This window comes from Eulemur rufifrons, chromosome 19 (assembly GCF_041146395.1).
Source record: "Eulemur rufifrons isolate Redbay chromosome 19, OSU_ERuf_1, whole genome shotgun sequence".
NCBI classification, from domain to species: Eukaryota; Metazoa; Chordata; class Mammalia; order Primates; family Lemuridae; genus Eulemur; species Eulemur rufifrons.
Window position 1 is genome coordinate 46,320,201 of NC_091001.1, and position 141,168 is coordinate 46,461,368.

The following is a 141,168-nucleotide window of genomic DNA, read 5'->3' on the forward strand; positions in this document are numbered from 1 at the left end:
AGAACAGAGCTGGGGACTCCAGGAGTCTGGGAGGTTCTTCAAACCACCCCCTGGCTACACCTCGGACCCCCAACCCATGCACACCCCGTACATGTACAAGACCCATTGCCTGGATGGAAAGGGGAGAGACAGGGCCATTTCCCACAGTATTGTCCCCAAGTCATTAAAGAAGAGATGAGCAGACGTTGTTCACTCATCGAACGGCTGTGGGGTGGTTATGGGCCAGGCTCTCTGCTGGAAAGTGGATGGGCCCGTCCAGGGGAGGATGGAGCCCCATGAACAGCGGAGGGCAGGGCCTGGGCTCAGGGAAGGGGACAGGCCACTGGTGCCTCCCCTGACCAGCACTGCTCCGGTCGTGGGAGCCTTATGGTCACCTGGCTTCTGCCTCCGTGTCACCTCTCAGCACTGCTTGTCTGTACCAATGTAGATGACTTCTTACCTTATTTGACTGCCCAGCAGCATTCAACAAAGTCACCACTTCCTCCTTTTGAAGCAAGCTCCTTTCTTGTCTTCTGTGACAACACACTCTCTCACCTCCTTGACAGTGTCTTGTCAGTCTCCTTTGCAGACCTGTCCCCTCCCATGCTGGGTGGGTACAGCCCCTGGGCTCGGACCACCTCTCTGCTGGTCGCAGATGTGCATTCGCTGCAGGAGCATTTTTCAGTTGCGGGCTTGGATATCTCACAGATAGCTCAAACCCAATATTTAACAAAACCAAATGCTGGATTTTCTCCCTGGAGCCTCATCTCTCCATTTCTCTCCTGTTTCAGCAAATGCCGGTACTACCACTCATCTAGTCGCTTGAGCCCCAAGGCTGGAAGTTGCTCTCGGCTTCTCTCCTGTCATTCGTTACCCTTCCCCTCTAATCAAGCCCAGGGCCCACCACTCCCCCAGTCCTTTGCCCCCTCCCCTGCCATTACTGCCCCGCCATGCCACTGTCCCCCTCAACCTGGCCTCCTACAGAGCCTCCTGACTGCTCTCCTCGGACTTGGTCCATTGTCCATATAGCAGACAGATGATGGTCAAAATAAGTACTCAGGTACTCGCTGACCTGTCGTTTCCCCACTTAAAATGCACCCTGGCTCACCTCCCGGAGCTCCTTGAATCTGGCCCTGCCCCTGCCCCTCTGGCCCCATCTTCTCCCCGACCCCCCACAGGAGTGGCTCTGTTCCTGGGATTCCTGGAGACCTTTCCCACCTCAGAGGAGCCAGAGGAGCAGCTCGGCATGCAGTCCCCTCCACATGGCCCCGCTTCCCCTGGGTATGGTGCACCCTGCAGAGGCCGGCTGGCCCCGTGATGGTGCCCTCACCCCTGCTGCTCTCTCCCTTTCTCTCTAGCCCTCCCTCCCCAGCATGCATTTATCCAGTCTGTGATGGGGTGTTGATTCATCCATCGCTTGTTTATTTTCTGCCTCTGTCACTGGATTGGAAGCTCCCTGAGAACAGGGGACGTGTGTTTTATTCCTGGCAGGTCAGCAGCTTCTAGCGTAAGGACCGCACGGAGCGGGCACTGACCTGAAAGCCTGACCAGAGGGCTGCATTCAGGCCTGGGTGACTTTCTGGCTTACCCAGCTGGGCAGAGTTTTGTTCGAACCCAACTATGGTAGGAAGAGCAGCATGGGGGAGAGAAGGAACCAGGTTTGCCTCACAAACACTGAGTTTGGGGTGCTGGTGAGATAAGCCTGGCCCTGACAGTACCAGCCCCAGGAAGTGAACGGTGGAGGCCCCATCTGGTATGTCCGAATGTGTGAAAGTTATGACCGAAGCTGACAAACTGTCATATAGAGTGTGTCCTATTCTCCTATCCCCCACCTTTGTCGTGGCCTGGAGGTCCACGTTTGGGTTAATATTCGCAACCTCCTCTGCATGCGCTGCTGGGCCAGAGCCCACCCCAGCCTCTGGCCCCTGCCATGGCCCTACTCACATGTGCACGTGGGTGGGTGACCTGCCCACGGCTCCAAGCCCAGTCCACACCCCTCCCTTCCCCGCCCCCCCCCGCCCCCCGTCAGCGCTCCTGCCCCCACCCTGCCCCAGTCTAGGGCTGCACAGAGCAATGCTGCAGCGTGCCCATGAGAAGGGGAGGCCATTCAGCCCCAGAAGCAGAGAATCCCCCAGGATCCTGGCGCCCAGAGTGTGGTGGAGAAACAGGGCGTGTGGGCTCCAGGTAGGCATGTCCCCGTGTGCTTTGGGGAGGGGTTCGGCTGGAGGGAGAGCCAGAGCCCGACCCTCTCCACTGCAGGCCGGGGTGGCCCGTGTGTGGACATGCAAGTGGAGGAGTCCACTGGGCAGCTGGATTTGTGACAACTAGAGTGTAGGGCAGGGCGGGGTCTTTGGACCCTCAGCAGAGAAGTCTGTGGTGGTTGAGGCTGAAGCGGTAGATTGTACAGACAGAGATGAGAATGGTACAGTGAGTGTGGTTCCCCACAGCCCCCATCTCACACTTGCAGAGAATCCAGCCATGGGGTTGGAGGACACTCAGTTCATATAGTCAGAGGCTCTGAGTTCTAACCCCAGCTTTGTGACTTCCCAGCTGTGCAACCCCGGGCAGTGGCTTAACCTCTCTGAGCCTGCTTCTGGATCGGGATCTGCATAATGGGTTTAGTAACACTTCATAGAGTAGGTGTGGAGAGTGGTTGAGGTGCTATTGAGGGACACTTCATAAGGGTGACTTGAGACATAGTCGCATGAAATTTGAAATGTTAAAAACAGCAAAAGAAAAGTTGTCTGGCCTGGGGCCCTCCTGTCTCCCACTGGATGCCTGCAGGTGACAGAGAGTGGGGGCAGGGAGGAAGGAGGTGGGGCCTGCTCACAGTCCAGACCCGGGGCCACTTCTCCCTTCTCTCTCCCGGGCCCTCCCTCTGGGAGAAAGCCAGTCCGATCCATGGCAGGTCCTTCTGGCCTGGCGTGCAGAGTGGGGGCTTCTGGGAGCGGGGACGTGGGGAAGGGCCCAGGTGCTGAGCCTGGGAGTGGAGGCTCTGGTCTTGTGGGCAGGAAGTGTGGGGCTGAGTAGCTCGGAGCCCTAGGGAGGTAGTGGGGAGCAGGAGGGGTGTGTGTCGTGGTGGAGGGGAGCGGAAGGCGGAAGCACCAGCCGCCACAGCCCACAGCCGTATTCGCTGGGCAGGACTGTGCAGCCAGGACGTGCTCCTGGGGCGCCAACCGTCCCCTCTTGGGCCCTCTGGAGGTGAGCGCGGTGGGCCTGCCTGGGGCGGGGCTGGAGGGACCCCGGGAGAGCAGGGAATGTGGAGGGGGCGGGGGCAGGAGGGCAGGAAGGGGGCAGTAGGTGCAGGGCAGTGTGCACCTCCTGCGTGTCATGTGCCATGAGCCTGGCCTAGGCTAGACCCCCAGCCTCCCCTTTCCTCCTCTCTGTCCCCCTCGTCCCCGCAGCCGGCCACTCCCCATCTGGCCCTTCTCGGATTCCCTGCCCTGGCCCCTTTAACCCCTGCCATTTCCCTCCTCCAGCACCCTCAGGCTCCCTGGACTTCTGTCACAGTGAAGGGTGAAGGAATCCCCTTGTGCTCAACCTCTTGTGGCCTCCCAGGGTCCCTGTGACTGCTGTGGCTCAGTATCCATGGGGGCTTTCGTGGCCAGAAACCCCAAGTGAGCTTTGACCCCAGACCCCTGGAGGGAGGGAGTCAGGCCAGGCCTGGGCTTGGGGCAGCTCTGGGTGTGGCCTCTGCAGGAGCTCAGGGTCCCCTGTCCATTCGGCCACTGGGGGCTCCCAGCCTCCCCTGGCCTTTCAGGGAGTCGAGGTGGGGGACCCTCCTTGCCGGTTTAGCTCTCATTTGGGCCTGTTGTCCTCATGTGCGGCAGGGACTATTTCCCTCCCTGTCGGGGACGCTGTAAGGCCCACTCGTTACAGTTGTTATCGTCATGGCAAAGGCAGCCTCCCTCGTGGAGGGAACCCCCCAGTCACGGCCCCCCATTCTGGGGCCCAAAATTCCGTAGTCGTAGTCACCCCTCTGCTCAAATGCAGGGAAGGGCGGCCTGTCACCAGCTGATGATAAATCCCCCTCGGGTGTGTTGGGCCTTAGCCCAGCTTGAAAGAGTGAGCCCGGGCGGGGCTGTCTCCCCAGCTTCCTGGGCCCTAGAGCATCACATTGCAGCCTCCTTCTACGGAGAAGGAACCACCAGCATAGGGATTAGAACCCACAGCGGGAGGGGAGAGATCCAAGGGGCTGATGCGGGAGGTAGGGTGAGAGGACAGAGGGAGGAGAGGCCCAGCCTGGTCCTGAACTTCCTGGTGGTCTTCCCGGGCAGCAGCTGCCCAGGGGCCCTCTGGTGTGCTGTGTCCCCCTTTCTCTCTCCACCATCTTCTCTGCCCACGGCAGCCCCCATCCTCTCTGTTCCCTCTCTGTTCCCCCAGCTGGCCCACCACAGGCCTCCAGCTCTCTCTACGCACATTTGCATGAAGGCTCCTTCCGTGTGGGCAGGATGTGGGCCTCCTCTGCTCACTTCTCTCACGGTGCTTCAGGCCCCGGTTCAGACGGGGCGGCCGCCCTGCAACTCCAGGCCAGGGAACTCCACTCTTGGCTCCTGCCCGCAGGGACGTCTCTAGCCCAGCCGCTTTCTGGGCTGTGCAGGGACACAGGACAGGTCACCTCCTAAGTCCTGGACAGGCCAGAAACCTTCATACTTTTCCACAGGAAGGAAAAAGTTTCCAGGGTAAAAGGAAGGAATGTTTGCTTGCTGCGTCTGGACGCTCAAAGGGGGAGAGAGACAGACAGACACCCTCCGCCCTCGGGGTGGGAGGCTCAGGGCTGGCGCCTGCAGGAGGCTGAGAGCCCAGTGTGTGCAGTTCGGGCTGAGCCTGACCAGGAGGGCTGTTTGTTTTTGTTTATTTTAGCATTTCTGAACTGACGGGCAAAACAACAAAGTTAAACTGAGCAGGACATGCTATTTCTCGAGCACTTGCTACGTGCTGGGCCCAGCATGAGCACTCAGACCCACTCCCACCTGGTAACAAACCTGCAGAGTGGCTTTACTGCATCTCAGTTCCCTGTTTTACAGATAAGGAACCAGGTGAAATTTTTCACCCAGAGTCACATGGCTCATCAGTTGTAGAGGTAGGATGGGAGTCTGGAGTATGAGCCTGTGTCTGTGTTTCTCACCGTGACCCTGAGGTGGGCAAGGGAGGGCATCAGTGCAGGGTGCCCTAGGCTGTGACCCTTCCTGGCCAGGGCAGCCTTGTACCCCCGCCTCCGCACCTGGTCCCTAAGCCAGAGTACGAGGCTCCTTCCCCAAGCCGAGGGTAGAAAACAAACCCACTATTCAAAAACACAATGCAGGTGTCATCTGTGCTTGTTCTTCCTTCCTAAGATCAAAAGGAAATTGCCTTGAAGCCCCAGGGTGGCAAGGGTGGGGTGGGGTGGAAGGGACCCTGTCCTCTTGGTTCCTCAGACATCACTTTCTGGGTTCCTCACCTCCCGCTAGCTGGACGCACAGCTTAGCCCCCGCAGGATTCTGCGTGAGAAACGCACCCTCAGCCATGGTGAAAATTTCCTAATGTGGTCAGCTAAGCTCCAGATGGGAGAGCTGGCCGGGCACAGCGGAGCAGTGCTCCCTCACCCCGCCTGCTCCTCTTCCCCCTCTGCTCTGTACCCTCCTTAAACATCCCGAGCCATCGCAGTGCTCAGAAAAACGAAGGGCCACTTTATTGTAGAGGTGACAGGACCCACCTTACGAGGCATGTGGCAGATCTTTTATCGTGGATTCCCTTCCCCTTGCCTTTGTTCTGGTTAGGATAACTGAAACACACTGGAGAGTTCAAACGAGATTTGACTAAACACCAGAGGTGGGGAGAAAAAAAGGTAAATCAAGAAAATTTTAGATGCGTAAGACCTGGGCTCTCTGTTCCCCAATTCCTGGCCTGCTTCTGCCGAAGAGATGCCATCCTACCTCCAGGAATCAAAGGCTGGTCTCCGTCATTGCCCCTTCCTAGCTCAGACTGCCCTCACCCAGGGGACTGGTGGGATTGCCTTGAAGGCCCTAAGAAGCGACCTCACCCTTTTTAGGTCACCCCACCCCTTCACTCGGGGCAAAGCTATTAAAAGGAAAAGGGGGGCCAGGCATGGTGGCTCATGCCTGTAACCCCAGCACTGTAGGAGGCTGAGGCAGGAGGATCTCTTGAGGCCAGAAAGTGCCAGACCAGACTTGGCAATATAGTGAGATCCCATCTCTAAAAAAAAAATAAAAATAAAATTGGGCGGGCTTGGTGATATGCACCTGTAGTCCCAGCTGCTCGGGTGGCTGAGGCAGGAGGATTGCTTGAGCCCAGGAGTTTGCGGCTGCAGTGAGTTGTGATCATGCCACTGCACTCTAGCCTGGGCAATAGAGCAAGACCCTGTCCCTAAACAAATAAATAAGGAAGGAAAGGAGGAAGAAATCTGTTAAACACATGGTTACACAGCATCCCCTCCACAAGTGGAGAGCACACACAAGGTGATTGAATGGGTCCTCCTCCTGCTTCCTGTCCAGGCTGCTGCCTAGGAGCTGAGGCTCATGGGGACATTTTGGCTGTTGACCTGCAGGCGTCTGCCTCTGCGACCCTCGGAGTACAGGGCTTCCTGGGAGGAAGATGCAATTCGTTCATGGGCAGACTGGCCCCCATGAGGAAGTCATCATGTCCTAATGATGCTAATTCTCCTTCTCCAAGGCTCAGTCTCCCAGTCCTCTGGCCAGGTTGCTGTGGAGGGAGTGTTCTGAGGATCCATCCTGTCTGTCTGTCTCTCCGTCCGTCCGTCCCTCTATCCATCCATCCACCCCTTCTCTGATTTTCACTAACATTTTTGGAGTGCTGCCTCTCGGCGAGGCAGGCGCTGCACTGGGCAATGGGGAAACAGGAATTCGAGTGACCCTCTGCTTCACAAGGGAATTCCAGAATGTCCACAGGAATTGACTTGTGGGTGGGAAGGGAGAGTGACACTTAAGAGAGACACAGACCTGGGTTCACACCCCAGTTCGGGCCACAGGTGGGCCTGAATGTCTCAAGGCAACGCTAACCTTTAACTTTCTAATGCACTTGAACTACAGTATAACTCTGTGCCCCCGGGACTTTGTGGGTGGGAGTGGGTACAACACAATCAGTCACGTAAAGTGACTCAGTCATTCAGCATTTATGTGCTGAGACACAGCGATGAACAGGAAGCACAAAGAACCTGCCTTCTTGGCGCTTGCCTTCTAGGCCAACTAGAACCGGTGAGTGAACACACTGGGAACGAACGACACATTGGATAAGTGCTCTGAAAGCGAAGCGTGTGGGCTGGAGTGTGGTTGGATTGAGTCTAATTGGTTTGCAGAGTCATGGCCCAGTCAAAGCACACACGTGTCCCCCACTAATGCTTTGGTCTGTCTCCACCACGCCCCCATTGCCTTGGGCTCCCTCCAGTTCCCACTAACCCCCCACCCAGCCTATTCGGACCCCTCAGGCCTCAGAGATCTGCTCTCTCCTCTTTGCTCTCTGGAAAGCTGTGGCAGCTTCTCTGATTTTTTCCCCCCCAGGCTGTGAAAAAATCCAGCATGGAACACTGGGTTCCTTCTGGGAAGGCAGATCCAACCCTCATTTATGTCTAGCATAGTCATTAATTAACATTTACCTGTACTGCTGCTTTAGGTACATATGCATATTTGTTTACAAGTGCATATTTGCAAGGACACATTCGGGACTCCCTCTCATCTTATAAAAAATGCAAGATGCCCTTTCCAGTGGGCCCTGCATGTCGTTCCCGTTCCCATTGTCGGCACGGGAACTTCTCCTGTCAAGTGAGCTCGCTGCTGAGACAGGGTGCGTTGATGTCATCCTGGCAAAATGCTCCAATGCACACAGGGACGTGAGGCTGTCACCCATTCAGATACAGTGTGTGGGGATGGGGAATGAGGAGAGGAGGAGGGATCATGCCCAGGAGGAGCACCAAGTGGGCCTAGACTGACCAGGCTTAGCAGGGAGGGAGGGGGCTTTGGGGCCTGGGAAGGGAGGCAGTCAGGTGGAGCTGGGGGTGCCCCGTGCTCGGGCCCCTGTGAACCAGCTGCTTCTCCCCAGCTCTCCCCTCGTCTCCTGGGAGATTTCTTCCCAGTCGTTCCCTGTACCCCATGGGCTGCTTACTTGGGGTTGCAGTGGTGGGATGTTTTCACCTCCTTGCTCACACTCGGTCGTTCCCCACCAGGCAGGCCTGGGAGGGAGGTCAGGGACCTGGGGGGCTGCCTGAGTATAGACAGTGGTTCCTGAGCCTCACTGACCCCTTAAGCTTTGGAAGTCGGACTGTCACAAGCCTCACCCAGAGAGCACTGAGAGTGGAACATGGGCAGCTGCTCAGGCGGAATAGGTAGCGCTACTGACTCTCAGACTTGGGAGCAAACTGAGCAGATCCTCAGCCTGTAGCCTGGGGATGGAGTCTTCAACGAAGAAAGTGAGGCGAAGGGAAGATAAGGACAGACGTGAGGAAGCCAGCGGTGTGTTTAAGATATGCCACCGGGGCCTGTGTACTTAGCCCTGCACTTCTGGAGAGCCAGCGCGCTGTGAGGGAAACAGATTGTGAGTTACCAGCCTCATAGTGTCCATTGGATCAAAGCAAGCCAATTGCTTTGAGGAAGCAGGGCACTCCAGGAGCCCTGTAAGCTGGGGGCCACGTGCGTGCGGGGGGTGGAGACCCATGCTTCCAAAAAACACCCTGTGAGGTTCCCAGCTGCATGTGATAAGGGCCCACCCAGAGTGTTGGTGTGGCTGACGCACTGGGCAGCTCTGGCATTGGAGCTGCAGCCGCAGGCAGACACAGCCACCACATCCCAGAAGGCAGGGAGCTCCTCCCCAAGGGGCAGGTGGTCTGCTCAGTGCTGGGCCGCAGGGCTGAAGCGCCCTCCCTCCATGAGGCCTGGGCTGAGCTTCGTGGACAGCCCCTCACTTTTCCACTTGGGCCAAATTGCACAGCTGTCAACAGCTTGCAAGGACCAAAACCAGTCTGTGATCTGGCCTCGTGAATGGTGCCCCCAAAGACAGGGGCCTTGGAAAGTGGAGATAAGGCAGGCCATGGCCTTATCTGATGGGTGCCTACTTCTGAGAGTCTGTTCCAGCCTCCTCACCTCTAGCCTGTGTCCCTTTGGCTCCCACGTGCTTCGGTGGCCTGTGCTGCTTTCTCAACACCCCAAGGCATTCGCACCTCTGTTCCTGCTGCCAGCCGTTTTGCTGCAATTCAAAATTCCTAGAGAGGGATCTGATTTGGCCGGTTCATCCTTTTCAGCCAAGCCATGTAGGCCACCTTCAGCCAACAGATGGGTGTCTTTGGGGCAGGTGCTGCCCTGATGTGTATATGGTGCACCCTTTACCCACCGCAGGGCTGTGGAGGGCAGTGTCCCTTAGCAGCGGGCATAGATGTGGCAGGCGCTCCAAACACATCTGACACACCACACGTGTGCTTCCAGGGGCTGACAGTCCTTCCTAACCTGTGTTTGCTTTGGTCATTTCCAGGGTAGATGTGATTCCCAGTTACCCCTGGGGCCAGCACTCCCCCTAATCCACACAATGGGACTGTGAAGGCGGAGTGGATGATGGGTGACTACAGACTCTCTGACCACCCCCAACCCATGGACTTTCTCAACATCTATTTGGGAGACAACCTGCAGCCCCACCCAGGAGCGTGCCCGGGAGAAACATGCAGCAGTCAGGACCCTCCCGAACCCCTCCAACAAGATGCTCCTCCCCAGGGCTCAGGGGCGGCGCTCACACACCTGGGGAGCTGCTCTTCCCAGGGGGAGCACAGGCAGAGCGCAGCACCACCAGGGACACCTGGGGACAGCCGTCCTCTGGGGAGCCCACGGCAGAGCCAGAGCATGTCCACGCAGGTGGTATTCTGGGCGGGCATCATGCAGGCCCAGATGTGCGTCCTGGACCTGGAGGAGGAGCTGGAGAAGACAGAGGGGCTCAGGGCTGGGCTGAGATGCTGCATCCCCACAGCCCCAGCAAACCTCCCCGGGGACGTGGGCCTGTGCCTCACCCCACCCGAGGACGAGGACTCAGGGGAAGACAGCGGCGGGCCTGAGGAGGGGCACCAGGCTTGGCCGAGAGAGGGAACCCCAGGCTCTTCTCCAGAGTGGGGTCAAGAGGAGAGTATGTTCTTCAACAACCCCCTCTTCCTGGAGAGCTCTTGCTCGGAAACCAGTGCTTCCGGAGAGCGCTTTTCCTGGGGGTTCTCAGACTCCCACACAGAAGTGAGGACTGCACCCGAGTGCCCGCAGACCCTGGAGCCCCCACTCCCAGGAGGCGCGGTGCTGTGGGAGCCGGGAAGTGAGCTGGACTTGGAGGACGGCACCGCCAGTGGACAGAGCACCCCTCCGTTCCCTGTGCCTGTTTACAAACCGCACTCCTCCTGCTGGGCCTCGGTGGCCACCGCTGAGGGGACTCCAGCAGCCCCTCCTGGTCAGTGGGAGAGCGAGGTAAGCCCCGTCTTGCGGACCAGCCTAGGGCTGTGCCAGGGACCTAGAGGGGAGGGCCTTCCTCTGGGCTCACCAGGCCCAGAGCATTCTTTTCTGATGCCTGGGCCTTTCGGGGTCTGGAGTAATACAACAGAAAATCAGGACCGATGTGGCCTTCAGAATTGTAGGAAATTTTATCAATGCCATGATGTCACCTGAACACGATGGCAATTAAGTCCACAAATAGCTCCATCTCACCAGCTCCAAGGGGCTATGTCTAGATACGTTCGGAGAACAAACAGCTCCTCCAATTGCAGCGTGTTCCAGGCTGTTCTCAGATTCTTCCCCTCCCACCTGCAAGACATTCCCGACTGTATCAGGGAAGGGGGCAGCCTGCAAGGGGGACCTCTACCCCTAACAGAGAGGGACGTCTATTTTAGGAGTCCTGTCCTGTCTTCTCATGAGAGATTTTGGCATTTTGTTACTTTTAGCTCACCGTCTTTCCTTCTCGCCTGTCCAGTGTCAGTAGACCGGGCGCGAATGACAATGGCGGAGCTCTTCGATATCAACCAGGGATGAGGACAAGTTCTGTGAGACAATAGGGAGCACAGTATTCCCAGGGAGGCCTCTGCTTAAGAGATAAGGAGACCCAAGATGGCAGAGGAGGCTGTAACTTTCTAATCTCTCCGTTCCCTGAGAACAACGGAGAAGTGCTGTTAACCAGAGCAGCTCTCTCAGCCGAGCCCCAAGATCAGAGGAGCTCCCTAGTGCTGACGAGAGTCCCCGCCAGCGCCGGCCAGGGCCCCAGTGTGGGTGGCTGGGGCTCTGTCCTGTGCAGGTGCATTTTCCCAGGACCTTCCTGCTCTAAGCTCTAAAGTCCTCAGAGGGAAGCCCGGAGTGCCTGGAGTTTGGAAGTTGGTGCCCATTCTGGGATGGCAGATCCCATCCAGCCCAGTGCCCAGGGCTATGGCCCTCCCTGTAACAGCCCCTCCTTGGGCTGGCACCACCTGAGGACCTGAGGCAGGGCCATCTGTGCAGACTGAAAGGAGGACGCCCTATGGGTTATGGGAAAGGCCCAGGGAACAAGTTTCCTCTAGGCAAACTTTTCTCTCTCTCTCAGACTTCTCTGGGAGATAGGCTTGGCCCTGCCCCATCTGCAACACCCTGTGTGGACAAAGTGCTGACCTGGGAAACAGAATTCGTTGGATCTTACCTTAGCCCTGCCACATATCCTGTGCAACCTCAGGCAAGTCACTTCCCCTCTCTGGGTCTCACCTTCTCCATCTTTGAAGGAGAAACATGAACCCATTGATTTGCAGGGCCTGGCACCAACACTCCTAGGATGTGGATCTTCTCCTAGACATCCAGGACCCCTCTTCTGGTGCCCATGTGGTCTGGGTGGGAGGATGACAAGAAGGGAGGGGCTTCTGCCACCCCTGGATCATTCCCCTCCCCTTCTCTCCCCTCCTCCTGCCTGGCCTCTCCCCCACTCCCCTCTTGGCACCTCCAGGGCTCATGAAAGACCTGTGCCTCTCTCCACAGGCCCCGCCCAGCCCTGAGGGCCGGCAGACCGCAGAAGGTCCTTCCTGGCCCCAGGGGCCTCTTATTTCCCCGGACAGAGGTGAGCCCCAATATGGGGGTCTGGGAATGGGAGGTGAGAAGCTTTGGGATTTGGACTGGAGACAAAGATCATTCTTAGATCCATGGTTGTCATTAAGGGGTCCCATTTTATTGTGTTGGAGCCAGACAGACTTGGGGTTAAAACTGTCTCTGCCTCTGGGACTTCCTCATTAAAATGGGTTTTAAAATACAGAGTAAATGAAGGAAATGTACAAAAGACTAAGCTTTTTATTTTGTTTTTGAGAGACTAGAGTCTCGCTCCCCTCAGTCTCCCCCGAGTGGCTGGGAGCCACCTGTATGTAGGCATGAGCCACGTGCCCTAGACCCAGCGTTTTTGACCCCTGGGTCTTAGTGATTTAGCAGAAATCCTGAACCCTTATTTGCCTCAGGGCGGGAGTCCTGGGAGCCTACTGCCTGCTGTCCCTGCGTGTGGGGGAGGTCACTGCCTGAGGGAGGGACAGGGAGTGCTGCCCAGCTCCAGGGAGGGGCTGCAGGGAGGAAGCCCAGGAGGTGGCAGCCCTGCCTCCAGCCCTATTCCTGCCTCACTCTAGGCTCTTCCTCAGGTGAGAGGGAAGCTGGACACCCCCAGGAATCTGCTCCCTGCACCTTGGCCCCCAGCCCCTGGGACAGCCCAGCTTCTTCGCCGGACCCTAGCAGCCCTGAGTCCGAGAGCAGAGGCCCTGGTCCCAGGCCCAGTCCCGCGTCATCCCAGGAGGGCAGCCCGCAGCTCCAGCGCCACAGCTTGGGCACTTCTCCCAAGTGGACACTAGATGCTTCAAAATTTTCACTCTTGGAGACAGATGGGGCAGAGCCAAGTTCCGTGGAGAAAGCGGAGGTGCGGGAGGCCCCAAGCCCAGGGCAGGGAGTGAAGAGCGAAGGCACAGTCCGGCCTGCAGAGGCTGGAGGTGCCCAGCCCGAGGTTCACCGGACTCCCGAAGAAGGGTAAGTCTCAGACTAATTGGCTCTCTGGCTCCTAATTATGGATGCATTTAAGAATATCCTAGTCTGGATGGAGCATGAGAAATGCACATTGGGATTTAACCTACTGTTATTTATTAAGAAGGATTACAGGACTGGGCACCAGGAGAGTTTTGAGAAAGACTGGAGGGTTTAAAAGCATCAGAAACGAAAGAGCAGTCAGTCATGTGGGGGCAGGATGTGGGTGTGCTGGGGCAGGGCCGCGAGAGGAGTGTCCACGGCTAGATACCAGGAGAGGAGGAAGGGGAGGAGGTGTCCAGGGAACCTGACCAGGGCCATGTGACCAGACAAAACAGGAGCCGTGTTCGGCAGGCTAGGGGAGTGGAAGGGGAGAGCTTGTGATTTGAGGCTACAGACTGCTTGAATTTGAGGAGGTTTCTGAGAGGAATTCACCAAAAAGCCCAGGCTCAGGGTGCTGGCTCAGGGCTCGCCAAGCGGAGGTTTGATGGGACCCTGAGTAGGGTTGTGTAACACAGGACTGTGACCAGCGGTAGGAATAGGCCGACTGGGAACCCAGCCTAGATGTCTGCCTGCCCCAGGATGCTGCATCAAGACTGTCAGCCCTGGGATCTCGACACTGGAAAAGGAGTTTTGTTCTCTGGTTGGCTGAATAGGGGTCATATTGAAGAGAGTGGAGGGACGGGCAATGGTTCAGGTCATGGACCTAACGGGACAGTAACTGGAGGGTTGACTCCACTCCCAGCTCAGTGGCCTTGGGTGATGGTGACAGAATGTTAGTGCCAGACACCAAAGAGCCGTCTTCCTCCTGCACCTGGAAACCAGGCTGCCCTGGAGATGGTCAGAGGCCTGGCAACCAGCGAAGTCCCAGCCTCTAAAAAGGGAGCCAAAAATTTAACTTCATCCAACCCAAAACAAAAGTGAGTAAATCTACCTGCAATGAGAATCATACTTTCACAGTAAATAATGAAAAAGCCTTTATCTTGGTAAATGACACTACACATTATATAAATAAGTTTATTTAATCTTATATTTAACACAATGTAGGAAGTTTAATCTTCCCAGCACAAGTTTGCTGATCTGAGACATCTTTCACTCATGCTTGACTTTCCCAGTGAGATCATAAAGGTCATTTTTTAAAATAACAGCTTTATTGAGACGTGATTCACATACCATACGATCCACCCATTTAAAGTGTACAATTCCATGACCATTTATATTTGCATATTTTTTTTCCAGAGTGCTTCTCCATCTTATTTTAGTAACAATGCTAATTGGTCAATTTTTAAAACATATTTTAGTTGATCATTCAAGTAATTTTCTTTAGTTGTGACAACCAGGTCATTATTTTAATTTTCTCCCTTTCCATTGTTCATTGGACTAACTGTGCCAGCTCCTCATTTGTCAGCGGCTTGTCATGTGATGCCTGGTTTCTTCCAGCATCATTGTGACGGACTTTATGAAATCCTTGGGTTTTTTTTGCCAGAGTTGTAATTTCACTTTTCAGTTAGTTTCTGTTATGTTTATCTTGCATTGTGGGATGTTAATGAGCCCCAGGAAGCAGGGGGAAGTCTCCAGCAAAGACCTCGACCTGACCTGTCCGCATTAGGGGAACAGGGGGGTTGAGTGAAGCCTAATGTTATAAGTGGTCAGTTGATCAGTGAATATTTTAATATTATGATGACCTTTGCTTACCTGTGCAAGTCCCTAACTATGGTAACCTGGATAATGAATGTTTAAATAATAACTAGGATACCCCACATGTGGTTGTCGTGTTGCAGGGGAAACAGAAGAGTTAGGCAGAGATTGGACTGAGTGGTATCTGAGGGTCTTAGTGCCAGACTCAGAGTGTTCTCTAAGTCTATTGGGAGTGCTGTCTGCACTCATAAGTCACCACCTGCTCTCCTTGTAGTGAGGCTGCCAGCTGGGGGGAGGGAAGAGATTGGGGACCACTTCCTGGACTCCCCCAGCTGCTGCCATTCCTGAAGCCAGTCCAGCTTCCTGTTCTCAACCCATCCTTACAGCTTTCTAGGCTCCAGATCTGGGAGTGGAGGCTGGAGGTGGAGCTGGGAAGTAGGGAAAGGACAGGGAGGTGTATGAGGATCACAGGACAGGTGAGGGAGACAATCCCACCTGCCTTGCTTTGGACAAACACCTCTGCGGTAGGGCGGCACCTGCCACCTGAGATAAGCTCAGCGCCTCCTGTGGTTTACCTGAGGGTGCAGGGCACCCAGCTGGGCTCTGCCCCTCATGGCCTGTGTGAAGACCTTCCTCTCTGGCTCTCCAGGTCCCGGCCGGGCCAATCTAATGTGACTCTGCCTCCTCTCTGCTTCTCCAGGCCCCTCCGTTCAAGGCCCCGGAGCTTCAGCTGTGACCCTGAGGTCAGGGTGCCCCCTGCCACGACTGACCTGCAAGGACACTTGACCCAGAGCCCCTGCATGTCCATCTCAAGTGAGAGTCTGAGGACACCGCTGGACTCTTCCGGGCTTCCTGAGGGCCGCATGCCCCAGGCACAGTCCCTAGAGGAAGGCCAGAGGCCACCAGCTGGAGACAGGCTGGCTAATGGCGTCAGGAGTGACAAGGTAGCCTGGAATTTGGCCTCACGCCTCTATCGCCTGGATGGCTTCCGGAAGTCTGAAGTGGCTGCCTACCTGCAGAAGAAGTAAGGGGCTCAGAGCCTGAGGAAGGTTCCAGGCTGAGGCAGGCGAGGGAGAAGCTGTCGACGTGCTCCCTCGCTGGCCGCCCTGACCTCCCTGTCCCATCTGACCGTTCATTCCATCATCCCCATCCTGGTCCGTCCCATTCCCCATCCTCACTCTCCCCCTACCCTCGCCATCCCTGCTGCTTCCTCCCGGTCACCCTGTAGCACCTCTTCTCCACACCCTCCATCCTTGCTTGGCAGCCTGGACCCCACCACCTTGCCCACCCAGACTGCACGGTCCTCCCACTCAGCACTGGGTGCAGGTGCAGGGGCAGACCAGACTCTGGCCACCCCCTTGCCCTCTCGGGACCCAGAGTCCAGCCCGGCTGTGCCTTTCCCTTGCTCAGCCCCCACCCCATCAGGCCCCATGACATGTGCCAGCCCTGGGGGCCCTCTGCATCTGCAGCCCCAGCCCAGACCCCTGGCACGGGCTTCACCCCCATTTCCCCTCTGCAGCAATGACTTTAGCAGGGCTGTGGCTGAGGAATACTTGTCCTTCTTCCAGTTTGGAGGCCAGAGCCTGGACCGAGCCCTCCGGTAATGCCTTCAGGCCCTCCCTGGGGAGGCTGTGGAGGAGGGACAGCCGTCGGGCAGTGGCACCAGCCCGGGGCTGCGCTCCCTCCTTGACTCTGGCCTTCCTTGGCAGGGGCTTCCTGCAGGCCCTGGTGCTCAGTGGGGAGACGCAGGAGCGGGAGCGAATCCTCTACCAGTTTTCTAGGCGCTTCCACTACTGCAATCCTGGGGTCTTCCCCTCGGCAGGTAGGAGGAGCTGGCCCTGAGGGCAGGGCAGGGCGCTCTGTGGTGCCTGTGCCTGCTGGGGGGTTCACTGGGTGGCAGCCGGTGGGAGTGTGTTGGGGGCTGTGGAAAACGGAAGCATTCCGGGTGGTGGGGTCACCCTGCCTAGTGTGGGCAGAGGAAACAGAGGAGCCCTGGTTCCATGATCTTTCTCCCTCACCTCTTTGGGACAGATTCTGTACACACCTTGACATGTGCAATCATGCTCCTTAACACGGACCTGCACGGACAGGTAGGAAGGTGGGGAGAGTGCCCCTGGGAACTGAGGCAGGGGCCAGAGTCGGAGGCGGTGCGGGTGAGGGAACGAGACCAGAGGCCTGGGACGGGTCAGGGAAGGGCCCTGGGGGATGTGGGCCTGGGGAACTGGGGAAGTTCTGGAGTGGCTACTGGGGCATTGTTCTATTGAGTGGGGTGTATGCTCAGGCTGTCCCACTTCTCTCCATGGCCACAGAACATTGGGAAGAGCATGAGCTGCCAGGAATTCATAGCCAACCTGAACGGCCTGCAGGACGGCGGGAACTTCCCCAAGGAGCTGCTGAAGGTATGGCGTGCCCTGGCCTTTGCGATGGGCCCAGGGCCCCGGGGCTCCCTGCTTGGGGCCTGGAGCCTTCTTGGTTCCTTGTCCCAAATGGAATGCTGAGCTCAGGCATAGCTCTGCCAAAATATCCTTGAGAGGACAGGGCTTGTTCATGGAAGGGCTACTAAAAGAGGGGTCCCTGGCTGGCAGGGACCTACTAAATCAGACTCTCTGGGGCTGGGCCCCTAAAATGTTTTGTTAAGTTTCCGGGTGATTCTCACCTCTTTGAAGTCTGAGGAACACAGGTTTATTGGTCCTCCGAGTGGACGAAGGGTGACAAGCTTCACATGGCAAAAGTCTGGAGCTCAGACTTGGGAGCCTGGTGCCCCTGGGTTTGAAAGTCTTGGGCAATTTACCCGTTGGCCAACTCCAGTTCCTCCTGGGGCTAGAACCACCTTGCAGTGTCATTATCAAGATGAAATAAAATTGGTCAAGTGCTCAGCCCAGTGCTTGGTGCACAGCATGTGCTTCAGAAGCAATTAGATCATTTCCTCTTTCATCTACAGTCACGCATTGCTTAACAGCAGGGATATGTTCTGTGAAACCTTCATTATGTGGACATCAGAGTACACTCACCCTAACCTGGATGGCACAGGCTGGGCACTCCTAGGCTGTATGCGACAGCCTATTGCTCCTCGGCTACAACCCTGTACAGCGTGTGACTGCACTGAATACTGCAGGCAACTGTAACACGATGGTACGGATTTGTGTACCTAAATACATTTAAACATAGAAAAGGTACACTGAAAATACCAGTGTAAAAGATAAAAATGGTACCTATTGGGAGCAGCTCCTATAACCTATGGGCCCACCATCGCATATGCAGTTGATCCTTGACTGAAATACCGTTATGCTGTTAAGCTCCATATGACTGTATTTAGTGAACATTTATCGAACATTTACTATGTGCCAAACATCTTGCTAGCCACTGTGGGGCTATAAAAGCAAGCAAGATACATCTGCATTAATACCATTTGCTATTATTTCAAAGCTCTAGCACATCATTCACTCATTCATTCATTTCCCACACATTTATTGCAGGGGTCAGTCAGCCGGTTCCTTCTCCACCAGATCCCCCCGGGCAGCAGGGGATGTGGGTGATTCATTTACCCTTCAAGAGAACTAGTTCAGGCCTCACTAAGCTCGGGCAGGGCAGGGACTTGGATGCCTTGATCATCTTTGTGTCTCTGGCACCCAGCACAGTGCCTGGCACATGGGAAACTCAACAGACAATTTGTTGCACGGATGGACGGCTGGATGAGTGGGTGCTTGCCTGCGCAAGAAGACAGCTGTGCTGGGGGTGGAGGAGACGGGCTGTGCATGTGCCCCTGTCCCACCTCCGCTGACAGAGGCTCCCTGCCCCCGTGTGCTTCTGTTCCAGGCCCTCTACTGGTCTATCCGCAGCGAGAAGCTCGAGTGGGCCGTGTGAGTGAGCATCCCTTCCCTCGCTCACCCTCCCCCCCACCCTTGTCTCTGGGCTGTCCTCCCTCTGTCGCCCACCTGGGAGTTGAAGAAGCTCAGGGCCCTGGACAGTGGTCCCCTGAGTAGGGTGGAGCCAGGGTCAGGGCACTGGGCTAGGCTCAGACAGGGTGCAGGAGCCCAGTTAATACTGGAGGGGCTAGAGGTAGTGGGGGGGGGGGGTGGCAGTGTTTCCAGGAATTGCTGGGCTGGCTTTGAAGGAAGACTCTTTTGTGGGGTCCTGAGTATGGCTCCAGAGCAAGGGAGAGGGCACGGAAGCCCTGGGAGGCAACAGACACCTCCCAGTGGTCTTTGCCCAGTCAGCACTCCCAGCCTGGTTCTCTGATATCTAGGGATGAAGAAGATGCAGCCAGACCCGAGAAGGCCCGGCCGTCCCCGCCAGCTGGCAAGATGAGCAGCCCCTTCCTCCAGCTGGCCCAGGACCCCACAGTGCCCACCTACAAGCAGGGCATCCTGGCTCGGAAGATGCATCACGATGCAGATGGCAAGAAGAGTGAGTGTCTGCTGCCCAGCACAGGGTGGTATGCTCAGAGTGGCCCTGCTCAGGGACTCATGCTGACGAATGATGCATGGGTGTGCAGAGAGATGGCCTGTGTCTAGGACAGGCAGCCCATGTTCCTTCCTCATTGTGTCCTGAATGGTGACTGCATGCCAGGTGTTGTGTAAGGCTCTGGGGGATGGGGTGGCCCGGTTATTCCTGGGCCCTTGAGCCCCTGTGGTAAGGCAGAGATCACACAAGTGCACCAGTGTCTGGGTTAAAAGGTGGAGCTGAGTGTGTAGGGAAGGCTGGATCAAGTGAGGAGGGAAAGGTTTTGGTTTAGGTTTTTAAGGCGGGATGTGGAGACAGGGATAGGTAAGGCTTCTGGAAATGATGGATGGATGGAATCTGAGCTGAGGATAAGAGGGTCTGGGTTTTTGAAGTTGGGCAGAAGGAACCCCCACAGAGAAAAGAGTAAGCAGAGTTTGCTCAGGACGTGGGGTGTGTGAAAGGGAGTGGCGGGAGGTGCGTCTGGGGCAGATTTGCCAGGGTCTGCATTTGGGCCTCATGCAGGGGCGGTTTTTGAGCAGGGCAGCAACAGGACCAGAGCAGCGATCTCAGCAGACTAATGTGGAATCACAGACTGAATGGGGTGGGGCCACCAGGAAGGAACTTGCATTGGCTGTGAGAAGCCACTGGGGCGTGGGTGGGGCCCCGGGGAGATGACCACAGGGAATTGGGATTCCGCCCAAGGAGCTTAGAACAGGTCTCACCCCACAAGACCAGGATGGGGAGGTGGGGGGAGGGGGGAGGTTGCCCAGTCTCGTACAGGGGACACCCCAAGCTGGGACCTGAGCCCCTGAACCCACTGAGATTATCTTGCAAGGACCAGAAAGATGTCTGAGTGGAACCATGTGGCTGGGTGTTTGCACAATGGGGTTCTGGGTGTGTGTGTGGGGAGGGGATGTTCTGCGTGAACATCCTCATTTGTGCATGAGTAGTTCTGTCTGGTTTTCTCCCAAGCGGGATTGCCGTGTGGAGAGACTCTGTGTGTTTGTGATTGCATGTGTTTTCTTGTGTTGCTATGCTCTGTGTTTTTGTGATCCCGGTGAGGGACTCGAGGTGGTGAGGGGCAGTTGGGTGGGGGGTGACTGCACACTTGTGTGTGTCTGAGTGTGTCTGGATGCCACCGCCCACCTTTGTGTTCTGCTCGTGGAACAGCGCCATGGGGCAAGCGCGGATGGAAGATGTTCCACACCTTACTGCGAGGGATGGTTCTCTACTTCCTGAAGGTAGGAAGGGAGTGGACAGCCCTGACCTGCAGAGTGGGGGACAGGGAGGGTGGGCCACTGATGACACCCGCTTATCTGAGCCCCTGTGCCTGGTGGCAGGGAGAGGACCACTGCCCTGAGGGGGAAAGCTTGGTGGCGCAGATGGTGGACGAGCCCGTGGGGGTGCACCACTCGCTGGCCACCCCGGCCACCCATTACACCAAGAAGCCGCACGTCTTCCAGCTCCGGACGGCCGACTGGCGCCTCTACCTCTTCCAGGCTCCGTAAGTCTAGGGTGGGGGCTCGCCCCTTGTTTTCCTGCCCCTGACCCTGCCGGCCCCGGGCCCTAGTGGGAATGCCACAGTGACCAGGAAACCTTAGCATTCTGCAGCGGCAAGAGGCAGGATGAAGCCTGGGCGCTTCCTGCCACCCCTGTCCCGCCCATGTGGCCAACTTTGCCAGTGCATCAGCCTTTTCCTTGTGAATCGGATCAAGCCTCCCAGTTCTGAACAGGGGATTCCAGGAAGTCACCAACAATTGATCATAGTTGGTATTTGATATAAAGTCTATAGCCTTCCCAGATTCTCCTCTTTGACAAATAAGAAAAGCCATGGGCAGAGGTAGAGCACCCTGCTAGTGGCTGGGCTTCTGGCTGTTGGAGGCTAAGTCCTGAGCCCTGGACGACAGTGCAGATCACAGGAGGTTGGGGGGAGTGTCACAGGACCGAGGACCTCCTCTGCTCGCAGCACTGCCAAGGAGATGAGTTCCTGGATCGCGCGCATCAACCTGGCGGCCGCCACGCACTCGGCGCCGCCCTTCCCCGCCGCCGTGGGCTCCCAGCGCAGATTCGTGCGGCCCATCCTGCCCGTGGGCCCGGCCCGGAGCTCCCTGGTACAGCCTGCGGGAGGGGCGGGGTGGGCGGAGAGGAGTGTGCACCCAGAGCCCGAGCCCCGGGAAAGGGGGGAGGCGGGAGGGCGGGGCCGTGCACCTGGCGGGAGCTGGAGGGGAGGGCTGCACACTTGGGCCCGGAAAGATGGGGTGGGAGGGGGCTTTGGACAGCGTCCCCAACGCCTCCGCTCCAGGAGGAGCAGCATCGATCCCACGAGAACTGCCTGGACGCTGCCTCAGACGACCTGCTGGATCTGCAGAGGAACTTACCGGAGCGGCGGGGCCGCAGCCGCGAGCTGGAGGTCTACCGCTTGCGGAAGGAGTATCTGGAGTACGAGGTGAGGCGGCCGAGGCTCCTCGGCCCGGCCCCCCGCGCCGCCCCCTCGCCCGCGCTCTGCGCCCTCTCGTGGCTGCCTCGGTCCCTGCCGCCGTCCCTCCCGGGGCGTGCCGGCCCCTGTGCCCTGTCTGCGAACATGCGCACAGTGTGTCAGTGCATGCAGGCCCCTTCTCTCTTGTCCCAGGGAGACACAGAAACTGCTTGTCTGGAAACACTCGTAGGGGACGTTATTTGTAGAGTTTTCTCTCTCCTAAGAGCATATATGACTTTTCCTGAATTGGAGGAAAAACTATATTTTAGCTGAATTATTCCCTCTCATACTTTCCTGCTAATAGTAGGCAGTATTTATGGAGCTTGTATTACTTGCATGGATTATCTCATTTAATTATCTAACAACTCTGGGGTAGGTACTATTATCCTCACTTTACAGATGAGGAAACCGAGGCACAGATAGATTAAACATCTCCTCCAAACCTGATAAATTTACTTGCTGCTCAAATGCATCATTTACGATCTTAACTAAGGAATGACCTTTACTAGCTCTATGATGGATGCCAAAATGTTTCATCCCCTGGTGTCCCCCCACCATCACCCACCCACACACCCCAATTCTGCTTTGGCCTCATGGCAGTGCTCATTCTGGGAACCTGGCACTGAGTGGTTCCTTCAGGGGTCCTGGGCGTCCTGCTTAGGGTGGGGGCCCGCTGGGCAGGAGGGCAGGCAAGGTGCAGTGTGAGAACAGAGGGGATCAGAGACCGTCTAGAGGCAGAGACCAGGGAGGGGTGTCAACAGCACCCCCACCTGTGCCCACAGGGCCCTCCCGCAGCTCTCTCCCGCCCTTTCCAGTCTCTTTCCAAGGTCTCTGCTAATCCGTTGGCTTGCTAGTTGTATCCATGGCTGTGGGGACCCAACCTCTCCCTGCCACTGACCAGCTAGGACATTTAGCAAGCCAGTAGCCCTGCTCTCCACAGAGATTTGTCCCCAAACAACCTCCCAGGCTGGGATGAGGATCCAGTGGGATGGATGGTGGAAAAGCATCTTGTAAACTGAACTGTAACCTAAGGATGCCAGTTACAGAGGCCTTAGAAGTCCGTGTTAAACAGACGAGAGTAGTTAGCAGCACGCTGTACAGATGCCACTTTTTAAAATGCTATTCAGACTCAATTAGGCCTCAGTATAGATGTGAGCTGTTTGTGAGCAGGGCTGCATGGATCTCAGGTATAGTAGCTTATGCATCTTTTAGTGCCTCAAAGATGTAACATGGTATAGAGATGTTGGTTACAGCACTACAAGGTGTTGGCTATTATTAGAACAGGACTGGGCGATAGGTGTCATTATAATGCTATACAGAAGTGTGCTCTGCAAAGTCTGGTTGCTCAAGCACTGTACAGACACTCGCTGTTGGTCCAGCCCTCTTTCTGCAGAGGTCTGTGTGGCCATAGCTTCCTACACCTGAGAGCTGTGCCTCAAGATTCCAGCCTCCTCCCGGCCCGTGTGTTACAGAAATCCCGCTACGAGACCTACGTGCAGCTGCTGGTGTCCCGCCTGCGCTGCCCCTCCGATGCCCTGGACCTGTGGGAGGAGCAGCTGGGGAGGGAAGCTGGGGGCACGCGGGAGCCCAAGCTCAGCCTGAAGAAATCCCACTCGAGCCCGTCCCTGCACCAGGATGAGGCCCCCACCACTGCCAAGGTGAAGCGCAACATCTCAGAGCGTAGAACCTACCGGAAGATCATCCCCAAGCGGAACCGCAATCAGCTGTGAAGCTGGCATCCCTCACAGACACTGGCCCCTGCTCTGGTGTAGACTTGAGATGCAGTGTGTGGAGGGGGAGGACTTATTTCAATGGGTCCATGTCTAGGGATGAGCCACCTCCCTTCCCTGCTGAAGAACAACCCTTATTTCCCTGTGGTCCTCCGTGGTCCCCTGTGGTCCTCATATCCACCCCCAAGGGAAGAGGGAGGTCAAGAGCTTGGCTCTACTCCCAGAGTTTGTCCCATGTCACCCTCCATCGCCCAGAATCTGGAGTGGCCTCATTTCCTGGGCCTGGTGGCACTCAGCACTTGTTTGAGAATTAGAGCTCATGTGCTGTGGATCTGGCTTCTGGGACAGAGCTTGGGGCAGCAGAGGCATCTGGACAGCCCGGCCAGGGGAGCCACAGCCCTGAGGATGGTCTTCCTCTGGGAAATAGGTGACCTGCTGGAGGAGTTCCCGGGAGGGCGGGTCAGGGACTCCTGGGAGATCCCAAGCAGCCTCCTGTGACCTAGGGAGTAGGGTTGCTGAGGCCCTGCCCACCAAGGGGACTGCGTTCTGGGCAGGGACCTCTGCAGGCTTCAGGGGCCCCGTGAGGCTGTGGGGCCCGTGCCTTTGTCTCCTGGCTCCTTTCCCCTGTAATCATCCATGCGCCGGGGCAGATGAGAGCCTCACACGCCCAACTGCTGATCAGTAGAGCACAGCCGAGGGCGTGAGCAAGAGCCGGGAGGCGTGGGGGCCTCAGAGCTCTGTGGAGAACCCTGGAGCTCTGGGAACAAGGAGCCTTTGTTTCCCCAGAGCAGGGAAGGAGGTTCTCCAGGTTCGGACCGCTGGAGAGTGTGGAGAGGTAAAAGAAGGTGTCAGTTCCCCCTTGGCAGTCTGTGGGCAGGAGGCACAGCTGCGGAGAGTTGTGAGGGGTGGGATGGGGGCTGGAGACCAGGGGAGGCCTAGGCCAGGCTCGGGAGACCCCTCACGTGCCCCTTCCTGCCCACCCCTAAAAGCTTCCTTCCTGAGGGGTGCCGGGACCCCTCATCCACCCCGGCCCAGCTCACAGGGGCTCTGCTGCTCTCCCCTGCGAACCCCCCTCGCCCTGCCCTCTGGCTGCCTCCCAGCTGGGCCTGCTCTCTGGGGGAGGTTCCGGAGACTCAGGGGTGTGGGGCTCTGCCTGTGGGAAGGAGGCTGGGCTGGAGGGAACAGCCACCATTGTCTCTGTTCAGCCAAGTGTGCCAGTAGGCAGTGCGCCAAGAGGGGGCCTCTGCTGCCGCCCGCTGCCACTGCCTGTCGCTGACGCACTGCCTCTCCGGCCTTCCTGCTGGGCCACCCTCCTCCCTCCTCATGCTGTGATCAGCCTGGGGCCTGGAACTCCACGGCGTGGGGCTGGCCCGTGGGGTCTCTGGCCGCGGGGATGAATATAGGCCAAAAAAGAAGGAGGTGTGCGTGAGTGTGTGAGGAAGGGCGGGTCAGCGTGGAGGCTGCGTGCCCCTTGCCCGCGTGTATCTGCGTGTGCATGCAGGAGCCACACAGTTACAGCCGCCAAAGCTGGAGGGGACCTCAGCATCACGTATTCATCCACTCATTCATTCATTTCACAAATAATGCGGAACAATTTTTATGGGCCAGCACTGGGGGACTCACAAATGAGTTAAACATGGCCCTGACAGTCCTGCCCACTGGTTCCCAGCTGTCAGTACGGAGACACATTTTATGTGGCTGGGGGAGCATGCTGAAAGACACGTTCCTGCCCCACACCCGGGGATCGGATTCAGTGGGCCTGAGTCGAGGGTGGATGTATGTGCTTCAAGCTCCTTGGGCAACTCTGACATATAGTAGCAGTTAGCCACGGTCAGGTCCGGTTGTCTTGTTTGATCGAGGTGGGGTCCTAGCATCCCGTGGACACGGATTGGCCCAGGATCCATGCTTACAAGCCAAATGACCTTGAGTGGGTTATTTGACCTCACTGGACATGTGTCCTTATTATACCGGAATAAAAGGTGGCAGTTCGTCTGCATGTATGTGTGACACTTCGATGCTACTATGCTCGTATAGAACCGGCACCTCCCTTTCACCTGGGCAGGTGGAGCCTTCAGACCAGGCGAAGGTGGCTGCCTGGCCTCGCCCAGTCGGTGCTGCCGCGGCACCTCTGCCTGTGGGGCTGGGCCGTGGAGACGGCTGTGGGCTGCAGTTGTGACGTGCGGCCACTAGGGGGCGGGCTTTAGCTTTCTAGCTCCTGCTGCTCTGGTGTCGGTCCGGCTGCGGAGCTGTGCTCCTGGAAAGGCAGGAAGTTATTCCATGTGCCCCTGTGCCATCATGAAAACTGGGGCCTTCAGCTTCCCAAAACCCACAGTGGCCTGGGCCAGGTCTCCTACCATCTCAGAAGCCTCTCCCAAGCGAAGGGGTGGGACTCTGACACCTTCCTGCAGCCTCACCGAGACAGCCCAGAGCCCCAGACGGTGTTGTTCCAGGTGGCCCATGAAAGTGAAAGCTGGGGGGCCCCCAGCCCCCGCCCTGGATATGGGACAGAGCAAACCATCACAGGCCTGCGCCTGACCTTGTCTCCACCCCACCCTCCTTTCCCACCTACGTGGCGGGTCAATCCTTCTCTTTGCAGGAGAAGGGGGTGGGCAGAGGTGCTGGGTGATGTGCTCTGGCTCCAAGAGGGTGGTTGGAGTTTGGCTTCAGCCCTTCCTTTCCCATCTAGGCCTGTTGTGACCCAGGATGACATCCCTGAGGTGACCTCTCCCCACTCTCTCACCATCTCTGCTGATGACAGTCATTTGTTCGTTGTTCGCTGAGGCTGGGATCCTCTCCTTTGGAGGCTCAGTGTCTCCTGCAGATGGAGACACAGGGTTGGTTGGGGTTGAACGGAGCTGGGCTCTGTTCAGGGTGAGGGTGGGCTGAGACCAGATGGTATGGGGTCTTCAGTGCAGCCAAGCAGTGTGCCTTTCTGTAAATGTGCAGTGCAGTTTTTAAGCAGAAGAGTGACAGGCTCAGAGCCTGGGAGACAGCCTGAGAGCTTTATGATGAGATGACTTGAGTAAGGCCAATGGGTAGGGTTAGAGTATGTTCTGGAAATGCACTGTGCTATTTTTGCAACTTTTATGTAAATCCCAAAAAAGTATCTCAAAATAAAAAATGAAAAAAAGAAAAAGACAATGGCCTGGGACCTTGGGAAAACGTGGCTACAGCTGGGCCTTCCTCCTCCCTTGCCTTCCTGCCATACCTGCACGGGCCCAGGTGCTCACAGGTTCCCAAATGGCTCTTCTCTCTCATGGCTCCTGCCCACCAGCCCCTCTGCCAACACCTTTGCCCCCAGCTCTTCTGGGTACCCACACCCCTCACCATCTAGCCACACTCCCCTCCTCTTCCCTCCTGCGGAGGAGGAGGGCTCTCTGCCTGCCATGGGCGTCTCTCCCTCAGGGGTCCCCTCAGGACTCTCTGGGCCCACTCTCTACTCCCTCCATTGTCTTGCCTCACAAACATCTTCAAGGAAGACCGTCTTGTGGATAAAGAAAATTAAAGCCCACATTAGACTCTGCTGCTTCCCACCTTTGTGTGATGAACTCACGGGATGCGTGGGCTTGCCAGCTGTTTTCCTCCCTCACCTGCTTCCCATTTGTACCTGGCTCCCATTCACACCTTGCAAATTGGCTTCCACCCCACGCCTTCCTGAAACACCACCCTGAGGGCCACTGATGCCCTTCAACTGTCAAATCCTATGGCATCTCAGCCTTCACCCCACCTCACCTCTCAGTGACCTTTGGCCTTGCTGGCCACATGGCCTGCCAGCCCCTGCACCAAAGCCCAGCTGATCTGGCCCCAGTGGCCAGGCCCTGGGGTTAGACTGCCTGGGATTGGGTCCCAGCTGGACCTTTCCTAGCTATCTGACCATGGCCCAGTTATTTAGGCTCTTGTGCTGTTTGCTTCTCTATAAAATGGGGATAATAACACTGCTTATGTCACAGGATCCTCGTGAGGACTGAGTGAAATTATGCACGTAAGCACCTCAGAACAATGCCTGGCACAGAAGGAAAGCCTGGTGAGGTTAGCTATTAGCACACAGCCTGCCAGACTTACCCCATGCACCCTCCCCTCTTCTGGGCTCCAGCTTGAGTCCTGCCCTCAAACATGCCATCCTGCTTTAATGCTGGGCCTCTGCACTTGGCTCTCCCTCGCCCTGGACCTTGCAAGTAACAAATCCTAGCTCAATGGGCATTAGCAGAGATTTATCTGATCACTGAATAATCTGTGTCCAAGTCAGGTGAGGTTTCATCTAGGGCTCCATGCTGACCAGGGCCCCTTTTTTCTCTAGCTCCTCTGAGGCTCCTTGTCCCAGGCTCAAGAGGCAGGAGCAATCCTCTGGTACCAAGATGGCCCCAGTAACTCCCAAGATCCCTCTTCTTGGTACAAATCTAGCAGATAGAGATAGAGACTGTTAGCTTCCTGGAAATTTCAAACTCAAATCCGGGAATAGAGTCTCCTTGAGCAGCCTGCCTTGGGCCATGTGCCCATATCTGAGCTAATTACTAGTAATCAGAGCCCACCTTTGACGATGGTGGGGCTGAAGCCGATGTCGCCCAAAGCATAGGGACCAGGACTAGCTGCTGAGAAATTCTGAGACCTACAAGGACAGATGAGGAGGAACAGATGACAGGGAGAAAACTGACTAATATTTAGATGCCATTACCTCCACACAGCCTTCCTTGGGGCTTCCTCACCTACATACTCTCTGTCACATCAAACTCTAACTTTCTCCTCCTCTTCCCTCCCCTGCCTTCCCTTCCCCTCTCTGCTCCCAGAGCAACATCAACTCCCCAAGCGCAGAAACCGGGATTGTGGGTTTCCATTGCATCCCCAGGACCTGATTAAACTTTGTCCTCCCAGGGCCTGCAGCACTGCGCGCTCTCCTGGCTCTGCTACTTTCTTGCAGTTTCTTTTTCCATCTTTTCTGCTGCTCCTTCTTGCTCTTCTCACCCCTAAACTCAAATCTTTCCACAGTGTGTAGCCTCAGCCTCAGAGCTGCCCGCCTGTAGGGCTTTCGGGATAGCTTCTGGTTGAAGTCTCCAAATCGAAGCCTCAGCCCTGACCTCTGTTCTGAATTTCAGACCTGGGCTTCTGTCTGTAAGATGTGGCCCCTCAATAGATCTTCCTGGAAATTGTAAAATGCTGTACTGTACAGGGTTGCTTATTACCTGTAAGACCCAACTTAGTGTTATCTCCCCAAAACTAGTCCTCTCCTGACTGCCCTGTTTTTATGAATCATTCTGCAATGATTGGTCCATTGCTTTGAATGACAACACACCAGGATACACAAGGAGATTTGATCCAGATGGGCCTTTGCCTCACCTTTGGTATCAGGATGGAAGCTTCTGGTTTTCTGATCTCTTTGTCCTCATCTGTGGTGTGACACAGGGTCAGGAGGAGGTACGTGGATGGAGAAGGGACACCTACCTCATTCGGGGTTGCTGAGCAGTCTGGGCCATGCCTCCCAGCCCCTCCCCACTACTGGTCTGCATTCACTGCCCTGACCCTGCGTTGGACCGAGCTTGGAATCTTGACATCAGCTACTCGTATTTCCTCTGAGACTCTGGTCTCACCGTGGGCTAATCTGTGGTCCAAAACCCACCTGAAAGAAGTACCGATGCCGAAGGGAGAGTTGAAGGACACAGAGTGCTCCTTTGCTCAAGATTTTCTGAATTTCAGTGCTCTAACTGATCAGCTCTCCCTGCTGGACGCTGCCTGAGACAGCCCTGGGAAGCTGGACCTGAATTTGCTGCTGTGTTTTTGAGGGCATTATCCATCGTTAGTCTCCTTTGTTGGGGCCAAGGTGAGTAATTTCCTTTACAGCCAAGTGCTAGGAAAAGTGCTGCGTCTCCTGAGAGCTGGCACATTGTCTTCTTGTGAGCGAGAACCACATATGTGACCATGATGGCTCTTCCACTCGACCACCAATTTCCAGCTCGACTCTGCGGCTGCTTGGGGCCCACTCTACCGCCCATGGTCTGTCTTCTGTGGTCCTGATGGTTTCTCTTTTATTTGTAGTTTACTCATTTATTGCATGCATTTCCTATGAGCTGTCTCAAATCCTCCCTGAAACAAGGTGGGGAATACATTAATATTTAAAATAAAATAAACAAAATGTCAGTGTGTGTGTGTGTTTTAGGTTTGAAATTCCTTAAGGGCAGGGACCATGTCTGTTTATATAGCACCTGGCACAGTGTCAAATTGAGGCTTAACAAATGAATTTTGATGAAGAGCAGAAAGAAGCTGCAGAGACTTGGGCCTCATCCTCCAGCTGACAGTCAGCCAGACCCGCTGTGGCCAGGGGTCCCCTTCCTCATGCCTCACACATCCTCACCCCGTTCCTGACTGTGCAGGCTCGCCCCTCTTAACCAGCGTGACTCACACTCTCTCACCTGCAAGCCACAGCCACACCTGCTCAGAGCTTCACCCCCAAACACCCACCTACCCTTCCACCCCCTTCTCGCAGCCCACAGGCCCCTCCCAGGCTGGGCAGCCACGCGTGGTGCTTGGAAATGCCACCGGCCTTTGAAGCATTTGAGGTGCTGTCCCCACGCGTGCCTTGGCCCCGTGGGGGCCTCCAGCCAGGCGGGGACCTGGCAGAGGGAGGGAGAGGATAAGCCGCTTCAAAACTCCAGATGCAGCAGTTAAAAAGAGGACAGAGGCAATGATCCTTCAAATTGCCACATCTGTATAATCTGCCTTTTATTTTCTGCTTCATGAAGTTTTATTTCCTATTATTTATTCACCTCCCCGCCCTCCCCTCCCCTGCCTCCACTCCTCCTTAGCAGGCGACATGCTCAGATGGGCCCTGAGCCTTGGCCTGGGTCTGGGCCCACTCCCAGCACCGCCTCCCCAAGATGGCTGTGGGAGGAGGCACCTGCTCCCCCCTCCTCTGACGCCCTCTCTTCTTCCCTCCTTCCCTCCCTTGGGCATTTGGGGACTGCACCCCCATCATTGTGTTTCAGCCCCTAAATCCCCTCCCTCCATCCTCTAAGTGAGAGCTCTGAGAAAATGCACATGGCAGAGGGGATCCTGGAGGTGAGACCTGCCGCCAAGGCCTGGATTACTGTCACCGCCCCAAGGAGTCCTAGAACTCACAGCCAGGTGATGTCCCCACCTCCAGGCACCCGCCCCTCTCCTTCTCTGAGCTTGTCATTTGCCACTGTCTCCACTGAGGAGCCTTCTCTCCCTCTGTGCCCTCCAGTCCTGGGGTCTGTGGTCAGGGAGCTGGGCTGGCCCTACCTGGGTGCAGGGACCATGGAGATGGGAAGGAGGGGACCAGCCAAGCCTCGCAGGGAGGGGTAGCTGTTGATCTGTCTTGAGGCCCTGGGCACTCACCGCCCCCCTTCTCCACCCAGGTGCAGGAACAAAGCAGAGCTCAGAGAGAGGCCCAGGCCTTCCACTCCACGCTCCCGTCCAGCTAGCCAGGGCTGGGGCAAGACCGGAAGGCAGGGCGACTGGAATACGGGGGAGAGGGTGTCTGAGTCTTCCTTGTCCGGCACCATCCTTACCCCTCCCAGACATGAGCACAGGAGAGCAGCGCGCGGCTGTTCCCCAGGAAGAGAGGTGGGACTTTGAGGCCTCAGGTTTAGGGTTTGCAGTTGGGGTTCCCAGCAGCTAGAGAAGGGAGGGACGCCAGGGAAAGGCCTGGATGGGCATGAGGGACTTGGCAACCACCATCCGACACCCAACAGTACTCTATGTGCAGCTCTCTTACGGCCTTCCTTTTTCTCCTATCTTGCTCTACAGTTTTATACAATCTCATTGCTAAGCCCTGAGCTGGGTTTTATTTATTTACTTTTTTGGAGGGAGGTGTCCTATCTGGTTCCTTCTTGTTTTCTCCGAAGTGCCTACCAAAGGGAATGGCTCACAGCGGGTGGTTGGTGAAAGACTTCTGAATGAATGAGTCAGTTACCGGGAGGGCTACGGCAGAATCTTCAGGCCCAGCCTGTGTTAACCGTGGCCAGCTAGTCCCCCTCTGGTATCTGCCCCATCCTGGAATCCTTCCGGAGCCTGGCTTTAGTTGCGGCAAGGCAAGCTGAGTCAGGACCCCAGCTCCTGTTCGGGTGGGTGGGACACTAGAAGCCACCCCACCTCCACTCCAGACACCGCCCAGATTCCAAATATGGAAATATGGTGTTTGCCTGATGGAAAATTACTGGGGAATCTGGGAGAGAGGGCTTCATACCTAAGCCAGTCAGATGAGGCCCTACTGCTTTCCACTGGCCCAGGTCACTACCGTGCCACAGTGTTAGAGCTGGACGTCACTCTGGCGCAAGCCACACATTTTACAGTTGAGGAAACTGAGAAGGAGTCCCCTGGCGTCGCCAACAGGAAGGTGACAGAAACCAGGTCACAATCCTACACTCCAGGCTTGGGCTCTTTCAACAACATCACGCATCACTTGGCCACTCTCTTCCAAAGTGGGGAACAAAGGTGATGGCCAGGGACTCGTTATTATGACAATAACTGTAGGCTCTCACAACACCCACAAACTCGGAATGACAGGCCCCTTCCCCCCCGCATCAGCAAAGAGGGCAGTTCCAGGGAAGAAAGGGCTACGCTTGGGCAGGTAGAAACCTCCATCACCTTCAGGACCACGCAAGGCTAGTGAGTTAGACCCCACCCCTCCCGTCTTTCTTCCTCCTTTGCTCTTTCTCTTCCTTCCTTCCTTTGGAGGGGAAATGGGTTTCCATTTTGACCATGCTCATCTGTTCTATGGACAATTTCTTTCCTGCTGTAGCCTTCATGGTGCTCTCATCTCATCTCCCCCGGGGACATATGTGGGGGACGCAACGTGGCCCACAGCTGGGAGGCTGCCCCTGGGTCTCCGCAGGAGCTGGGGCAGGGAATGATGTGACCGAGTGGGAGAAGAGGGGCCTGGATGGTGGGCTCCTGATCTGGGCTTCTAGCAAGGCCTGTGGCTGTGGCTTAAGCTCCTTACCAGGGCCCCCACCTCCACCACAAAAGCAAACAAACAAACAAAAAAGCTGTATTTGCAGATGAACTTGTCTCTCAGTTAGGGCTGCTGCTGGAGTTTGGACAGCAGGTGTGGGTGTGTGTGTGCCTGTGTGGTTGTGTGCAGGCGTGTAGGCTTGGGCTTCTGGAACTTGCTGGAGTGCATTGGCTGGGGGGTGCCTTGGCTGAGGGGCACCCTGGCTGGGGGGCACCATGGCTTGATGAGAATGGCATGGTTAGGGAGGGTATCTTTGCTGGGGGGGTGCCTTGGCTGAGAGGTGCTTTGGCTGATGGGTACCTTGGCTGAGGGGTGCTTTGGCTGGGGGAGGGGAGGGTGCCTTGGCTGGGGGGGGTGCCTTGGCTGGGGGGTGCCTTGGCTGGGGGGGTGCTTTGCCTGGGAGGCTGCCTTGGCTGGCGGAGGGTGCCTTGGCTGGGGGGGGTGCCTTGGCTGGGGGAGGGGGGTGCCTTGGCTAGGGGAGGGTGCCTTGGCTGGGGGGTGCCTTGGCTGGGGGGGTGCCTTGGCTGGGGGAGGGGGGGTGCCTTGGCTGGGGGAGGGTGCCTTGGCTGGGGGGTGCCTTGGCTGGGGGGCTGCCTTGGCTGGGGGAGGGTGCCTTGGCTGGGGGGGGTGCCTTGGCTGGGGGAGGGTGCCTTGGCTAGGGGGTGCCTTGGCTGGGGGGCTGCCTTGGCTGGGGGAGGGAGCCTTGGCTGGGGGGTGCCTTGGCTGGGGGAGGGGAGGTGCCTTGGCTGGGGGACGGTGCCTTCTCTGGGGAGAAGGCAGGAGGGAGGCGAGCAGGGAGAGGACCACAGAGGAGGAAGGAAGTGGGGGGTCTCGGAGGGGATGGGGAAGGGAGGCGCAGTGGGGGGAGGGTGTTGGCTTCATGCTGTTACTAGTTTGATTTATCCCTAATGAGTTCTCAGCACATGGCTGCTCCCGGCTCACTCCAGGGGCCAGTCGGCCCGCCCCGACTCCGCAGCAACAGCCACAGCTCGCTCAGAAAAGAGCCAATTTCCACACTGCACAGTCCGCTTCACTCAGGGGGAAATAACATTTCCCTGGGAGAGCCGCAGGCAGCGCTTCACTCCACAGCCTGGCCGGCTGCCACCGGGCACAGATGCAGAGGAGCTGGCCTCCCACCGCCCCTTCTCCCCACCCGGAGCCCCGCTCGCCGCCTCCCCCTCCCACGAGGCCCGAGCTGGTACCCCAAATCTCCAGGCAGCCTCTCCAGGGCAGGGCCTTAGCCCTGCTGCTTCTCCAGGATAGAAGCAAGGGCGTGGTCTAGGGGAGGATGCTGACTGGAGCCGAAGGAGAGACCTGTCACCCTGCCTACCTCTGCCAGCTTCTGCTGGGAAGAACCGGGTCCCCTGGTTCCGCCCGCAGGACTGGTGGTGGGGAATGCGGCTCTCGATGGTGGCGTGCGTGTGGGAGCAGGGAGCTGTGGGGACAGGTGTCTGCCATCCAGAAGTGACAGAGCTCCAGTGTCTGAGTCCCAGAGGCCCCCAAGGAGCCAAAGGAACAGAAGAAAGTAATGAAAAGAGCAAGAAGCCAAAGAGAGGGAGAGGGCGAGGGGGCGAAGGGCTGCTTCCTGGCATTTCCTGAACACATCCCAGACCGCGAAGCTCGTCCCAACATTCCCTTTCTCTCTTACCCTTCAGAGCCCTGGAGACGCGGAGGTCTCTCAAAGGGTGAGAAAGGAATAATTGTTTTGGAGGCAGCAGAAGAGGGAGAGGAATAAGAAACTAAAAGAAGTGAACAAAGGAAGGAGAAAGAGGTGAGAGAGAGAGAAGTGTGGCAGCTCAGTCACTCGATGTCGGAAGGTGACACAACAGCCAGGGACAGAGGAGCCATCGCTGCCCTGTGGAAGATGGAGACGCTTTATGACCCTAGAGGTTGGGGGGTGCCCAAGGGCGGCCTGGGGGGAGATTTAGGGCCACGAATGGAGGGGAATCCGGGATCAGCCTGGCACGGCCCGGCCTGGCCCTAGCACTCCTCTGCTGGGCTCTGGGCCTTGTGTCCAGGGCTATTTGCGAAGTGGGAGCATGTGGCAGTGGCCCTAACTGGCTAAGTGACCTCTGCCTCTCCCTACCAAGCAAAGGGTGTCTGAGTTCTCTGCAGAAGCCTGGCCACGGCCGTGGAATAGGATGCAGAGTAGGCCTCAGATGAGGGTCGGGCTGTGGTCCCAGCTCCTCTGCTGACTAGCCGAATGACCTTGAAAAAGTCAAGTCACCTCTTGGTCTCAGTTTCCCCAAGTGCGAGACAAAATGGGGCCAATGTTCAGCATCTGAGACGTCAGAGAGTGAGCTTTGTACTCAAACAGAAACTAAGCCCCCATAAAGGCCGCTTATACCTTCCAAGGCTGACGTGGGTGACGGGCCTGGGAGGGAGCCACAGTCCCCACTGGCCCCCTCTGGCCCTGATTGACAGGGCTGCTGCTGAAACATACACTGACCACGGGCACTGAGGTCTCTGGTCCCCCTCCTGTGCCCACCCCCAAAGGACAAGGACAATGGACTTATCTCAAAGAAGACCTGTGTTGGTGTAGATGGGAGGAAGCGTGTGTGTTTTGGATGATGGAAGCAGGAGGATGAGGAGGGCAGGTGGGAGTGGGGAGACCTTAGCAAGGGCCTCAGCCTCTCTGGCCTCCTGTTCCCCATCTGGAGACTGTGGCCACCAACTCCTCCTGCCTGAGGTTGTCTCGAGAGTCGAGTGTGTGTCTGGCACACGGGGGCAGAAAATACATGTTTCTTGGTAACTCACAGCAAGAATATTAGAGAAGTGAGAGGAGGTGGGAAAGGGGAGGGGCTGGGACTAGCCTGGGCTGGCTATGGAGACAGGGGCTCCCGGCTCCCCCATCCCCACCCCTGCAGCTGCGGGGGAGGAGCCAGAGGGTCCTGGCAGTTCTGTCTATCTCATGGGCCCCAGGCAGGGTACAGGCTTGCCCCATCTTCCAGCAAGAAACCCACTGCCCTGCGGGATCTGCTTGGTCTACACAGCTTTCCCGCAAGCTCCTAGCACGCTGGGCTGGCCTGGACCAGGGAGAGCTGCCTGGACGGCGGCGGGGTGGGGGGCAGGGACCTCCATGCCTTGGGAAAGTCTCAGGCTCATGCCTCATCCCCAATTCTCCTGCCAACACAAAACTCCTCCCACGGGGCCCCTGACCGCCCTGCACAGGAAAGCACTCCCCTGTCACATGCAGCCAGGTGAGAGTGGCCTTCCAGCTCTGGCCCAGCAGCCTCCTTGTCCTTGTCCTCACACCTTCTTTTTCACCCCCACTTCATGTGCCACCCTGGCTTCTCCCAGTACCACCCCCAATGCTGGGGCAGCTCGAATCCTCTCTGTCTTGTCCAAGATATAAATGACTATATTTTCTGAGCCCCAAAGGGGGACTCTCAGCTGGACCATAGACAGAATATCCAGGTAGGCACTAGCCAGGGCCCACTGCATTTGGGCCACACCCCACAGTCACTAAAGTCACCTGCTCTGAGCTGTGTCCAGGGATGCCCAGATCACTTCAAAGAAAGCAAGCTGAATTTGGAACCATGTGACCACAGCAAAAGCCAAGCCCAAGTCCCTTGATCATCGTGAGTTGCAGAGGGTCTGCTGGGGTGTCTCCAGGGGGGTTGGCTGCAAACACAAAGGATGGCTGTACAGTCCCCTGGGGATGCCATGTCCCTCCAAATACTTCTGGAGTGGGGGTTCACCGTGGCCCTGGAACCTGGTTGGGGTGGTCTTAGGGCCTCATGAACCCAGGGTTTGGGGTCGTGAAGAGCTTTGGATACAATGGGATTCAGGGTCCCGCTGGTAGGGAAGTCCTGTCACTGAAAAACCAGTCTCATCTCAGATCCCCTCAGAAGAGATGGCGTTGGATCTTCTTGATGGGAGGGCTCCCCCAGGCTCAATAATTCTCATGCCATGCCCAGGAGCGCCCCAGCTTCTCCTTTGGGGGGCCGAAGGAGGTAGGAGCCCTGTCCTCCCAGCCTTGGAGTTCCTGGCCTGCTTCCACCTGGCTCAGTCCCAGAGTTGTCTGCCCAGCTGCCCACACTAACCTGGATGTCCAGGCTGTAGACCCCCTCCCCTTGTTCCACGTGGGTCCCACATGGAGGGGGTCCCCTCGGATAGCACACAGGCCCCTGTGGGCCAGGCACCTTGCTGCGGGCCGAGCCCCCACCGTCACGTTGTATCTCACAAATTTCCTGGAGGCAGCTGTGCTAAGTCTCTGCAGTCCCCCTCACCCCCTCCTGGCCCCCCAACGCTTTGCTTTTCCAGCACTCAGTCAGGTCAAAGTTTTAAGACCAAACCAAAAGAAATTAGATTCTCAGTGGCAGCTCTAGAAACTTCACTGGGTTTAGAACACTCTGACATCCCTGATGAGGGTCCTGTGTTGTTGGGTAAATGTGTAAGAGGACTACCATGGGCAACTAATTTCATTATTTTCTAAGCCTCAGTTTCCTAAATCTATAAAATGGGGCTAATTCCAACTTAAGTGATATGAAGCTCTCCACACTGTGCCTGGCACACAGGAGAGAGCCCAGTCCTCCCTCCCCTCCTCTCCCACCACAAGGGCCACAAGAGCTGTTGATGTGGGCTCCACTTTATAGCATCCCTGGGTCCTTCACCACTCCACCTGCTGGGTCCCTGGCTTCCTGTTAATAACAACAGCAAGTACTTGTGTGGGGTCTGTGACTGGCCCAGCACTGTGCCAGCCTCACATGTACTCAGCTGAAGCACTCAAAGCCTGGATAAGTGATGTACCGAGTACTGAACATCTATTAAGGGCAGGGGGAGAATGCCAAGTCAGGACTCCGGGTCACTAGATAGTTCCCTCCAACCACAGCTCCAAAGTGAGTTTGTTGGCCACTTAGCTCTAAAAGCCCAGTCCCCGGGTGCCTCCTTCCCCAGCCAACCCCAAAGCCTGAGATGGAGAGTAATGGTTTATTGAGTCACATGGCAATGGCAATGGTGGGTTGTCTTTAAAAAAGAAAGAAGCGTCAAGGAGAGAAGCCCAACGTGGCAGGGAGACAATGCACTCGGAGGCCAAAGTCTGGGCGGTGGAAAGAGGAAAGTTTGACCCAAACAGAGTTTCATGTACAGTATATACAGTCAGGCCTTGGGGGCAGGAACTGCAGGAGCCAGAGGGGGAACCTCCGTTGCTGGCTTCAGGGGGCTGCCTTGGGGTCTCTTCGGTAGCTGGTGGGCTTGAGCTGCAGGAAGCACACTCGGCTTGGCAGGAGCTGTCAGGAGGGGGAAGTGGGTCCCCTGAAATTCCACCTTGCTGTGCTGGGGCAGGTCCACACCTCACCTCCCAGGGGACAGGGCCCTTTGGAATGTCTGTCTCAAGCCGCTTGAGGCCGGCCTGGCTGACCGCAGCTGCCAAAGGGATGACCCACTGTAGGAGAAGCTGGGGTGGGGCTCGCACATCACAGCAGCAGGCAAGGGAAGGTCAGCTGACAGCCGGGAGTTTCTGATTGACCTGAGCCAGCCCTCGGCAAGGAGGACAGGCACAGGCGGAGCTGAGGGAGGTGACTCCAGGGTGGCTGGTGGGGAGAGCTTCGGCTCCAGGCTGTGACTTGTGGGCTGGAAGGAAGTGCTTTCAGTCCGTAACTGCTAGAGTGTTGACGACAGGCCACAGAGGTGCCCTGTGCACACCTCGGGCCCAGGTGAGGGCCAATCACCGCCCCCCAACCTTCCCCCCACCACCCCCGGCTGGTCCCTCCTCTCTCCTTTGGTGGGTTCCAGCTGGGGGCCCCATTTCTTCTCCAATTTTGTCTTTTTTGGAATGGGATGGTTTTCTTTCCCTGGGACTCCTGCCCCTCCTTAAGGAGTCTTGGAGGACAGTTTGGCCTTCTCCAAGGTCATCCTGTCTTTCATGGTTCATTAAATTAACCACACAGGGAGGGAGCCGCGATGCTGGACTTGTGGTTATTTTTCATGTAATAAATAAAGATTCCCTTGTGTGACTCTCTGGGGCCTGTCCCAGGCTGAGTCCTCCTGTTGCTCGGTTGCTCCCACTGTCCCCATGGCAACTACAGATGGTCAAAGGCCGTGGCGGTGGTGGGTGGCGCGCTCGGCCTTGATGTGGAACTGTAATAATATGGGGAACCTGGACATGTTAAAAAAAAAAATAACAACAACACTGCCGGTCAGAGGGGGAAGTTGCACCATAGCCTTCCCTGCATCTGCTGACCTTTAAGACAACACAAGTTAATCATTCATCCCTCTGGCCTATCTGATCATCAAAGATTAACTCCTCTCCAGCCCCATTTCCTCCTTCTCTGGCCTCACCTTTGAGTTTCTGGCCAGAATAAGAACAGTTGCTTCTTGCCCCTTCCCCCCACAACTGCCTTGACCTTCCCCACCCTGGCTGTAGGGGGAGGGCAAGAGGGAGCAGGTGCACGGAGAACCCCAAAGAACCAAGCACACTGGGGGTCCTGGGGATCCTCCCCAGCCTTGCCCAAACAGTGCCAGGCAAGAGAATCTTCCCCTGAAAACCGCAGGGGATTAGGCTCCTGTGGGGTGGAAAGACCCTCAGAGGCTCTCTGCACACCTGCAGGGGGCAGCCTGGGCCGCTCAGTGGAAAGGTGCCTGGCCCCGGCGTGTCTCGCTGCCCTCATCCTTTCTAGCTAAACTGAACACAAAGGTGGCTTGGCGTTGACCTCATCTGGCGAAGAGAGCTCAGGTCAGCTACCCTCCCAGTTATTTCTGGAACACCAGGAGGTAATGGGAGGAGAGGAGGTCTTGGGGAGTGGATGGTCCTGCCAGCCTGCGATGGTGCCCATGGGGTCGGCCACCCTTGGGCCGCTGCTTCTCCTCTGGCTCAGGCTTGCTCTGACACCCTCAAGGTCACTCAGAGAGGTGCTAGTGCGATCTCTTAAGCCCCTCATTAGTGGGGCTTGCTTTGCGGAAAAGCTGGTCTTCCCAGGCCAGGACCTCAGGGCCAGAAGGGGTGAAGAGCAGCCTCAAAGCTCCCTGAAGGTCACTGTCTGGACCTCGACCCGGGTGCTGTCCGCATCTCAGGCAAATACGGGGAATGTGGTAGAACAAAGAGTTTCTGCGTAAGCGTTCTGGTGCTGAATCCTGAGTATTTGTGAGCCACTTAGATGGTTAATGAGGGGTCAGGGGACAGGGTGGCATTCTTGAGGTCAGCTTCCAGGAAGGAGGGAGCCGCATGCTGGCGGGGCGCTCTGAGTCCTGCCTGCCGCTGTCCCACTGGAAGCCCCTGAGGCAGGAGGTCCTCTCTTAGGCTTCTCTCAAGTCCTCCCTGCCCTCCCTCTCCAGTCCTGAGTTCTGAATCTTACACAAAACAAAAGTTTAATAGACACGGCCTTGGGGACCAGAGGGAAACCGATGCCAGGAAGTCTCTGGCCTTCTGCCCTCTTCCCCCAAACAACCAGGTACACTGCCTCCTGCCACCTGTGATTACAAACAACACCTATCTCTCAGGCCCTCCATGTAACCTGGGGCCTCTCAGCTTTCAGACAACTTTCTGCCCGGCCTCGCCCCCATGCCACCCCACCCCACCCAGCAGTAGGCCTGGGCAGCCCCAGGGACTTACTCAGCAGGCTGGAGTTGGGGAAGCGCCAGGCCTCGCTGTAGGAGGAGTAGGGGGTGTGGCCGTAGGCATTGCCAGAGTAGTCACTTCCTGTTGGAGGCACACAGAGGAGAGGCCTGTGAGGTGGGTGCGGGGAGGTGGGGCTGGGGTGCAGGGAGGGCTGGGGTGCAGGGCTGGCAGTAGGCAAGCTCTGGGGGTGGCAGGGGGACAGCTGGAGCCAGGGCAGGGACAGTGGAGCTCAGAAGGCCCCTCCATCACCCCCTTGGGAACCCCTCAGGCTGGGTCTTTTGGAGCAGTGTCCTTTCCCCCGGGTACTGGAGGCACTGCCTTGACACACTGCAGCCCTCCCAGGAGGCCCAGGAGGCAGATGTTATGATTATCCCCACTTTCCAGATGAAGAAACTGAGGCTCTGGGATCTGAGGAAGCTCAAACAGCTGGAGGGTTTGGTGGAGTTTGGAAGCTGTGCTGTGACTCTAGGGCCCAGAGTCTAACTGCTACTTCTGCTGCTGCCCGGACCATCAGCAGAAGGGACTTTCTTGGGGTGGGGGGCATGGCAAGGTGAAGTGGTTAGTGGTCAAAGAGGGAATCAGTACATATGAACATTTCAGCCTCCCTAGGTATAAGTGTGTTGAGTGTGTGTCCATTGGGGGTGACGGGAGGTGCCCAGGATTAAGGGCAGGAGAGGAAGGAGGGCCCCCGAGGGCACCCCGCTCTGCGGGAAGTTGTGTCTTGGGAATTGTTCTGAGGAGTTATTGTTCCATCTCGGGTCCACCACTTTAAGCAAACTCAGTGCATGAATTTACACAAAGTAAATTAGATCACCACCTTCTGTCCATGGATTCTTGGCTTTTCCAAAGGAGTTATTTACCAAAGAAATACTTATAAAGAATGAATTCCGTTACATAACAACAACAAAGTCAAGCTGACCATCTGGGTATAGAGCCTCACATTGGCAAAGCACTTTCCCCACACATGACACCCCTTTATTCCCACAACCCTCCTGCAAAGTACTCACCCATACTACCAATTTATAAAAGAGGAAATTGGAGTGCAGCACGGTTACGTGGTTTGCCTCAGATCACACTGTTGGTAGATGGTGGGGCAGAACTCCACCTCAGGGCTCTTGACTCCAAATTCCAGACAATCCCTTTATTCACATGGGAGACAATTCCATTCACAAGGCCAGGTTCCTGCCAGCCCTGAGAGCCAATGAATGTCCACACCGTCTTTCTGAAACTCAACTGTGGTTGTGAGCTAAATGTTTTCTGTGGCTCCTAGCCTCCTTCCCAGGCTCTCTGGGGGGAGGTTTGAAACTCCCTGGCTCTGGAGCCAGCCTGTCTGGAGTTGAATCTCTGCTCCCCACTTCCTGGCTGTGTAACTTTGGACAAGTCACCTAGCCTCTTTGAGCCTTGGTTTCCTCATCTATAAGATGAGGCAAATTATTGTCTCTATCCCATGGTGTCCGGCAAGGATTAAACAAGATAATACATATTAAATGCTTAGCACCATGCTTGGAGTATAAGAGACACTCAGTAAATGTTAGTTTTTGTTATGTTTCCATGAAACAGGTGCTAAAATGAAGTTCAATGTAGACTTGAATCAGTCATCCAGCCAGTCTCAAGGCCTGGGTTGGGGTCAGTGGGCGGCCTCCTTGCCAGAGCGGTAGGCATTTGCACGGGAGGAATGGAAGTGAGGAGGAGGAGTGGGAAGCAGAAAAGGCTCCTGGACTCTCCCCACATCTAGGGAGCCAATGACAAGCAGTAAGTTCACAGTAAGAACCAGTAAGCCCCTTAGGGGCAGGGACTAAGTCTAACACAGACCAGACAAACGACACATGCATGCACAAGAAGGAAGGGTGGGAAGAAGGAAAAAAGCAAAGAAAAACAAAGAAAGAAAACTAAGAAATGATCTAATCCAACCATCCATTTAACAAATAAAGAAACTGCAACCCAGAGAGGGAAAGACATCTGCCCAAGGCCGCATGCTCAATGACAGCATGAACCAAGATGCTGGCTGGCGCCTTGCCCCCACACCAGTGCTCTCTCGTACCCCACCGTATGAATCGTCCCTGTTTGGCCCAGATCTCCCTGGTTTCAGCGTTCCCTTGCAGGAAGCCGGTTCTGCACGGGCTACACAGCAAGGGCTCCCGGGCCTTCAGCCCACCCTACCCAGTGCCAAACACTGGGAGCTCTGGCAGGCAAGGAAGAGAGGCGGAAAACACAACGTGTTTGTCCTCTCATTTTGTCACTCATTCATGCGTTCACTCACTCACCCACTTATTTATTTATTTAACACCCACTCCTGAGCACCCATCTGCCTCGGTCACACGGAAGTTGGGGCAGGGGACGGGGCTCGGGAGGTGGTACTTCCCTGGGTGTGGCATCTTCCCACCACAAGATCTATCCACCTGTCTGCCCTATGCCCCAGGGGAAATGTCCCTGCCCCCATGAAAGGCCAACCCAGCCTCTCTGCTCTGCATCTCACACCACTCGCCCTTCCAGGGACTTGGCCCCTACAACTATCTTCTCTCTCCTGCTTCGTCAGCCTCTCCCTTTCTAATCCTTCACTCCTTTCAGTCTGCAATCATGCTCTGCAATCTTTTCTTTTAGCAATCATCTTCCCACCCCACAGTCCTCTCTACTACCAGCCCCTTTCTGCCCCCATCCCCTGCCCCATGGTCTCTGTCTTCACTTTCTCACTCCTTCCACTCAGGCCAGCGCTAGTCCCCTCAAATCCCCACAACCTCTAACCTAGCCACCCCAACAGTCACTTCTGTGGCCACAGTTCCCTCAACCTCTAGCTCATCACTCTGTGCTTCTGGGTTCATGATATCCCATGTCCTGGTCTGCTTCGTAACTCACTGTCTTTCCTACCCGACCTCCTTGCTGATTCCTTCTCTGCTAGAGCTCTAAGTGATGGTGAGCACCCCAGGCTTGGTCAGTAACTGTCTGTGAATCTCTGTCCACATTCTCTTTATAGTGATCTTGTCTAATCCCTTGGCATGAAATAACAGCTTTGTACAATGGCTGAATTTAGACTCTAGCGAGGGTTCTTTCCTGACTTATATCATGCGCCTACTGACTTATTAAAGCTGAGTATTTGGTGGGCCCAACAGAACTCTTGATTTCCACTTGCCACCCACTGCCCCTCCTGATCTCCCACATGTAGACTTGTCCCCATCACCCACACAGTTTCCCAAGCCCAAACCCTACAAGTGATCCTTTTCTCCCCTATTTTCTCATCCCTACAGCTAATTCACCAAAACGTTTTTGTTGGATCCACTACCAAAATATATCCTCAGTGTCCTTTCTCCTCCTTCACTCACTGCCAGCTCCCTAGCCTGAGCCACTGTTATCTCTTGCAAGAACTATTGCAACTGATCTGGTCTCTGTGCCTTCTCTCTGGACTGCCTACAATCCATTTTCCCAGAAAACTAAGCCTTTTAAAACTTGACCCAGCCACTAACAACCTCTCTCATCCTTTGGTGCTTTCCCCAATCACTCACTATTCTTTGCCATACTCCCCTTCTTTTTGTGTGCTACCATGCTAATCTAGTTCCTGCCTTAGGGCCTTTGCATTTGCTGTTCTTTTGGGCCAGGGATGATCTGCCCCAGTTTACCACGTGGCTGACCACTTTGAACACCTTCTCAGAGAGGCCTCCCCATCACCCAATCTAAAGTAGTCATCTCTTTCCCTGTGGCTCTTTATTATATCATCCATTTTATTTTCTTCCCAGCACTTATCACCATCTGAAATTATCACATTCATTCATTTGTTGACTGACTTGTTTACTGTCTGTTTCTCTCCACTATTAGGTTGTAAGCTCCATGAATAGAGGAAACTGACCTGTTCACTGCTGTATCCCCAGCCACTCACATAGCAGATCCTCAACCAATATGTTTTAAGTGAAAAAGTGGTGAATGGATGGAAGGATGCAGGGATGGATGTGTGGATGGTGGAAGGATTGATGATGAAAGATGTATAGATGGAAAGATAGATAAAAGAATGGATATGTAGAAAGATGGATGGATGATGAATGGATGGGTGTATGAAAGGAGAGACTTAAAGTTGGATAAAAAGATTAATGTATGGGAAGATGGATGAATGAATGGATGATGGAAGGAAGGATAGATGGAAAGGGAGATGCAAGAACTGATAGATGAAAAGATGAATGGATGGATAGATGGATGGAAGAAGGGATGGAAAGATAGAGGGATGGATGGGAGAATGAATGAGGAAAGGATAGAAGGATGGATGGAAGTGAATGGATAGGTGGAATGATGGATAGGTGGATGAATGGGAAGATGGATGGATAGAGATGGAAAGATAGATGAATAAAAAGATGAATGGAAAGATGGATGGATGGAGGTATGGAGGAAGAAAGGATGGCAGGATAGATGAGAAAATGCATCAGTGTATGGAAAAATACATGTAAAGATGAATGGATGGAAAGATGGATAGATGGCTTGATGGATCTGGAGCTGTTGGTTCTGCTCCAGAACTGGTATGAGGGTCATTAACTACATTAGTGGGGTCAGAACAAAAAAATAAATGAGAAGACAAACAGAAGGTGAAGAGACAAGGGAACTTAGTCCTATTCCTTTTCCTGAGCCACTGTCCTGTAGCTTATGTCTTTATTTCTGGTATGGTAGGAGGCCGTATGGTGTAATGGAAAGAACCCTAAATTTTAAATCAAAAGACCTGTGTTTGCACAACTCGGCCACTTAGTATGGCTATGACCCTGAGCACACCACTTTGCTCTTCTGAGTCTCAGGTTCCTCTATCTATAAAACTGGGGTAATATCGGCCTCTCAGTCTTATGGTGAGGATAAAATGAGAAATAAAGCTAACTGTATGAATGGCCAGGCATGTAGAAGTGCATAATAAATGATCACCTCCTTCCATCCACAATTGATTGATGAACATCACTGGCATGCTTTGCTTTAAGCATTTTTTATGTACCTAACATGCACGCAGTGGGTGTTCAGTGAAAGTTTACTGACTTTAATGATACAAATCCTCATTCAGTCAACTAGGAGATCACAGGCAGTGGTAAGAGAGGGACACATAATTTTTCTACAGAAAAATTCCTTAAGAACTCATTTGCACAATGGCGTTCCTAGGAACCAGGTGATTCATTTAAATAGTATTACATTTTCTGAAAACTGATTTGCATGCAACTTACTGGGAGCCCATTCACTGTGTAAGGCAAGGCCTTCCCTTCTGCAATTCACTTACAGTCAATGTCCTAGTTGTGTTATTTTTTTTCACAGCACCCACTCAGGATGAAGTCTTTCTGGGGGCCTTTGATGAGAGGCCCAAGCCTTCCAGCTACCTCACAGGTCAGATTCTGGGCCCCAGGAACCCCTTGCCCTGGGCTTGCCCTCAGGGAATGATTCATAATTAAGAGAAAAGCCTGGTGCTTTATGTTTCTTCCTCCTCCTCTAAGCAGGCGGCAGGGGAAGGTGGAGGGGTTGGAAGGGGAATGGGGGAGCTGACTGGAGCCTGGGATTTTGATTGAGAGGCCCCATTATCCACACTCTTAAAAAAATAACCGAATCTTTTCCTTTTTTATCTTGACCAATCTCATTTCACGCTCCAGAAGAGGAAGGGAGAGAGGGAGGGAGTCCGGGGCCAGGAGGGAGAGAGGAGTCAGTATTCTGTATTTTCAACGCTGCATTAAGCACATCGCCACGGTAACCAGGCAGCAACAAGTGCCAGCTCAGCAGGTTCCCAGGGAGCACAGAGCTTTTTTCCTCCCTCTCTTTCTCCCTCTCCTCCCTCTGCCCAGGAGAGCCCAGCCCACCTGCCTCTGCACAGGGTGCCCAGAGTGGGCGGCTGGCAAAGATTAACCCCTACTAGGAAGGGAGGGAAGCAGGTCGGGGTGCATGAGCTGTCTCTGGGGTCAGAGCCAGGGAGAGCGGGCCGGGGCTTGCATGGGGTTCACAAATGCCCTGAGTTCAGAGCCCCTTCCAGAAGCTCCAGGTCCCCAGGTCTCTCTGGGCAGTGGAAATGGTTCAATTCTACCTCATCCACCCTAGGTCTTTCCTATATGGCTCTTAAAAGAGGGAGACTTGAACAAAGGAATTCCCGTTGTCCTCATTTGTCCAGACCTTGACACCCTGGGTCACCACTGGATGACGACTGGCAGACAAAGGAACCCAAATCACTGGCAGGCAGGATTCCAGGACAGTCCAAATGAGGATAGAGAAACACTCGCAGCTCATTTCATACTCCGTAGCACCCTTAGAGTACCTAGAGCCTGGGTCCTACCCATGCAGGGCTGGGCAGGTGTGATGTGCAAAGGAGGGTATGTTTCAATCATTTCACCCTCCTCATCCTCATCATCAACAAGACCATTCAGATTCAGGATTTGCAGCAGGGGTAACTGAGATTCACCAGAGTTAAATCACTGGGAGACCAGGGCTGCTTAAGAACATGTGTTTGGTTCACAGTGTTTTGCTGGCCCTCAGGGACACTCTCTTATGCGCATGCTCACTGAGTTCTGGAAGAAGTGGGGGAGCATGGATTTGGACACAGGTCTGTCTGGGAAGAGAGAGACCAAGCTGGGATGAGTTAATGATGGAGCCAGGACTGCACTGGGGCACTTTCTCCAGGTATTTACAAGAAGATACCCGCTTCGGTCCATCCTTCCATGCCCTTTGGGAATTCTATGAATGGGACACAGCATGCCTCCTGCCCGCTCTTGTCCCTCCCTCCTCCAACACTTCCTTTTGCAATGCCCTCCCCTTACCTGCCACCATGCCTGCGATGGCAGAGGAGGCATAGCTGCCCTGTCCGCTGGTGGGGATGTGGGGTGGGTATCCGGGCAGCGTGGGCCCCACCATCTCTCGCCCTGGAAAAACAGAGCAAACAGTCATCAGCTGGACTATCAGGGGCTCCTGTCCTTATAACCTCACTCTCCTCCCACACCCCTGCTACTCCCTTCAAAGCCATTCTCCAAACTTCCACCACCCTCCACTGAGCCCAATGCTTGTGTCTTCTGTTGTTCTGCAGGACAGACACTCCACCATGCAGGGAGCACTTGCTATTGAGTCCTGTACCATTCCCTGTTCCCCAGTGGTTTTATTTATACGAATGTTATTTTATTTATCCACAAAAATGTCATGGTATTAGAGGCTGGGGGCTATGTCTTCCAGTTTTTGTTATGCCCCACAGCACCCAGCACAGCAGCAGGCACAGCTGGCCTCAACGAACACACTCCAGGCCACCTGACTCAGAGCTCACCCCTTCCAGCCCCAGCTCTGAGGAGAACCAAAAGCAAGGCCCTGTGAATGGTGTATGGCCCATGGGCCTATCACTATCATTTTTGTGCCTGTGGCAGACATTGCTAATCAACCGCCACACTCTTTCTCACTGAGTAGAGGAGACTCCTGCTCCTCAGCTGGCCTTGCAGGTGGATGCAATCTGTCTAAGTTGCAAGAGACAAGGATGTGAAACCTATCGGCTCTCCCTGACCTAGGAAGAAGACGTGGCAGAGAGATATTACATTTACCTTTCATATGTGACCATGAGTCATACCTCTGTCAATTCCATTTCTGAAAAGAATTATTTTTAGCAAAACAGACACTGATCTCTCTTGGTTTATCTATAATTTGCGAGTCAAACTTTGTGAGTCAAAGTCTTGGTGATACCAAGGCAGCTCTATAAAAGCCCCATTTCCCTGGCTCTGCCTCTCCTCTACATCAGGGAGTCAAACCTTCTCATTTTGGAGACCCCACCTGCCCTGGTGGGCTTCTCCCCATCTACCCATGTGCCGAAAAAACATAATCTCTCACCTGTGCCCCCTCCCATAGCCCCTATATTCTGCAGGCTCTGACCAACTCTCCCTCACCCCAAGATTCTTAGCAAGGTGACAATACATCCTCGTTTTCCCAAGTCTGCTCAGGTGATGACCATGGTCCTAGCATATTTATTTTATTCATACCCATTTCACTCTTAAAATGCTCTAGTTTGGATGATAAATTATTTGGTCATCCTTGATCTTAGTGACGTTTACAGAGTTTCTCAGTCTCAGCAATATTGACATTTGGGCTGCATAATTCTTCATTGTAGGAGGCTGTGCTGTGCAATATAGGATGTTTAGCAGCATCCCTCTATCCATCCAGTGTGACAACCAAAAATGTCTCCAAACATTACCATATGTCCTCAGAGGGAAAGAGGCAGGGGCAAAATTGCCCCTGGTTGAGAACCACTGTGTTAGATTATGACCGTTTTACCCAATTATCTTGTGCCTCTTCCATGTTGGGGGCTGCTTTTTTCCCCAAGGACTTATGTGGGCCACCTGTGAGCCCCTGTCAACCAACTTACCAAGTCCATCTCCTTGCCCAACTTTCCTCCCATCGGTGCCCCCAGGTCCTTCATACCTCAGCTCAAGGGGTGACTAGTACTGATGGAAGGGAAGTACATCCCATGAAACCCTATAAGTTGTCAATGCCACAGTGACTACCTCCTCCTTACCTCTCTCTCTAGAGATTCCCTAAATATAATTAATTCATTCAACAAATACTTATTGAGTAAGTACTATGCACTAGGCACTTTTATAAGCTGTTGGGGATACAGCAGAAAGCAAGAATGCTAGATTAGCTAGAGCAATCAAACAAGAGAAAGAAATAAAGGGCATCCAAATTGGAAAGGAAGAAGTCAAATTATCCTTGTTTGCAGATGATATGATCTTATATCTAGAGAAACCTAAAGATTCCACCAAAAAACTATTAGAACTGATAAACAAATTCAGTAAAGTTGCAGGATACAAAATCAACATACAAAAATCAGTAGCATTCCTACATGCCAACAGTAAACAATCTGAAAAAGAAACCAAGAAAGTAATCCTGTTTACAATAGCTACAAATGAAATAAAATACCTAGGAATAAACTTAACCCAAGAAGCGAAAGATCTCTATAATGAAAACTGTAACACATTGATGAAAGAAATTGAAGAGGACACACAAAAAATGGAAACATATTCCATGCTCATGGATTGGAAGAATCAATATTGTTAAAATGCCCATTCTACTCAAAGCAATCTACAGATTCAATGTGATTCCCATCAAAATACCAATGACATTCTTCACAGAAATAGAAAAATATAATCCTAAAATTTATATGGAACTACAAAAGGACCCACAATAGCCAAAGCCAGGCTGAACAAAAAGAACAAAACTGGAGGAATGACATTACCTGACTTCAAATTATACTACAGAGCTGTAGTAACCCAAACAGCATGGTACTGGCATAAAAACAGACACACAGACCGATGGAACACAATAGAGAACCCAGAAATAAATCCACACATCTGTAGTGCACTTATCTTCAACAAAGGTGACAAGAACATACAGTGGGGCTTTTTATAGTCTCTTTAATAAACGGTGCTGGGAGAACTGGATACCCATTTGTAGAAGAATGAAACTAGACCCTTATCTCTCACCAGATACAAAAATCAAATCAAAATAGATTAAAGACTTAAATCTAAGACCTGAAACTATGAAATTACTAAAAGAAAACACCGAGGAAATGCTTCAGGATATTGGTCTGGGCAAGGACTTCTTGAGTAGTACCCACAAAGTACAGGCAACCAAAGCAAAATTGGACAAATGGGATCACCTCAAGTAAAAAGCTTCAGCACAGCAAAGGAAACAATCCACAAAGTGAAAAGACAACCCACAGAATGGGAGAAAATATTTGCAAACTACCCATCTGACGAGGAATAAATAACTAGAATATATAAGGAGCTCCAACAACTCAATAAGAAAAAATCAAATAATCCAATTAAAAAATGGACAAAGGATCTGAATAGACATTTCTCAAAAGAAGACATACAAATGGCAAACAGGTAAATGAAAAAATGCTCAACATCATTAGTCATCAGAGAAATGTGAATCAAAATGACAGTGAAGTATCATCTCACCCCAGTTAAAATGATTTTTTATCAAAAAACAGGCAATAACGAACGCTGGTGAGGATGTGGAAAAAGGCGAACTGCACTGTTGGTGGGAATGTAAATTAGTGCAACCCTGTGGAAAATAGTATGGAGGTTCCTCAAAAACTAAAAAGAGAACTACCACCTGGGTGAGTTGGCTCACACCTATAATCCTAGCACTCTGGAAGGCAGAGGCGTGAGGATTGCTTGAGGTCAGGAGTTCAAGACCAGCCTAAGCAAGAGCGAGACCCCATCTCTACAAAAAATAGAAAAATTAGCTGAGTGTGGTGGCGCACACCTGTAGTTCCAGCTACTTGGGAGGCTGAGGCAGGAGAATTACTTGAGGCCAGGAGTTTGAGGTTGCAATGAGCTATGATGACACCACTGCACTTTAGCCTGGAAATTCAGTATATTGAAAAGGTATCTGCACTCCCATGCTTATTGCTACACTATTCACAATAGCCAACATATGGAATCAACCTAAGTGTCCATCAGTGGATGAGTGGATAAAAAAATTGTGGTACATATACATAATGGAATACAATACAGCTACAAAAAAGAATGAAATCCTGCCATTTGCAACAACATGGATGGAATTGGAGCATATCATGTTAAGTGAAATAAGCCAAGCACAGAAAGACAAATCTCACGTGTTCTTATTCATATGAGGGAGCCATATATATATATATATATATATATTTTTTTTTTCTTTTTTTTTTTTGGTGAGACAGAATCTCGCTCTGTCATCCTGGGTAGAGTGCAGTGGCATCATCATAGCTTATGCAACTTAAACTCCGGGGCTCAAGAGATTCTCTTGCCTCAGCCTCCTGAGAAGCTGGGACTACAGATGTGTGCCACGATGTCCTGCTAATGTTTTTCTATTTTTAGTAGAGATGTGGTCTTACTCTTGCTCAGCTGCTTTTGAACTCCTGAGCTCAAGCAATCCTCCTGCCTCGGCCTTCCAGAGTGCTAGTGTTATAGGCATGAGCCATCACACCTAGCCAGGAGCTAAATATTAAAAACAATTGAACTCATGGAGACAGAGAGTAGAATGACAGTTAACAGAAGCTGGGAAGGGTAGTGGGGAGGGAGGGATAAAGTGGGGATGGTTAATGGGTGCAAAAACATAGTTAGATAGAATGAACAATATTTGATAGCACAACAAAGTAATTATAATCACCAATAAGTTAGGGTATACTTTAATTAACATAATAGAAAGAGAGGAATTGGAATGTTTCTAACACAAAGAAATGATAAATGCCTGAGATGATGGATACTCCAATTACCCTATTTGATTAATTCACATTGCATGACTGTATCAGAGCATCACATGTACCCTATAAAGATATATAACTATTATGTACCCATAATAATTAAAAATTTTAAAAAATTTTTTAAAAAGTCAGAAAAATAAAAGCAAAAAAAAAAAAAAAAAAAAGAATGCTAAGTGAGCAAGGCCAGGCACTAATCAGCATGGGGCACAAGCAGGGATGGGCAATTGGAGCCAAGCCTAGGGGTCAACGAACAAGACCAGGCAAACTCAACTTCTGTCCTTCCTCTGGAGGGAAGGGCCAGGAACCAGAGGAACTGGGGTCCTTATGCTGCCTCTATGTCTGAGTGCCCTTAGACCAGCCACTTATGCACTCCAAGCCTCAGTTTCTTCACATGCAAAATGGGATAAAAATAAAAGTAGCCCTATACACCTTATTGCTACTACTGTGAGGCTATCAGCATAATTCAGAGCCAGGGTTTTCTGCTACAGGGGGACATTGATTAGTGCATTGGGCATATTCTAGAAATGGTTATTTGTCAATGGAACTCTGACAGAATAAATCCTCTGTGAATGAGCCATCCAGTGTGGACTCCATAAACCCGTGTGAAGTGCTGCTAAACCTGAGCACCACCTTCTCCTTTGTTTCCCTTCTACCACAGTGTCCAGCTGTGCTCCGCGCTCCTTCACATGGGCAGGAACCTCTGGAATTTTAGAGGTGGGCTCAGTTCCCCAGACACAGGGCCATCAGGAGAACAAAGGAAGGGGTGGAGACACAGGAGGGAAATGGGGAATTTTAGTGCACTGAGAAGCAGAGGGAGAAATATGCAGAAGCGATACCAAGGGAAGACCTGAGCTTTCTGTGGAGGAGACTGCAGTACAGTTGACCCTCAGACTTGGCCCCTGTGGCCCTCGGATGAAGCACCTGGGGACCAAGAGAGGGAAGGAGTGACGTGATGTCTCTGAGAGCAGGAGGAGCACAGAGGGTGGTGAGGAGGGACACTTGAAGCGGGTGGTAGCTGATTCAGGGCCCAACAACTTCTCCTTTCGGCTTCCCCCCCTACTTCCTCCTCCCTGAGAGAGCGCTCTCGATCCAGGCCACGCTCTGCATGAAGCACAAGCCACACGATTCTCTGCACCACAGCTTCCCGTCCAGCACAGGAGGAACCAGCTTAGAGTGGAGCTTGGAGATTAGGGTCACAGCTTGATTTAGTCCACAGTCATCCCCATGGGGCCCTTTCCCATGAGAACTAGCCCCCACACTGCTCTTGCAAATGGAATTCATTGGCCTCACTCCCCTGTATTCTGAGATTTTAATCTTCATCTCCCCTCAGTAGGGAAGAAGTTTCTGGATCAAACAGCAGAGCAGACTTCTGCAGGCTTCCTTCCATGAAATCTGGCCTTTCTGGAAAGATTGCTAAGACTGTCTTCAGAACAGCCCCCTCCCAGACTGTGGTGCCATGAACCCTCCTAAAAGCTCCACAAAATTCTTTACTCCAAGTTTTTTAATACATGGTTTCTTCCAAAAAGCCAAGAACCTTGCAACCTTCTTAGCAACAAAACCATGGAGATGCTCCATCATGGCCTGTCCATGCCCTCTTATCTACTTCTCTGTTTTTAAGGCTCTTCATCATAAATTTACCCTTGTTGTGAATTCCATCCCCTCTACACTTGAGTATCCTTCCAACGCAGCCCTGTCTTTAGAAGTTGGCATGAGGCACAGGCCCATGTTGACTGGCTATGGAGCGGGGTTCCCTAAGAAAGATCTAGCACCCCAGAAATATTGCTAAATATTCTAAATATTAGTGGAGACCAGGATCCAAAAGCTATTGGGAGTAGAGGTGATTCCAGACTATTCTATGTTCCCTCTTTGATGTCTGCTCTCCACATAACCCCTTTTCAACTCCTTATCTTGCTCTGATAGCAAGGAGAATTTATGGCAACCCAGAAGTCTCCTTGGCAAGACTAAATATAATTTTGTACAAAAGGATGGAGGAGGGGAATGGACTCTTTGATGATAAAACCTAACTCAGAGCTTTCTGGTCAGCTGAGCTGGAGTCAGCCCTGGAGCAGCCGGGCCCAGGATGGTTTGGGACCTCGATGGTGCTCTCTTGGCCAGACTTGGGTGTCCCCAGGGAACTGGCAGGACTGTCAGGGGCAATCTTGCTATTCCCCAAGATTTCCTCTTTCTTGGCTGTTTGGGGAGACTCGGAAGGACAATAACCCTGGAAATCGTACTATCAGAGCCACCGGGCTGAGGGAAGAAGTGAGTCTAAGAGAAAATCTAAAAAGCAGGTAAAGGGGTTGCAGAGACGGCAGGGCGGGTCCTTAGGGATCACTCAGAGAGGCTCAGAAGGATCACATAGGTTAAGCTGAGATGATTATGGAATGAAACTCACCAGCTCCTCTTCTCTCCCCTGCCTGTAGGTTTACCTAGAAATAATTTGGTCTCTGCTTCTTTCCTTTCTTTCAAATTTACCTCTTCCTCCCTTGGGTAGGTGTGCAGCCTCCCAGACTCTTGAAATCACTCCTTTCCTAACCTTCCTCCTCCCAGCCCTCTCGCCGTGGCTCAGGCACATGTTAGGTATTTAGGCCCAGTCTTGACCAGAGGCCTCAGGTGGATGGGCCAATGCCCTGAGCTCAGCTGGACCTGCCTTGTGCCTGAACCGCAGGGCTGGGCTCAACTCTGGGAGCTGCGGTCCTGACTCCCTCCCTGCTTTTGGTCACCTGCCTGGACCCAGTTCCTCCAAGCCTGGCACTTCTCACTCTTCTCAGAGCCCCTGCCTTTGCGCTGAATTGTCAACTCTCGGGCTGGGCCCTGGGGCCAGCCAGCAGCCTCCATGGTGCTCACACCTGCATTTCGGCATCAGCTGGGCTTGGCTTGGGGGCCACCTGCCTGAAGGATGTGCCAGTGCTGCATACTTGGCTGCCTGCTGCCTGAATGACCAGCTGGTGTCTGCTGCCAGCTGCTTTGTCCCATGGGTTGCGTGACCTCCCAGTCCTGTAGCTGGCCTGGAGAGTGGGCATGTCCGCTAAATTAAGAGCTGACAGTAGTTGCAAGTGTCACCCCTGATCAACTGCATGTTGACAGGGGATGCTTGTAGCTCTAGTAAGGTGACTGGTGGGGGCGGGGGGACTTTGGGGGCAGGGAGATTGCCCTGGGCTGTTCCAACTACACTTCATACCACTGTACACGTCTGCATTCTGATACATTTAGCTGCCTCCAACTGCTGTAGGCCCTTCCCTCTCCTCTCAGCTGGTGCCACCAAGCCTTTCCCCCTCTTGGATAGTAGCTGAGACCTGCTCCCCATCAACACGAGCTTCCTCCACACCCTCATCCCTTCCTTGCTCCACTGCAGCCCCAGGCCTGGCCTGCCATTCACGTGAGATACGCAGGCATGCCCCGTGATCAGGCAGTCCACCCCATAATGGATGGGAGCCTTTTCTGCTCCCCTTCTCCTCCCTCCCCTTCCCATTTTCTCTGGCTGACATAACTTCACTCGGCTCACAGATTTTTCTCCTTTAATCACTTTGGTCAAAATAAATGACCCATCTCTGCTGACTTCACCCTCTTTTGAAATTTCTAACTCCGAGTCAACATTTTCTTCCCTACTGCAGACCCTTAAACACCGTCTGTCTGCCCCTACACTGGGCACCCATCTCTTCCAAGATCCAGTTGTTGAATCTCTCTGAGTGTATTGTGTTGAAAAGATGTTTGTGTCCTCCATGGGTGATGCTGTTCAGCTGGGCACAAAGATAGCTACGTTATGGAGACACAACTGGGACTGATCTTTGTCCTTTTTAGAAATTTGATCCAGAAATTGGCTCCAAAGCCAATGCCTTTTTCCTTCCAAAGTTTTCTGTCGTTTTTCCTTTTTTAAAATTTATTATTATTGTTATTACTACTAACCAAGACCAAGTCTTTCCACTTTTCTGCTCTTGGGTCCTGGCCTTAGGGTCCCTGCTCTTCCATGGGGTTTGTGGGTGATGTACCCCACTTCTGGCACCCCCAGAGTGCCTGCCCCTTCGGAGGGCTGTGGAGAACCAGGCCTTGGCGCCTCCAAAAGTTGCCAGAGGAATTAGGGAATAGAGTCATGGTGGACAAAATTGGAGCTACAGAGAAGAAAGGGGGGAGGGGAGAGGGGAGAGGCGCTGGCCCTAAGGATCCCCCACCCGCCCCCGAAATGCCTGCATGGCCCCGGGACCTCCCTGTCGTACCTGAGAGGAGGGCCTGGCCCGTGAACTGCCCGTACACGGAGGCAGCATGGGGAAAGGCATTGAAGGGCGGGACCGAGGCACCGGCTGGGACCCCGGAGCCGACTTGCTGCAGATCCAAAAAGGCGGAGCTAGATAAAGAGGAAGGGGTGGAGCTAGAACTGGACACCTCGGGGGTTTCCTGCTTTATGGCGAAGGGTGAATGAGGATCTGCCGGAGGGAGGGAGACAACAAGGAGAGAGGGGTGTGAGATGACGGGGCGGGCACATGCACAAACCAAGCCATGAGATGCAGGAGGGTGCAGGCGGCGCGGGGCAGGCAGACCCGGCTGCTCTCAGGGGTGGGTGGGGAGCGAGGGTGGTCCTCAGGTCTGGCCAGGACGGGAGGGAAGCTCTGCCTCCCTGCTGTGCCTTCTTGAAGTGTAGATGGGGGACTGTGCGAGTGTGTGCCCCGCCTCTCCCAAAGGAGGGAGTGAGAAGACCCAGGAGCTGCCAAGGATTGGAGGCAGGACCCCCTTGACCCAGCTGGAGGCCCAGCCAGCACAGCCCACCTCTCCTCTCCAGGCCAGGGCCCCAGACACCTTCCTCTGGCCAGCCAAGCTCTGCCTTCCCGGCCCTCCACCCCGCCCTCACAATTGGGGCCAGCTGGCCCGGGAGACTCGGGCATCATACCTGCCACCACGGGATAGGTCTGGTGAGTCGAGAGGTTGCGCCCCAAGGGCGTATTGGAAGGGGTCAGGGTGGCCTTCCCATCGTCCAGGGCGCTGTTGAGCAAGGGCAGCGGGTAGAGGCCCTGGGGAACAAAGCGAAGTCAGCGCACAGAGAGGCCCCTGGGCAAGCAAGCCCTCCCCCGACCCCTGCAGCCTGTCTTAGCACCTGTGGCCTTAATCTCCCCAGGAGGAGTTTCCTCATCATCCCCTTCCTACTGTACATTCTCAACTGGTGGCTGTGTCTCATCAGTGGGTCCCTCTTCTCCTTCTGCATCCCTGGCATTTAAGGCCAGCTGGTGGCATGAGAGCCCAGGCACGGGATGGAGAATCTGCCCCAGAGGACCACACCCTGGCTGGACGGCTGGTCTCCTTCCTGCCTCCCCACGTCTGAGCCCACAGCACAGGACGGTGCCAAGGGCTGGAGCAGTCCCATTGGGTGACTTCACTTCAGAATGCTTCACTCTGTTAACTCACGTATTCCTCTCCAGATGGGGAACACAGGCACAGAGAGGTTAAGAAACCTGTCACTCTTCCATATCGTGGCAGAGACAGGATTCAGGACTCAGACTCAAGGAGTCTGGCCCCAGCACCCCTGCTCCCAATCACTGCCCTAAACTGGAAGATACAATTACCACTTCTTACATTAGCAAAGAGCCTCTGTTATCCAGATAGAGTCCCTCAGCAGCCCAGTGACACGAGCAAGTAACATTATGTCTATTTTATATGTGGAGCCTGAAACCTGGAGGGGTAAATGGCCCAGGGCTGTCTAATGGAACTGGGACTAACCCGGGGCTTTCAGTGCTGCCCCAGGTGCTCTATCCACCAGGACAGGTGGATTTCTTCTTCTCTCGCTCCATTTCTAAACAAATAGAAGTGTGCAGGTCCAGCTTGAAAATGATTCTTGGAGTTGATTTTGTTGGAAATGCTCTGTATCAAGTGCCTGGGAGTTTTCTTCAATAAGACCTTATTTTAGACACCCCTTGGCCTTCCCTGGCACAAGCACAGCTATGGCCTCAGATGCTCCTTCCAAAAGAATTTGTTTAACTAAAGGCAAATGTACTCTATCCGCTCACAATGGCTCCCACCAGAGGACAAGATAGCACACAGAGGCACACACTTGTTCCCCACATATGGTCACAGGGCATATACGCACTATGCAAAAGATTGTGCAAAACTGAAACCAGGGAAAGCTCTGTGGTTGCATAACACCTCCACTGAAGGCAGTTGTTTGCACTGATTTCCATGGAGCCGGGTTCTCCAAAGAGCCACAGCACTTTCCGGTTGCATGCCGGCCACTTTTGGAAGCTGCAGTCAATTCTGGAGGCCACCAGGGCACTATTAGTGCATAGCAGCAATTACTGACTAAATGGTGCTCTGGTTCCATGCCTTCCAAGGGGGCCCACTTAGAGGCAGGGTGGAGTTGCTTAGAGCTCAGCTTAATGAAATTGAACAAAATACCTAATTTCTAGAGAGTATAAGAAAAGTTTAAAATGCCTTATGGATGTGTTGATTGGCTAGAAAAATATCTACTCAGAATCCTACGGTTGTTCCAAAATCTAGGCAATTTTGTGACACAAATGATGGAAAAAAGTCATGAAACATTTTGGCAATTTTGAATTGAATGGCTTAAACACTCCAGTGATGAATGGATTTTTTTTTACTGGGACTGAGCTTGAATTGGGGACAGAGTGGCACAAAGCTTCGGAACTTAAGCGAGTTTGAGCCCTGGTTCTGTGATGACTTGCTAAGTAGCTTTAGTGTACTTGACCTTGCTGAGCCTTGATTTTCTCACCTGTATAACAGGGATCATAGAATCTACCTTGCGAGGCTGATGAAATTTTATATACTTATATAAAGTGCTTAGCACAGACTGCTTGTTGACACTAGATGCTCAGTAAGTAGTTATCATAGGTATTATTATTTCAGAATTATGTGAAGAGTCAGAAGCTGCCAAATTCTTGGTCGCTGTCATCATAATATTTACATTCTGTTGACAGGCTTCTTGGTGCACATTGTAAAATAGAGGAACAAGAGCTGTACGAACTCCTGACTATGTCCCATAGTGAAATAGCAGCCAGGAATGAGGTCACATGACGTTTCTGTTGACCGCTTCCCCCCGTGTTGACTTTACAGAGAGATGGCTCTGTCTATGTCCCATCCTAAGGTCAGTGAGTACTTGTGCTTCTCTCTTGGCTCCCCAGGCCAGAGGGCCTTCCCGTGCCCAGTGGAGAGAACACAGTGTTCCTTTGGCAGCACAGTCCATCACCAAAGGTAGGAAAGGCACAGGCTGGTTCTCCCTGCCCCTCCCCACCATGCCAGGAGAATGAATGAGCGAGGGAATGAATAACTGATGGGTGCTGTGCTGGGCCTCGGTTTCCCCATCTGTAGGATGAGCAGTTGGAACAGTTCAATGCTGGTTTTCTGGTCAAATAGAACATACATAGACGCCCCCTATCTGAAACAGGTGACAGTAGGCCAGTGTGAATGAAACCAGGGCCGGCAGGCCTGAGCTCCACAACCATCCATTGGCTTCCCCAAGCCCTCCCTGAACTCCCTGGGCCTGAGTTGTCTCCACACACTTGGAGACACTGGACTACGTGGTCACCGAGGTCCCTGCTAGCCCTAAGACTCTGTCATTCCAGGATTCTCCATGAGTGTTTGCCCATACACCACAGGGGCTCTCTGCAGTCAAGCAGGGTGCTTTGGAGGGCCTAGGGGTGGAGCCAGGAAATGGCTCTTGCACCCAGCAGGTGCCCAGGTGCTCAATGGTAGGGTCTCTTTACTGTTGCAGGGTGGCTGGTGCTTGCACATGGGTTTTGCAGGCTCACCCTCACACAGCAGGCTTCCTGCAGGCCCACCACTGCGGCCCCCTTTCCCTCCCGGAGCTGTGTGCTGACTCTCAGAGAAGCACCCAGGCCCTCTCCCCAGGTCTGCTGACGGCTGGCTTTCCCTGCACCCTCGTGGTTGCCACAGCCAAAGCTGATAAAATCGCTGACGCAGATTGCCTGCCCAGCTGCGGGTACTGGCAGGGGGCCAGCAGCCCAGACGGCCATTGGCAATGGTTCAGCTGATTATTGGCATTGTCACCACGGTCTCACTCAGATCGTACAGGCGTGTGGGCTCGCTTCACTCCTAGATCGGATGACAGTGTGAGCAAAGAGGGGCAGGCAGACGCCACCCTAAAGACAATCCTCAGCTGGGGGCTTAGTGGGGTGAGGGGAGGAGGACATCACCGCTGGGGACTGAGAGCTCAGTGGTTCCCTCAGAGTGTAGCCTTTGCTGGCCTCAGGTGGGACCTCTCACACCTCTGCCGGCTTTTCACAGAAGCAGCCCACTATAATTCATTTCACCTGTCCTGAGCGCTGGCTTGTGATTGCTTGTTCTGGATTTCGCAACTCATCCGTTTGTCCATTCATTTGGTGACCCTTTATTGAGTATCTTTCATGAGAGGGGCACCATGTTAGGTGCTGAGGATAAAAATCGATGTTTCGGGTCTCATGAGGCGTCCCTGTCCTTAAGAAACCTGCGTGTCTTTACGCCTGTCTGCTAAGTCATCACGGTGCACTGTGAGAAGCTACCAGGAGTGGCCTGTGGGACGTGCAGACGCTCAGAGGGAGGCCGGGGAGGCGACTCGCGTCGGAGGGGCAGGAAGGATTCTCAGGGAGGGGATGCCGGAGCTGAGTCACACTGGCAAGTGGTATTTTTCCAGGCAGAGAAGCGGGAGGAAAGCGCGCTGGGAGGAGGGCACATGGCGTGAGAGGTGTGAGCCAGGGCGGGGAGCTCGGGGGCTTGAGTAAGGCAGGGCCTTGGGGCACACAGTGTGGAGGGGGATGAGGAAGTGGTGGCTGAGGTCATCACTCAGGGGCTTCGTGACACCACATTAGAGTTGCGAGGCCTGACCCTGCGGTCTGGGGAAGACACTGATGGCGAGGAGATGGCACCACCAGGTGCTGTTGCCCTCCCTGAAAGGGCCAGGCTCAAAGGTTTTCGGGAAGCCAAGAGGGTTGGGAGGAGAGGACGACGCCAGCATCTGGTGAAATAAAGCATGTGCTGGGCTTGGAGCTGCAGGCAGCACGTGCCCTGGGCCCATTGAAGTGACTTCTGGCTGCTCTGGTGGCCAGACTGCAGGCTCATTAGGAGAGCACGCCTCACTCTGACCCCTACCAGCCCACCCCTGCTCACCTCCCAGGGCCCGGCTTCTCACCTGCTCGCCTTTGGTGTGGCTGGGGGAGGCGTAGGCCTCCGGGTAGTGCTGCCGCTCGAACGGGCACTCGAGCGGTTCGAGGTGATGCTGGCTGAAGGCATCCGTGCGAAGGTGCTTTCGGGGCCCGCTGCTGCTGCTCTGCGAGTCGATGCTCAGCCGGCAGCTGTCCTGGTCACCTGGTGCCCCCAGGCAGGGAGAAAGCTTTCAGGGGACCCATCTACCCATTCCCCAGGCCAAAGTAGAGGACAGACTGTCGCTGTGGAGGGAGGGAAAGGGCCAGAAACCTGGGCCCCTGGGCCTTGGCCACCTGAGAGACAGGGCAGGTGACTCAGGTAGGCGTTCAGAGCCCCTGTGAAGTACTGGGCCATAAGGGAGTCTGTCCCCATCAAAGCCTGAGCAACTGCCCTTCCGTACCCCCACGCTGCCCTCCTGTCCCCAACACTCACTGTCATCCATTTTCCTCTTGCTGTCGCTGCCAGGCTGGGCGATCCCCAGGAGCCCGTTGATGGAGTAGGTGGAGCCCAGGGAGTCTGACTGGGGAGACTCTGGGGGCGTTACAGCTGAGCTGGGGACTGCGGGGGGTGAGAGGCAGAGGGTAAGGATGTGGGAGCGACACCCCTCGCTCCCTCTGCTGCCACCGTGGAGGAGGCGGCAAGCCACACCTGTGCTGGGCCCTGGAGAGGCTGCAGGCCGTTCCCTGGGGAGCCCGCAGGCGGGGGGTTCTTGGAGTCAACGCCCTCTGAGGTGTTCCCACCTCTCAGTAGCTCAGGAAATGTTCCCTGGGAACCAGGTCAGGCTTTGTTGCCGTGGAACAGCTCGGTCTGCACGTGGGTGTGCGAGTCCTGTACACGGGTGCGTCTGTGTGTGCCTCTGTGTGTATGTGGGTACCCAGAAGGGGTGTGTGCACGCCCCAGGGCCCTCAGCACTCACTCAGCGTGTGTCCTGGGCTCAGGGACTTGGTGGCCACACAGCTGTCCATGGGGAGGTTGAATGGTTGCTGCACTTTGGTCCGGATGATTCTGTGGGGAAGAGAAGAAAGTCCGTGAGAGAGAAGAGGAGGAGACAGGACTCACGGCTGCCCAGACCCAGTAACCTTTTGGACACCCCCAAAGCACCCCAAACTCAACTGTCCACAGTCAAACCCACGACCTCCCCCTCACACCTCATCCTCCCCAGTGTCCCCATTTTGTGACTGGCACCATCGGTCACTCAGGGCAGAAATCTAGATGGGGGAACATCTGCCACCCTCCCTTCCCTTCTTATCAAACCTTTCATCGAGTTCTGTGTTTGACCTTGTAAACCTCACCAGCGCTGACCCCTCTCTGCATGTCACTGTCAACACCTTAGTGCATGCCACCACCAGCTCTGTCCCTCCAGGGTCACTCCCCGGCCCACCCCATCCACTCTTGACTCTTCATAATTGGTTCCCCCTCGTGCAACCAGAGTGGACTTTCTGAAAGGCCAGTCAGCTGCCTGCTTAGGATCTGCCAAGGGCTTCCCACTGCTCAAAGGCCAAAGGCAAGCCTGTCTTGGCCCCCAGCTCCTGCAGGGCAGCCTGCTGACACTGCCAACCTCAGCCTATCTCAAGCTCCCCCTTCTATCTGCTGCTTTCTTTCAGCTTCCTGTGGAAGACCCTATTAGCCACAGGGCCTTTGCATGTGCTGTCTTGGAGTTCTTTTTGCTCCTCTTTCACCTAGTTAACTCTTATTTGTTGTTTCTTACTCAGACAAAGCCTCTCATCACCCTCCTGAGCCACATACCTCATTTTCCTCCCCTTAGCAGGATGTAGAGCTGCATTTTTACAATATTTTGTGTGGGTGCTTGATGAGTGCTTGTGTTCTCAATAGACAGAAGCTGTGCAAAGACAGGAATTGTGTGTTCCAGGGCCTAGCACACAGTGAATGAGTGAAGTATGTGTGAATGAATTAATGAAACGAGTGATAAGTAAATGATTGAGGTGGTGAGTGAATAATTGAAGGACTAAACAAATGAGGGAACGCTTGAATGTGGGCCAGGTTAGGGGTCTTGTGGCTCATAACAGGATGAATTCAGGAAGATTCTTTTATTGAATGAAAGAGGATGTGGTGTTTGAGGAAGGAAAGTGTAGGTAGCACAGTTTCCTGCCCTGAAGGCTGGTTTTCTATCAGCTTCCATGGCAGGGGCCGGGAGTGGGGTGCCCCAGAGCATGGGGCGAGTGAGGGGCAGGGAGGCACGGTGCTGCCAGGTGCTGGGGTGCGCTCTGCCTGATTCTTCAGTATAAGGCCCCGTCCCAGCCCCGGCTCCACCCAGGCCCTTCTCTGGGCTCTTTCGTGATGCCCCTAAAGCCCAGGGGCCCCAGCTGACTCCAGAGGCTCACCTGTTGATGGAGCTGACGCTGGGCACAGTGTCATTGTCACAGACACCCTCAGCCAGGAGCCGGTCTCGGATCTCCCAGGCAAACATGGTTGGGTTCTGTCGCTTGTAGTCCCCGATCTTCTCCACCACCTTGGGGGTGGCCACCTTGGGCTTGGAGCCCCCTATCACTCCAGGCCGGATGCTACCAGTTTCGTAGTACCTACTCCAATAGAGAACCCCAAAGAATTACCCAATAAGCAGGTGGGGTCTTTGGGGAAACTTAGCCAGGGCCTCTCTCCCACCTCAGGCTTCTGGGGAGGGACATGGGGGTGAAACATGCCCCTAAGGCTGGCCTCAAACACTTGATGTTCCCAGAACTGTCCATTTCCCTTGCTTGGGTAGGTTCACACCACTGCCAACCCAGAACCCTCCGTAAAGGCTGCACCCTGGCTTCTCTGCTTCCCTTCCCTCCGACCAGTCTGCTGTGTCCGAGCACCTGCAGGAGCCATCACATGGGGCACAAGACCTCCCTTCTAAGGAAGGAAATCTTGGTGTCTGTGCTGTGTGAACGATGGTTAAGGGTGACAGTTTGCTCTGTCCAGCTTCTCTTGGCTAAAGCACAACTGACTGAGTCTTCTCCTTGGCCACCTGGGAAGCCAGCTGCAGTCACTGGGCCCTCTTCCTGGTTCACCTTTGCTCCTCGCTCTGTCCCAGCCTGAGCTATATATCCCTCACCCCCGGTCACTGTTTTTCTATCAGGTTACATGGTTCCAGTGGAAGCTGCTCCTTAGGGACTCTGGAATCTCAGCCTGGCTTGGATCCCCACCAGGCCTCGCCTGTTAAGCCGAGCCTCCTCTTCCAGGGTCTCCACTCCTCCCCGCCCTCCAGCCCCCGGCTGGCAGCTTTGGCAGATCAGTGGCTGTCCGCCCCTCCTTGCTGTAGAAACTCCCTGGTCTCTCTGCCATGAAAAACAATCTGGCTCTTTAAAACTCTCTTCATTTGTCACTACTGTCCAGAGCTTGTCTCCTCTCTGGGACACCACAGCTAGCTCAGAAATCCCCTCTCCCAACCCCAGCAAAGGACCACACTTTTCCCTAACAACTTCGGGCAGGGAGCCAGGGCTTTTCATGGTTCAATGAACGGTCCAGGCAGGGTCCTCTTAAATCCACGTATGATTCAGAGGAGGGGGACAGGTACGTGTAAATGGAGCTGACTCAAAGCTCTGGCGCAGGGGCGTTTCTGACGGAAGAGTCCCTCCAGACTAGAATATGTGGCCACGTCAGCTCAGAAGCAGGCCTCTGTACCTCCCGGCCTCCCCTGAACCTTTGGGTCAGTGGTTCTCCACTCTGGCTATGGAGAATTAGAATCACTTGCGGGGATGGGGGGCTGGGCTTAGCAATATCCCCAAACTTGAGCCTATTCCCCTAATTTAATGGATTCACCTAATTTAATTGGTCTGGGCTGGAGCATAAATGTTAATTTTTTTTTTTTTTTAAATCAAGCCTCTCCAGAGGACTCTAACGGGCAGCCAGGGCTGTGAAGTGCTGATCTGGGGTCTTGCAGGTCAATGGCTGTCACTCAGTGTTTGTCAGTGTCTCCTTGACATCTCATAAGAATCACAGCATCCAGGCCTGGCTCCTGGAGAGGCTGATTCAGTAGGCTGGGTGGGGCTCAGGAATCTGCATTTCAGCACACAGCCCTGGTGCTTCTGTTGAAGGTGCCCTGGGAATTATGGTTTGAGAAGCACAAACTCAGACATCCCTCTGGCAGGGGTTAGAGACACCTTGGGAGACACGTCTGACTGTGTGTCCCCTCCCTATGGGCCCCATTTCCCTTGGTTGACTCAGCTGGGGGAAGACCTCTGGGGAAGATTCTTCTGCCTCTGGAGCAGAGAAACCTACAGCAAAGGAGACATGGCACAAAGGAGAAAGCAGAGGGAGAAACTAAAAGAAGGAGAAATTAACAAAGAAGGGGAAAAGGCAGGAAAATAACAGAAGAGCAGTGGACGGGCAGAGGCCCAGAAGTACCACCACACACCTGTTCAGGTCTCGGGACCAAATACTGGACTTTGGGAGCAAATCCCCAGTCCCTGGGGCAGGGGAGAGGTGGTGGTCATGTTGCCCTGGGGTCAGCGGAGAAGGCAGGCCCTGCAGTCAAGGTGGTATGTGGTGAATTTCGTGCTTACCTGCCAAGGATCTTGCTGACACAGCCATGGCTGACTCGGAGCTGGCGAGAGATGTCGCAAGGCCTCACGCCCTGGTGCGCCAGGTCTACAATGCGTTGGCGGACCACTTCGGGCAGGGGTCTGCCATTCACAAAGGCCCCTCCCAGCTGGTTCAGCCCTCCATGGCCTAAGAAGATAACATTCCCAGGGACAGGTGTCAGGGGCCAGGCAGGAGGTTGGGTGGGAATTAGCCGAGAGCGCGGGGCAGTGTGTGTGTGTCTGTGACTGTGGACTGCACGGTCAGGCCCTTAGGAGCTCCCTCTGCATCCCTCCCGCTTCCCACCCCCAGGAAGGCTGGCACAGGTGGTACGTGATGTCACCACACCCCCTCCACCATGTGATGGCTCCAGGGGGGCACATTGTGGTCTAGGGGCACTTTGGGCCTGCTCAGTGTCCTTCAAACCCTCAGCCCTTCACTCCAAATAGTCCACCGTCTTCTTCCCTCCCTCTGAAAATTTGTAAGTCCCCTCTCCTCCCTGGATCTCCTTTCTTTTTCTGTAAAATGAGGGCACAGGACAAAATCAGTGGTTTTCAGATTTCTCTTTCTCCTCTTAAACCAGATTTTTAAACGCAATCACATCAAGAAACACAAACACAAAAGAATAAAAGCAGAACTTTTCTGGTTGAGTTGCGGCAAAGTGTGCCCAAGCCCTGTCTGTGGGTTCATTGCCTGAAAGATCCCCAAGGTTTTCTCTAACAGGCCAGAGCACCACAAATGGCTGGCAGGGACCTCACGGGCACACGTACCCCTGGACTGACCCATGGGCCGCAGGCAGTTGTGCAGAACATGGACACACCATGGATATGTGCACATGTTTCTCTAGCTGCTTTCCTGACTCAGCCACTGCCCTCTGGACCGAGCCAGCCAGCCAAACCCATATGATCGAGTGTCTCTCTGTGCCGGGCACTGTACAGGCCCTGTGGATGCCGAGGTGAATAAGACAGACAGGATCCCTCCTCTTGCCTCCTGGGGTTTATTAGAGTGAGGGTCCAGACCAGCAAACGGCCAGTTAGCATACCTTGTGACTACTTCTGGGACTAGGGACATGCAGAGGGCGATGGGAACCAGTGGAGGGGACCTGGCCCTGCTCAGGGAACCACAGATGGGTTTCTGGAGAAGTCTAAGCTGAGACTGAAGATAAAAAGGTGCTGGCCAAGTGAGGGAGAGAAGGGAGAAAACTGTGCCAGGCAGTGGAAACAGCACATGCAAAGGCTTAGAGGCAAGAGGATACTTGTCTGTTAGATTTACCAACACACTCAACCCTATAAATTCCCCAGATCCATATTGGGCTGATTTCAGGGCTGAGATCTCCGTTTGTCCATTGAGAGTACTGGGGCTCAGAGAGTGACTTGATCTCTGCGACTTGTCTGATTCAGCTTACATGAGGAGAAGCCGGGATCCACCCAGAATTACAGCTCAGGCCAGTGCTGCTTCCTGGGGTGGGCCTTACTCTATGGCTGGCGTTGACCCTGGAAGCTTGGGATTGGCCCTGCAGTCTTGTGCTGAAGGGTCCGTGATCTAGGCATGAAAGACACCTCTTCACGCCAGGGGCAGGATTTGGTGATCCAGCTGACAGGCTAGAGGCCTCGGGGTGGGAGCCAGGAGAGAAGGAAGGGCCACCACCAGGCCCTCCAGTGAACCAGTTAAGGACTATTTACGGCTGAGGGTGGAAAGTGCCTTCGCTGGGCACACCGTGCCCATTACCACCCACTGCCTCAGCACATTCAGAACTGCCTTGCAATGTCTCCTCGGGGGCCCAAGCTGTCTTCAGCAGAACAGTCAATTTCCCTTACAAACCACGAGGGCTATAAGCCTCTGCCCTGGGCAGTAAGTCAGGAGGAAAAGCCCGCTGGCCAAACACCCAGCAGGAGGGGCGCAATGACCCGTCGTCCTGGTGGAGGCAACGGGGCAAGCTTGGGCACAGCTCCGGGGCAGCTCATCCAGCGAGTGCTTGCACCAGGGCTGGACAGTGGCCGCAGGGGCTTTTGGCAGAGCCCAGATGGTGGGCAGAGTGGCCGCGGCCCCCTCCAGGGCCTGTGCCGCTGGCCCCTCACTGGCCACACTGGCTTTGTGGAGAATCGCTGTAGCCACCTGCCCCTCACTACGTCATTGCTGCCCACCCAGCTCTTTTGGGTCCAGACACTGAACACAAGGGGGCGCCAGACAGCCACCCAAACCCAACCAGGCCTTGCACAGACCCGCTTTGTCCTTTTCCAGAACTTTCGCTGTCGTGTCCACCAAGGCCTAGATGTTTGTGCTAGGACCTCTATATCTGGAAGTGAGGTTTCTTACAGGTGGGGGCTCTTCACCCCTAGAAAGGTAGCAGGTTTTAAAAAAAAAATGCCATTTTTTGGTGACATGAATTGGGTATTGTGTCTTTTTTTATAATAAAAAAAAGTCTACTTTGTTTCTTCAATGTAAGCTTTGTGGGCTATTATCCTAAATTATCTTGAAGGGCTGACTTAGGTTCCTTAGAAGCTCAAACTGTCAGGAACCCTCCCGAAAGGTTATTTACCATGTAAGCAAGCAATCAGAGTGCAGAGAAAGATGTATTCACATTTCTGGACCCTAAACTGTGAATTCTCTGGTGCTTTATTTATTTTACTGGCTTCTGAATGACTTTATGTTACTGTGGAAAGAGCCTTGGGCCAGATTCTTGCCTTGACTCTGCCTGTTTTAATCTTAGCATTTGAGAAAGTGGTTTTTCTTTTCAACATTAGTGTTTTTATCTATTGAACGGAGCTTAACAAAACTTCTTTTTAACACCTGCTGCTGACTTATAACTACTGAAATAAGATGGGGAATGAGTATGAAGACGTGTTTGGCTAGCTGAAAATCTTGATATAAATATAAAGTTTTTCTAAATTGTAATATTTCTATGGTTGGATGTTACGGCCCAAGCTTGGCCCTAGGAGGAGGGTGGTGTTTCTCAAACTTGAGTGTTGGTCAGAATCACTTGAAGGGTTTGTTAAAACACGGCCTCCTGAATACAGTGCCCTGAGTTTCTGAGTCAAGTCTGGGATGAAACTGAGAATGTGTGTTTCTAAGAAGTTTCCAGATAGTGCTAATGCTGCTAGTCTGGGACCACACATTGAGAATCCCTGGTTTAGGCCAAACAATGGCTGATAAAGAAAATTTAAGAGAAAAACCTCTTGTACCAACCCTCCACCGGCAACCCCGCTGCTTGACCTTCTTCTAAGAATAATAATTATTGTGTGTATATTATGGTTTTCATTTCTTTTCAACTGAACACATATTGACCAAGTGCCTTCCATGACTTAAGTACAAAGTATTGGTGATACAACCTTGAACAAGACAAGAATTCTGGCCCTCAATGAACTTAAAAACTTTTGTGGGATGTGATCAGCTATATCAGAAATCACCATGTTACAGGAGAAGTGTCTTGAAAAAGGTAGGTCTACATGCTTGGGGAACCCATAAGTGGTCAGAGGGAGGCCGTAGGGAGTAACAACAAGGAGGTAGCCAGGTGAAGAAGTTGTCACCGGAAAAAATTCCATGCATAAAGTCTTAGTGCATTCAAGAAATTGAAAGACATTTACTGTGGCTGTAGGACAGGTAGGAAGGAGAGTTTGGAAAGAGGCTGCTGGCTGCAGACAGAGATGGCTCCTATGGTTTGAGGTTTTGAGCTGAGTCCCTGTAATGGAAGGACTTTTGTCTTTCCTGTGTCCGGTGTGGGGGAGTGGACTCCTCTGGGTGAGTCACCACCAGACACCCAGAGGTGGGTGCAGGCTTCCTTCCTGTACTGCGGAGGGCCTGGCGCCCACTGGGTTGACCACCTTTCTATGCTGCTGTGGACAGGGTTGGCCTTGAGGCCGGAAGCCAGATATGAGTAGGAGCCCCCTGGTTGGGCCGGAGGTGGGAGGTGGAGGGGTAGGTGTGACCCAGGAAGAGGTTTGGAACCTCATAAGCAAAGGTCCTTTGGATGTCTAGAGGATTGTGGACGGGGAGGGGTGGGCGTACAGGAGGAAGACAAGACCGCCTGGCAGGTTGCAAGCAGGCTCCTGAGTATTAAACAAACTCAGACAAGGAAATGCAAGCTTCCTGGGGTCAGAGAGGACTTATCTTATAGTAAAGGACTTTGGAGCTTCACAAAGCTCTAGGTGAAGCTTGCTGTCCAGAAATGTATCCTTTGGAAAAGTGACTATATGGATTCTTAGGACTTTCTTTGATAATTTCTTCACCCTTCTAGAGTGCTAAGGAGTAGGGATGGTAGAAGGAAAGGAGAGAGGCTCATGGCCCACAATTCTTGTAACATGCCCTGATATCCAAACCTGTAAGATGTGGGGATACTTTCCCATATTCCCACAGTCCTTCACACAAGTCCCTGTGATAGCACTGACTGCCCTGAACAGTAACTTTATCTATTCAGACTCCTTTATGAGTTACTCAAGGGTAGAGGTCTGTCTTTGTCTACCTAGCACTGGGCACAAAATTTCATTAGTGCTTTAGTATATACATGGACAGAAAAATGCTTTACATTTTGATAGTTGTCACATAGATTCCCAGGATCCCCCACTGTGGGATGTCCTCATCCCATAGTCCAGTGTTTTCCTCTTTTACCATCTGCTTGATCCCTTGCATCTCTGCCCATCCTAAAGTGATAACGAGTCAATGTGATGTTCTACAAAAGTTTCCATGTAACTACCTGGGGATTGTTGCTTGAGTCCCACAGAGTGTGAAGATGGGAGTTTGAGTCTTGGCAGGGCTATAGTGAGAAGTGCGGTGGGGTGCCCTTGAAATCATGCTATGCCTTTCTCCCCCTCCACAAAGGAACAGCCTTGCCCGTGCGAGTCTCTGCCGTGCTCGGCCTGGTGGTGTAATCTTCCCCGTACACTCGTGTGCAGGTTTGTGATCTCCCTCTGCAACCTCCCAGCTGCTCCCCTTGGCTTGGTGATTTTCTAAAGTAAAAGCCAAGGTCTCTGTCTCAAACTGCTCCTGAAGAAAGTGTCCCATAGAATCCCAGTGTCCCGAGTCTGCACACTGGATCATTCCAGCATCCACAAGGTTATGGGTTACCTGGACATGTTAGCAGAGAGATGGTAGCTAGGGAAAGCTGCCACCTGGGTTTCTCACTGACCCCTCATCCTCTGCCTGTGCTGGAACCCTACTCCATAAATAACCCTCCCGTTTCTTTCATATTGTCCACCCCTTCCTTTCTACTAGGTCCTTCTCCTGGACCTACAAATGCAATTAAATTCATCTATGCTGCCTCCCCAGCCCCTGCCCACAAAACAAATATATAAAAATAATTTTTTCTTTGACTATGAAATTCTTTTTTTTATTGTTTTCAACCCAGTTTCCCAAAAAGCCATCATACTTGCAGTTCCTATTTCTTCCATTTCCTCCCTTCCCATTCAGTGGTCAGCTCAGCGCTGTGCCTCCTGCACGTGCTCAGACGCCTCCGTCATGCGCGGAGGGTGAGTGGGCGCAGGGTGCTGTGCTCTTCCCCGTGAAGAGGCTCCCATGACTGTACCCTCTCCTGGTTCCCTACCCCTTCAGCCTAGGCTTTCTGTTTCTCTTTGATAAGGTTCCCTTCCCCGCTTTGCTCCATTATAGCTGGTTTTCCGGGCTCCTCTCACCTCACAGGGCTCCTCTCCTTCTTCACAGCCATCCTTGGCAATGCCCCCACTCTCATTGTACCCCCTGCCCACCTCCTGGTGGCATCAGCAGCATCCCAGGTAGCCCCAGCAGGGCTTCCCCCCAACTTTTATATTCGGCTTCTGTGGAAATCTCCCCTGAGCTGTTAAGGAGGCTCCCCCTCCAGTGTCGCCTTGGTTGGTAACAGCACTAGCTGTCATGCGGGCTCAGAGCCTGCCCCTTCCACTTCATTGCAAGCCACCTGCCACCATGGACTCTGTACTGCACCATCTTGCCCTTCTGCATGTCCTTGGAACTAGCTGGAGCCTTGTCTTGCCCTCTTACCCAGTTAACGCCTACTCATGCTGTAGAGTTCAGCACTAAGTCACTTCCTCAGGTGGCTTTGCTTTATCCTACAGAGTAGGTTTGGGCCTCTGCTTAGATGTTCTCTTAACATCCTTTACCTTTTTTGCATAGCATTCATCAAAATGCACATCAAGTGTGACTGCTTCTCGAGAAATTTGGTTGAAAACAAGAGGAAAAAAGAGTTTCATAGTCAAGGGAAGAATTTGGTGGTGGGGAGGCATGGCTGGGGAGACATGGTAGATGAATTTAACTGCATTTGTAGGTCCAGATCTTAATTTCACATTTCTTTGCATGATTATACATATAAATAATGGTTATCTTCTCCCACCAGATTGAAATATCCATGAAGGCAAGAATGCTTCTGTTTGTGCATTATTAAAGTTATGTTAGATGTTCAATAAATACATGCCACATGAATTAACTAACAGGCTTTAGTGTCTTCCATTCTCCCTGATAGAATAATCACAAGACTGTGTCGTTTTTACCTCTTAAATATTTACCTGACCACTTCCTTCCTGGTTCTCCCCAGAATCCATACATCTATCCATGCATTTGCCATTCAACATGTATTTTATGTGTCTGCTATGTCCTACGCACTTTAGTAGAACTGGTTACACAGAATTGATTCCTACATTCATGGAGATTCCAGTCCAGGGACATGTAGCCTAGGGACAGCTATATATTTAAAAAGTGAACACACAAATAAATGTATAATTACTAATTGGGATAAATGCTAAGAAGAACACAATGGGGTGCAGTGTTAAAGAATTATGGGTTGGGGGTGAGAAATGGCATTAGTTCAAGGTGATCAGGAAGGTTTCTCTAAGTGACATATAATCTGTGTGGAAGATCTAACTAGTCATCTGGGCTCATTGGTCTCCTCACCCAACCTTGTACAAGTGACCCTCTGCTATGCAGCTGGGAAGCAACACCTCTAAATTCAAGTCCGGCCATGTCACTCCCAGGGTTAAGAGTCCTTGCGTGGCCTGGCACCATCTCCTTCATGGTCAAGTCCAAGCTACAAAATCTGGCGAGCAGTGCCCATCACGACCTGGCCCTGCCTTAGCGCTCTAGCCTCGTTTCTTACCTGAGTCTTGAACCTGATACCCTAGCCACACGGAATTGCTTGCCGTTCTTCTCTCACAGCATCCGAATCCTCCCCTGGGTCCCTGTTTGTGCCTCCTCCCTGCCCAGAGTGCCCTTCCTCACCTTCTCCTGACTGATTTCTACTCACACCTCAAGAGGAAGTTCAAGAAGCTCCCTCCTACAGAAAGTCTTCCCTGGAGTTTCCTGCCTGCTCTCTTTGGTCCTTTCTTTTAAATAAGGCAGGGCATAATCTCTACCACTACCTTTAGCAGAATATAAGTGTCTCTTTACTGGCTATGTCCTGCCACATAGATTGTTTGGCCTTGAAGGATGACAAGCTTCTTTATCTCTGGAACCTTAACATCTAGCCTAATGCTTTGTGCACAGTAGGTACCCAATAAAAGCTGATTGAGTTGGAAGGGAGGAAGGAAGAAAACAAGGAAGGAGGGAAAAAGGGAGGTAATGAGGGAGGAAAGGAGGGAGGGAGTGAGGGAGGCAGATCCACAAAAACTTTGGTGAAGCCCACACATTCTTTGCCTTAAACAGAATTCTGTTTTCCATAGACACATACTCATAGACATGAGTTGTTTAAAGAAGGGGGTCTAGATGTCACAGCCCAGGAAAAGAGAGGTTTTCCCTGGTTCTGAAGGAGTCCGGAGATGAACACAGAGGCCTTTCTGTTGGCTTTTACATGCAGCCTTCAACATCTACATTAAAAGTATGAGCACTTGCCAGGCTCACGCTTTTGTGAGGAGCTTTACGGTGGAACGTGGCAGCATGTTCTGCAGGAGTGTGTTCTTAAGGAGCCCGCTGTGAGACAAGTGCTATTGTCATCATTTTACACCAATTTGGAAACTGTCACCAACTCAGGTCTTCATATTCTGAGCCAAGAAGCCTGTTTCTTCTGAGTCTTAGAGGCTGTATGGAGAATGATGGGAGGTGACTTACTCAGACCCTGCCCTCACTGGGATTGTGGCTCTGTTGGGGCGATTTCAACATGCATGGAGAGAAAGAACCATGAGAGACAGCTCAAGCTAGGAAGGGCAAAGGATCATCAACAAAAGCTACTCCTGAGAACTCGGACACCCCAGACTCAGAGATCCACTTGAGGAGAAGTTTCTGACTCAAGACTCAGTGCTTCTCCTTTACGTCTGCCAGGGTCCAGTCAGCAGAAGGAAATTGGTTCCCAGCTCTCATTGCCAATGAGCTCAGTGCTGTGTTCAAGGCCAAGGATATGACCAATCCAGTCTTGAAATCCTGTTTCCTCAGACCTCTTCAGGTTTCAAGCACTTATCAGTCAGGGCCCAGTCAGAATACAGAAATCTGTTCCTAGGTATTTCAACAGAGGGGCTTTAATACAGGGAACTGGTTATCTGGGTGTTGCAGGGCTGACAGAGCACAAAGGAAGCACTGCAGCAATTCTGAGACAGCAGCTTCAGCAAGCAGCCCCTACCCTAGTGCTGGAGGAAGCAGAGGGAAGAGGCTGGAGTTATCAAAACCACGATGCTTGGAAGAAGGTCCTGTGGAGCTGGGGCTTGATAAGAACCATATGCAACAAGAAGAAGGAAGTCTCTCTACCATCCTCTAGCCTTCTGCCACCTGCAGTTCCTCAAAGAAGCCCAAAGTGAGAGATAGCTTTCAAACCTGTCCTCTTGCCCTGATGAGTGGGTGAGGTTCATATATACATTTATTTTCATTCTCTCAGGCTGTATAGGGTGGAGATTCAGAAACCGCTGCTTCACCTCTGACTAACTTATGACCTTGGCATGAACTTCAGCTCTCTCTGCCTTTCCTCCTGGGTGTGCTGTGTGATCTAGAGAACATGGTGCACGTTTGACAGGTGACAAAGGGCCTGGGCCTCAGCAGCCCCTCCACACGTGTTCACCATCACCATAACCACCTGGACCTCCACTACCTCCATGCCAGGCACTGCTCCACGTTCTGGGGATATAGGAGGATCAGACAGATGGGTCTCTGCCCTCTTGGAGGTGATGATTTTATGGGAAGGTTCTTTTTGTAATGGTTTCAATTTAATTAACTTATTTCTTAGCAAGTGACAAACCTCCCCACCCATCTTCCCCTCTTCTCACCAGGATTGTTTTCTGTTCTCACTCTTGCAAGATCTTGAGTAATGAGAAAAGGGCAGGGCTCTGGGATGCCCTGAGGGGCAGGAGATAATCCCAGCTCCTTCTTCCCCCTCCTGGAGCCCATGACTAGGCCTTTACTCATCAACTCCTGGGCTTGTTCTTGTTGCTGTGCTTTTCTGGTCTATTGGGCTCTGTTTTTCAGGTGGGGCATCTGTGCTCTGTAATTCATCCCAGGAGGACTCCAGGACATGTGGCCGTGAGGACCAGCTCCAGCTCCTTGTCCCCTATACTCTGAGGCTTGGGCAAATCTAAGAGGGTCTCCCAGCAGGATAAGAAATTTGGCTTCCTTGGATTCTCTTGCCTTAGATCAGCCCAGAGGGTGGCTGGGAAGGGAATGCTTAGCACCAGTCTTTAATCCCCAACATGGAGAGAGGCCTGGCTGCGGGCAGAGGGAGAGAGACAGGGATGGACAAAGAGGTTTCCTTTGGATTAGACTATAGCTGGGAAAGAACCAAACTAGGCTGGTGTGTCACCAATGTTGGACCTCAAAGAATAAAGGAGAAAGGTCTCTCTTCAGGATTCAGCCCCTTTCCCCAGCTAGTCAATGCATAGGAATAATAATTTTAGCCAGCATTATGGGATGCACTTACTCTTGAGCCAAGCCGAGCAGTATAAATGCATCTTTTCACTTATGTCTCATAACATCCCTTTGCAGTAGGCAGCACACTGTCCCCATTTCACAGATGGGAAGGCGAGGAGCAGAGACAGCACGTGCTGTCCCAAGGCTGTACCCACACAAAGGGGTGGACTCTGCAGTGCTGAGCTCCTGCCCACCCCCTCCTGGCACCACCCTGGCAGCAGCGCTGCATTCCAGGGACATCCAGGGACAGCTTCGTGCCAACTGCCAAGGGTGGGTCTTTTTCAAAGCCCACTTCAAATTGCTCTCCAGGTTTTCATCCTCTTGGGGCCTAATCTTTCCTATTTTGATTTTCTCTGGTCAGAGACTGAACACAATTCCTTTGAATTTTCCCTTGTTCTTTCACATTGGCTGCTTCTCTCCCGCTCCCCTGTTTACCTCCATCTCTGCCTCCTTTCTGCCCCATCCTTCCTGCCTAGGCTTTTATTCCTGTTTTCAGCCTCTCCCAGTTGCATGCTCTCTTTCACCTCCACCTGGTTCTCCTGCTGCCTGCCCTGTCCCTTCCTGTCTATGGCATCCCCCTCCCAGGCCACCTCTCCCTTGCCCCTCACCCCAGTCTCCCTGCCCTCTCCCTCCTTCCCGGGCTCCTTGGCCAGCCCCTTCCCTGCATAATCTTTATTGCCTGCATGACTGCTCAGGTTCTTTATCCCATCTTCCCCTCAAAGGCATTCGCAGTTCAGCTGTTATTCTTGTATTAGCATTGAACCCATTAAAGCTAATTTGTTTGCCCTAATCTCCATTTATTTTTCCCTAGTTGATATTAGATTTCCTTTTCTATTGCTCCAGCATGATTTTCTCTTTGTCTTCCTAATGGTCTACCCCCCTCTCTCTTCCTCTATTAATCTGGTTGGCTTCACTGTGTGGTTTCAAGGCCTTTCTCCACCTCCCCCAGTCCTTAGATTAACCCTGTCACCTCCCTCCCAGGAAGGGCTTCAGTGTGTGGATTTCCAGGGGTGGAGCTGCTGCACATGTCAATAGACCTCCAAGCTCCCTAAGAAGAGTCCTGCTTGACACGAGGCCCTGCCTCTTCCTGAAGTCGGTCTAGAGGCCTTGGGAACACAGGCGCCACAGAGCGGGAGGCGAGTGGGACACACAGGGGCTGCTCTGAGCCTGAAGGTCACCAGGCCCAAGGGTTCCCTGGGTAGGGACGCCTTTGGGGCTCTCTCAAAGATTTCTGGAAGCCTCTGCCAGCTTTCTGAGATCCCATAAATTATATCAGCAGGCCAAACAGCAAATGGACCACTTCCTCCCTCTGGCTAAGACTGGGCACTATTTCCCAAGCAGGAGAAACACTCCCTCCTTTCCTGAAGAGGTGAAGCTCCCCTCTGTGGATGTGGCTTTGGGTGTGGCTAATCCATGCCCAGCACTATGGCCTTCATGTGCCCAGGAAGAGAAGTCTCCCAGGATCAGCACTCAGGAACCTTCTCCATCCTCCCACCGGCCTCCCCATGCCTTGCCCTCTCCCTGAGTGTCATCATCCGGGCCCGCCCCCAGGTGCCAGCTCCCTGAGGGCAGTGCAGCATCTTACCTGCGCCACAGCCATGTGCCCTGCAGGCGTGGGGCAGACCTTCCCACCCCAGCCGCACACTGCAATCACCCGGGCAGTTCAGAAACTTCCCACCTCAGTCAGAATCTTTTCACATGGTGTCCCTGAAACTGCATTTATAAAAAGCTCTCTATGGACTTCCCAGAGTTTATATCCACTCTGTAGATGTCAATAAACATATGCAGAAAGCAATAACTGATTGCTTAAACATGAACTTCCAGTCAAGGGCTGCAAATGGAGCTTCCCGGTACTCCCTGGAGGTTTGCTAGAGGTCACCATTCCCAGCTCCTTCCCACTGAGCTAGACACCTGCAGACTCCTGGGGCTGAGGAGGGACCCTCTGGGCTGCAGTAGCAGGGTCGGGGCCTCTGCATTTGGCAGGAGGGGGCACGTGCGAGGCAGGCATGCCACCCCTGCCGAACACACATTTAGCTCAGCATCTGCACACATTACTGTGCTACACCTTCCACTCCCCTGGGGTCAGAGGCCTATGGCTATTAATGCTGCTTTTTAAAAAAATGGGTTGATATTAAAGCAATTTTCAGTTCATTAGATTTCAAATCAGTGAGCACCCACTCTATGTCTAATAATATTCCAGGCTGTGTGTATGTGGGGAGATGGTTTCTGAGTAGAAGAAAGTCCTTGCCCTTGAGAAACTTACAAGTTAATAGCCCCTGACGTGTTACAGAACCTTAAAGGTTTTCAGTCCATTCGAGTGCCCTATCTCCTTCAATTCCCTCCACAGCTAGCCTGTGGAATACCGTGAGGTTGTGCGTGTGTGTCCATGTGAGCATGTGTGTGAGCGTGTGTGTCTGTGTGTGTGTGTTGGGGATGGGGGTGGACAGTAAACAACTCAGGTCCCAATGACATATGTTATAAGGTACCTCTGGGTTCTAGAGTGCAAAGTTACGTTATAAATGTGGGTTTAGTGAGCACTGATTTAAACGTTACCCAGAGATGGGTCAGGAGGGAAACAGAGAGGTGGCTATAAAAGCCCCTGTTGGGGACAGGAACACATGAGAGTTGGGGGAAAGAGGGGGGCAACAGCGTATTTGGGCAACTGCAGGGCCAGGGGATGAGGGGATCATCTATAATGAAGTTACACAAGGACTCTTCCCTCACCCAGAGGTTGAACTAAATGACCTCGAAAGGTTCTTTCTCACTCTGGGATTCTTCCTTCTGAGATCCTAGCTAAGACCTGACTGACTGGCTCAGGGAGGAGGCAGGGTGGGTTTTAGCCTGAATTGGAGGCACAGTTAGGAAGGCTGACTGTGTGTGTGGGGGTGTGTGTGTGTGTGTGTGTGTGCGCGCGCTGCACAGCCCTCAGAGTGAGGGCCAAAAGGGGGCCTGGCCATCCTGAGGAGCAAAACAGGTAAGAACAAATGTACAACATCTGTGACAAAACCGTGCATCCGTGGTTTCCACACCTGTCTGCAGCAGGCAGCGTGGCAAAGGAAATTATCCACTCTAGATGCCACCCTCACTGCCGCAGAAGGAAAGGGGAGGGCACAGAGGGTGACAGACACAGCCTGCAGGTTGTGGTTTCAGGGGAAGACACAGAGGGTGCTGAGAATTAGGAGGCCTGGGCTCTGCTCACTCTGTGACACTGCTCGTCTGTGCCTCAGTTTTGTCATCTGGTCTGTTGGAAGCCAATGATCCTCCTAGCTTTAACACCTACAATCCCAGGACTGCCCTCGGTCCAGAGAACAGAGGCCAGACCCCCCAGAAGGGGATGCAGACAAAGCTCTATGGGGAAATGCTGTAGAAACTACCAGGGGGACGCAGAGCCCACCCTAGGAAGATGTGGAAGATGTGTCCAGCCCTACGGACTGCCCCATGACCTGCATGGTGATAGGCCCCTTCAGCTAACAGACCACTGAGGGGCATATGCACAGTGTCTATAGAGTGGCAGAGTTGCAGGGCACTTCTGAGAGTGTTCCTGGCTTGGAAGGGGAGGTGACCTGTTTAATGTCACAGACTCACTTTGTGGCAGAACCAAGACAGAACTTCAGTGTTCTGACCCAAGTCCCTGTTCCCTCTGTCAGCCCAGGGGCCCCTCAGGCCATTTTGGCAGACGAGAGAGAAAGGGTGGTGGGGATTGTGCAGAATTGAAGCAAGGCCCACCCTGAAAGATTCTGGTTTCTCTTATCAGCTTGCTTGCTTGTCATTTTTATTTTCTTAAGTGTTGAACCCAGACTTGAAGCTCTCCTTTGGGGGTTCTGGGTTTGGGAGGTAGAGTCCCCTCCTCTGTGGGAGCGACTAGAAAGGCTCTGGAGGATGCGTGTCAGCTTCTCCCCCCCTCTGTCAGTCCCAAACCAGGGCTTCTGCAGCTGGTGTCACTCGCACCCGAAGCAGCCAAGAATCAGGTCAAGGCTGGGTGGGGGCTGGGCCAGACCAGCCACATGCAACACTGAGGTTGTTACGAGTCTGTGGCTTCCCCTACCCTCCAACTTGGACTTTAAAGTCCAAACTCCCAGTACTTCAGGATGTGACCATATTTGGAAACAGGGTCTTTACAGATGATCAAGATAGGATGAGGTCACTGGGGTGGCCCCTAATCCAGTATGACTGTGTTCTTGTGAAAGGGGAAATTGGACACAGAGATAGAGAGAAAGGGACAATGCCATGTGAAGATTGGACTTATGCTGTCATGAGCCAAGGAACAACGTATTGGCAGAGATCCACCAAAGCTAGAAGAAAGGCATGAACAGATTCTCCCCTGCCTCAGAAGGAACCAGCCCTGCTGACAGACTGACTAGACGCTTTTGGCCTCCAGAACTGTGAGACGATAAATTTCCGTTGTTTAAGCCACCCAGTGTGTGGTATTTTGTCACAGCAGCCCTAGCAAACCAATGCACAGATTGACAGGGCTCTAACCCGGAATCGGCCACTCTCCCAGGCCACGTGCCCCTCCAGTTCCCGCCACCTGACTCCTCAGTGTAAGGAGGTTTCACTTGGGCAGCGGGTGAAACACTTTCTCACATCTGGCCCTCTCCACGCGCACCTGCTTTCTTGCCATCACTATCCCCGCTGCAGAGCCACCATCCTGGTCTCCTCGCTTGATCCTTTTATCACATGGCAACTTTTTTCTTTAATAGAAGAACGTTAACATATCAGCACAGCAAAGCCTCCAGGCAGGCGTCCACCACTCTTGCCGTGCCAGGCTGTCTTCCCCGCAGTCTGCCAGGACCTCCAGGCTTCTCCTCTTTTCAGGAATTTCCGACCCTGGATCCAGTCTAAAGTTTGGTTACACACTCACCTAACATCCACAGGGCCCTTTGAAAGTGCTTTTGGGTAAGAGATTCTTCAATTTAATTCAACAAATGCCAGCTATGCCTTGTTTGCATCAGGGATGGTTTTCACAACAACCCTACGAGGGATGTGGTGCCGGCACTTTGGCCCATTTGATGGATAAAGGCACCATATTGGAGGGTTAAATGGCTTGTGCACAGCCACCGAGGGGCAGACTTGAGACCACATCTGAGTCTGATCCGCTCAGGCCTACAGCCAGCTGAGCAGTCTCCGGGAGGAGGAGCACCACGGAGAAGGGCTGTGTCCCCAGTGAGCTGGCACGAGAGACTCCACCCGGGGAAAGGCCTCTGGTTGGGCCTCAGGCAGGCCGGCTCTAGATCAGAGTTTCTCAAATGCTTATCCACAGAAGAATCCCCGGGAGCTTGGGAAGGATACAGAATCCAAGGCCCCATATTTGCTAACAGAATTTCAGGAGGTTATAATGCCAGACTAGAAACCACACTTGGGAAACACTTCTTTAAAACCAAAAAAAAAAAAAGAAAAGAAAAGGAAAAAAGGAAGGAGGAGGGGAAGGAAAGAGGACGAAAAGAAAGCCTCTTTTATTTAACAAATATTTACGAAGCATCTAGTATATGTCTACTGCATGCTAGATATTGTTAGAAGTTTTCTTCTCAGTCTATAGGAATTACAAGAATCTTGGAATCTTTGGTCCTCACAGATGCTCTCACCCTAAATCTGACTGATCACCCAGCCAAGCTGACACCCAGCACCCACCAGGAAGGTCCCCTGTTGGTTTAGAACTTCCCAGGCCTGCTGGTGGCCACTGCTGCCAGCCTGGCTGCCTTGCCTTCGAGCATAGGCTTCTGTGCCAACACGATGCCCCCAGCAGGTGTCCCGCTGGGGCAGCTCTGGCCTCAAGGGCTGCATCAGGTTCCCTAAAAGAAGGCGTTCCTTGTTTCCTCAGTCCCTTAGTTGCCAATTATTATAAGGAAAATAGATTGTCCTAAGACAATGTGCTTGGGGGGGGGGGGGGAAATAGAAAATTATAGCAACATCAAGGGAAAAGATCAGGTATACTTCTTGTTGGGAAAACTTCATATACAAAACTCAAATATGTGAGTTAAGTCAACCAATAAAAACAATAAAACATGTTATTGGAGAATTAGGTGAAAACTACCAACAGGGTAGGTGCAGTGGGAAGTCAGAAGGGAGGGTCACTAAAGGCCGAGGGGGTCTGAAAGGGTCTCCGAAGGAGAGGGAGCCTGAGTGGAGCTTTGTCAAGGGGTGGGAGTGGCGATGGGGTTCAGGCAGCTGGCACTGAACGCACAAAGGCACAGAGGTGAGAATGCACACGGTGTGTTTTGGAAACAATGACTAGCTGGCTGGAACATGGGCTTGCATACGGAAATAGTAGGAATTAGAGTCAGGGAGGTGGGACAGAGACTGCTTGGATTGGACCCCAGCAATTTGCCTGAAAATACTCGTTAATGATTGGATGAAAAGGAAGTGCAAGCAGGAATCTAAGATTATTTTGGAAAATCACCAGGCTAAGTTTCTCTGGAACAGAGCCAGGAGAGGAGAGAAATCAGAGCATTTTGATAATGTGAATAACCTCGCTATCACCGATTATTGCCATGGCTGTTCCACTTAATAAAAACATCACAAAGCCCAAAGAGGGCAGAGTCAGTAGGTATGAGGCTCTGGTGAGAGAGCCAAGAGGGATAAGAAAATTGCTGACAGCAGCAGTGTGAGGTCAAGCCAGGTGAGGATGGAAGTTTCCCGCACAAGTGAGTAAAATGCCCTGGAACGTGTACACTGAGTGCACTTTGCTCAGACATTCTGACGGCAGATTGGAATTAATACCATGGCCTGCCTCCTCTTGTCGAGCCCCCACAGTTGGGCTGAACCCCACCCATCTTTCCGTTGCTGTCTGCTTCACACGGGGCTGACTGCTGGTCTCTGGAAGCTGCACACACTCCTGGGACTCCCCATCTCCGCTGGGGCTGGCCCCTGCTGCCCCCTCCACCCACCCAGCCACGGCTCAGCACCTCCCTTCCCACTCGCTCTGCATTTTGTGTCTATCTGCACTGAAGCCTTTGCTTTCACTCTTCGATTGTGGTTAAAAGTCCAGTTTGCTTTCCTCCCTCTTGAGAATGTCAGCATGAAGGCAGAGGTGAGGTCCCTTGAGTTCTGCAACCCCAAAGCTAACTCCACGCCTGCCACACCGAAGGGCTCAGTACACATTTATTTATTGCATTGAATAGTTGAGGGATAATACTATTTGAAATAATTTGGAGTTAGAACTTGTGTGGCCAAGGGGATGCATGACTGGGTGAAGGCACGTCATAAAAACTGGGGGTGATTGGGCCTGCCAGGGTTTGGGGTGAGAGATTTGCGCAGGGCACCTCCAGGCACTAGAGGCAGCAAGGCCGAAGTGCTGGGCAGTGAGGGTGAGACAGTGAAGGGGCACGGGGTGCTTCTTTCCAAGCTGGAGCGAAACCTGACAGGATCTGGCCACAGGGTGCAGGCTGAGCACCCACTTAGGGGAGAAATGAGCCAGGGGAAGCGAGAGACCTTCACCAGAGGACAGTGGGGGGCTGGGGCAAGACGCCTTCCCAATAGTGCCCAAGAAGTCTTTGCACCTGAGAAGGAGACAAAAGAAATCGTGGTTTCTGTGGGGGGGGGGGGCTGTGATGGAAACTTCAGGGGTGACAGGGTCTTCAGAGGAAATCTCAAGGAGGGGGTCATGCTCCAGGTGTGCTCCACAGATGCTGAGTAACGAGTGGGAGACCTTACTGCAGTAGCCCACGTTTGCTGAGTGTGTCCCCACTCTGCCACAAAGCACCTGGGCCCTTAAATCACCAACGCTCACATGCTATACCATGTGCCAGGGAAGAAGGGGGGCTTTATCAGGAAAGTTAAGGTGAGAGGAGGGGCCCGGTTGGGGGACATGGAGGGGGTCGTGGCTGGACACTGGTGTTACTCTACTCAGACCTCAAATCACAGTTACAAAGACAGGAGGTCACAGGTCGGTGACCTCACAGCTAAATGGACCCATAGCACAGAGTACATTCCCTGGATAACTCAGGCCCCTCTTTCCTGACCACATCCCTTATCGCTTCCTTCCTAGCCATGGAGGATTCATCCAGGACTCATCAATTGCACCTGTAACTTCCCAACTGCATCTCTCAGGGTCTCTGAGAGCAGGGTCTTCTCAGGTCTTCTTTTTTGTCACCCGTAGACCTACAACAGTTGTCTGAAGATACACATGTACATAGGAAAGACTTATTGCTAGTGTGTCTGTGAATGTGAGAGGGTGTCGCATGCCTGTGTGCATGCGTATATCTGTGAGCACTGTGGTGTGTGCGCGAGTGTGGGAGTAACTGCCTACATGAGTGTATGTATCACATACAGGGGACTAGAGTGAGGACAGCCAGGCATTCAGGCTACAAAGTCTCAGGAGGCCCTTGCTCTCAGGGCCGGCCCTGGCCTTGCATGAGCCCAAGAGGGACAGCCTCCTTAAATTTTGTACCCTGTGTGCCTTCATGCCTCACCCTGGTCCCAGGCCTGGCTGTGTATACACGTGTGTCTCTATGTTTGGATGTGAGTATGCACACATGTGAGTGTGTGTGTGTGTGTGTGTGGGGGGGGGGGGTGTCTGTCCGTCTGTCCTGGTAGCTCTCACTGGCCTTCCCAGTCTCCATCAGCAGGTGAGCGAGGCCTCCCCTTCTCATTCCCCTGGGTCCTGCTTGCTCAGAATGGGCCACAGCCAGTACTCCCTCGGAGTGGGTCAGCCCTTACTCTACCCTTAACATACTCTGGAAGGCACCCCAAGGTCATGGAGAGAGCCCTGGTGTTGAGACACAGTCCCTGCTCTCCCCAAGGGCAGTGGGACCTGGGGCAATGCATATATCTCTGGGTCTCAGTTCCCTCGACAGGGCCTCATCTGTGAGTCCCCTCCAGCTTCCAACAATGCTGGATCTGGGTGGACTGTTTGGTGTGAGAAAACCGGTGAAGCTCCTGGGATGTGTGAGGCACTTAAGTATCTGAGGTCTGGAAGGCAAGAGCCACAGAGAGAAATACTCCTATGCAAAGTAGACTGCAAAGCGTGCTGTACAAACAGAACGCTAAGTGGTCTTGGGGAGGTGCGGAGGAGGAAGAGCAGTCGTGGAAGGCTGTAGGGGGAGGCGGCATTGGAGCTGGGGCAGTGAAGGACAGCTGGACGTGGGGAGCATGTGACCAAGTGCTTGCACACAGCCTCGGCTAGTCCTCATAGCAGCCCTCAGGTGGGAACCTTGAGTCCCACTTGACTGGTGAGGGAAAGGGCCACATAGGGGAAAGTGATCGAACAGGGGATTCAAAGCCAGGTGTGTCTCCCTTTATCCTGCACCAAAGGGGAAAGATAGGTTCCCTGGCCTCAGGACAGCACCATCTAAGTGGGGCAGATTGATGGACGCAGGCAAAACAGCCTGCAAACAATAGAAGGTTGTGCATAATTGTGTCTACACTTACGGGTACAGAGAGTGACTTCCAGGGAGTTGGGGATGGAGAGCTGCGTGGGCAGGTGTACAACGTGCTCCTGGGCTTCAGATCTCCCAGGGCGATGGACACCTTCCCACCAGCAGGATCCAGCCAGGCCCTGAGGAAAGGAGAGGACAGCAGCTATCTCACTTTCAGCAGGACTCCTCAGAGCAGGTGCCACCTGCAAAAGGGTGAGCCCAGAGGCCCAGGCAGGCCTGTTGCAGTATGGGGCACCTGTCCAGTGACCCTGTGGCCAGCAGGAGAGGTGGGGCAGGTGGGGCACAGGGGCCTTCCTGGTATGGGGCACCGCCAGGTCCTCAGGGAATATAGGGACCCAGGAAGGTCCCCACGGCTGGAAGAACCCAGGCCTTGCCACACTGCCAAGGAGATAGGAGGCCTGGAGGGGGGAAAGACCCAAAGTTTGCACATCTATCAAGGAACAGGGGCTGAGCATTAGATGTGTCCAGCAAGCATTTGGATTTGGCAGAAGTGGGTAGGTGTCCATGGCACTTGCACACACAGCTCTGCCACATTTTGCCAGGAGCTGGCCAGCCCCCTCGAGATGGAGCCCCACTGTAGACCACCATGCAGTTGGCTGATCCCACACGGGCTCACATGCTGCCCTGCTGGAACAGTGAGGGCTCCAGGGATCGGCCAGACTCAAGAAAGTCAGACGAGGCTTATCTGTTAGCAGCGACGACATGACTGTGCTTGGGTGGCTGTTCAAGATCAATGACCTCTGGTGCTCCCAATGACCTTTAGTGCTCCCACCGACCGAGTTGTTAGTGTTCAGTCCTCATCCCGCCACGGACTGTTTTGTCTCATTATTTCCTCTCCTGGTGCTGTGGGTCTGTCTTCTTGAAAGAGCATCACAAGACTCCCAGCTCCCTGCACGGAGGAGGTGCCTCTCACCTCATTTCATGACTGAATCCTAGTCATTTACCTTGACTACCCTGGCAACAACTGCCACCGTCACTGGCAATCACACCCTACACATGGCGGGTGGCACTCCACGAGGGCTTGTTAAATTGCATTAAACCGCTGACCCTCAGATCGCAGCTGGCTCCCTGCTTGATTCCAGCCCCTTTCCCACCCTGACACCCTTCCTCCCAACCTGATTCCTCCTTCTGGTTCCTACCTCGAAGTCCCAGCCAGACATTCGTCATAGAATGGGCCCAAATAAGTGGCAGGAGGTCACCCCATTCCCGCCACCCCATTTTGACACTTCTCAAGAATGAATCTCAGTGTTAAAGCAAAACAGAGCTTAAGTCAGAGATTTGGTGCTCAGCTAATCACAGAGACTTTTAAATATCAACCAGGGTTTGCTATCATATCAAAGCTGGATTATTATTATACAAAGCTGGAAAACGTATGACAGAGTCGGGTAGGGAGGTAGGAAAAGAGAAGAGAGAAGAAGGCAGAGGATTAGAGGATCTTAATTTTTTAAAATAAGTGTGTGGTTATGTGCCAATTAAAAACAAGTACCCAAGACAAGTTTTCTGTGGTCTTGTCTTAGCTGCACACAGAGCCTAATGACAAACCCATGTGAGCTCATTTTTGCTCTAAGACCAATTCTACTGAATCCCTAGAATGTTCTGGATTCCAATATAAAGTCCATGGACAACCCATTCTATCAAAAGCCCAGTGTTTCCCCTGTGCCTGGGTTTTCCAGTAAAATGAAATAAGGAATCCTTTTCCAGATCTACAGTAACAGCTGATGATGGCCACAGGGATCCTAGCCAGCACTTTCTATGTGTCCCTTAATTCAATCCCAATGCCTCTATGCGGTAGACCTATTATTTTGTCCACATGGAATATTAAAAGATCTGTCCTAAATGTTAAGTGGAATAAAGTTTCAGCACTGCCTTTCAGTTACGGTGAGTTTGGCAGGAAACACTAAGTCAATGGGATGTTTGGGAATGTGCCCTGGAGACTCTCCTCCCTGGTCACTAACATATGGAGCAGGAAAAGATGTCTGGAGTGGTTGTCTGTGCCAGGTGAGGACACTGGTTTTACTCACATTACTTCCCAGAAGCCCTACATCCCCATATTTTATACAGATGAGGAAATGCAAGCCCAGAGAGACAACTGACTTGCCTAAGGTCACACAGGGAGAAAACAGCAAGGTCTAGGCCAATAACAAAGCCTCCAAGGCTCAGCCCCCTCCTTCTGCCTGTAGGGCCAGGGGGCTTTCCTGATAATGAGGCTGTGACATGGCCCTAGCTTCATAGTATCTTCAAAAGCATCTCACCCTCTTGATACCTCACAGCCCCTGAGTTTATCCCAGGAATAATACTAGTTCAACTGTCTTCCTGGAGACACCAGAGAATCAAAAATGCAGGACACAGAGTGCCTTGGTGTGTGCAAACACACAATTCACATGATGACAGCAAATTAAGCTGTTTTTCCCTTAGGTGCGTCACCCAACCAGCTCCTGGACCTTTCTGCTGTGCTGCCCTGACAGTGACAGTATGTTCCAGCAGACTAATTAGCACTAACTACTCAGGTCACTCCAAGGCCACTTAGCAAAACAAGTAAAGAAGACAAACCCCACGAGCATTGTGCCTGAAGACAGAAGAAAGAAAGGAGTTAAAAAAAGGGAGGAAAATGTTTTTTTCTTTCTCAATCTCTCTCTCTGCTTAAACTAAAGACAGGTTTTCATCGGAGAAATGCAACCATTCCAGGAGTTAAGCAGCTACTCTCCACATGGAAAAGAAAAAGTGAAAACATAAAATGAGAGCCCTTTCAAGGCAACGTTACCAGTTGAAGCTCTGCAGAGGCTCCAAAGGAACGGATGCCTTTGTTTTGAGCCCCTAAGTGAGAGGGACCCTGAGGGATCAGCAGAAGGAATGAGCCAACCTTGAGGAAGTGACACCCAGCACCTCCTGGCTGTACTGCCATGGACTGTACTGCCATGGACGGGACACCCCGTGGGCCCCTGACAGCGTGGGCAGGACTTCCCGGGAACTCTGAAGCTATTTTCATCACATCCAAAATGGACCCAGGCAGGGAGGTTGAGTGTGGTTTGGAGATGCCAAGGGAGGGAAGTAAGTTCCCTGTGGGCCTTCAACCTGTTTTGGTGCCCGAGGATAGCTGCTTGAATCTGGTGCAGATGGAGACATGGCTGCCTTGGGGAATGTGTTAAAAGAAGGCCCCCTCCCTCTGCCTGTCTTAGTGGCTCATCATCTCCTACCTCTTCACAGCCAGCTTCCAGGAGGGACATCTGATAGGAACTGCTTCCCCCATTTCACAGATGGGAAGACTGAGAACCATACTGAAAAGGGATGTGTTTTAATTAAGCTGGAAGACACTGATGAAGAAAACAAGCTGATAGATTGTCGCTGCAGCCCCGGGCACTTGCGACTTCTGACCAAGGTTCTGGGTGTAGTTTCCACCAGGATTGCAGGTGTGGACCATCTATGGCTGCAGAGAGCTGGACTTTGGGTGGGCAGCAGAAAGGGGTCAGATCAGCCTCTCTGAACATCAGTTCCCTTCTCTTCTATACAAAAAGTCCCTAGCACTCCTGCCTGGCAGAGTGGTGAGCATTACATGACATGGTGGCTACGCCTGCCATCGGCACAACACCACGCTTGTAACAGTCCTCAGAGATGAGAATCACAGCTTCCATTATTGAGGGCTCACTGAGTGCCAGGGTGTGCTCAGCTCTTGTGCAGTGATTCTTTCTTTGGATGTTGAAGCAGCAACAGCAAAGCAGGAAGCTGTGCTGAGCCCTGGCCATACTTGGCATCTTTCATGGCTGTTGGGACTACAGTGAGATCCTCAGGAATAAACACAGAAACAGGACTCAGTATCCCTGGGGGACTCCTGAACTTCCCTCTCCTTGGTCATGGACATGCCTCAGTAAAGAGATGCTGGTTTCTATTTAGACCCATTCCTGGGGAAGGACCCCCAGCCAAGGTAATGCCCAGACTCAGCGACGTGAATTACGGGTGTAAAACAGAAACCTTCCCATGAAGCTTTCTCTGCCTGGTGGAGCATATAAAAGACATTTGCTCATCATGTCCCCATCTGGCCAAGGGAGGGGGCTGGAGGGGCTTTCAGCAACCCAAATGGGCTTGTCAGCTCTAACTCTGGACCGGAGGAAATAATTGTGAACCCTCAAAGATCTACTTACAAGTGTCGTGACAGTGAATAAATAAAGAAGGGTGGATGCCTCTGGCCCACCCCACCCCTATCCAGAGACTCAGGGTCTGTGGACTGGAGGAACTAGGACTAGTCTGGGAGAGCGGAGACCCCCGATTGTTGTTCTCTGTACTCCTTCCCCTAAAGAGAAACGTCTAGCACCTCCATTGGAAGCAGTCATTGTAAACATTTCCTAGGCAGAATGTCTTTTAGTTCCCTCTCCAAAGGAACCTGGGCTAACTAAGGTGGTCCGATCTGAACCCAGAAAGAATCCCTCCCTCAAAGAACTCTGAGCGTGGGGGCACATTCTCCTCTCTTACAGAGGGTGTTTTACACCTTCCCCAGTTCCACCTCTGAAGAGACTAAGGACCTTTGGGGGTCAATGCCTCAGCCTTTCTCCAAGTCTCAACTAAAACAAAAGCTGAGAATAATCTACACTCTTGAAGGGGAGCTTAGTCTGTCCCCCCTGCGTCCCTTCACTTTAAATCATCTTCTTTCTCCCCTTAAATGAAAACGGTTTCTTTTTATCTTTTGGCTCCTTGTGTACTCAGAACCACAGAGCTCAAAGCTTCTCAGCTCAACGGAGAACTCAGCACCTCTTGGACTGATAAATAGAGCAGCTTTAAAATGCTTAGAACTGAAGACAGACCAACTGTGGCGAGAGAAAGTAAACACATCCATGCACCAGTCAACCCTAGCAAGCTCCTCGCTGAGATTACAAACTGCAGTTCCTGCCTGAGCTGGGGAGGATGCTGGAGTGGGCTGAGGGGACCAGAACCACAAAGCAGCCTCCTCTGCCTCAGTTAGTTGTATCCCAGAGGAGCTGGCTCCCTGGGGAGTCTTCCCGGGACCTGGTTGTATGTTCCTATGCAGAGCAGACTTTGCCAGCATGTCCCCCACTGGTTTCACATTTGGAAATGTACCAAGAAAGGGGGGAGACTAGCTTCATTCTTTCTGATCTAAAAGGGGCTCCTTTTCTTTGCCCCCAAGCTCTCTGTGAGCAGGTAAAACTTGCCAGTGAAAGATTTGGGATTTTTCACAAAATAGAATGTGATAATGACATAATTTGATATGAACATTTCAAGAACTTTTCCTATGGAAAATACATACTTTAAACACCCCTCTTCCCAACTCTCTCTCTCACACACACATACACACAAATTGTTTTTATGAGAACCAATTAATAAATGCTAATTCATTCAGGCATATCTCCACTAAATTACTGTTTCATTTAATTGCAGGGGAATTTTCCATTACTAAACTCTCCCTTGCTGATTTTTTTTGCATTATTTATATATTTTTTCAGTTTCACTAATAGTGAGGTTGGTATGTGATATTATCTGCTGTTTGTATGTCTTAAATTTCTTTTTCATTTAAAATGTTTCCTCATTCTTGCAGCTCCATGTAATCTGGGAGAAACATCATTAAAAGCAGACAAGATTTTATACATAAATGTTTGAAAAAGGCATGGGCTGAAATTAACCCGACAGGAGTGCCTCTTGTGTGATTGTGTTTCTCCCATTCTAGGTGTGCATGAGTGTGTGTGCCTGTGTGGTGTCTCCCCTTTGGGTTAATGTGGGAATGTTTTCCTGTGTCACTAAGTCACAAATGTATCTATACACAGATCATGTACATACAACTACGGAAGAAGATCACAGGGTCTTTAATAATAAAATAAAAATAAAACAGCCCTCAAATCTCTTTATAAGTTCCCAGAGCACAATGTGTATTTTCTTGCTTCCTTTTCATGGAATCCAAATCATGACTCCGACACCCAGACACCCAAGATCGGGGACTAGCCAGCTTTGGAAGAAGTCTCTGCCTCTTTTTTACGCATATAAAAGTGGGGGTATCTGGTGGTGGTTAGGGGTTGCTTAGAGGCTGTGGTAGAGATTTTTGCATTCAAAAAATGTATCTGGAAAGCAGGATTTTGATTTCATTACATTGAATGGCAGAGATTCCATGCACCTGGCTACCCTAGTTTCTGAAATAAGTGCTTTCATTTTATTCTCTCCCAACACTCTCTCCCTCTCTCTCCTCCCCCTCCCCCATTGCCTTCTTTCAGTGTCTTTCTTTTTCTCTTTATTCTTTCACTTCTTTCTCTCTCACAGTAAAATGTTCTGGAGGATGTGAATGATTAAACTGTTTACTCCAAGGTTTAGGTATGAAAAGGCATGTCACTGTAAGTAAAGTTTCACCTTTATACCCAACTCCATCAATAATTACAGAACAAGGATAACTATTAGTAAATCTTTCTTACAATTAGCTCTTACAAAAATGATTTCATTTATTCTGAGCACACTGAGTTCTATTGATTTTACTTTTCACGAATATTAATTACAAAGCCGAGGAACCCGCTCCAAAACGAAAGAAGCACATACAGCGTTTTTGAGTATATCCATGGGAAAAAGTATACCTATAAAACATGCAGCTCATTAAAATTAGAGATTTGAGGCCATAAATAGAAAGTTTTGACACATTATATTAGTAGATGCCCTCTAATTTGAACCAAAATATCTCTTAATAATTAAAATTCTGTGAGATTGATTTTTATTTTGTTTTCTTCACTTCTTTTGTCCTCTTCAGCAAAATTAGGCAGAGTCCTTTGGGTACAGACCGATAAAATTAATTAACTTTCCTTCCACCCCCAAAAAAGTCCCAAATAAATGCTTCCAATAGACATCAAAAAAGTGTCAATTAGAAATAATTACTTCTTATCAATCAATGGGGCAATTAAAGTGACAAAGCTTGAAAAGATACTTATCTTAAAACTAATTCACAAGGTAGCTAAATTATCTCCTAATTAACTTGCATTGAGGAGGGTGGGAGGATAGACCATCTTGAAACAAAGATGAATTGAGGAAGCCCAATACCTCTTTATATTCCTCAAGACTGTTTCCCCTCCCCAGAAGACCTTATTTTCAACCCAGGCAAGAAACACGGGAAGAAAACAGATTCTTCCCAAATGCATTTATTCCCCTTTCCTTCATTCTAAAACCAAGAGGAGAGAATGGGGCTTTAGATCTCAGATCCGGGAAGTTAGAGGCATCTTCCGTCTTGGATCTTAAGTCTCATTTTACCATTTGAATGACCTATTTTCAGGACCAGAAGAAGCGGGTAGCAACACATTATTTCACATAACTTTTAATGACAACCTGCTTGCTTTTACTAAACTCTCTTCCTCATTGATACAGTATTTTCCCACTTTAATATTTATGTGGCATTTGTCATTTCTTATGCATCTTTGCATATTTTTAGAAAAGGTTTTTGCATTAGAGGATTTTGTTCCCTGATACAACAAAAATCCCAGCGGATTCTACCGAACGTTTAGCCACCGCTGACCTGCGGACATCAAAATAATTCGCTCTCAACATTCTTTCAGAATAAAGCTGTAGAAAAGAAAAATAATGAGATGTGTTTGCAAAGCAAGATTGGCCAGGGGTGAGCGAGGATGAGCCATGGCGGCCTGGGCGGCGGAGGCAGCGCAGGAAACTTTTCTGGAGCGAATGGGGTTATTGGAAAGGGTGCGCTCTCCGCCTCGCTCCCACGAAAAGCCGCGCGGCTGCCTGCGCCCCGATTCCGCTCCAGAGGAAAACTTAAATGGGAGCTCCCCATGCACAGCCAAACTCAGAAATGGAAGTGCCTGAGGAAAAGAGGAAAACTGCTAAAACCTGAGAGAGAAAGAGAGAATGCGCTTATAAAAAAAAAAAACTAGAGGGGTCAGCTTATGCATTTAGTTGTAAATATAGGCAACAGTGCCAAGTGAACTGCGCAGAAAGACAGAGGGTCTCCTGCTCAGGTTTGCCAAGAAGTGGTCCAGAAAAGAAACAGGGAATGGCCTTGAACCGTCTGTGCTGTGTTATAGGCAATTTTCTTCTGTTTTATTAGCATTTAAATTAAACTAAAGAAGAAAGTCTCATCCTCCCTTACAGCTTTATTTCTTTCTTTGTTTTGGGAAGGGGGTAGAACCAGGCCGACTGCCTCCCCCAGACAAAAAAGTAAATAAATACGTAAATAAATAAATAAAATACCTGGCAGGGCCAGGGGCAGATGGCTCCCTCCCCAAACCCAAGGGCGATTTGCATCTGAACTAATGGGAAAGCGAGGTGTCTCATCATCTGGGACTGATACTGATTAAAACTAAAGTAAAAATAAATTGTGCCTTTTAAATCTTTCCCTTTTTATTCCCATTTATTTTAATGAGTGCTTCTAGAATAAAAATAAGTAGCCAGGGGGGAAAATAATAAGTCAACCCGAGGGACTGTGACACGGTCTTATTTCTTGGGCAGCGTCAGAGGAGACGAGTCTGGCCCAGCCCGGTAAATTCAAGGTCCGAAAGCATCCACTCCTCCTGCCACCCCCAAAAGGTCAGGGGAAGGTCAGGGGGAAAAGACTGAACCCCGGAGCCGAGCAGAAGTGGCCGGGACCAGCCTCGCGTGGGATCCGGTACCCGGCACCGCGCACTCCGCCTCGGGGACTCTCCTGAACATGAGGCGGGGGCGACGTCCGGTATTGTATCTCGGTGTGGCTAAAAACTAAGGGGTTAAAACCTGGTCCTGACCTTAGAAAGTGGCCCAGGAGTGCTCGGGTGCGGAGGGGAAAGGGGTGCCAGGCAGCTCTGCTCTGTCCCTGGGCTCACCAATCCCGCCGCTCCGAGGAAGAGCCACTGAGTCTCTACCCGAGGCCCCTGAAGCAACCCGAGCCCGCTGAGGGCGGCAAGGGGTATTGGGGGGCAGGAAGGGATCATTCTACTGACTCGGTATGAGGCTCTAGCGCGAAGACGGGTGAAAACCTTCTGGCGCCCCAGGGAGTTCCCCTTCTAGTGGAGCCTCGGCCCTGGGACCCGAGACTGCGCCACACAGCCCGACCCCGCGGCGCACTCAGCTAAATAGAGATCTCAGATCCCGGCGCCGCGCCCGATCCGACCCTCTTTATTATAATAAATGTCCCGTTTGCCGAGCGGGACTTCATATTCGCCGAGAATTCATCTGAAATATTGATTTCCTCTCACTTCGCCGGCCCAAATCGATAGCGATGCGCCCTGGCCCCATAAATTGTCTTCCCCGCGGCCGGCCAGGCTCCATCCATCACCGCCAGCCGACCGCGCCTCCGCCCTCTGTCCGCACTCTCTTCGCACCAGGGCGGCCGTGCCCACCGGCCGCAACCGTGGGGCTCCTTCCTGGCAAAGACCCCTCCTGGCCCCGGCCAGTAGCGGGGAGAGCAGGCACCGCGGCCTGGGAGCTCGAGCGCTTTTGAAGGCCCTGGGCCGGGGCCCCGGTGGGGCATGGGGTTCGGTTCAGCGGGCAGTTTAGTCCTTACCAGGGAGATGCCCCGCTCGATCGCTCGTTGTTCCCCGCCTGTCCCCTGCGGGGCAAGGAAGAGTCCGAGAGTCTGAGTGCGCTCCGGGCTCCCAGGCCCCTGGCCACAGGCTCCTTTCCCGTTGGCTTGAGAGATGCGGGGAGCTCACAGTCCTGCCGGGAGAGTCACTGGCAAGGACTGTGCACCCGAGGACCAGGGCTGGGAGGTCGGGGCAGGGGAGCCAAAAGTCCAGCACCGGTGCGGCCCAGGAACTGAGAGCGCGAAGGATGTCCACCCTAATGGGCCGTGCAAGACGGCGCGTGGGGCCCGGACACCCCCTGTAACTCCACAGAGAGCCCCTCACCGCTCCATGTGGTCCGCAGAAACCAAGGCCTGGGGAGGGAGGCTCAGCCGGCCAAGGGGACCCTAATGCTGGGAAACAGCGCAGGAGCTCCAGCGGAGAGCCAGGCCCAAGGCGCCCCCAGCTGCGCCCCCACGCAGGTGGATCCCGTGAGCCCTGCGCGTGCACTCCCAGCCCCACCGGCCGGGGCGCACGCACAGACGCACGGCAGCGCGGGGGCTAGGGGTCCTGGCCACGGCGCGTTCTTACCGGATCTGATGGAGTTGTGAGGCATCGCCGGGGAGTCACTCGCAGCCCGCAGAGGGCTCGGGGCTTACTGATGCAGGTCCTGGCCGCGCCCGCCGCCACGCCGCTGCCCTGCGCAGACCCAGAGAAGGGGCATAAGATTCGGTGCCCGCAACCTTAGACCCCCTTCCCAGGGCCCTTCTCTTAGACTTTCATCGCCTGCCAGGAGGATTTTTAGGGAAAGTTGGGACAACCTCAGCTTGGCCTAGCTATCATGCCTGCCGGGAGGATCCGAAATTGAAGGTGCGCTGAGGAAGCGCCAAACTCCAGCTCGGATGCCCTCTCCCTCCGCTGCCTCAGCATTATCCCGTTTAGCTTGGGAGGGAAAAGGCTGCCAGGCTTCCTGGGACCCTGTCCTTTCTCGCAACCCCCATCTCTACCAACCACCTTCCTGCTAACCCCTGGGCGACATACCTGGCCGGCCGGCCGCAGGCCTTCAGTGCCTGGGTCCGCCCGCGAGGGTGCCCTGGACCCCGCGTCTCTCCTCGTCCGAAGTTAGTTCCCATCCACCCGGCATCGCCGACCGGTTTTATCCCGCCGAGGCTCTGGAAGATGGGTCTGGCGAGGCTCGCAGGCCGCGGATTGGCTGGCTGGGTGCAGGGGGGTGCAGGAAGGGGAGGATTTTGCAAGGGGGACATGGCTGAGTGGACTCAGGAGTTAGAAACATTCGCTGGAGCTTCTGTTTCCAGCGGAGGGAATAGAGGAAGGCAGCTGAGCCCCAACTCAGCAGGCCTGGATATATTCGAGGAGTGGGAGATGGAGGCCTCAGGACCTGAGGATGAAGCTCTGTGGGTCCTCCGGGGGTCACTGACCACCAGAAGTGAAAGACATGTCTCTCTGGGACACCCTGTGTGCTCCCCTCGCCTCTGGTCTGCTCACCAGGATGCGGCCTTTTCTAGGAGGGAACTTTTGTTTATGCCTGGTTCTTAAAGTAGAGCCTGCTCACAGAACTGCAGGCAAGATTGTCCCACCTTCTCCCCACAGGTGTGCCCTCTTCCAGGGCAGAACCCTGATCAGCCCCTGAAACTGGTCCCCTCTGTATCACGCTGACAAGATCCGAACCGTCACTGTATTGGGTCATACACCCATTCCACCCAGACTCCTCTCTCCTCCCTAGCACACACAGCCACCTGCCCTCTTTCTTGCTCCTTGAGGATTTTGAACTTGGGAGAAGAGTTCAGGGGAAGGGCAGTGAGGTCCTAGATTTCACCTCCACGTGGAAGGGCTTAAGAAAGGGACAAGACTGAGCTGACTTCCTGCCTGGTCTGCAGGATCAACAGCCTGGGCAATGTGGGGCCTGGGTATGCATAAGAAAGGATCTCTTGGGTGCCAATGAGAGGCCCTTGGTGATGGCCAACACTGCACCATCCTTCTTTATGGTGTTTCTCTCTACCAGGGAACTGGGGTACAGGGAAGATATTGTGTGGGTGTGTGCGAGCAAATGTCCTGGAGCATCTGCAGGCACGTGGAGCAAAGCCTGGGTGCTCTCCCAATCTCCAGCCAGACCCGATCTCCTCTGGACCCAGGAGTATAGCCGAGAGGACTCAGAGGACAGCTGGCTCCCTTCAGAGGCAGCTCTGTGGGTCTGGTGCGGCTGCTCTGGGACACAGAGGCCAAGTAAGGTTCTGGGGGGGGGGGGAGGCAAGCCAGGGATTTGTGAAAACACACAGTTTTGCTTACTTAAAGAAAAAGTTTTATCTTTCACATTAATCCATTACCTCCTTCCATTCAGTCTTTCTCATCTGAGTTTAAGAAAAATGAATTATTTTGTGAAAAGAAAAAGAATGCATGTGTTCCTAAATGGATCCTCCACATTTGCAAAGGACTCTAAACAAAAACAGTGTTTTATTGTTTTAAATATTTCTCCAAAATTGTTATTTAAAATTGCTCTGTGGTTTCCAAAGGTCCAGATCCTCAACTTCTCTGGTCAGACACCCCTGGAGAAAGAAGATAGAAGGGTATCAGGGTGGAAATGCATCTTGGCATAGGTCCTACTGACCCCAGGGGCCAGTTTGCCACCCTGGCCCATGGCCTGCTGCTGCGGGGGAGCCGTGGAGTGTGGAGGCCACGACAGAGACTCTCCCCATTCACCCAGCCTCCCGGCCCACCAGGAAGGCAGCAGAGATCCAGGGTGAGTCCCACAAGCCCCCATCCAAACAGTTCTGAAAAGTGCAGAGGTTTTACCCAAACCAAGGGTCTGCTAGGTACCAGATAACCATCTACACTCCTGCATCCATTCTTGCCACTGTGCTTTTACTTCCCAACAAAACAAAGCTCCCTTCCCCCTCCCCTTTTTGGGCAAAAGTTCTCAGAGGACAAAAACAGCAAGTTATCAAAACATTCCTGTCCCATTTATGAGTTCATTTGACAAAATTCTTTTTAACATGAAAACTCGACATGCAACTGTTCAGGGTTACTCCTCAAGGAAAAACACACTCACACACCTTGAGAGAACCCCAGACTGCAGGTGACACAGCAGATGACCAGGAGACCCGGCAGAAATCTTCTAGAACCAACAAGCAGTAAGAACCCAGGGAGCCCCTGCTTCAGAGATAAACATGGGCCTCCTGGACTGACCCTGCTTTCTTATTATTATCAGAAATCAGTCCTGGGTTGTTGGTACTTCCTAATTCTCTGAGACCAAGGCCAAGGAAATGTCATTAACCAGTACCTTAACTCTTTCTCTTTGGCATCAGTCTCCTCCTCTGCAAAATGAAGAGTTTGAAATACATACATTTGTTAAAAATGCCTTCTTTCACAGTTTTTCTTCAAACTTTAAAAAATCCAAGATCTTTTTGGTTAAACATAAAAATCACAAGCCTTCCTTTGAGGTTATTGGAAATTTCAAAATAAATTTGCGTCATGACTAAGAGATTTCCAGTTCCATGGGAAATTTAGAACTCACTTTTTAAAACCAACACCTTCTCTACCTCTTTTTCTCTGACTTGACGCCCCTAAGATTTTCATACCAAGATTAATCAACTGGCTGTTACGATTTTTTAACTCAGTGTTTTTCTGAGGAAATTTAATTCATTGCCAGCATTGAAATACGTAAGTAGAGAAGAGGGAGTAACTCTGTCTTGCTTTTAAAAATGTGAAAGCTCTGGCCCCAGATCTGAGTGTTTCTTTGTGGAAATGAATATTCCCTCAGGTTTACATTCCAACAGTCCTAGGTAATTGCCTAACTATGGTAAGGTTTTGAGTTTGCATAATATTCTGTGACTTTAAAAATTCTATGCTGGTCTGTTGAGCCTTCAAAAGATGGTCTTTCCTTCCAGGTTCAGCTGACATCCACCGGGCTGGTGGCAGGGTGAACTGCCCTGGTTTGCCCTGGATGTGAGATTTTCAGTGTTAAACTGGGACTGTGCTGGGCACACCAGGATGAGTTGGTCATCCTAGCTGAACAGGGGAGGGGGATGGTTTGGGGTCTTTTATAAGCAGTTCGGTTTCAACTGACTCTGAGGTGGGTGTTTGATTGCACAGGTGGAATCCTGCTCAGGTGTCTGGGCCCCTTGAACTCCAGCATGGTCTGTGGGTCTCTTCCCCTCACTCTCATGTGGCCTAGCTTCTCCGTGCAGACTGCCCAGGGGCCAACCTTGGGGGACAGCCCCTGCCCCCAACAACCCTCCCTGCTTACCTGCCACGCCACCATCCCCTACATGATGAACCACTCTTGGGATTAAAGTGCAGTGCATCCTTCAGGAAGAAAACAACAGCTCTCTACTTCGCATCAGAACGTGAGTGTTCCAGCCCTGTCTGTGTGGAATGGGACCATTTTTTCTCTCTGAACCTCAGTTTCCTCTTTAGGAGGATGTGGGTGCAGGTGGAGGGTGGGGAGGCTAAGACCCACCTCATGGCTTTGTTGTGAGGATGAATAGAATTATGAATGTGAAAGCCCTTTGAAAACTACAGCTCTGTACAAAAGTTAATTATTATTAGACAACAAAGGCAGGGGCAATAATACGTCCAAGAAGGACAGAGTTAAAATGCTTCTGAAATTTTGCTGTGGAAGCCGGTTCCTTTAATCCCTTTCCCCAACCGTGGTGAGCTTTGCAAATAGCTGCCTGAGCTTGGAGAGAGGGCTGTGTGCCTGCGGGCACAGGGGCAGCTGCAGAGGTGGGGTGGGGCACAGGTGCCTGTGACCCAGAAAGGGGAGAGAGCCTGTGGCAGAAGAGGAGTCCGGTGCCAAGGCAGAGCTTCCAGCGCGACCTCACGTTTGGCAGCGGGCAGAAGCGTTCGGGGCTGCAGCAGTTTTCGCTCCATCTTTCCCCTCACAGACTTGCCCAGTCCTGCCAGGGCCACACAGGATTTCTACCCTGTCCCTACACTCAGGAAATGGCCGACAGCCTGCCCTGGGGCCTCCTGGTGGCTGCTCCTGAAAATCAATCATTAATTACTCCATGTCCCCCATCCCCCAGGCTCTCAAAACACAGAAATAGAAATACAGGTCCTGGCAGGTGAAAGGAAAAGGGCCACTGGCTGCGGAAGGCAGTTTGGAAAAAGCCACTCGTGGCATTTGTCCAATTGCCTTGGGTTGGAGATGTGTCCTGGGCACTTGTCTCTTGGGCTCTTTGCCCACCCTGAGGCCTCTTGGTGGCAGCCACCTGGCTGCTGGAAGGAGACCCTGGTGCTTCTGGATGGGTAGGAAAAAACATCATTGGGGAAGCAGAAAGGAAGGTGACAGGCGGAGAGGACAGGAAGGATGTATAGAGGGGATAACACAGCTCAAGTTTGTTCTCCAGTAATAATAGTTTTTGAAAAGTTACGCAAAATGAGCTAGGCCCTTTTGGCAACCTATTTTTCAGATGAGAAAACTGAGTCCCTGGATAGGTAAGTAACATGAGCAAGGTCCCCCAGCTGGTAGGTGGCCAACTTTGTGGCCAAATAAACACTAGTGACCCAGGCCTTGCCTTAAGTCTTGGAAATTCTGCTCATTCCAGTCTGGTTCCTCCCACTACCCAGTGTCTGCCCCTCTCCCATCAGGAAGAAAGGTTCTGGAACCCAGGGAGTGGCCAGGGTGAGGTCAGACCCCTGTGGCTGGAAAACTTTCCTGCCACAGGAGAGGAGAGCAGTTCACTGGGCAGGAATGCCCTCCCCTCAGCCAGACACCTGCAGTCCAGCCCAAAGCAGCAGGAGTCAGGACACAGGAACCCTCTCCGGCCAGCACCAGGGCACTGGAGTGGGCTGCCTTCCTGACAGCTTGGGGAGGTGCAAGGAAAAAACCCAGACTCAGGGCTTTTCATCAGACTCTGGTTGGCTTTGTTCTCTGTGGCCTTGGAATGCCAGAGGTTCCTGCAGTTGGCACAAACCACAGAACAGGGCCAACTCCTCCCCAACTCCTAGCAGTGCCCAGGGTCCTGATAAAAGGACCAGCGACCCTGGTGGTTGGGGTGGGGCAAGCGGTATGGGGAAGAGGTTGAGGGATAGAGAAGATTCAAGAGATCTAACCTGCCTTTTGTCCCCAGCCTTCTCTGCTCTGCCACATTCCAGGCAGAGTAATCTCAGGGGCTTTGCCCACTCCCTTTTGGGCCTGGGCTCACTTCAAGACGGTCTCCTGCCAGTGAGACCCCTGCATTATGCTGTGGACCACACAGCCCCTGCCTTCCCTGTGTTTGGAGGGTCAGCCTTGAGGGTTCAGGGCCCCAGCCCCCCATTTTTCCCTCTGTGCTGCAGTGGCCATCCTTGCCACTCTGGGGCTCCCATATCAGGGTGGGAATACCATTACCCCAGGGGAGTGCTAGGCACAGCATTTGCTTCTAATAACAACAGCTGCCACTACTGTTATTTGCCAAGTATTACTAAGCTCCGGGGACTGTGGCACGCCTTATGTATAGCTCCATTTATTTTTCACAGTATCCAGTGAGGCTCGAGTTTTGAGGCAACTGTGGTGCAGGGGTTGCTTTGGGTCACCCAGGTGCTGAGCAGTAGGGTCAGAACCTGAACTCAGGCCCGTCTACACCCGAAGCAGCATTCTGTCCACTACCCCATGGGGTCTGTCCAGGATGTGGACAACCTTCATAACTCCAAGAAAGCTATTGGAATCAACTAGAAAATAAACTGAAAAAGGGTCTCTACCAGTTTCAGGGTCCACCAGTGGCCTGTGAGGAGGAAGTTTGACCGCTAGTAACAAGACTTACACCACCTAGGCCCTCAGAGAGGCTGGGTGCATGAAGAACAAAAAGAAAACCAAAGGGTCTGGTCACGGTGAGTCTCACTGCTCCCCAGCCGAACTCTGGCTGCACTTGCAAAGCACAGACACAGAACACACTCGCGGCAAACGTGAGTGAGCCATCCACTTACACATTTTCTAAACATTGTTTTAAAATTCTTTCCATTCTTAGGCATGCTATCTTCATGTCAGGTAGCATTTCCTTTTATGTGTCCTGAAACACCTCTTCTTTGAGCCTCATGGAGTGTGCTGTGGCCCTGGTGATTTCTGTTCACTTCCTCCACATTCCCTGTCGCTTTGTAGATTTTGATCCCACCTGCTCTAAGATTGCATTTTTCCAAGTGGAATCCCTTGGCAGAGTAGAGAGAGCCTGGAGTCCTGGGAGAAGGGTTTTCTTCCCATGTGGATCCTGGTACTTGCTCTTCCATAGTGCAGAGGTGGCATAGGAGTCACACTGCTGGGCTGAGAAGCTGGTGGTCGAAGCTGGGATCCTGACATATTTATTCTTGTACTGGCTGTGTGACCTTGTGCCGATTGCCTAACTTCTCTGAGCTGAAGTTTCTAAGTTAAGAGTGAGACTAATACTGGTACTTCCCTTGCATGATATTGTGATGTTTAGCTCAGACAAAGTGCTTGGAGCACAGTAAGTGCTCAGGATATGTTAGTGACTAAGAGTGAAACTGCCACAATAAAGATGACAGAGGAGTATTGCTCACAGACCTTGGTGTGGCATCACTGTCATTATGCTAGGGACATGGGGAGACACTGAAAAGTCCCAAAGGTGGCAATGGGATGAGGGGGCTGGGGAGAAGGAGGACCAAGGACGAGGTCTCCCAGGTGTGTGTGAGCTGTGTCCTCTCTGTCCACCCCAGATCTCTGAGTGCGCGCTCGCCGGGGCTCAGGCCTCTGCCCTCCAGAGTGCCAAGACTACACACATAGACTATGGCCTACTCCATCCCCTCCATGGGCCGCCAAGCTTTACACCCTGGGAACTCTCCTCCCAGAGAGTGTGCCATGCCACCAGGGACCTGTGTCTTCAGAGAGTGGAGTCCGGAGTACAAAACACCATTCCTGTGGCTTCCAGAGCTGTGACTCCCCAGGCTTCCTTTCTCACTGGCCAATGTCTGGCCAAGCTGAATTCATCACAGTCACTGAGAAGCCGGCATCGTCTCTAGTTTTCTTTCTCTTTTTATTTTTTAGTGTATACACATAATATTAATATATCATAAATAATTCAAACACAAATGATTAACGTAGCCCTTCTTCCAGCCCTTAGCCTGAGGTAAGCCTGTTATCTATTTGATATTTATCCTTCTAGACCTTTTCTGTTTGTACTCATGCGTCTGTTACCATAGAAATTATGACCTTTGTTTTGGGGTTTGTGTGTTTAGCATAAATAGTGGCATCCTGTTTGTAAGTCTTGCTCTGCAAGCTACTTTTATTCACTCAGCAATGTCTCAACCATCTTTCCAGGTCAGAAAGATAGCTTTACCCAGTTCTTCTGAACCGCTCCATTATTGTCCAAAGTGTGGATATGATAGAGTCTAACCAGTCCCCTTCCAATGGCTATTCATGTCTCTCAGTTTTTTCTTATTAAAATTGTTCTGCAATGAGCTCTTTGTGTGAATACTTTTCTGGAGAAGGGGGATTGTGGGAGCACAGGTTGGGCACCTTTAGAACAGTGTGGACAGAATGGCTTCCCACAAGCCTAGTTTTTCACTTTTCATTGCTCTTGATTATCTCTTTAAAGATGGGAGGTAGGCACGGAGGGCAGAGTAAGAAGGGGGTACCTGGAGAGGTTCACTTATGCAGGGCCCTTGCCCTCTTCCAGGCAGTGGCCAAGGGGTACAGAAGTTCGGGGTGGGCGTCCTGACTGGGAAATGCCCTTGATCCTGAGAGCATCCCCAACTGCCCACAAGTGACCAAGGAATAAAGCATGGTTGCACCTCGGCCCCCTAAGATCCTAAGGCCACCTTTACAGGTGACTGAGTTCAGTCTTATGGTCTTTCCTTCAGGATTCAAGAGAGCTGGGCCCTCATGCTCAGGACTCAGTCTCTCCATTCCAGAGCCTGAGGAGTTGTGGGTTATGGAAAGAACCCTGGACACAAAAGTGAGAGAGAACTGGGTTTGTGGTACAGCCCTGCTCTGAGCTGTGTGACCTTGAGGAAGTCACTCAGATTCTCAGGCTCCTCATACTTAGTAAAACCAATATCCATATCCTATCGGTAGGCTGATGCAAAAGTGATTTGTGCACTGTTAAGAAATGGAGAGATGTAAGGGGCGATGACGTTGAGGCTCTTATGATGATGAATATAGTGCCAGGGCCACCTCAGCAGGAGCGCCTTTTCTCTTTCCTTCCCTTCCTCCCTCCCTTCTGATTTTAGTTGTACAAGCATTTACTGAGCATCTATTAAGTGCTGGGCATTCTGCTAGGACCTGAGAATGCGGTGGTGACACAAACAAGAACCACGCCCTCATGCAACAAATAGACAGGGCCTTGCAGGGAGGTGTGCTGTGTGCTGAGATGGGGCTGGGGTACAGAGTGGGAGGCATGGGGTGCAGCAAGGGCCCCCCACAGCGTCTTGGCTGTTCAGAAGAAGAGACCTCTAAGCAGAGACCAGAGGAGTTGGAATCAACCAGGCAAATAGTAGAATGGGAGGAGTGAAGGTGGAATGCTCTGGCATGGGCAAAAAAATGTCCAGAAACCAGGGGAGCCAGGCATATTTAGGGAACCAAGTTCACTATAGTGGGGGAAAAAGTACAATAATAGGATGTGTGTATTGTGTGTGGCGGGAGGCGAGTGTGTGTATGGTGAGAGCTGAGAGATGGGCCTGAGAAAGTGCAGGATTAGATCACAGGACTCCTTGTAGCATGTTAAAATGTGGACTTTAATACTAAAAAGCAAAGGGGTTTTAGTGGGGGAAAGGGAAGGAACAGGCTTATGTTTTGGAAAGCTCTTCCTGACTGCAGTGTGGTGAAGATCGGAGGAGGCCAGGTTGCAGGCGGGGTGGAGTGGGGGACGTGTTCCCAAAATTCCCCGAGGGAGGGACGGACGGAAGTGGTGCTGGGGTGGGGTGGGGAAATACTGCCATAGTCAGCTTTTGCTTCTCAGCTCTATCCTTGGCTGATGGTAATAGGCCGCAGCGCTGTGAAGAGCAGACCGAGTGTAAGCTCCAGCCCCATTCTAGCTTCCCATGTCCTCTGGCGGGCTGGAGCCTGGCTTCTCTACCCTGCATGTCCCACCCTGCATGTCCTACCCTACCACCTCCCTCCTGTTAATACATTTCCCTCTGCTTCCCCCTCTTCTATTCCGCTCCAGCCACACTGGCCTCTTTGCTTTCTTCAAGCATGCCAGGCTTGCTCTGCTGCCCACTTCCCGGCCCAGTTAGCCCGAGGCTCACCCCTCACCCCTTGCCTTGGCTCAGAGATCGCCCTCTCAGGGAGCTCCTCTCCGGTTTCCCCTTGCAAACCTCTCCCCGCAGTGTCTATCCCTGTCACTCTGCTTTAGTTCTCTCTGCCATCTGACACATCACATGCTTCACTTATTTATTTGTTTATCCTCTGACTTTCCCAGTAGAAGGTAAGTTGCATGAGGGCGGGGCTTTCTTGTCAGTTTTGTTCACTGCCGTACCCTCAGTGCCTAGAACAGTGCCTGACACACTGGCAACAACTGATAAGCACGTGAGCTTGCATGAGTGTCTGATGGCATGAACGTGAGCGGCAAGGGTGACACAATGACTCATCGTGATGGTGTGGTGCGAGGTGCTAGACACACAGCAGTTAACCAGGCAAACACTGGACTGCAGTTGTAGCTGTGCCTGCCCCTCATTGGTTCCTGGCAGCTAGTAGCAGAAGTAGAAACTCTGTAGCTCTGAATTTTTTACCTAGAGATGCTGGCCACCTCTCTCTTCTTTTTCTCTGGGTAGCTGAGGATCCTCTGAGTGGAATCTGGTTGGATTTGGGCACAGGTCATGAGCAGGGCCAGGGAGTGCTCCTCCCCAGATCCCAGGGGCAGTGGGAGATAGCTGGACCATCTTCCTCCTCTTTGGCACTCAGTCCTGCCACCGAGGGCTCCAAATCTCTGGCCAAAGGTTATAGCACCTGCTGCCCGGGAAACATGTGACCACTTAAGCACTGCTGGGTTGGAACAACCTGCACAATCAGGTCATTGTACTAACCATGTAGATCCCCTTGCCAAGCCACACCCCATTCCAGCACTGCCAGACACTTCTGGGGCCTTGATTTATAGGGGCCCCGTAGTGAGGGGGGGTGTCCAAATGGCCCTGGGGGAGGATGAGGTCTCTTCTGCAGGACTCACCGACTGTGGCCTGCTTTGAGATCCAGGGAGAAGTAGATGGGAGAAGGAATAAATAAGCCCATTCTGGCTCCAGAACTTATGAAGAGTAGCAGTCACAGACAAGACCATTACTGTTTGACTCTTGGTGACAGTTTGGTATTAACCATTGTTCTCCAACATTTGCTTTGGGTGGTGAAGATTGTTGAGCACTTACTGATTTTTTAGAAGTGTTTTCTTCCTGTCATTATTAGGTCCAGAAATTTCCGTCAAGTCACTGTCTACTCTTGGAGGGGAATCTTCCTTCACAGAACTGGTTCTCAGCAGGCCACTAGACAGAGATTTGGGGCTACTGAACTCTGAGTGACCCCGGCTAAACTTGCAGAGTGGGTGCATTTCTGGAGAGGCTAACAGAACTGGGAAGGAACACATTCCAGCTTTTCCAATTTTAAACCAGGTGGCCTTGGACAAGCCATCTAACCTCTCTGAGTCTTAGGTTTCCTCATCTATAAAATAGGGACAATGATGTCTGTCATACACAATTGCAGATGACCTTAAATGGGGTGAGGTCTACAAAGTATTGGCCTGCACAACAAGAGTGCATTTGTTACTGTCCTCCTAGAAGCAAGGAGTTCTACAGGGCTTTGTGCCGTGTAGCACTCAAAGCACACCGGTGGGTTTCACCCCACAGGCCCATTAGGGGACTGTAAGGAAGTCCAACTCTGCTTGGGTTGTTTAGTTTTTTCATTACAAGTGATTCTAAGGGAGAAGGCATGATATGGCAGCACTCAGCTTGGCCACAGCAGCCTTGATTCCAGCAGGCAGGCGAAGAAGGAATAGTCCTTTGCATGGTGTGTTGCAAGATTCTTGAGTGCCCTGTATGCAGTGAGTACCAAAAAGAGGTGAATCAAAATCAAGAATCTTAAGGCCAACCAGGGCCACTTTGGGTCCTGGATATTTGTTACCAGTTCAGAGATCCCAGGTTCTGCTTTGTCCTCAATACTCATCATACCTTTTCACAAGGAGAGAGGAAGAGACAGTAACAGTTCTCACACTTTACTACCTTCCCCAGCAGGAGAGACATTGCTTTAGAGGTCGAGACCCAGGCACCTGAGAGGCCCTTGCCCATGACCCTGGCTCTTGGGGCCCAGCAGGTGATTTTTGTTTCTTATGTTTTGTCTCTTAGGAGTCATCCTCCATGAAAGCACACATACCCCTGCCACGCAAAGGGAGGTCTGGGCAAGGGAAGAGGGGCATTACAATGACCAAGCACCAACTATGTGTTAGCTGCTGTCCAAGGTGGCTGTGTGTCCACCATTTTCACCATTCTTGGTACCCTTACCCCTAAGGAAAAGGGTCCTGTGACCTTGAACTTTGGAGTTGGACTGTCTCGGACACTCCTCTATGCCACTCACTCTAGGGCCCTCACAAGTGATTTAGCCATCTTGCAGCCTCAGTTGCCTCACCTGTGAGATGGGTATCATTAGGACATCTACATTTCGAGGGTTGTGTGAGATTAAATGAAATGATGAAGCCCATGGCACAGGGCTTGTGAAGGGCTGGGCAAATTTTTGGCATGATGATGATGATGATGATATAGGGAGAACTCTCAGGCTCCGCTAGATGTTATCCTTGGCTTCACTGCTGCTTGGAACTTTCCAGTGAGACAGCCGAAAGGCCCTGATGCTGGCAGTGGGGAGAGACCTGACTTTATTTCTCACTTGCTTGGTGGTCTGGGACCAGTCACTTCCTCTTGGAACACTTTCAGTTCTGGGGTCTGAGGGCTGAGTCCTGGTGGCTCCAGGCCAGTGGCACAATGTCAGAGTTATTCCAAAGGACAGAAGGACTCCTCTTCTCCAGGCACCCAGGCCTTACCCCAAATTCCTCTGGGTCATCTCTGCCTGCTGAAGGTGGGAGGAGTAGAGAGGAGAAAGCGGGTATGGAGAAGGACCCTTGAGGAAAGGGCAACGCCGCAAGGGCCAGGCTGTCGTTCCACCTCCCCGCCAAGGAGCACGCAGCGGCTTGCTCTAGTTCCCTCCTCCCACTGGCTGGGTCTCCAGGTGCCTTCCTTTAATTAAAAGTATTTAGCCTTCCGCTACACTGGCCTTCATTTGCATGGATACTTCCCTTTATGCAGCCTCGGTATCAGACCCAGCCAGAAGGTTAACGGAGCGTCGTGGTGCCGCATCCCAGGACACCGGGCCGAGCACGCGCGCCCTGGTTCCCCGCACCGCCCCCTGGGACTCCGCAGGCAGCAGCTGTCACGGGCGGGCGGGGAGCTGTCAGGTTTCCAGCCTCTCCGCCGCCCCGCCTGGCTGGGCCCGCAGCTTCCCGAGCCCGCGCTGGCTCGGCCCCAGCCTCCCGCTGCGCGGCGCGGGTACAGACCTCAGCTCCGTGCGTCCTTAAAGCCAGGGCGGGTCTCCTGGTACGTATGTGAATGGACGAGGAAGGCAGGTGTTTTCTGGTCACCTATGTGCGCCAGACACTGGACTGAGTTCCCGTGGGCATTTCAGGGATGAACAGGCACAGCTCCTGCCCAGAACAAAACAGCTAATCAGGAGAAATTTGTATTGGAGATTACACAAAAAACCATGATATTGGGTAGAAGGTGGTTAAAAACTGCAGGAAGGTTTCAGACAATGGGGCACTGGCAGTTGGAGGAAAGCAAAACATGAACTGTCAGTGCCAGACCCTTACAGATTCGTTGTTTTTTTTTTTTTTTTTTTTTTTTGAAGATTCTGATGCTTAGGAAAATCAGGCAAATTCACTAAGGTCATATAGATAGTGACAGGCAGGCATGGGGTTTAAACCTAGCCCCAGGCAGGAGAAGAGGAAGCTGATGGCGGGGAGACCAGACTCCTTTCCTTCCAGGTGCTCATGCTCTGATGGAGGCTCAGACACAGACCTGGGAGACTCCAGAGTCACCTCTACCCCACGGTTCTGGCTTCCTCCCAAGATTGGTTTTCCCTGTAACCTGCCCCCAGCCTGCCCCCGGCCCACTCCAGTGCTTCTCCAGCCCCAGGCCAAGATCCACCCCTCCAGCTGCCCCAGGGTCTCAGGGCCAAGGAAGAAAGAGCAGGAAGGGGGCCTGATTCTTACAGATAAGGAAAGGGAGATGCAGAGAGCGCTCTTTCATCTCTGCTTATGTTTTTATCCCTTATCCCAGACCGATTCAGAACCGCCCCCCCCCCAAGTTCCATGAGCTAGTTCAGATCATTCTTTTCTACAAGCCCCTCTTCCTTGGACTAGGAGACAGGCACTCTGGTCCAAGGGAGCTGCTGTGTTTTAGCCCCATGCAGAGTGTTCGATGCAGAGCAGACAGCCAATGCACACTGAATGAGTGGGTGGACGGGTCTTAGATGGGGCCCAGAAGTAGACCTAGACTCCCACGTTAAAGACAGAGAAGGAAAGAATGTGGACAAAAAATGTGGAAGGGATGTGGAACCCCTTATTCACTTACTTACTTCCCACTAATTCTGTAGCCTTCCAGGGCTCACGTGCCGTCAGCCCCTCCTGTGATACCAGGAGGAGAGAAGTCAACGTTCCCTCTCACTTTACTCTCTGGAGCCCCTGGCACTGGGACCCTGAGGGACATCCTCTGCTCTCTGGAGTCAGCCCAGAAAGACAGACAAACAGGCAGTTAACACTATTCTAGGTCCAAGGTAGACCTAGATCTAGGTCTGGTGGCAGAGGAGGGCAGGATGGGCTCAGGATTTATTTTACAAGTGTGATTTCAGTGCACTGTCAGTCTCTCATTCTCTCTCCCTGCCAGCTGGTGAAGCACATGGCAGATGAAAGTCTTTCATTAGCACTTTCTCAGCCATGCACCCTGGAGTGGGGTGAGCTCTCTTTCCTCACAGCTTCTTTTCCTTGGGTGCTCTGCTGAGTTGGGGGGACATGGGGACACTGCTTGGAATAATGGCAGCACTAACTCCCCCAGCACACTTTTTAATAGCATTACCTCATATCATCCCCATGAGCAATCAATGAGGTTAGTGCTGACCTGTTTTACAGATGAGCAAAGTGAGGCTCTGATGGGCTAAATAATATATCCAATGTCACTTAATGACTGAGTGTTGGGGTCAGGACTTGGACCCTGGCCCTCTGATTCCAGAGACTAGGGAGTATGGGGAAGATGATCTGGAAGGGAACTGGAGTTAGGAAATTGGAATCTTCCTGAATAGAATGCTTGGAAGAACAAGGTAATCATCATGCTTGAAACGGCATCTAATAGGTCAGGAGTGTGACAGTATCAACTCAAAGGCCCAACAGAGTTGTTAGCAGACAGTGGGCCATTCAGCGAGCTAGCTGTCATCCAGACAGCAGAAAGCATGACCCTCAGGGGATAGAGCTTTAGAGCTAGTATAATTTGATGGAGGGCTGGGAATGGGAAGGGATGAGGACAAGGGTCTGAGCAGTGAGCTCTGTGAGTGGAGGGATTCTGAGGGCTGCAGGGAGGGCAGCCTTGGGAGTTCTCTGGGGCCAGAGCCTGGGACTGCCTTGTTTCCTTTGCGTCCCCACTATCTGGCACATGTAGGTTCTCAATAAATATTGAGAAATAGTATTAATTGAATGTTCAAAGAAGAACTGGTTGAGAGAAAAGGTATGGGAGCAGGACAGGAGCCTGGAAGACAGATTTTGTGTAGGTGAATTCCATCTGGGACTGGATCTGTGTGAGGGAGGGATTGGGGTGGACCGCATGTATATCAGCATGAACTGAAGCGCCAGTTTCTCTTGGTGCTTTCTTGGCCTCCACAAAGGACATTTTCTAAAAGGTTTTAAAAGGTTTAGTTGATTTTAATGGTGAATATCCAATTAGGCTTGGCCCCGATAGGGTTGTGCTGAGCGTGGTAAAGGTGCTGGCTTGGTAGAGTGCGGACAGCTTCTCCCTGATTGAGGTGAAAGGAAAGGTCTGGGCAGGTCTAGAGGCCCAAGGAATACCCACCCTACACGAGGGAGGCTTGTCACCACCCAGCATCGACATACTAACATAAGCAGTGCCAAAGGTCTCTGGAAGTAGTATTCATTGACACTCTTTAGTTGCAAAAAAGACAACCAATTAGGACCAACTGGGCAAAAACATCAAAGATGGGTTAGAGACGTAGGGATGGGTTATGGAACTCAAGGTCAAGGACGCAGCTAAGCTTCAGAATTGACCAAAACCAGGGCCCAGAAAGCCACTGTGCTGCCTGCCATTTCTTCTCTCTCTTTTTTCCATCAGAACACTGGCTTTTCTCTCTGTATCTACAGAGAAGTTCTCTTTTCCACCATGTGCAAGGCAGGTCCTGAGACTACCCATTAGATCCTCATGACGAGAGAGATCATCTCCCTGCATCAGAGAGAATCTACTTGCCCCAGACTGTGCTGATTGACATCCTGGTCCAGGCAGCTCTCACTGAGGCTACTGGGGTTCATCTTTGTGAATGAGATTGCAGGTCTCAGAGAAAGGGAAGTCAAGATCTTTTGGGCTGCTTAGACACCTCAAAGATACTCACCAAGGATGCTTTCTCGGAAGGCTTGGGAGTGTCCTAAATACCCATTTGTCATAATTTACTGACCCAGTGTGCTGGGGCTGACTAAAAGTTTGGCGTACTCTTAGGTGGTACTAACAGTAGAAGGTGGGGATGTCCCCCATGCTCCTTTGAGTCACCCCACTCTTGGGTGAGGCACTCCATTCTGAGGACTACTTAAAAAGGAGACTGGGAATGACACAGAGGGGACTAGGGATCATGAGGCACTCTAATCTATGCCCACTGAGGATGAATTAAAAGGACAGAGAATATTTTGCCTGAAACAAGAAGACTGAGGGCAAAAGGAAAGTCCTCTCCAGGACACTACAGAGTGGCTATGGGGAGAGAGAATCCATGTGCTTGGTGAGCATTGTGCAGACATTCTGGACAAGTCTGTTTTGGTTAAGTCTGAGCAAGAAGTTTGGGGCAGTTGATCTGCCTGCACTGGCACGGACGTGGCCTGGGACGGGCGTTAATGGCCTGTTATAGCTAAGAGTCTTCTTTAAGAGGAGGCTGGATGCTGCGGTGCTGGGCAGAGGAGACCTCTGAGATGGAAGGTTCCCAAACCTGATTGATCATGCCATCACTTGAGGGAATTTAAAAAATCATGGACTCTTACGCTGAGGGGAGGGAGAGAGTGCTCTAGTTTCTAGAATCTCCCCCAGGTGATTCCGATGATCATCTGGATTTGGGAACCGTTGAATAAGAAGACCTTTAGGGTACCTTCAGATTCTAAATTTTGATGAATTTATCTATGCCGAATGTGGCTCCCAGACCAGCGAAACATCATCTGGAAATTTGTTTGAAATGCAAATTCTTGGGCCCCACCCAAGGCCTGCTGAGAGAGAAACTCTGGTGGTGGATCTCAGCAATTTGTGTATTAAAACAGGTAATTCTGGTGCCCACTCACATCTGAGGACCACCAATCTTCAGTATTTGTTAGTAATTCTATGGTTATTTTTAGTCTATATATTAGAGTGATGAGTTCCATTGCATTTATCACCTACTATGTTGTAGCCGGTCTTACCAGTGGCCCCTAAAGAATCCCAAAGATGAAGGATCCCTGCCTTCTGCTACTCATGTCCTTGTGTGGTTCTTCCTCACATGTTATCAGGGTTAGTCTACAGGACTACTAGAGTACAGCGGAATACTGGCATATCAATTCTCAGGTGATGTCATGAAAGACAAGGCTTCTGTCCTGCTCTCTCTTGAATCACATTTCCTGGGGGAACCTAGTTGCCATGTCATGGGGACACTCACGTAGCCCTGTGAAGCCCATGTGGTGGGGAACAAAGGCCTGCTGCTGACAGCCGTTAAGAACCCTAGGTCTAACCTGGGCAATACAGCGAGACCCCATCTCAGCAAAAAAATTAATAAATTAGCCAGGCGTGGTGGCACACAACTGTAGTCCTGGCTATTTGGGAAGCTGAGGGAGGAGGATCACTTGAGCCCAGGAATTTGAGGTTATAGTGAGCTGTGATCACACCACTGTACTCCAGCCTGGGTGACAGAGTGAGACCCTATCTCTAGGAAAAGAGAAAAAGGGACCCAAGGCCTCCAGTCAACAACTATGAGATGTCTTGCATGTGGATCCTCCAGCCTAAGTCAAGTTCTCAGGTGACCGCAGGCCTGGTGGACAGCTTGTCTGTAACCTCATAAGACACCCAGCTGGACTCACCCAGCTGTGCGGCTCTTGCTTTCCTGACCCCCAGGAATAAATCTTTGTTGTTCTAAGCTGCTAAATTTGGGATAATTTGTTACACGGCAGCAGAAAACTAATACTAGACTCTTATTCTCCCCTCTGCTCTGAGAAACTCAACTCTTGGCCATGAGGGCGTTCAGAGACTGCTCAGAGGATGTTTTCACAGCTAGACAAGAAAATAGAATTTTTACTTCTGTCTTTCTTTGTCCTAAACTGACTTCTTTTGAGCTTTAAACCTGCATCTAGCACTGACACTGAGATTTGGTGAATGCACACCTCAATTCGTTCCTGGCATTTTAGATGTGACTGTGATCCAATTCACTGAGGGATCTTCCCATCACCAGTTAGGAAACCTCAGTGGTGCTCCTTTGGGTCCAGTGGTTGCTTTATACTGGGAGAGGTCACATGGTCTTTTCTACAGACAAGTCAGAAAGTGTGGCTGTTGCGGGGGTGGGGTGGCCATTGAGGTGAGACCCCCCCCCCCTTCAGAGTAAAAGAAAAGAGGTGGTCAATTAGCTCTTAGTCCCTGCGTTTCACATCTGGATGTGCATGGGTGTGGATGCTCTTTCCACTCCCATCTTGGAAGTGTTCAAAGAATCGGAGACCAGGACCAGCGCTGGTCCAACCTTGCATGTTTTGTTTGTTACTTTCGCCCCAGCACCTCTTACCTCTCACAAGAAAGAGAGCTGCAGAGGAGGGAGCGCAGAGTCAGGGAGAAGGGCAGGGAGCATGCTGAGTCCCTGAGCATGAAGGCAAGCCCATAGGAGGCTGGTCTGGGTCTGGGAAGGAGGTCTCAGCACTGAAAATTTCCCTCTGGGATTTCAAGACCCTCCTCTGCTGTTTCTTTCCATTGTTTGGACTCTGCCTGTAATTTAGGCGGGTGCCACCAGGTGGAGAAGTGTGTGGATTACAACCAAAGGACTAGTGATCTCCCAGAGGTGTGGGTAACAGAAGAGACAGGTTTAGCCACCATGCTTAAAACTATGTCTAAACACATACTCACAAAATGCCAAGTACTCAGAAAGGGCTCATTCACAGCAAGCATTGGAAATGTATGGATGTTACTTATCACTAATCCTCTCCAGGTCTTTGTTGCCTCATCTTTCAGCTGAGGGGTTGAGGAGAGTGATTTCTAAAGCCTAACTCTGCATTTCTAGGAGTCCACAGCATCGCATTTATAACAGGCTTATTTTACTTACTTTTTATTTATGTTAGTTCCTTAAGGCTTTGGGGTCACAACACATTCCCATCCCTTCCTTTCCCCCAGTTGATTTGAGCTCTGTCTCTTTTAACATCAACTACCCCTCAAAGTCTATTTCCTCAGCTTCTCTCCTCTTCATTTAAGAAATGTCTCCACATCTTCACCCGTTCATTTTTCTCTTTTTCCCTGGTATACTAGGCACAAACTTCACGTGATTTCTTGGATTCCCTCAACTGACTGCGTCCTCTCTCTTATTTGGTGCCCAGACCATTCTGAGTTATCCCTCCTCTTCCAGACTTGGTCACACCATGAGATTTGGTGGATGGAGACTGGAAGATCCAGAAGTCCAGGGGAATTTGCTCGCTTTGGGTAAATCTTGGCTGGTGGCAAAAAGGAGGCTGGAGGGGGAGGGTCAGAGAAATTCCCTCCTTCTTCTAGTGGGTACTTTGAGGTATGGCTTCTCCTTGCAAATCTTACAGAGAAACCCAGTTTGGTAAGCAACCATGTCTCAGGAATCATTGTTGTGTGTCTGTGATGGTTAATTTTGTGTGCCAACTGGACTGGACCATGGGGTGCGCAGGTACCCAGATACCTGGCTAAACATTATTTCTGGGTGTGTCTGTGAGGCTGTTTCTGGATGAGATTAGCATTTGAATCAGTAGACTGAATAAGTAGATTGCCCTCCCCAGTGTGAAAGTTCTAGTCCATTCAAGGCCTGAATAGAACAAAAGCAGAGGAAGAGAATTCCCTCTCTGCCTGACTCCTTCAGTTGGGACCTCCATCTTCTCCTGCCCTTGAATTAAAACTTACACCATTGGCTTTCCTGGTTCTCCAGCTAGCAGATGGCAGATCCTGGGAATTCTCAGCCTCCATAATCACATGATCCAACTCCTTATAATAAATCTCTGTCTCATTCTTTGTCTTTATTTATATCTCTGTATTTCTGTATCTATCTATCTAGATCCATATATGAGAGATATATCTATATACCTATCTGTGTGTCTATATCTATATCTATAATGTTGTATTGATTCTGTTACCTTGGAAAACTCTGACTAATACAGCGTCTTCACAGCTTGTTGTGAAATTGCCACTGGCAATTTCATTACACGTTTCATCACAGGGCTTTGCACCTTCCCTTGCCTGGCTCCCATTTATTCCTCACCCTTGCTGTCCTGGGCTTGAACCCTTCCTCCAGACTGAAGTCAGCACTTCAATCTTTGCCTCAGGCTCTGTTTTCCATAGGATCAGGCTAAGACACCTGGCCTCAGATGACAAAACATCCCCCACCTGTTTAGGCCAATGTGTCACTTGGGTTCTCCCTTCCATCCCTTTCTCCCTCCTCCATGTTTCATTCATCATTCTTCCATTGTTTTGAACCTTCAACTTCTCTCTCTCTATGGATTCCTCTCTCTTAGTCTATAAACATACTCAAGTATGTCCATGAAAAGCAAACATTCTCTTTACTAGAAGTGTTTAATTCCATCTCTCCATGAACAAATTTCTTATAAAGTTATACTTACTGCCTGTAATAAATTTCTAGGGCTGCCATAACAAAGTCCCACGAGTCAGGTTACTTAAGGCAACAGAAATTTATTCTCTCACAGTTTTAGAGACCTGAAGGACAAAACAAAGATGTTGGCAAGGCCTTGCTCCCTCTGAAGGTTCTAGGGGAGATGCTTCTTTACTTCTTCCGGCTTCAAGGAGTTCCTTGACTTGTGACAGCAAAACTCCAGTCTCTGCCTCCCTCTTCACATGGGTGTGTTCTCTCTGTGTGTCTGTGTCTTCACATGGCATTCTTCTCTCCCTTACAAGGACACAGATCATGTGGATTAAGGACCCATCCCAATGACCTCATCCTAATTTGATTACATCTACAAAGACCTTATTTCCATGTAAGGCCACATTCGCAGGTACTGAGATTAGGACTTTAACATGTCTTTTTGTGAGACATGATTTAACCCAGAAGACTGCCTACATGTCCTTACTGCTAACTCATTCCTTAGCTTCTTGAATTCAGGTTTCTTTCCACATTTTCTTACTCATATGGCTCCCATGAAGGTCATCCATGCCAAATTAAATGGCTTTTTCTCAGTCCCTATCTTGTAGACTGTCCTACAGCATTTGTCATGGTTGCCTTTTCACCTCCTTTCCACTAACCTGATGCAAGTCACTGTGCACACCTGTGGCTCTTCCTATCTTCCAGATGTCTCCATGTGTGCCTTCTTCTCTGACTTGTCCTTCTTCCCTCACCTCCAATTCAAGATGCATTTTAATGGTGGGGCCCTGGTCATATTCTCTTCTTTCAACACACTCTCCTCTGGCCTCCTCCCGACCTTCATGCGTCAGTGCTCTCTTCTCGGTAGGGAGCAGATACATCTCCCTGGCCTGTCTTCCGAGCTCAGGGCAAGCGTTGTCACTGAAGAGCTCAAAGGTAATATAGCCCAAGCACAACACATCCTCTTTGCCTAAACCCACACACACACACACACACACACACATACACACACACCCCATCTATCCATTCTTTGTTTTTCTTATACCCATGTCAATCTTTGGGAAACTGTTCTGAGACTTCCAGAAATACTTGTATACTTTGAATGTAGACAGGCTCCTGAAGGACTAGGTGGAGTTGATCCAGTGAAATATGGCTTATTGCCATTATTGTGACCCAATCTTTAGACTCAGCCTAGCAAAGTTTAGGAAAGTTCCATCTACACCTGACTTTATTGTCTGAGACCCTCAAAGCAACACTATCAAAAGCATTTGTAGGCAGACAACCTGGAGTATTAGCATTGCAGACTACATGTTTGTGTCCCTCTCAAATTCATATGTTGAAACCCTGACTACCAGTGGGACGGTGTTTGGAGATGGGGCCTTTGGGAGGTAGTTAAGTTATGAGGGTGGAGCTTGTCTCCTCTCATTCTCTCTCTCTCTTTGTCTCTCTCTTTCATGTGCTGACACAGCAAGAAGATGGCCATCTACAAGCCAAGAAGAGGGCCCTCACCAAGCACCTGACCATGCTGGTACATTCCAGAAATGCATAGAATAAATGTTTGTTTTTAAGCCACCCAGTCTATGGTGTTTTTATTATAGCAGGCTAAGCTGACTTAGACAATTAGACAACTCTAATCCTGGTTTTAGACCCAATGTGACCCAGGAGTATCCTTGGACACTTTTTCTCTCACATGCTATTTGGAATATGTGATTTTTACATTAATTCTGCATTTTCTTCAGAGCCTCCGGGAGAGTCTCACACATAGCCAGCTTCCTATAAATGTGGCTGAATGATGGAATTTGCCGGATGCTTATCTCAGCGACAAAACCCAGTACACTTGCATGCACGGATCTGTAAAAAAGCAGCTAGTGCTACTTCCCTGCAACTCAGCTCCCAGAACCTTCGTTCCCTGCACTGCCAGATAGCACAGTAATGGTGATGCGTAGGACTCAGGCTGGAGTGGACTTAGAGATGATCTGCTTCAAACCCTTCATTTCATCGACAAGGAGGCAGATGCTTTGAGGCATTAAGGGCTATCCCCACAGTCCCCCTGAGGCCTTCTTACTTGGTACCTGCCTTTAATTACTTTCTCTTTAGAAATGATAGCATCAGGCTCAGATGGCCATTCCTGGGATGGGCAGAGGGAATGCTCTCCCAGCCCACTGCCCGCAGTGTCTTGGTGGGGCGTGCAGTCCCATTGCACATTTTCATCCTGTGACATCCACCCACAGCTCTGTGGAAATGCTGCCCAGCGGGAGAGTATCTCAGGGTACCTTTGGGGAGACTGCCCTGGCTGGAGCCTTGGAGGCCTCAGCAGAGGGAGGAGGGAAAGGAGTGTTCAGGGGTGGTCACGTGTGGGGAAACACAAGCGTTTGGGTATCTCCTGTATTCATATGTAACACAAGTATTCGCAACTGTTCTCAAGGACTCTTCTTGGGCCTTGTAAGGTCCAAGCCTTCCTGGATGGCTGAAAATTGGTGTCAGTCACACACTCGACAGCTCTTTACTGGATGCCTGCCGCAGTGCCTTGTATTGTCATAGCAGTTACACGCAGCAAGCCAGAGCAGGAGTGCAGAACATAAGTCATCTGATATTTCATTTATTTTATCGTAAATATGTGTTGGGAGGCAGGGGAGTGGGCGCCAGACGTGTCTACAGTCCAGGCTTGACAGGGAGTGGATAGCTCCGGGACATGCTGAGTGGTCTGGGAAGGCCTTTGGAATCTAAGCTGTTGGTTTGCTGAGCCCAGGTGGGGTCCAGGCAAGGGAGAAGCAGGCACTACACACAAAGTGACCAGGGACCCCCATGTACTCAACATCCAGATCTCACCTGTTAGAAGAAATCTCCATAGCCCTGGGTGACCTTGGCCCCCTCCAACACAATACTTACTGCATATGGACTTGTTTGGCAATTGTCACATAGGCTTTGGCCTCAGTGAGACATTAAAGATATAATAGGAAGAAATAGAGGTTTAGAGAGCCGGAGTAACTGACATGTGGTCTTAGCATGGCCGGGGCGCACACCCAGGCTGCATGAGGCCATGTCCTCCCGGTGGCTGTCTTGTTGCTCCCATGTAAGACAGCAGTGCCCAGCGGCTGCCTGTGCCCCACCTTTTCCTCTAGCTCTGTGCCAGGAATGACACAAGCAGTGAAACCATTTGCTTGTGGACCTACTATGTGCCAGGCATCTGCTGAATAGCAGCATTTGATGCTCTCAACAGCCTCAGGAGGTAGGCGCTGATTTCTTGATGCTGCAGCTGAGGAGCTTTAGCTTAGAGAGGCTAAATAGCGTCCTCAAAGTCACCCAGGACGTGCTGGGCTGCTGGGGGAGTGGGAAGCAGCGCCAAGCTCCTAAGCATCCCGGCACTGGCTGCCTCACAGCCTGCAGAGAGAGGGGAGGGGAAGGGAGGGGAAAGGGGGGCTCCTCCCGCCACCAGGCTGGGCCACAGCAGGCTCTGCCCGGCTTACCTGGGCAGGACAGTGGAGACTGCATGGCTGGTGAGTGATACATGGAGAGCGTCGCCTCCTGCCTGACAGGCAGAAGATAAACAGCTCCCCGTTAAATCTCACTTAATGCTGATATTTATAAATTTATTCAGCTTGTGTTTACTGAATCGGGAGAATGCCTAATAACATAACGTGCTTCATCTCACATGTTCCTACTAATGAGAATGCAAGTATGCTTAATTTTTTTCCTAATATTTCATTTGCTTTCTACTCACTCCACCCTGTCCTGTTGTTGTTGGCTTGGATTTTAATCTGTTGCCAAACCCTGGGAAGTCTGGGCCTCTTGGGGATCAGTGAGGAGAGTTCCAAAGTGTGTCTGGGCAGTAGTTGGACCAAGGCCCCCAAGCAGAGCCCTGTCCCATGTACAGCTCTTGGTGCCCCTAGAGCTGGTGTGCCCCAAAGGATGGAGCATTCTGAGGGGAAATGGAAGTCCCTGTATCCTCTGCTGCAGTTTGGGGTAGCTGCATGCTTTAGATGAGGGTTGTAGTACTTTAGGGCTTTAGGACAGGAAATTTAGCACAGAGGGCCAGGACGTGGTGTCCTTGGCTTTGGACAGACAAGGGGGATGGGCAGAACAACTGAGGAAATGTAGGCAATATCTGGGGGTGTGGTGCAGCCATGTGTGTGAGTATGTGTGAGAGAGGGGTCGGGGGGCTCCACCTGTACCTTAGCTAGATCTGCTCACTCTGAGTTTGTTAAAATGAAGGCCTCCCCAGCATGCTTACCCCCTAAGGTCAGCCACACCTGCCGGGGCAAGAGCGTTCTGGGGTCCCCTGGGCAGCCTTCACCAGGCAGGAGGAGCCTAGGAGTAGGGCAGGGAGAGACGGCAAAGAGATCAGCAGAGCCCAGGCCGGTGTTTGGAAACCAGAGTCTGGTGGACGTGGAGTTGTGGGGAGTGAGGACACCAAGTCAAAGTCTGGAACTGGGGTGGGGGAGTGGGCACTGGAGCTGGGGAGACCAGCAGGGGGGCACACAGGGAGGGGAAGACAGAGGGACACCAAGTCTGATTCAGGGAAACAGGATCTGGGACGAGGCCGTGGGGAATGGAGATGGGACCCAGGCCTTCCACATTCCCCACCAGCCACTCTCTGTGCTCCCAGGGCCACACCGAATCCCCATGTCCTATATCCACCCAGCACTATTTTCTTTTTTTGATATTTTCTTTTTTTTCTCTCCTCCAAGCAACCATGTCCTGGGACTGAAACATTCTTTCTAGTTCTAAAGAATACATAACCTTAAATATAAAAGTTGAGTGGAATAATTCATGGTTTCCTGTCAAAAGTCTGTACCTATCCAAACTTATATTTAATAGAGAAGCTATCAATGATTTTCTTATGTAATAATTCAACTGATTGCCCCCTCCCTATGCCTGTGCTCCTGCGCTGGCTGAAGGAGAGGCAGCGACTCTGGCCCTGATCCTTGAACTTTGGATAAGCCACAGGCTTCCTTGGGCCTCACAACCTGAAGCTCTGGGCCTTCCAGCCCTGCTCTGGCTGCTGCTCTATGGCCTGGGCATCTCCTGGGCGGGCTGAGCGGGAGGAAGCCCTGGCAGCTCTGGGGCATGTTCTCTGCCTTTATCTGGTTTGAGAGGCAGGACAGGCCCTATCTTCCTTGGGGCCTGGCATCTTAGGGAAGGGGTTTGTGCCTTTTGACATTATCCAAGAAGCTGGGACTGGCCTGGGAACCCAGGGAACCTGGGAAGTTGGGGGCAAGGATGGAGGCTCCAGCCGAACGCCTGAGACCCAGTTTTTCCCAAGGGCAGGGAGTGGACAGTGTACCAGGTTCCAGTTCTGCCCATCACTGGGTTTGTGCCCTTGACAGAGGCCTCTCCCTGTCCTGTGGAAAGGGGGTTGTCACCAGATGACTAACAAACCTCTATCCATGGACACCTGCCCAGACTGGGTTAAACCATGGTGCCCTCGCCAGCACCGCCCAGACCTGCGGGGGCAGCTTTCTCTACCACATCCTGGTCCATCTCGTTTGCCTCCCTGAGGGCCAGGGCACAGGCTGGGGTGGCAGACACCTGTTTAAGGAGTGAGTTGGGAAGTGCAGCCCCTGCTGCCTCCTCCTGTTTTCCATCCCTGGGATTCAGTCCTGTCACAGGTAGCCCGTCCCCACCCAAGCTGGCACCTCCCAGGCTCCACTATGTCCTGCGGAGCAGCAAGAGCTTCCTCTGACACCCCCCATGCCTCCCTCCAGGCGGGGCCAGCTCTGTTTGGGGTTCCTTCAGGGGGAGGGGGAGGGGGACAGAGGCTCATCCCTTTCCTTTGTGCTGCCTCTCCCTCCCACTTCCGCTCCCCTCCCTGCTCCGGTGACCTTTCACCCCTCCCTTGGATGTCCCTCAAAGGCAGCTCCTGTGGTTAATAACTTCGGCCGGCAGCCCCACACAAAGCCAGGGCCGGAAACCATTGTCCTGGGGACAATGGCCGAGCAGCCCAATAATGAGGCGGCCACAGTGTTGTCTGACATCCTACGTTGCCCTGGCAAAGGAGGAGGGGCCGCGGGGCACACCATGCCCTCGCCTCCTGGAGTTGAATTATTCCCCTGCACATGGTGGCTTCTCTTGCTGAGGAGGCACCAGGCACCTGTGCCCTCTGATGGCTGCATTTCCCTGTGGCTGCACGCTGGGTGGATGTCACCCAGAGACCCCCTCCCCCTCAGCACACACCACCGCTACTTTGACTTGTTTTTCTGCTCCCATGTCCTGGGGAGCGTGAGTCGTCAGACTACAGCAGAGTATGGCAATCGATCGGTTCTGGCAAATCGATAAGGAAGGGGGGAGCTCTCAGCCTGCCGCCTGATGGGAAGCATATGGCATGTGCTCTGGAGCCAGCAGGCATGGGTTCAAGGTCTTCCTTCTTTTTTCCTAGCTGTGTGACCTTGGAGAAGCTGCTTGAGCTCTCTGAGTCTCCAACCCAAAGCAGGGGTTGCGGGGGATGGGAGCCTAGAGGAGGACTCCTTAAAGCAACCTCAGAAGTAGCCATGCCCTTACCACTCTGTGGGTGACTCAGACTCTCCGAATTGTGGACGTGGGCCTGCCTCAGTAATATTAATAATTGCGCTTTACTTTATGCAGGGCCATGCCTTGTATTCCAAACTGTTCCTCTATCTCTCTGCCTTCCGCACCCTGCCCTGTGCTGGGCACACCCAAGAGACTCTGGAGCAGTTCTCACCCAGAGAGGTTTAAAAAATACCCATGGGCTGTGGCTTTGAACTCTGGGTGTGAGTGACAGGTGGAGATATTTTAACATGCAGGTAAAGAAACATAGATTTGTATCCTTGGGAAATATGCCAACCCACATTTGTACCTGAGCATAGCCCTTCTCTTGAGGGAGAAATAGACGGTATTTATTTTAAGGCAGTCTTGGTATTCCTGACTATAGTATTCTTTACTATGGCTTTACTGTAAGTAAATGATTTAGGTTTAGAGGACAGTTTTCTTTTTAAATCAACTTTATTGAAGTATAATTTGCATATACTACAATGCCCCCATTGAAAGAGCACGGTTCATGAGTTTTGACAAATATTTAATATATACATCTACGTCACCACCGGCCCAGCGAAGATATAGAATAATCCAACTCAGGAGGTTCCCTCGCGGGCATGGCACTTTCAGGGCTCCCTGGGTGATTCTGTGGTGCAGCGGATTCTGAGCACCACTGAGGCCTGACGCTCCCGCTCTGACAATCTCTGGAGTCTGAGAGAGGCCGTCCAGGGCAGCACTTCTCACACTTTAGCATGCACATTCTCACCTGGGGATCTGGTCAGATGTCCATTTAGTCCCAGGGTGGGCCCTGGGACTCTGCGTTCCTGACACTTAAAGGCTGTGGTTCCAGTTTCTCATTTTGCAGATGAGGTAACTGAGGCTCAGAGTGTTGATGTGGGCGAATTGTAAATCCTGCTTTTGAAGCTCCTGGACTAATGACGAGCAAGCACCTTGCCTTTCAATCTTTCTCTTTTTTATCGCCACCCTAACCCTGAATCCTACACACCAGGCACGGCCGTCATAATCTCTCTCTGCTCTTTCCGAGCCCACTCCACTCCTCAGAATGCATCAATCCGATTCAATGAGTAAATGAAGCAATAGCGTTGGGCCAGACCCGATCCTGCCCCGAGGAGGAAGGCAAACCAGAAGCTGGGTCAACTTGACGGAGAAGGCAATGGAACAACAGGAGGTATGAGGGGGGATCACCCAGCTCGGTTCCATGGTTTTACAGATAATGTGTAGGAGGAGCAACCCACACTCCTAATCCCAGAGAGGAGGCTCATGTAGAGTAGATTTCACAGAAGAGAAGGGATTGGAGAAGGACTTTGAACAAAGCATAGCAGAAGTGATGAGAGGACAAGGCAGGCATCCTGGCTGAGGGCAGGAAGGAGACACTGCTGATGGAAGCTGGGCCCCATTTTCTCAGAGGACGGGGAAGAGGTCCTGTGGGCCTGGCTGCCCAGACATAGCCTTGGGCTGTGGATAGACCTTACTGCTAGAATAGGGGAGGCGATGGTTTGGTATCCTCCATCCAGGTCTGGTCTGAGCATCTCATGCAGGATTTGACATTTGGGAACATAAAAGGGTATGTGTCTGGGGTGGTCTGGGGATTAGGTCCCATGGCCACTGGGACCTGGAGATGTTTGGTCCAGAAAAGAGAAGCTACATGGCCTGGGGACCTGGGGCCATGTTTAAGCATTAGAAAGGCAATCACATGGAAGATGTAATTAGCACTGTAGAATTTACAGAGGCCAGTTTCATTTCAGCCTTAGCAAGAACTAGGCTCTATCACCCCTTCCTGCCTTGGAAATAGACTGAACCACACCAGGAGGAAGGGATTTCAGTCCCTGAATGTGGACAGCTGGGGCTGGATGAGGACAGAGATGTCAGACCTCTGGGTTTCCACCCCACTGAGCATCCACTAGGGGAAGCCAATCACCATGGTGGCCTCGTGTTCATCGTCACATCCAAGGTGCGGTTCCCATAGCAATTTCCCCTGTGGCCACCTGGCCAGGTGACATGTTTCATTTGCCTCCCAGAGGAGTAGGTACCTCATTTGACTCCCAGAAGAGATCCACATCCAGAATTTAATGGACACTGGCAAGAACACAGAAGAATGTGTAGGTTTAGGAAAGAAGGCAACAGGGTTCTAGTAGATTACATCTGAGGGGTCTTAGGTACCTAAAAAGTAAGTCTGAAATTTAAATAAGATGTTAGTGTTGAAGGTAGAGAAATGGGAGTTAAAATAACAGAGTGAGGCTTATCTAGGGAGATCATGTGGTCCAGATTACTGTGGATTGAATGTCTTGTAGGGTTTGGGAGAGGATCAAATGTGAATGGAATTTGGCCATGACCAGCCATGGGAGTGGGCCTCAGCCCTGCCCTGGCCAGATCTGTACACTTGCGTATATCAAGGCTAAGTTTCCTTTTCTGCATAAAGGTGAGATTGTCCTCAAGATATTTAAGATTCTTCCAGCTTAGACATGCTAGAATATAAATTCTAAGGTTCTGAGGATTCAATCCAAATTCCCATCCAGCAGCAGACGTCAGGGCTGAGCTGGACCAGCTCAGGGGAGTGGTAGCGTCAGCATCCAGCAGGGCCAGCCTTGGTTACCCTGGGAGGGTCCTGAGGAAGGGGACAGAGGAGAAGAAGTGTGATTTGAGGTGGGGAAATAAAAATTGGATTGTCCTTAGTCCCTGCAGTGGAGCATTGTAGAAGCTGTGCCTGCCTGCCAATTGTCTGCCAATCAGACTGAGAACATCCCCACAGGACCTCACAGGGGTTGCCTGGTTCATGTTCCACAAAGCAAGAACAACTGCTGCTTAATTATGCAGACAGGAGGTGAGGAGTGCAGCTGTCTCTGGAGTTAACTCACAAGGAGCTGCAACTTCTGCAATTAGCTCCCAGCCAAATGTGGGGACAGGCTTTTCACATCCTGGGGTGGGGGGATAGGTCCACCCAATCTTGGTCCCCTCAACCACTCCCAGGCTTGCCCTGCCTCACCTACACCACACCTGACACTTGCTCTCCGCTGGGAGGGAAGAGTTTCTTCCGTGGCTGGCCCTGTAGAACAGAGAGGGAAGTGGCAGACAGTGTGGGCCGCAGCAGTTAAGCACCTTGCTCTAGCTGTGCGACTCATCACTCCAGCTCAGATCTTCCCTTGAAGAAGGAGCCCAGCCCTCAGTCTGAATGCTGTCTTAGGAGACAATGAACAGCTGGAGATGGCTCCTGCTCAACAGTCCTGAAGGATGCTGGGAGGCAGCCTTTGAAACAGAGAAGCCGGGATGCCAACCTCCCTTCTCTCTCCCGATTCCAAGGCACTCTTTCCTGCTGCCCCAGGATGGCCTCAGAATAGACCTCAACAGCAGCCCAGTCTGTGGAGTTGCCACATAAGATGAACCCTTGACCATCTCTAGACTAAGGGTGAAGCCCAACACTAGCAAATGGGTTGGGTTTACACGTATGATGCATTTCCCCTCACAACCTCACAGCATCATCTGTAAATGTCACCTCTACTGCGTATCAGGAGTGGCCCGGATAATACAAAAGGTCTGATGGCCCTATTGTCACAATACTGGCACAAAAGTAAATCCATAAGTGGTTCCTTGGAAGTCGACGACAAAAAGTTACTCACTATCACTTTTCTACTTTAATTCCTAAAAGAGCAATCTGAAATCATGTGGGGATTCACACAATTTTGGTTGACAGTCAAGTAAACTGTGTGCAGCAGGTACTTATCAAGCACTTTTGAATGAATGAGTGAAGAATGAACGAAATGAAAGCCCTGCCAGTTTTTCCTGGCATCTCCAGTGCTCTGCATTTTTTTTTCTGAAACCTTCCGATTACTTGAAAAATGTTTCTTGAGTGAAAGCAATCTCTCTATAAGCTGCAACACGTTGGTGATGAGTTTTCACTGTGGGAACATTCTCTCTCTGTGCCTGCAAACCAAGTGACCCACCTGCTTTTTCTGGGAAGCACAGAGTGGGGCTTTGCAGGAAAGGGGCACCAATCCCCCACAGGGTGACAGTTATAGCCACTCTCTCTGCCTGCTGTCCCATGTGCCAAGGTGCATGGGGGTGAGGCAGCAGGGCCCAGCATGGGCAGAATTCTTGGTTATTAACTTTGTAAATTGACTTTCTGAACAATTGTGGTCTATTTTGCTTTGCTGTGTATTCATTCACCTCTTCTCTGGTACGTTTTCCTTCCTAATTGTGTTTGCTTTGACTTATTCTAAGACTTGCAATTCCTGAGATGCTCTATAGGGTCAACAATTGGGTGTGTTGTGAGGCTTGATATAAATGCACGACTGGGCAGCACGTGGGAACCGGCTGCATCAGTGCACGCTCAGACCCACCTGGTGAGGGCTTGGCATTTAGGTAAGCAGCATTCAAATGTCCTCCTGGAAAGAGCCACCAGCATTGGCTCATTGTTGTCCAGGGGTACCAGGGACTCTGAGTGACTCTGTGTTTGCTGGCAGTTCTCTCCCTTTCCTGCCACCCCTGGTCTCTTGCCTGGGCTGTAAAGACATCACCCCTGAGGGGAAGGGTGGAGCCTGCAGGTTGGTGAGTGTAAGGGGTGGAATGGAAGAGGAGGATCACTTTCTCTAGGAGGCACCAGGAATCATAGAATTCTGAGTGCCTGAGATTTCGGAAGGGGCACTAAGGAGCATCCCGTCCAACTTCCTCATTTCAATAAATAGAAAACCAGACCAGAGAGGGGAGGTGGCCTATGAAGTTAACGGCGCTCATTTTTGAGAAAACTAGGAACTGCAACCTGACCCCCAACCCCTATGCACCCCAGAGTCCCATGCTGCTCCAGGGTGGGCCATGGATGTAGGGCATCAACAGCCACCCTGTGAAGTATCAAGGCAGGGCTGGCAAATGGAGAAGTTGGTGGAATTGGCCTGGGTTTCTGGGAATAAGCCCTTTTATTCCCACCTTTTCTAGCCTCTGCATTCCCACTGAACTGGAAGATTTTGTGTATTTCAAAGTAGTTTTAAAATATTTATCATGTTGGCCGGTCGCGGTGGCTCATGCCTGTAATCCTAGCACTCTGGGAGGCCGAGGCGGGTGGATCGCTCAAGGTCAGGAGTTCGAGACCAGCCTGAGCAAGAGCGAGACCCCGTCTCTACTAAAAAAAATAGAAAGAAATTATCTGGCCAACTAAAATATATATAGAAAAAATTAGCCGGGCATGGTGGCGCATGCCTGTAGTCCCAGCTACTCGGGAGGCTGAGGCAGGAGGATCGCTTGAGCCCAGGAGTTTGAGGTTGCTGTGAGCTAGGCTGACGCCACGGCACTCACTCTAGCCCAGGCAACAAAGCGAGACTCTGCCTCAAAAAAAAAAAAAATATATATATATATATATTTATCATGTTGTTTAACCCTAAAATCAATTTTGGGGAAGAGCCATTATTTCCATTTTATAGGTGAGAAAACTGAAGTCCACCTAGCAATGGAGAGTAGCTCATTCAAAGTCACATGAATAGTAAGTGGCTGGGTGGCACTGCTGCCTGGGTCCTTGGACTTCTCTTGCCGGCTGTCTAGCTGGGCCCTCCTGCACTTGCTAGTCACATGAGCCAGCCTGCAGGGATGGTCAGCTTCACAATGGGGGAGGGGCCTAAAGGTCATAATCTGTTCTAAACTATAAGATCTGATCACATTTGGGCTTTTACTGGCCTGAAGTACACATCTTGCTTTTTTCAAAGAGTTTTAGAGTTCAAAGGATATATTGAATTCCTAAAGGCTAATGGAGGATTTCATCTTGTGCGCTGATAATAACAGAGTCTTATTGTCATACTAACTTGGGTCTGAGCCCAGCTCTCTCACTTAAAAGTTGTGTGACCTAGGGAAAGTTACTTAACTGCTCGGAGCCTGTTTCTTCATAGGGAGGTGAGCATGCAGGACGTTTACTGCGGAGTGCTTCAGGGATAGCACCTGTGGGGGAAGAGAAGGAACCAGGGTTGCGTGGGGGACGAAGCTGAACAGCAATGCAGTTTACGCAGAGCTCTGAGGCTGGGCGTCTCTGCAGAGTTGTCCTGACTTGAGGCAACAGGGCCAGGGCTTTAAAGCCCCATACTGACCACTCATTGGATGTGGGGCTTGACCTTGGGTGAGTTGGCTTTCTCCAGCCAAGGGCAGTTCCAGAGAGGTTGGAGAGCTGGGAAATGAGTCCTTTAGTCTTGAAGGGGGGTCAGGGTGAGGCAGGACAGTGCCCACTGTAATAGTTTGCAGTGTTGTTTGAGGATTAAGGTAAATGATTGGAATGCACATACAGTACAGAGACTAGGGCAGAGAACGTGCCCAGTGGATGTTAGGTCTTTCTCCTCCCCCTTCTTCCTCCCACCTCTTGTTCTTGGGTAAGGAACCTCTGCTTGGTATGTCAGGTAAATCTCCAGGGGGTACAATCCACAGACCTCACAGAGAGCTCAGAGGACCAGAGGGAAGGAATTCTGCCAGACCCCCCAGAGAACCAGCTTCCATTCAACAACCTAGCCTGGCCATCTTGCTGCAGGGGCATGGAACAGTGTGTGTGAGCGTGTGAGTGTGTGTGTATCTGGGTGTCTCTGCCAAATCACCTAGAAGCTTTTCAGGACAGGTACCATGTCTAATATTTTATTCTTATTTCCCAAATAGTGCCTTCACTTAGTGTTGCAGGTCACAATGGAAGTTTGCCAATATGATTTAAACCTAACCACATGGAAGAGATTAGTCTAGTGTATGGAGTGGGGAGGGGGCAGCTGAGGTTGACACAGTAATAGTCCCAGCTGCCTTGTGACGGTGCCCTATACATGATCTTCTATAATCTTGAGAACCCTGCATGGTAGCAATTGCTCCTGTTTACCTTATACAGATTAGGAAACTGTGGCTCACAATGGTCAGGTCACAAGGCCAAGCTGGTCCAGCTGATAAGTGACAGAGCTGGGACCTCCACCCAGGAGTCTGACTTGGGCCAATCCTATGCTCCAATGCCTTGCTCTTTAGCCAGAAGTTCTCTTTTCGGGAAGAAGAAGGTAGACCTTAGCATCCCATGGAAGAAGAAAAAGCAGAATTGTGAAGCTGAAATGGCTTGCCAGCCCACAAAGGGATGACAGGGGATGGTGACTCCTTCTGTTCATCACAAAGGGAGGGTGTGGGATTGGTGGCAGAGGAGAAGATTCTGACTGGAAGGAGGTTAGGAGTTGAAATGAGTTTGAGAAGAAGATTGTGGATCTTCTTCCCTGGGGAGACCATTACAAATAGGACACAGCAGCCATCAGTGGCAATAATCAGTGGTTCGCTGCTCATCAGCAACCAGGTGGGCTGTAAAATATCTGCCAGGGTCAGCCCAGCTGTCCCACTTCAGGAAGACCTGTTTTGGGAGAACAGGAGCTTGCAGGCCAGGACAGCTGGGAATGGCTCGTTATTTAGTCATCTTACATTCCTTTATTCCTCTTAACAAGTGACTCTCTCTGGGGCATTGAAAATTGGACTTCGTTCCTTTCTAAAATATCTCACAGCCCCACCTACTACGTGAAGCTGTATGTGCCTGCATGCTCTGCAAGTGGCTGCTCCTTTTCTGGCACTTTGGTGTCCCAGTTGTCCTGAAATCCGTGACATGTCTGAGCAGGTGTGCATCGTGGAGCCCCAGCCTTCTCCACGGCCCCCACCCTGAGTCCCGAGTCTTTGGCTGGAGATGCCTGCTCTGCTCTATTCCCCTCTCCCCGACTTCTGGGCTCCAGGCCCATGGCTGCCCCTTACCTCGCATGCCTCTGACTCGACCTTGGTTGTTTTTCTCTAGCACTCACCTTGGCTTCCCTTCTGTAAGCATCTCACACTTGCACTTTGTCTACTCTGGATTCTGCATAAAGTACCCCCTTGGATAAGGAACCATGTCAGCTCTCAGGACCGAGAATAGACAGGAGGGAGGTGCGGGGCTTAGAGTAAAGAGAGCTATCAGAAATGCTCAGACCTCAGCTCTCTGGCCCAGCCTGTCATTTAACTTGAGTCTCCTCATCTATAAGTGGGGACAGCCATCCCTACCTTATGGGTTGTTTGGCAGTGCTTGCAAAGGGCGTGGCAAAAACTCTGGATGCACTTCCTGAAAGACGGCTGTCGCTGCTGCTGCTGTGATTTTTACTGTCTGTCCTAAGACTGCTGGCTCCTGCTCCCCTGAGGGCTGAGAAAGGCGAAGCCCAGTGCTATCAGAGAGACAGGCAGAGGACTCAGGCACAGCAAATACCCACAGGGCGGTGGAGATGGAGTTCTGGGAAGGATTACTGCTGTTGCTGCTGCAGACTTTGCATGAGCCTCATTTATCATGGATCCCCAGGCCCATGCTGCTGAAAGCTAGTTCCAGGCCAAATGTTTGGAAGCTCTGTCTAGATCCTAAACCAAAGACCTTACATTTTCAGGCTATTACCAGTACTCTTTTAGAATCTGGGTGGTCTTACCTCCAACTGATGGACCTTTCTCCATGACTACCAGTTTGCTTCTCAGATAGGGGGATGAAAATTACAAAGGAGCTCCAGACTTTTTGCATAGAAAAAATATTATAAATTGCCTTTAGAATTCCCTAATCAGCTGCTCACAATGCAGCTAAGACCTTCCACACCCACAATGAAATGAACCAGCATATAAGCAATGTATCTGAAAAAATGAACCTACTATTAAATATTTTTTGCATTTACCCTGAATGCTAACCTCTTAAAGCAATAGAATCAATTAGGGATTTTGAAGGGGTACACATTTGCAGGGACTCTGGAGAAGGATGTGGGCATGTTCAAGGGCTTACGAGGTTGGTGGTACCATTTCTTTGTGACATCTAATTCCACCTTCCTTTTCATCTGTTCAGATGGATCACTTGAGCACTGCTCTTGCATTTATCAGTCATGATTAAAGTCAATTTTCGACACACAAATAGAATGACTAGAGGGAGAAGATGGTGGGGCCGGGGAAGGGGGCGAAGGATGATGAGAGGGGAAAAGTAAAATGAGAGAGAAGGAGGCAAACACCCAGATTTCTTTAAAGAATGGCTGATTTGATAAATAAAACGGTTTAGGTTCTTCTGCTGCACTAGATCCTGAAGGAGAGAGAGAAAGGGGGAAGGAAGACAAGATGTTTACTTGGGAAAAGAAAGGAAGCAGTGGAGGAGAAGCCTGGAGGCAGATGGTTACCCATGCCCGACATTAAGGGTGCTGTTCATTCAGGACACGCTGGCTGGGTAAATCAGTGGTGGTGCTGGGCAGATGGAAGAAGGAATGAAACACTTGTAAGGTCAGGTGTCTGTAATTTGATATTACATGTTGCTGAAGGTCGGAGTCATGTATTGGGACAGGCATAGTGGTGGTGGGAGTCAGCTATTCTTTTACTATTATTATTATTATTGTCATTAAGTGGGTGCCATCCCATTTTATGTCAACTGGTTGATTAATTTTACTCCTCAGCCAACCCACATGGACTGAGCTCCCACTATGTTGTAGCTTCTGGGGTACAGTGGTGAGTATAAACAGACACGATGTTTCTTCTCTTGTGTCCAGGAGCTTGTATCCAGTGGAGGAGACAAACAGGAATCAAATCATCACTCAAATCCTCATGCAAATGCATGGAAATCTGTATCAACAATGCGATGGAATGTGATCCATGGTGGAGGGGTCTGACTTGGTCCTTTCTGCAGTGAGATTTCTCAAAGGAGATGATGCTTGCACTGAGACCTGAAGGATGACAGGAGCTGAGTGGGCTGAGAAGGAAGAACAGAACAGCAGGCAGAGTGGGAGGCAGGTGCAGAGGCCGCACGGTGGGAGGGCACCTGGAGAGGGTGGATCGCTAAGAAGGGAGGCAGGCATTGCTTACCTGAGTCAGGAAGTCTCTAAACAAAGTTTCAAACTATTCTGATCAAAACAGGATGTTTCAGGAGGTTTCCAGCTACCCCGATCAAAATAAGATGGTGACAGGACAAGTTCCAACTGGCTAGAACCAAGATGGCAGAGAAATTGACTGCTTCTTGACCTTGCAGCTTCATTAGATCCTCATTACCATAAATTACCATAAAAGTTTCTAAGAAAACCTCCCACTCTCATCATGCACCTAGCCCCATGACACTTCCGGTTTGACCATATTTAGTCAAAAGGAGGTGTCACCCGAATTCCAAGAAAATGCCACCCCTTTCTAAGAAATCACATAAATATCCATCCTCTTGTTTAGCCTAAATTAAGATGTTGCTTAAATAGAGGCGCTAAAGGAACCATGGGGCTGTTCTTTGCAGGGAGAACTAGCCCCTACTCTGTGGAGTGGATTTTCTCTACTTCCTAAATAAAACTCGTTTTTGCTTTGCTCTTGAATTCTTGCTTGCATGAAGACAAGGGCCCACTTGGACTTCAAGTGATTCCCAGCATAGGGAATTACTTTCCTATGTCAAAAGCATGGGGAATGTGGGGCTTGGGAGGTGGGCCCCATTCGGGAGTTACAGAGGAGGAAACTGAGGTTCAGAGAGGTTATGTAATTTGAGCAATATCACACAACTCAAAACAACCAGAGACGGAATTAGTCCTCGTAGTGTGGAAAGCCAGTGGTCCCTAGTTAACATTTTTCACATGTTAGGTACTTTGTTCAATGTGAGTGCTTGGGAAAGACCATCTTATTATCCCTTGTTAAAACATTAACAATATTATGTATTGGTAATCAAGCATCTCAAATACACCTATAACACCATGTTATATCTTACATAAATAGAAGCATTAATTAAATAGGTACATAATAGTCAGTCATATCCTTATTTAACTTCCTAACATATGTTTCTGGAGTATTTCTAGTCAGTGATATCACAATAGCAAGAATAACTACTGCTATATTAAGTTGAAAAGAGCACCTTCAGTGGCATGGGCAGATTATCACAGTGTAACTATCTGCAAACCTCTCCAGGGTTGTATACTTACAGATCATCGTCACTTTACACAATAGATATGTTCTAGAAAGCTCTAGTCTAAGTTGAATTTGGGCAACTCCAAATCTACAGGTAACCTGAAGAACCCTTCCTTCAGAACCAAGTTTGATGCATTTACACATTTATATAACAAGTTTCCTTAAAGCAGAGCCTATAATATGTTGTCAAGTCTTCTACTTATTTATTTTTTATGTTTTTTGAGACTGGTCTCACTATGTTGCCTAGGCTGGCCTCGAACTCCTGGGCTTAAGTGATCATCTCACCTTGGCTTCCCGAGTAACTGGGACTACAGGTGTTCAACATTGTACCCAGTTTCAAGTCATTTATGAATTTGCATTTGAGGCTAAGTTTTGAACACTGAGACAACAATTTTCCTGTCTTCATATGAGAAGATGGTAGGTGCATAGATTGTAAGTCTACCTGTATACTTTGTCTTTTTAACCTGGTAGTTACCAGGGTCTATATCTAATGTTGTGTGTAACTGGAATGACTTTGGCTTTCTGCACTGGTCTGGAAGCCTTCTTGGCATAGATGACCCAGGGCGGTGGAAGCTGGGCTGCTGATCTTCAAGGACTCGTCCTGTCCAGCCACGTGCAGCATCCCTAATGAACTTCTCTCTCCCTGGCAGGACGTGCCTTGTGCTTAAAGCCACTTCTCACTGCAGACTCAAACGTTCTGCCTTTGGTTTGTCAGGCTGCCTGCTCTCACCTGCACTCTCTGGCTCCTTTTACCTTGGTGACTCCCAGACTCACTGTCTGTGCCCTCATGGCTTTTGTCTAGGCCCTTTGTCTTGCCACTCAAATGCAACTCACAGCTTTCAACTCCTACTTGCCTCTTGTTGACATTTTGTCTCTTCTCTTGGACAAGGTGACCTTACTGATAATTCACAGTGTGTCTAACTCATTTTTCCTTGAGGGGTGCCAGGGTACCCTGGCCCGGTACTGAATAGGGTAAGGGTCTCGATGTTGGAGAAAGAGCTTTGGAAGCAAGCAGACCTGAGTTTGAACCCTGGCTCCATGAATTACCAGTGCATGACCTTCGCAAGTTGTTTAAACTCTCTGAGCCTCAGTTTCCTAAACTATAAAATGGTGAGAAAAATTTTAATCTCATAGAATTGTTGTGAGGATTTAGTGAGATAAAGTACATAAATCATCTGGCACACAGTGGGTGGCACACTTAATAACTCTTATTTCATTATGAACAGGGTGGGTGGCATAAAATAGAAAAACCTTGAGAGTGAGCCTAAAAGATTGGCAGAATTCTATCAAGTCCAAGGGGAAAGTGGAGAGTCAGGACGAGAGATGATTCCCAAACTTGAGATGGGCCAGATTGAAAGGATTAAGCTTGAAGAAGGTTGGGAGGCTCCAGCCCTGATCCACTGAGCCCAGGCTGCCTGGGCCCTGGTGTGGTGATGGTGGTGGTCTTTTAAGGAGACGGGAACATAGTTCTGTGATTAAGCAGCCCTCTGTACCAGTCCCTGGCCCAGGAAGCCCGCCTCCCCAGTCTGATTGGTCAGTGTTCTTCCAACCCCGAGATTGTTTCCTGTGTCACTCTGTTTCTCCGTCAACTGTTCTTATTTCAAGAAGAATAAGTTCGAGTCTATGTCACTTTGACTACTGTGACACTGGGGTTACCAGTCAGCTATTTTCATTTCTGAGGCTGAACTTCCACCGGGCTCATCAGTAGCGTTAATCTCAGCAGGTCCCAAGTTTCATGCTATAAAATTATGATGGTTTTATTGACCAATTAACATAGGTTAATGATGATTGTTTTTATGAAAGTTGGCGGGTCACCCTCTGGACAGCGGGCTGAACAATGTCATCTCAGTCTTAATCATAGATCATAAAACGTTAGCGCTGGAAGGGTTTCAGAAGCCATGTGGTCCAGCCCTCTTGGTTAACAGAGGAGAAAACTGAGGCCGGGGGAGGTTGAACCCTGGACTAAAATAGCCAGCAAGATAGAGACAGACACAGAGACACCAAGAAGGGCAGGCACGTCTCCTAAGCAATTCAATAAAGCAGCTCTGATCTCGTTCTATAACCACGAACATAAGCCTTCCAAACGCTAGGTGCAAAGATGACCCTGTGACGGGATTTGTTAGGCCAACTCATGAGAACTGCATATTTTAAACGTTGGATGACCTCTAAAATTTTAATCAACTTTGACATTCATCCTAGGGCATTATGTTATGTGAAATGCACGATGCTATACATATAATAATTAACTCATTTGTTTAAATTCTTTCTCCTGGAAAGAAGCGTCTTCAACAGGACTGTTTATCCTGTAGCCTGGCTTACAGCATGTACTCAATAGAATATTGATATTTGCTGAATGAATGAACAGCTGGAGAATTTTGAAAGTCTGTGAAGAGTAACCAGGTCCTTGACACAGAGGACAGAGTGAGTTAGGGCAGCATAGACTCTTCTGTGGTTGGCAACACTTGAGGAAAGACCAAAGTATGTGGAGTGGGAGAAGAATTCATTTCATTCTGAATTGAAATAAAGAGAACTGCAGCCTAAGGCTTCTTTTGGAAAAAAAAAAAATCTTTCCAAATCCCACTGAAGCGTCTTCCTAGTCCAAGAAGAGCATCTGTAAAGACAAGCTGGGACATGGGACCACCTTGAATGGGAAAATAGGTTTTACAGATGAGGACAAGGTCAGGCAAACAAATGGCCCAAGGCCATGCTGTCCACTGCAGCAGGTCTGGGACTAGAATCCAAGGCCTCTGGCCCAGCCTGCTGCCCTTCCTGGGCCCGGCTCACCCTGGCATTCTGTGGCAAATCCCTACCCTGCTACAGAGAAATGAGCATGGAAACCCGAGGTCTCCCACTTCTCCAAAAAGGAAGAGAAATGTGGGAATACATTTCCATTTGGTTCACACTTCAGTGGGCTGCATTTTTGCTACCCCCTGCATGAGGCTCAAAGCCCCCAGACCTTCCAGCCATCGCCATGTGTCTGCCATCTGGCAGCTGTGTTCTCACCTGGAAGCTCCAGTGGTGTCTGGGCCGGCGGACCCTGGCTGCTGGCACTCCCCTCTGCCTGGCAACCTCCTGTTCTGAAAGGGGGTGGTGGTGCTGATGGATTTCTTATATTTTACTGGACCCTGCTCAAGGTTGTTGATCTGAGCCATCTTAATCATCCAAATGAGTTTGCAGCTGTTCCTTCTCATCAGAAGCACATACTCAGTGCAATCCATAAAGTGTTGGTTTCCACACAGGGTGCTGAGGAGACAGGGACAGGGGCTCTATTCCCAGGGCAACAATAGGAAATTAAATCTGCTCCCCAGGCCCCCTTGTTGGCACTGGGAGGGAGAGGAGACACATGCTGCAGGATCACAGAGAAGAGCCGGCGTTGCCGTAGAGGACTGCTTCCACCTGAGGGCGTGACCTTCCCTTCCTCCTCCCTTCACTTCCTCCTTCCCCCTTCCCTCCCTTCTTCCCTCCATCCCTTCATCCATGCTCTTCTCCTCTGTTCTTCTCCCCTCCTCTCTTCTTTCTTCCTTTCTCTTCTTCCCTTCCTCCTTTCTTCCCCTCCTCAACCATTTATTGAGCACCTACTAAGTACCAGGCATTAAATGAGGGGGTGTTGCAGACGGAAGTCATACAAAAGTCAATAGATTCTGAACCTCTTTTCAGGAAGAATTTGCCTAATTGAGTCAGAGAGAGAGAGAGAGAGAGAGAGAGAGAGACAGCAAAGTCATGCACAGGTGTAACTGTCCCAGAATCCCACAGAAAATCCACCAAGTGTCACAAAGCAGGTCCAGGCAAAGCGGGGTGTTTCCTTAGAAGGCTTCAAATGCAGTGAGTTCAAATGCAGTTGAGGGATCAGAGAAGCTACTGTGCAAGGCATGGCATTTGAGCTGATCTCTAAAGGATGGGCACAGCCCCGGATTCTCCCCATCCAGAAATGGTCTTTTCCTTCCCTAACACCCACAGTGCTTCTCCTCTCTCTGATGGCATCTGCATGGCTCTAGCAGCTCTGTGGCTGCCTTCCTCTCCTCTCAGAGTCAGGTCTTGCTGTCCCCTCCTGCTATGGCCTCCGAGACTCATAGAGAACTGAGGTCCCTGCCTCCAGGGGTTTAAAATGCAATTCAGACTGTGATGTGGACTTCCATATTCAGCAAACACAGAGGAGATAGTACACATTTTTAAAATGGACTTTAAAATGTCAGCCATATATATCAACAGAGAGAGAGAGGGGTACAGTTTTAAAAAGGAGATAAAAATACTTCATGCGTATAGTTTTGGAAGAGGAATGGTGCCCTTTGGGAGGATTTGGGAAACAGTCTGCAATCAGTCAGCCAACCCGGGAGAGCTTCATGGAGGAGGGTGGGCTTCAGGGACTGGTGGAGACAGCTGGAGCTGGAGGGTCTGGGTGGGAGGTTCACTGGGCAAGGGGCACCCACTGGACTGGAGCTCCTTGAGAGCAAAGACTGTGCCTTAGACCCTCCTTTGTCCCCAGGAGCCAGCCTGAGGCCTGGCACCCATGGACGCACTGTGAAGGAACTACTGGGAGAAAGCATGCAGGCAGGCAGAGATAGTCGGGGACCTGACAGGATAATTGGAAGGGTTGGAAGGATGGGCTAGCTTCCAGCAGGGGCAGAGGGGACATCCTCGCGCAGGGCTTTGAGGAGGTGGGTGCACAGTGGGTAGCAGTCCCGGGCTGCTAGGAATTCCTTGCCTTGCCAGGGCTCTGTGTGGATAATCCAAAGGCTCTGCCCGTGTAGCATCCCTGTGACTCTCGGCAGGTCCCCTCGCCTCTTCTGTGTTCCCCTCTCCTTTTGTGTCTGGCACCCTGGGAATCCAAGGTGGTGATAAGGCCAGACCAGAGGGATGGGTGGTTTGGAGGCTAGGGGAGGAGGCTGTGGTCATGACTGAAGGAAAAGAAAACAAGGAGACGCACTAAGGTACTGGCACCAGCACAGATGAGAAAGAGGTAAGAAGCTGCACAGCTTGGTGACTGATTCATTTTTCAGGAGTCAAGACAAAAATAAGGGAACATAAAAGTACTAGCCACTTACTGCGTGCTTAAGATGTGCCTAATGTTACATATGCATTATCTGTCTTATAAGATGGGTATTATTATCATCCCATTTTATAGATGGAGAAGCTGAGGCTTAGAGAGGTACAATGGTTATTCAAAGTTGACACTGGTAGTAAGTGGAAGAACTGGAATTTGGAAACTTGATTTTTCACTCCTGTCAGAGCTCTTGGCCACTGCATTATTCTGCCTCCATTAAGTTGGTTCACTCATGAGGCTTTCTTTGGGTTTTAAATGGTGATGTGCCACGTTTCTTCATGAGGAGAAGGCGGGAAGGCATCTCCAGTCCTCAAATCCCACCTTGGAATCAGTGATCCTGTGCATATGGTGCGGGGAGGGCAGGAACCTCGGGAAGGAGGCTGGGGATCTGCCATCAGAAGGAGGTGAAGGACAAGAGGCTTCCTCATTTGGAAAGTGCTTTCACAGCTTTTGCCTTAATTCGTTCTCTGCACAGCCTTGGTTAGGCATGGATTTTTTAAAATCCCCATTTTCCAGTTGAGAAACCCGAGGCCTGGAGAGGTGGAAAGAATGGCCCAGAGTCATCTAGCTGGTCCATGGCAGGAGAGCAGGAGCTGGTTCTCTTTCCCCTGGGCTCTGTTCCTCGTCAGGGTTGGACATGAGGTCCCCAGAGAATGCCCACTTTGCTGGAGGGTCAGAGGGGAGGGGAGCAGAGCAGGTATGGCTGGGGCCCTATGGGCTGAGGTGAGACAGGTTCTGAGGCACGTGACCTCGTCCTCAAAGCCCCAAGCAGGGCAGAGGGCTGCGGTTGAGGGACTGGGAGTGGTACAGCTTGACGTCCAGAGCTAGAGGACAACATCAAGGGCAAAGAGCCCAGAAAGGAACAAATGGAGTACCCTGTGGGGTCCCCTCTCCTGAATCTGGAGGGTTAGGAGAAGGTCGGGCAGGAATCACAGGTTTGGGTCTCTTTGCCGTCCCTGACCCCCGGTGCCTCAGGCATCAGGGGCCGTAAGCCAAAAAGGGCAGTTCACGCTGATGGACAGGCGCCACGGGGCCACGGGCTGCAGTGGAAGGAACACATGCCTTGGAGACAGACTGCTCTGGATTCAAGCCCCAGTTTTGCTACTTCCTGCCTCAGCGATTTTGTGTCTCAGTTCCCCTTTCCATAAAATGGAATATCAACAGCTTCTTTGCAGTCATAAGGCATGAATGAGTGAATGCATTTTCACGATATCAAATGAATCTCATCCATTTCCTGGGTCCACCATGTGCCAGTGCTGTGCTAGGTCTGGGGACAGTTCTGTGAGCCTGGTCCTTATGCAGTTGACAATGGCACCCCAAACAATGCAGGCCTCCACAGGCACCACTTCTCTCCACCCACCTACGTGTTACCTGAATTCTCCCCTGCAGTGCTCAGCTTCATGCCAGCAGCTGAGGAGCAGAAAGGGGTGAATCAGAGAAGCAGAAACTCAAACTTTGTTCTGAGCCCACAGTTCCTGAGCCAAGCAGGAGCCAGCGGCTGGCAGAGTGAGGCTGGGGGGCTGGTGGCTGGAGAGGAGGGCTGGCACCTCGTGCCCCTCCTTATCAGGCTGCCCTTGCACCAGAAGCCCAGAGAGCTTGACAATGATGATCTCACTTGTGTTCAAAGCTTCCCGAGGGAGGCCAAAGGCAAAGCAGAAAGCACTGGAGTGTGCTCGCGTTGACAGCTGGGATCAGAGAGCCTGGCTCGGGATCACAGGCTGCGGGGGTGGCAAGGCTGTGCGCAGACTCTGAAGGCCCAGCACCCCTGCCCAGGGCCCCGGGGCCAAGATCACTGTCACAGAAACTCAAGGGAGGCTGCTTTTCCTAACCAACAGCCCGCACCGTGTGCTAGATGCTTTTCCATGTGGCTCACCTCTTTCAATTCTCCCAAGCCTGGAAACAGATTATTGTTGCCATGTTCTAGATCAGGAGACTGAGGCTCACAGGAAGGAAGTGGCTTGCTTAAGGCCACGCAGGTTCATCCTAAGAGCTGGGGTGCAGGTTCACGCGCCCTGTCTCTATCTCACACACAAGAAATGCAGTGACTGTCTCTCTAGGCTGGTTAACATCATGGACCAAGACGACCCCATCCTTACTGCCTCCTGCATCAGTCCACCCAGAGCAGATGACAGGGACAGGGGTGGGAAGAGGGGACAGGACTAGGAGTCAGACTACTGAGTCTCAATAGCTTAGGGTACAGAGGGTCGGGGAGCGAGCACCGCCTCTCTGCCAGACCTCTCTCCCTCCTCCTTGCTATCACCCCTTTTGGATTCATTTCTCCCCTCCTTTTCTTTCCTCTCTCTTTCTGCGCCCCCCCTCCCCGCCCCTTGCTGTCTGTTCTCCAATCTCTCCCTTTTCCTCCCTCCTTCTCTCTCCGCGCCCTCTTTCTTTCCCTGGCCTCACCTGGCTCCTTCTCCCCTTCTTATCCTCCCTCATTTTCTTCTCTTTGTCTCTTCCCTCCTTTCCCGTCTGTCCCCCCCCCTCCCTGCTCCCGCATCTGCGCCCTGCCTCCCTCCGCCCCTCGGCCCCGCCCTGCCCTCGCCCGCCGCCCCCCTTCCCTCTCCGCGCTAGCTCCTCGTGATTTATTACTTGCCCTGCTGCTTCTGACAAACTATTTGTAGGAAAATGAGATTTGGTCCGCGCTGGATGGCTCCTCTGGGAGGCAGGCGTGGGGGTCGGGTGTCGGAGCCCCCGTGCGCCGCCCCCCGCTCCAGAGCCCACGGCGCTTATGGAGCTCTTTAAGATAAATGAGCAAAATTAAGAGACTCACTGGGGGAAGAAAACACTGGATGGCAGCGAGCGAGAGCGGATGGTACATGGTTTCCTCCCAGAAATGCATCCACGTGCGCCCCACTGGGGCCTCCCCCATCTGCCGCAGACTCCAGGGAACTTCCTCCCCTAGAGACGAACTTCCAGCCCTGGAGCTTGTTTCTTCCTTCCCCGCGATGGTGATGTGGCGCTGAAAGGGGCAGAAACCTCTAGTAAGGCACGAGCAACAGATGGGGGGTGGAGCCACAGGTCTCTTGTAGGTGGCCTGGAAGAAACTCGTCGGAGGGGATGGGAAGGGGAGGAAAGGAAGAGTGTGACTTGGTGGGTGTCCAAGGGCAGTGGGGTGCGCTGCGGTGGGCGGACATGGGGGAGCAGCCCCAGGCCCAGGCTACTTCAGCCACCCTCTGATCCCATGGGGCCTCGGTGCGTTCCTTCCCTGGCCCCAGGCACCTCCTGTCGGAAGGCAGTGTGGGCTCCAGCCCAGAGGACTGCAGAAAGCCTCGGGGACCCTTGGCACAGGCAAGCTTTCAAACCTCGCCTGGAAAGCTCCTCTGCTTGTCTGGGTTGCAGACCTATGAGTTCTCTCAGGGCAGGTAGGGGGTCTGTTTGGGTTTTCTGCTGTACCACAGAGCTAGCTCACCTAGGCCCTAAGTATTATTTCTGGAGGGATGCATGAATGCAAGGTTATCTTGTGAGCTCAATGCTCTGTAATATTTTCAATGGGATATGCAATGGAACCAGTTTTCCAGAGTACTTTTTTTTTTTTTAATTTGAAAGCAATACATTTATTTTGCTGTCAAATATTAATAGAGATAAACACACAGAAAAAAATAAAAATCACCTGTTATTCTACTGTGGACAGCTTGGTATTTATCCTAAACTTCTCTCTCTATGTATGTGTTTGTGTATGTATTCAAAAAAACAGGACCATATCATCAACATTTTTTTACCTGCTTTATCCATTCAGCATTACATTGTGAATACCTTTTTTGTCATGTTAAAATTTTCTTCTAAAACATAATTTTAAGTGGTTACAGTGCTTTATCATGTGTTTGTATGCTCTAAGTATGATTATTTTTAACACAATGCACATTTCTATTTATTTTGATTGTTTATGAATTTTTGCTGTTATCAAGATGTGCTCATTTTAGCATTATCCAAATCATCCCATTTTTATCATAGGCAGTGTCTTAGTCTGTTTTTGTTGCTGTAACAGAATACTACAGACTGGGTAATTTAAAAGCAAAGAAATATGTTTCTTTACAGTTCCGGAGGCTGTGAAGTCCAAGGTCGAGGGGCCTGCATCTGGTGAGGGCCTTCTTGCTGTGTCTTCCCATGGTGGAAGGTGGAAGGGCGAGAGAGTGTGAGAAAGCAAGAGAGAGAGGGGGCAGAACTCATCCCTTTTATCAAGAACCCACTCTCATAACTAACCCACTTCCAAGATAATGCCATTAATCCATTCATGGGGGTAGAGCTCTCGGGACCTAATCACCGCTAAACAGTCCCAACTTTCAACACTGTTACCTTGATGATTAACTATTCAACACATGAACTTTGGGGGACACGTTCAAACCATAGCAGTCAGTGAGAAAAGCAGTGATTTCTGCCCCTTCCCTGCATATGTGGCATATTTTAATAGCTGAAAATTCTGCTGGGCCTGGTCTGAGTTCCCAGCCTGGATCAACAAACACTTCTAGAA

General features: G+C 51.8%; 2 protein-coding genes across 6 annotated transcripts; one reads left to right on the top strand and one right to left on the bottom strand.

Annotated features, from left to right (window-relative positions):
- Positions 1-3,125: 3,125 nt before the first annotated feature.
- PSD4 (pleckstrin and Sec7 domain containing 4) lies at positions 3,126-25,294 on the top strand. 2 transcript variants are annotated; one of them, XM_069495368.1, is made up of 17 exons: positions 3,126-3,180; positions 9,457-10,421; positions 11,521-11,646; positions 11,943-12,021; positions 12,584-12,962; positions 15,409-15,618; positions 16,114-16,194; positions 16,304-16,416; positions 16,626-16,684; positions 16,904-16,993; positions 18,411-18,454; positions 18,841-19,001; positions 20,208-20,278; positions 20,378-20,541; positions 21,004-21,148; positions 21,340-21,483; positions 22,986-25,294. In XM_069495368.1, the coding sequence occupies exons 2-17, from the start codon at positions 9,534-9,536 to the stop codon at positions 23,241-23,243; spliced, it is 3,012 nt and encodes a 1,003-aa protein (XP_069351469.1). In that variant the 5' UTR covers positions 3,126-3,180; positions 9,457-9,533; the 3' UTR covers positions 23,244-25,294. The 2 variants fall into 2 exon arrangements, with proteins under 2 accessions (XP_069351469.1, XP_069351470.1); XM_069495369.1 differs by lacking the exons at positions 3,126-3,180; positions 9,457-10,421; positions 11,521-11,646 and having other exon boundaries at positions 11,957-12,021; positions 15,295-15,618.
- Positions 25,295-37,709: 12,415 nt separating this feature from the next.
- PAX8 (paired box 8) lies at positions 37,710-94,398 on the bottom strand. Of its 4 annotated transcripts, none has more exons than XM_069493811.1 (12): positions 94,309-94,398; positions 93,859-93,966; positions 64,616-64,781; positions 62,453-62,650; positions 61,027-61,115; positions 60,543-60,668; positions 60,097-60,272; positions 55,855-55,975; positions 55,187-55,314; positions 46,513-46,614; positions 39,761-39,847; positions 37,710-38,308 (listed from the first exon to the last, which is right to left on the bottom strand). In XM_069493811.1, exons 2-11 carry the CDS (start codon positions 93,881-93,883, stop codon positions 39,761-39,763), a joined length of 1,218 nt encoding a protein of 405 aa, XP_069349912.1. In that variant the 5' UTR covers positions 93,884-93,966; positions 94,309-94,398; the 3' UTR covers positions 37,710-38,308. The 4 variants fall into 4 exon arrangements, with proteins under 4 accessions (XP_069349912.1, XP_069349911.1, XP_069349913.1 ...); XM_069493810.1 differs by having other exon boundaries at positions 55,187-55,393; XM_069493812.1 differs by lacking the exons at positions 55,187-55,314; positions 55,855-55,975.
- Between the last annotated feature and the right edge of the window lie 46,770 nt (positions 94,399-141,168).

What these genes read in the sequence shown, in the direction of transcription:
- PSD4 (XM_069495368.1), top strand. Translation starts at nt 9,534, where the DNA reads ATGATGGGTGACTACAGACTCTCTGACCACCCCCAACCCATGGACTTT. An exon ending in TGGGGTCTTCCCCTCGGCAG is followed by an intron (nt 16,417 to 16,625) that starts GTAGGAGGAGCT and finishes TCTTTGGGACAG; the next exon opens with ATTCTGTACACACCTTGACA. An exon ending in ACACGGACCTGCACGGACAG is followed by an intron (nt 16,685 to 16,903) that starts GTAGGAAGGTGG and finishes CCATGGCCACAG; the next exon opens with AACATTGGGAAGAGCATGAG.
- PAX8 (XM_069493810.1), bottom strand. Translation starts at nt 93,883, where the DNA reads ATGCCTCACAACTCCATCAGATCCG. An exon ending in GTCAGCAAGATCCTTGGCAG is followed by an intron (nt 62,651 to 64,615) that starts GTAAGCACGAAA and finishes CTATTGGAGTAG; the next exon opens with GTACTACGAAACTGGTAGCA. An exon ending in CATCGCAGGCATGGTGGCAG is followed by an intron (nt 39,848 to 46,512) that starts GTAAGGGGAGGG and finishes TGCCTCCAACAG; the next exon opens with GAAGTGACTACTCTGGCAAT.